Source organism: Oryzias latipes, chromosome 21 (genome assembly GCF_002234675.1).
Source record: "Oryzias latipes chromosome 21, ASM223467v1".
NCBI lineage: Eukaryota > Metazoa > Chordata > Actinopteri > Beloniformes > Adrianichthyidae > Oryzias > Oryzias latipes.
The window spans coordinates 24,145,720-24,269,231 of NC_019879.2; the positions used below are offsets into that span (position 1 = coordinate 24,145,720).

A 123,512-nucleotide genomic window follows, 5' to 3' on the forward strand; every position below is an offset into this window, starting at 1 on the left:
CGTTAGCAGTGCAACAAAAGGGGGGGATCATTACTGGAGCCGTACAGTTTGAGCCCGATTCCAACTCAGATGAGGAAAACAAAGACGCACATGGATATACTTGTGCAGGCATCAGAATGGAGTGGAGCAGGGAGCTTGAAGGCCGCTGAATGTAGCGCCTACATCACTGCTACAATCTTTTTTCGAATGTCATTCACTTGGCTGCTCCTGATTCACAATAAATTGAATAAAGAAAATATACCGCTAAGGGTAATGTGCAATATTTTGACAGCAGACATAATTGGTAAAAAAAAAAAAAACAGTATTGCAGTATGCCACTGTTAAAGTGTTCAGCCTTTTTGTTTCTTGTTCTGACTCTTTAGTGAATCAAAATGGGTCAAACGAAGGCGCTCAGTTCCCTAAAAACATTCAGTCAGGCAGCCCTGAATGTCCTGACCATATGCTGCAAAGAGCCTCCTGTCAGATCAGTTCTCTGGAGCAATCCATATTTTATGAAAGCAGCTAAATGGATATATGAGATCATCTCTCCACTCTACTTTGGGATGCCAGTTACTCGTTGTACACACTTTGGTTAGTAAGTAAGTAAGTAAGTAAGTCACATTCTCATTTCCAGAAAGTGATAGCATAGTGGTTTCCGGCATTCAACTTGTTCAGAAATGACTTACAAACTTGCTTCCTTATAATGAGTCATTAACCTGGAATGGTCGCTTCCACATTATTCTGGTTTGAGTTTTTCATTTCATAGTACATAGTTTCGGCACTCAATACAGTCACTTATTGTGTAGAATTGTGGGGGTTTCAGTTTCACGGTAGTTGTGCTTTACAACATTTTATGTGGCACAAATCTTTAGATTAAAGCGGATACAGTTTACATCCCTGCTAAATCTTGACACTGTAAAGCCCACTACATCAAAGAAATTACAGAAAATTATTATTTTTTCAATTAAGGTATTTTTTAAACCCTTTGATGAAAACCCCTGTCTGATAGACGGGGTGAAGCTAAAGAAGCTGCCATCAGAGTCTGAATGAAGCCATTTGTAAAGTCTGATTAGAAACTGAGGGAGATGGTCAAGTCAGACCCCATCATCGGAATTCTGGGAATCACAGATCCCCAAATTTTAAAAAAGAAATCAGAACGTAGGGTAATTCAGTTCACATGCTTAGTTGCACGCAGAATCGTACTTTTAAATTGGAAGCAAGCACAGCCCCTTTACACTCATCCAGTGGATCAGAGAAATTTTGTTTTTAATAAATTTATAGAAAATTCGGTACACCCTGCAGGGACGGGAAGGGACATTTTTCAATGTTTGCTCCACCTTTGTTAATGAGATAGTAAAAAACAGTTAATTATTTTCGTTTTATCCATTTTTTTTTAGTTATTTATTTATTTTTTCTCATATCTTTTTCTACATTATTCTGGGTTTTTTTTCTAACCATAAACTGTTCTTTACGGAGCCCGTGTCCTGACATTAAGATATAAAAATATATCTTGTTCCCACAGATTAATATTGACAGACAGCTGATATTGTAGTTTAGGGTCGAATAGGAGTAATAATATTCAAGACTTGTCTTTTATTAACTTTAGCAGTCAGTTGCTTTACATTCGAAGGCTATAAGGATACATGCTAACTGACTAGCCGATCATTGATCCTGTTATTAATTTACGTCATAGATTTACAGCAGATACCTTCACATTTCTGTCTGTGTGTGTCTCATTATATTGCATCGAAGACACGGAGGATGTTTAGAGAACAGATTTATTTATTTCAAAAAGCACAAAAGCATCCATCGTATTCACGTTCATTCACATGGTGATCTGGTACGCCCTCAGTCATCTTGCTGCAAAAGCAGCTTCCTGCCGCTACTTCCGTGTCTCTGTGAGCATTCAATAGGGGTAAACATAAAAGCAAGAATGGTCGATCTGTTATTTTCTCGATGAAAATCTGAAAAATATCATATTAAGCCGGCTGCTTCGCCTAAAGCACTTACCTTTAGCTCGTAGCATAACAACAATAGCACTACGTCACGTTTCTCAGCGTGCTTTGCTGCCAATCACTGGCCAATCACCGTGTCCCTGTGACCAAGGTCTAACAACAAGACCAGGTATCTGCTGTAAATCTATGACGTAAATTAATAACAGGAAATGATCGGCTAGTCAGTTAGCATGTAGCCTAATAGCCTTCGAATGTAAAGGCCCGTTCACACCGGGACGAATTTCGCCGGCGATATTCGCCGACGTTTAACGCCTCGTGACTAAACAAAGGGCACCAATGTGAGTGTGCACACCGACGCGAAAAAACGCCACGCGTCAAAGCGTCAAAAAAAAAAAAACGCCTGGGGTTCGTTTTTTTTTCCGACGCGTCGCGTCGAAATCTATTCGACCAATGAGAATGGCGCTTTTGCACACGTGTCTGGAGCTTCTGAAGTTACAGTAAAACACAACTTGGGGGCGCTCAAACACAAAACTGCCTAGCTGAGCACACATACCAGCGAAGAAGATAGACGCCAAGTAGCGTCTACACAGCCGCGGAGAAATAATGAAGGACATTCTAAAATATCCCAGAACCAAGCACCAGTTGGAGCAACTGGTGCTTGAAATATTCATGTTTTCTTTGTATGATTCTGACAAGCGCGTAAATACTTGCTCTTTTCTTCTGAATAAAAAGCGACTTTAAGAAGCGTAAAGTTGCGCAGCGCCACCTTGTGTACGGGAGTATTTCTGTCTACATTAAGCGCCATCTAATGTCAGGGAAGGAAATTGCATGTTCGCTCGGCTCATCGTCAGCGAAAATCGCCTGGGTGTGAACACAAAAAACGTGGCGAAAATCGCTGGCGAATAACGCCTGGCGAGTATTCGTCCCGGTGTGTACGGGCCTTAAAGCGACTGACTGCTAAAGTTAATAAAAGACAAGTCCTGAATATTATTACTCCTATTCGACCCTAAACTACAATATCAGCTGTCTGACAACAGACCAGCCAGTTGCCCAAATGCCGGCATACATCAGAGAGCTCTGCGGCGGCGCTAGTAGTAGCCTAGCAGGAGCTATCGTATGACAAAGCAGCCTAGTTATCATAAATCTTTTGATATTTTTCTTATATTCATTGAGACGGTAATAAAGTGATCATTTTTGTTTTTCATGTTCCTTTTTTGAAAGAATATGGGTCACAGAAACACGGAAGTTACCGCTGAAAGCGGCTTAGTTTTGCCGGCGTACAGAGAGCATATCTGCCTGAATGACTTATGACGTTAATAATTATTGCGTTCGGACGTATTAATTATTGCGTTCGAACGACATAATTATTGCGTTCGGACGTATTAATTATTGCGTTCGAACGACATAATTATTGCGTTCGCACGAGTTAATCATTTCGAGGGAACGGAATAGTATTTTGAGGGAACGCAATAGTATCTTGTGGGAACGGAATAGTATTTCATGCGAACGACATAATAACCTGTGGGAACAAGATATTAATCTGTGGGAACAAGATATATTTATATATCTTAATGTCAGGACACGGGCTCCGTAGTTCTTAGTGTTGTCTGTTTTGAAAATATGCTAAAAACTCAATAAAAAGAAGAAAAAAAAAGAAACTGAGGGAGAGTATTCCATTACTCCAAATGTTGATTAAAAAAGTGTTTGAATTGAATGGGAGGAATGAGAACACGCAGTTAGATAAGAGCTATGTTTCATAATCAGTATTATACAGCAGCTGATCCTACTTAAAGCATTTGACACCCAATAAAGGGAACAATAAGCCAAAGATGCCTGAATGTCTGACCCCCCCCCCCCCCAAAAAAAAAAAAAACATTTAAAAAAAATTAAGGATATTAAATAAGCTTGAATTTGCATTCACATAATATTCTAAAGCTGGCATTGTCAACAAAAAATGTTCTCAAGGACTTTGCGTGCGCCTCTACTCCATGTTGCGTGGTAATAGCACTTCCTCCGTGGAGCCGGGGCTGACCTCGTAACAAAGAACAGGTTCAGTCCGCCTCCCCTCCCCCACGCCGGGAAGCCGATGAGGGTCACATGACCTTTCTAGACAGCGCTGAGGAGTAATATGTCGGGGTGGGGGCAGGGAGCCGCGAGTCACACGCCTCTTGTGTCGTTTACGCGGCAGGGGAAGTGCGGGGAGGCCCGCTCTGCGGCAGGGGAATATTCCTCCGCGACGCCGCTTCTTCTCCCCCCAGACCCTGTTGCTTTATTTAGCAGGAAGAAGGCATCCAGCAATGCGGCTACCCTAGAAAACAGCCGTCCTCGTGCACATACATCTTAAGTCTTTGACTAGAGAGGAAAAATTAACACAGAGTATATCATGCCTCCACCCACTTTTTCTGCAAACCCTTGAAAAGCACAAGGCTCTCTGTGGTTCCCTGTTATGTCACAGCCAGACCTATTTTTCAGACAAAACGCAGTCGGCTGCAGGAACAAAATGTCTATTTTCAGAGTCAAAGAAAGCTTTATTGAGGCGAGCTGCATCCAAGATGCTGCCAGTGCGCCCTTGGACTCCCATCATTTGCGCTCCAGCTGCAATCAACTTTTTTTTTTTTTGCTTTTTTGGTGACACTCCTGGAGGCCACGTTTCTAAATCCCCCCCCTGAGTGATTTTTGTATAAACTGGGAGAGGCGGGAAGGGGGGCAGATGTCAGAGATGGCGGGGTCGCGAACAGAGGTCAAGGGTTGGTGACCTGGCCAACTGAAAGACTTACCAGTCCTGTCCTCCCCCCTCCAAAACAAAGGTCATAATGACTTTACAATGCTCCCCACCCCCCCCTTTTCTTACAGTACCATTTAAATTCTTAGGAAATTCCAGACTAAACAAAAGCTTTAACATTTAAACCAATATATCAACATTTTAGTTGTTTGTAAATATTAGTTAACTACGAAATAATTTATTTTTGTTGCTGGTACTATTAAAATAAATAAATATTTTGATAACGTGATTTTTCAAATGTTAAGGAAAGATCAAAATACCATGTAAAATAGTTAAACTAATTTTTCCTGATCTAAAATATGAAATAATTCACAAAACATTTTTTTTTTTTTAGTTTGGCTAAGGCTAAAGGCTAAAACTGTGAAGATAAAGATAGTTTTAAAGCCCCACTTTGATGAAAAGTTTAGGTGTTTTTAACATGTGAACAGTTTTGGGTGACGGGAAGGGAGGCGGGAGGTCCTACCAGCATTTCTGAGGCAGTACATACATACGTAGTTTGATCAAATTCTTTTTGTAAAGGTTAAGTAAGTCATAAAACCAGACATATCATAACTAAACTTTTTTCTTTTTATCTAAAATAGGAAACGGTTTGTACACTTTTATTTTAGTGGGTCTGCAAATAGATAAATGCTAAAACTTTAGCTTCAGGTAGCATGCAGTTTTAAAATCAAGGTAGCCCTTGGGTTCACTTCGTTAAAATGGAACGTTCCGGTGTGTTGGTTCAGTCCGAGTGAACAGACTTCGGTGTTGTGACGGTGTTTGCTGCAGCAGATCCGAGGAGGTCTCATACAGGCCTGTCCCCTTTTTTTCTCCCTTCCAACTTATGTAACATTTGTCATTGCACAATCATCACCGCCCAAAGATGTCCCTCGCTCAGGGGCCCGGCTCTCCATATCAGTTTGTTGAGTTTTCTCTGAGTAGCTGGTGGTGAGTGCAGAGGAGAGCTGTATCATCTCTTTGTGAACATTCAAGGACGGTGCTGAAATCGGTAGCCGGCGTGGCTTTCTGCGGAGTTCTGTGAAGCCCTCTTTCAGACGGATAACAACGCATGCTCTCCAGACCCAACCAGGGTGTAAAAACAGGCAGTTGCAGGAGTTAATTGTTTGTTAAGCGGTTAATAAATGAGGCAAATAACAACAAATGTTTAGTGTTTTAGTGTAGCTGTGATGAAAGATCAGGGGGGTTTTGTAACAGCAAGGGAGGTCCAGATTCCTCTAAAAAGCAGTTTCCTCATTTCCAACCATGACCTTAAAGCTGATAAAGTGAATGTAGGAAAGGATTGAAGTGAGGGAACCAGCAGAACCATATCCTCTTACCTTTATTCTCACATTAGGTGTTTTCTGATAATGATTTCCCAATGAGTTCAGCTGGAGTGAACAGGGGCGGCAGGGAAAAATGCAGGTAACAGGTGCTTTATCATGCATAGCTGAACATAAGACGTCTGTCTCAAAACTCAATTTTAGACAGAAATTTGGGGCTAAACTGACTGATGACAGGTCTTCTATTGGCCCATATGTCCTAAGCCAGCCTCAACGTGTCACACAGTTAAGGGGGAGTCAACAAAGAGGCAGGAAATGCAGACACATGCACTTGCTTTAAAAGCAAATGTCAACCCTGTTTGCAGTAAACATGTTTTGACGTCAGGATGGAAACTTGCATGTTTGTTGTGCAGAGAATCTGAGAAACCTCAGCGATTTAAAACAGCTGCTCTGTTGTCTTCTGTCAAAAAAGAAAATGACTCCACAGATCAGCCTGATAATGTCCTTGTTTTCTCTTTCTTCTTCTGCCTGCAGTTATAAATGAAATAATGAGATGAAAATATTGGCTGAGCACAACAGGACCGGGGAGAAGGTGACAGATCTTTTTTACACGTCTTAATGAAAGTCATTCACACGAAATCGTCAAGACGCCTCGTGAGCCGAGAAGACAATCAGTGCATATTTTCCCACAAAACGAGCTCATAAAACTTGGATTCATCCTGGCACCCTGCGTGTTATTGAGTTTGTTTGTGTGGACGTGTTGTGATACATGTGAGACATACAGCCAGGCTCAAAACAGGTTTCTATTTTTCGTTTTATCAGATTGGATTGAGACAAAAGAACAAAATCCCCCCTCAATAAATTCCCTATTGCAGGATATTAAGTCTGGATCATCTGCCGGAAAGAATTGTCTGAAAATAGAGAAACCGTGGAAAAAGAGAGGGAGCAGAGCGCCCAACTGGACCAGAAACTAAACTGAGGACACAGTGCCATCTAGTGGTAGGAAATGGAAACACATCTTCCCCATAAATCTTGACTCATAGTTTGATGACACGGATTCAAATAAGATCTCCTTCAGGACTTTGCTCTACATTTCCATTCAGATAAATCAGCTTTAACTTACTTGTTACTATTATTCTGTCCGGGTTGCTGAAACAGAGGCCTGCAGGGATTCTCAGCTGCTGCTAAAGGGGTTCTTAAATGTATGGTTTATGTCGATATAACAGCTTTCTTTTTATTGCACAACGCGTCATTGTTGTGGGGACGTGGTGACAGCCTCTAGGTTTTTCCTCACCTCTCGTACAAGAGCAATATTTTCCCAGGGAATGTTGGGAAGTTTTTCAAACACACCAATGGAAATACCTGGAAATGTGAAGGAACACAAAGGGGGGACTGTACAGCTAAAGAGAGTCAGACAGGGAAAAATAAAAAGATGTTTTCCTCATGGTGCATTTCAACAAGTTACGATCCACCATTGATTCTGCAGGGAGAATCTGACTGTGCAGCACTGTGGGGATGGCGTTTTAATAGAAACCTATAGATTCCACATCCAGACTCAAATTATGGGGGATAGTTTAATCAATATCAGCCAAAAAGATGTTCCCTTTTAAAAGGGGTTTAAAGCTTTCATAAAACAGGTCCATTTTCCATAAAAGGATGCCTGTTTGAGGCATCAACCAACAGCAAATTAATTGTTGTTTCCCTCAGTTTCTACTCTTCATAGTCTTTTTCACCACATTTACTTCAATTGATTTAGATTTGATGGTTTTTTTGCTCGAGCAGATTATTTTGGGATTTTTAATTCGGCAGAAAAAAAAACTATTTTTGCGGTTTTCTCATTTTGTTCAGTTTATCATGCAGGCTGCTGCCTATCTAAAGGCCTGTTTACAGAGTCCCGATGGCAGAAGAGGATTAATTCATGACTGCACGAGTTGAACTGATTGAAAGCATGTTAACACAACTACAGCATCTTAAAAAAAAATCCCCTCCAAAAACCCAAAACAGCCTTAATCTGGAATAATCTGTTGTCTCCTTTGTTTACCAGGTCTTGCAACAAAAGCGCGTGGCCTCCACTGATCCCTGCGGCCTCGCATCAAAGTGCAAGTCCACCCGCACCTTGGAGCATCAAAGATGCAGGCGTCTTTGATCGCAGCGACCCTTCTTTGTCTGCGGCATGCAGGCTGAAAACCAACACAGCTCTGTTATCTTCCTTAGATGCTTTAGAGAGATCATGTGACAGAAACCCCCTACTTTTTCTTTTTTTAGCTCTGGGACTGCAGCCAGGCCCCCCACCTTCTTACCAGCACCTCCAATCATGAGTTAGGTTGTTATCTAAAGAGGATATTGAGTCATCAGGTTGACATAAAGCGTTGCAGAGAGCTAAATTGCAGTTTTAGTGCATGCTAATTTAAATATTCTCAGTAAGAAATAGATTCTGGTTCATAGTTTTGGGCGTAAATTGAGATAAATAACTTTTCAGTTTGGAAAAGAGGCCGACGAATGACTTACTACTGTGTAAATACTCACCGTACAGAGTTTAATGTCACATAACATACGACTTGTCAGCCTTTCCCTGCATATGCAGGTCTATTAATAGATGGACTTGTCAGAATGGACGCTCATTTATTTGGGCTTTTTTCAGACAAATTTACAGTCTTAGTTGCAGTGCAAGCCTTTCCCAGTCAATGAGAGCTTGGCGTCAAAGAGATACGTGTCCCACAGGCTGCAGGAGACATCAGGACCGCACACAGACACCCTGTTTCCTTCACTGCACACCATAAAACCTCCCACCACACATGGCTGTAATAAGCACACAAATTAAGCCATTACGCCGTTTTTTTAAGGTACACAGACATCCGTGTTTAAACGCTTTAAGAGTAGCGGGGGATATCTCGCCCAAAGTTCCATTGTGGGCCTGGGACCACCAGGGAAATGGGTGTTCATCATTCTTATCACTGGGGAGCTCTGTTTTCCTTTGCATTTTGCTGAACTGTACCTCCTCTCACTGAGAGGAGTGAGGACTTTTGAAGAATTGATGCGTCTGGGATTTGAAGGGACGTGTGAATGTGGGCGTGTTTCCTGGGATTCCAGCAGAGACACGGGTCAGGCCGATTGGCACAGCTGGCCCCCAGGCGAGACTGCAACTTCAGCCAGACCTAATGATGGTGTGCGAGCGAGTCCTCGCTCCCACTCTGCATACAATTAAAAAAAAACACCTATAAAACTTCATTACGCTGCTGCTGTAATGGGGTTCAGGAAAGTATTCTGGGAGCTGACAAAAGTTGGGGTGTCTTTAAACCCTTCAGGGAACTTTCTAATTAAAAACTCAGCTCTGTAAATGCAGTAGCGAGAATTTGAAGCTTTTCCTACATGTCATATTTTCTCCATACCTTGGGCGATGAAATGCTGCCAGAAGTTGGGAGTCCATCTTGAGGAATTTATTTGGGATGGTTTTAATAGTTTTCCATGTAAGAATTGTTTTTCCAAGCTACTGTGAAAGTGGGAGGCGAGAGCTTAAGGGGGAAAGGGCTTCCCTGGGATGTTGGCAGGCGTCTCCAAGGCCACATGTGGGGGTTGGATGCAGAAAAAACCTGCAACATTTCACATGAGATCTGTTAACAACTCCAACTTTGTGTGGACGCTAACAAAGACAGGTGTGTACTTTGGCGCATGGAGTTTGGACGTACTGGATCACTTCTGGAGCTGGTTCTCTTTAAGAAATGATGAAAAAAGTTTGTTTAATAATTTGTTTATAATAGATTCCATATCATTTTGCATCAAAATTCAGACTTCTCTAGATCAAACAATTGACCAGACAGCAAAAATAAATATTGGAAAACTTTGTCTTTTATATTCTAGTGTTCTTTTAAATGTATTTTAACTCAGTTTAATCACAAAAATGCCAACACAAACTTGAATTTGTCCTAAGATACAACAGAAGGAGCAAGTAGAATCAAATTATGACTGTTGTAATGAAAATTATTTAAAATAATTCCACATATTTGCTATTTAATTCATTCCTGATCATACCGTAAAGCCAAATTGTCTAGACTAGGTTTTAAATATCGCATATCTGTGTGAGCGATGGCTTACATGAAAACATTTGCAGTGAAATCAGCTGTACCCAGCATCAATGTTTCATGTCAGAGTCTAAGGTTTCACTCATGGTTGGTTCTGCATACTTTGAATAGGGATAAAAAAAATAAAATAAAAAAATAAACATATGTTGACACCATTTTTTTAATGGCATGTTATAATGATAGCATCCTTCCGCTAAGAAATTATGTCAACTTTGTCTGAATTGAAACAGATAATTACAAAAAAAATAAGTACAAGTTCACCCAAAGTTGATCTGATCTATAAAAATCCATACGTGATTGAAAGACATCGGCTCTGATTTAGCACCATGGGGCAGGGAGAATATCAGTGGGGGCAAGTCTGTGTGGACTGAGAGCCGGGGGTGTCATGTCCCTCCGAGCCCCTAAAATGTTTGGAAAACCATCCTGTCAGTGAATCTATCTTCTCCTTTGAACTATTTGATGTCTTGTAAACTTTATGTTCAATGCTCTTCCTGAATGCCAGGCTTGGGACAGGCACAGCAGGACAGTCCTTGTCCTGTTGACGCTGCATTCATCAGTTTTTTCTTTTTTATTTCTGTCTATTTGTCCGTCCATCCTTACGTTATTTTGTCTTTAATTTGATTTTGACTTAATGTTTTGTGGGTTTTTTGTTTGTTTGTTTTTTTGTGGGTTTATATATATTTCTAGTTAATTGTCCATGCTTTTATCTGGCTTTGCATTGGAAGTCATTAGATATTTAAAAAGTCTTAATAATCTTTAAAAAGAAAAAGCTGAATTTTTCCTACCTGTTCAGTTTCGCTCCTATTTTGAAAGCAGATTGTTCTGTTTATTTTCATGTGTTTGTTTGTTTTCTATTCATATAAAGCTGTAAAATAAAAACACTAAAGATATAAATCTCCTTCCAAACACACTTTCTCATCTCTGAAAGATCTACCTGCCTCTGGTCTCCTCGTGCACGTCACTCAGCGCCGGATCGTCCAATCACAGCGCCTTCAGGCCAGTGGCTCCTCCCCCCCGTATAATTGAAGTTTCTTTAGTTTCTTCGGCGGAGCCTGCGAGCAGTGTCGTCCGCTCCGTGGAGGGATTAAAAACCCAGCAGCGGGACGATGTTTTCCAGAAGCCTGAAGCTGTGTGCGAGCCTGTGTTTGTGGATTACGGCGCTGACGAGCCCGGGAAGTGTGTCCGCGAGGAAGCAGGACGACTCTTTCTTCACTGCCAGCATTTACCGCGCGAGGTGCGCCTCGCGGTGCCTCAGCCTGCACATCACGCGCATCTCTGCGTTCTTCAAGCACTCCCAGGTACGAGCTCGGAAACCAGAACCCCCACCACCGACACCTCCAGCCCCGGCGGTGTTGACGGATCCAGCGCCCCGCTCCCCCCCTCCGCCGTAAGGGGAGGGAGCAGGTCACAGACCGAGCTCCGGTTCTGGTCCCACTCCTCCCTCCCAGCATCCCCGTGAATTGTTGAGTTGTTTGCAAAGTTGCCACGCGCGCAACCCAGGCAGAGCGGGACGTTCTGAGCTGCAAACTGCTCTCCTGCCGTTTGCTGCATCTTTTGCCTCCCAGCGCGTGCTGCTGGATGATGCAGATGGAGAAAGGAGCCGCGTGGTGCTGGCTGACATGGTAATGTGGTGTCCAGTGTGTTTTTCACCCTCCACTGCGCGCTCCGTTCTCCCCCAGGACCCAAAAGAAAAGATCCGGACACTGATCCCTCTTCCCAGCAACAGCAGCAGCAGCAGCAGCAGCAGCTCAGCAGCAGCAGCTCTCTGTGCCTCTGTAATCACTCCACTCCTGTCTTGTCTTTTCTTAAAGAATCCCTAAGTGTTTTTGAAGTATTGTGGATCAAAACCTGCTAGTAATGAGGTTTTAAGGAGTTTGTTTGTAACTCATTGCTTTTGCTTTGAAAAGCATTTATTGATTTCACCAGCCCTTCTGTCTGCAGGTTCACCTCTATGCTTAATTATGGCCTTTAAAAAAGTAGAGTATTAGGGAGTGATGCAGGACTGAGTGAGGCTGAACTGTAATGAACTCCCTGAAAAATAGAAGCAAGAGAAGGGATGGAGAGCAGGCAGCGCCTCTCAAAGTGCATCTTGGCAGGCGGCATCAGGGATTTGTTTGGAGAGGAATCCCGGGGGTGTGATGCAGGCCAAGGTCGAAAAGTTGGAGAATTAAATTAGTCGCCGGGTAAGAAGTCAAGCGGCTGTTGGAGCTTGGCTTCTAATGAACAGCGAGCAGTCAGCATAATTGACTGCAGAGCCTGGGAGTCTGAGGCGGTGTCCTGCCGAGGGGGAGGGAAAAGAAGAGGGAGGCACTTGTCTGAAGAGCTTGGTGATAAGCGAGGCAGACCTGCAGGTCCGAGGAGGGACGGCGATTGTTGAGGACCTGCTTTGTGTTCTCCTTTCATCTGAAGGAGTGTGGGGTCTGGTCAGCTGCAAAAACATATGGCCGACCTGCAACAACCCTCCCTCCTCCTCCTAACGTCCACCAGCCTCTGCCAATAAATGCCGGGGTCACACCTCACAGGCGCGTACAAGGAGCTGCCCCGCCGGGGGGGGGGGGGGGGGGGGGGGGTCATCTTCCTGCTGCACCTCGCCGCCCCATTGTGCTGAATGTGAGGAGCTCTTTTGCGATGTTATCGCCATGTTGGAGCAGTCAGCACAACCTACAGGTGGATCCGCTTCCTTTTTTCAGATCATTGACTGTATATGAGAAGTGGACTGAGTGACCCCCCCCCCCCCCCCCCCGTGTTCCAAATAGTCTGCAAAAAGCAGGAACCTGTTTTTCAATTTCAATTTTGTTATTATATTTTTTCTGTTACTCAAATTATAAACTGACCAATCCGATGCCTCAATTAAAGGGCCAATGTCATGCTTTTCTTAAACGTTTTATAGTAAACTATATCCATATATGTGATAATATATTACTTTTGGCACACGAAAGAACAATTTTAAAAAACATGAAATCTTAATTATTTTCGCAGCTCATTTTCCTACCCAGAAGTAAGACTGCTCAATCTCTGAGGCTCCGCCTTTCCCTCCTTGTGGCTACCGCTCATTTCATGATGTCAACCTAGAGTCGGGGTCGGCGGCGTGTCTGCGTTTCACGCACATTTGAACTTTTGCAAAGATAGATGTGCATATTGTGCATAAAAAAAGAAAGCATTTAGGTTATCACCGCTAGCTCTGTGGAGAAAGTGGGTGTTAGCGCAGACTCTTCCTGGAAGGGGCTGTGACGTCACAGCCCCTTCCAGGAAGAGTCTGCGCTACCACCACCGCCCCCAGGCTAACACACACACACACACTTTCTCCTCTTCCCCACACTCATAACGTGAAAACCATTTTCGCAGATTATGAGGGACTGGTGCTCAGAGACCACTGAATAGATTAAAACACTGCTTTCTGGTTGTTCTTTGTGAGGAGTGAACATTATCATAGTCTTGAAAGCTCAAAATGTTGATTTTTGCATGATGTAGGCCCTTTCAAGCAGATGGTGTCACGTCGAACAATCAAAACATTCATTTGACCGATTCTTTCAAGTGGAAGGGGTGTGGATTTCCAACAAGCTCACTCCTGATTGGTGAGAGTGGTTGCCATAGAAATGTTGACTCAGACCAACTTGAACCAATCCCTGCTTAGAGATGATTTTTGGTTCAGTCCATATTGCAGAAAAATGGCAATTGAATTGAATTCATTTGGGAGGAACTGTAAATTAGTCATTTTCTATAGGTGCCATCACAGGCCAGTTCTCATATACTGTCTATGCTCCAGATCCCATGTCAGCGAAGGGCCACTCCGCTGATCAAGACCGCTTAATTCAGCTCGGACACCCTCATGGGGCAGAAAGAAGACTCTTTCCATTTTAGCTGGAATGAAAAGCTTCTCCTGAATGTCTCTTTCTTCCCAGTCCTTCATATTTTACGGCCGCTTCTCGGTATCTGGTAATCCATCCGAGCAGCTACTCCTTTTCCTCACCGTACAGGAGATAATTGGCTTTTTTAACGCATTTACCAGCTGGATGTTCCGATCTTTTTATAGTGTTCGCTTTAATTGGATCTCTCTGCAAAGGCTGAGCGTTGTTGTTACAGATGTTTTGTGTAGCCACACGCTCAAACAGGAACACAAATCAGGCGCTTTGTTTCGGTTGCCACAGTTCCACATTAGTGCGGAATGGAAACAAGCTTGAAGATTTGAGAAGCCCATGGGTAGTCTGATGCTTGTCAGATTTATGGCAAGTTAAGATTTATTATTGCAATAGTTATTCCAAATACAGATTTATTGACATTTTACTCCACTTTTGGGGAACTTGTCACCCCTGTACAATAGACAAAGGGGAACACCCAACCATAAATATTGGCCACAGACATTTTAAGTCTTAAGAGCGAGCTGGGAGCCCTGTGCAATAATGTATTCTGAAAGCATCGGCCTTGTAGTGGATTATTTATGTGGGGACCTGTGAAGCCAAAAACAAGGTGTGGTCGTAAGGTCCTGTTATTACACTCGAAGCAATAAAAATCTAACGTTTTCAAATTCAAGTCGTTCTTTTTTTAATATGCTGCATAGTAAAATCTAAGCGTCTCGCTCCAGAGATTTCTGTTTTAAGTGGAGGGAAGGAAAAACACTGGGAAAGTAGTTTTTCTGTGTCCCCTTGTTTTTGGCCTTTGATATTAAAAAAGCCTGCGGTGGAATCGAACCTCGGCTACTGCCCGTCGTACAGTATGTGTGGGGTTTTTCATTGGTGAGGACAGCGGATGAATGGAGGCCTATGATGCGTGGTCTCGCCTCTCAGCGTGCACTTTTAAAAACCGTGACACTTGGCTCTGTAAATCTCCGAGCCGCTACACCGCGAGGTATTTCGCCTGACAGATAACCTTGACTCCCCACGTGGAGACAACCTCGCACCGGTGCCGTTTAGGGTTCCTGAATTACCCTCTTATGTTAGCACTAGACACATTAGCTCCCCAATAATTCATATCAACTGGATAGGTGATTGGTGGAATGACCACAACTCTCACACCTCCTCCTCCAGGCAAAGCCTAAATCCAGCAGCCCTTTATTTTAGTGCTGCCTAAGTTATTTAGGTGACGCCTGAGGAGCCCTGAGCTGCCAAAGGGCAGACAGAACACCACTCTGTCCTTTGAAGTTCCCCCTTCTTGTTCTGAATTATGTGGGCCATGAAAGACCAACCGGTGTTCTCCAGTAATTTGAGTCATTAGGACATAAATTCAGTCTGAGAACCAACAAAAAATCTTGATTATTTGGTGGCTTTTGTTCGCTCTCATCTCAGGTGTCTAGACAATGCAAAAGGCCATCTGCTCTAACCCGTGTGGCAGTGTTGGTGATAAATGTCCCGTTGATTTGAGTGCTGCTTGGTCGCCGACACACCAGCGTTTACCTTAGACCTGTGTCTGGTCTCCTCCGGCCTCCCATCACTCTGGAGGATATCTGGAAAGAATTCATTCTCTGCAGTCCTTGACGCTCCTCAGCTCTGTATAATGTTCAGACTGCAGAGGAATGTCATGGTGAGTCAAATGGATGAAGTCCTGACCTATAATTATTCCCTTGTTGGTCCCTGAAATGGTGGGGTCAAGCCTGGACAGCTGGGGCAACATCCTGCTGAGCCTCTTTGCTGCTGGGATGCTGTCACAAAACAAAATTAGCTCCTCCATGAATCTAGACCTGTCAGCACTGATGGAGAGGTGTAACAAAATTATCCTGAGTCCACCGTCCTAAACTCTTTAATCATTGCTGAGTTGAGTATTTATGTTCAAATTTTTGCTTGCAGGCATAAATGTGGTCTTTGTCAGACAAAAAGACAGCAAATCTATTGATGCAAGAGCAAAAACCTGCTCCTCGTTCCAGTTTCGTTTGTCAAGAAAACCTAAACAATAGTACCAAGTCTCCTTAGTGCTAGGAGTCATATATTTTTCATCCTCATCTGTAGCCGTTTGTGAGGGAGATTCCCTAAAGACAAGACCATCCAATCATGGATTCCTTTGAAGCCGCTTGACCGTTATCCTTGACTCCTAAACCATAGCACTTACTGGTACTGGATGTCAAATTAAACCATGTAATGATTACTTCTCTCTCAGTGTCTCATGGGAAATTTCCTCTGGATTACATTGTGAGAAAAAGCTTTGAACTTGACATTGAACTTAAGCAGACCCTTTGCTCACAGATCCCTAAACTTTTGGCTGTCTGTCACAACTTCACTGCTCTTGTAGAGTGAGCAAAGACAATAGAAAGCTCAAACCCAGATCCAGGTCATTGACAAGAATGAACTCCATCAACTCAAAGCTTTTCAATGGTCTTATCCCATGTAGCCTTTAGTTATGCATCCCATCTTCAGATACATTTTCATTATTTAACACTTAACTCTTTGTTGACGGTAAAACCTTGTTTATGATTCAGTGTTGAGCCCAGACGCACCAGCACCATTGACTAGACCTTTACTATTAGTGCATTATCAATTTTTTCAATATTATGCCCCAGTTTTGTAAGTTTGGACCAATTTTCTTTAATATATTTATACATGTAGATTGTTAATGCTAAAAGGATCCCACCACCCCATTTTTTAAAAACAATATAGCATGATAATGCTAACACAACTTTTTTTATCTCTTACAAATGTCTGATCATGCTAACTAAAGGGCTTCTAACCCCAGTTTTTGTGCTTAAGCAACACGATAATGGAATTTGTTAGTAAAATACGCATAAGGTAGATATATCGCGGTTAGTCTTTTGCACCTTTTTTGGGTTTGTTTTACAGCCCATTGTGTTTTGTGTCCTGATTGAATGTAGAGTAGACTAGGGTTGTGCCGATGGACGATATCATCGTCCATCGTGATGGGTGACTGACATCCCGATGGAGAGACCACCATCGTGATGCCACGCCCCCGCCACGTTGCGCGTCGACACCATAAGCCGCGGTTACATGTACAAAATATCCTGAAGGGATCAATGGTCGGATTAGAATCCAACCGTGTACATGGGCCCAGAAAAATGTTTTCAGAATATAAAAACGTTCACTAAGGTCACACTTTCGGTCGGAATAAATCATTCGCACACGCGCAGTATTCGCACATGCGCAGTTTGAAAACCGGAAGAGGATACAACTTCCGCCGAGCGGCTTTTTTTCCAAACTTTATTGAAGGTAACAATTCAATACAAAACGATAACAGCGCCGAGCGGCTATATGCATTGACATGTCAGCTTGGTAAAATACGAGACGATCTTCTAAACGTGCTTTTAATAATGTTACGGTTATTATGAAACACCTGTTCGCTCATCATTTGAATTTTAATCCGTGTGGTCAGTGCTTTTTCTGAACGAAGCCAGGATTAGCAGTATGCTAACACGGGCTAACAACATTAGCTTTGGGTGGCGCTGCATCCTGTGAATAACATCAGCCTTTATTTAGTCGGGACACGACTGGAAACACAAATCCACGTGATTGATTGAATGTTTTCTAAGGACTGAGCCGCGAGCGACATTTCTGCTTTGAAGCTCAAACCGCTGTGTGTGCTGACGATCCGAACTGTGCTCAGACACACGTTTAGACCCGGTTCTGAGTTCGGTTGCTTGTACCCCTAGAGCTGCGGGACGGATCGCAGTCTTAAATCTCCCACACATAGCGCTCATGTAACAAAGCACCCCCCCCCTTCCCCTCAAACACAAAGCTGTAAGTCCGCGCTCCGCCGGTCCACTTCGCTAGTTAAGTGCGGGAGCGGACTACTTCTTTTCTATTTTGCTTGTTACTTTTTCTGTTAAAGTCACTTCCCTCAGTTTATACTGGATCATCGCGGATTAACCATTAGTTGGGAAATAAAATGAAAAAAGCAAAATAACGAATAGCAGTTATATAAGAACGAAAAATGTAAAAATACCCCCCCCCCCCCCCCCCCCCCCCCGACGATGTCATCGTCCATCCCGATGGTTGACAGCAAACATCGTCAATTAGGGGGCATCGCCCAACCCTAGAGTAGACCATTGTCAATCTCCTCTCTGCCGTATCTCCCGTACATGGATCTTCAACCGTGAGCACGTTTGTTGTCATTCTATAATACGAACTCGGAACGTGTTTAACCCTTAATTATCTGAGTTGTCGCTGGCAACACCTAAATAACACACGCTCTTAGAACTACCATAACTCTTCCACCATTATATGTAATCAGCGTAAATCGAAGAAAACCAGCCATGTTGCTTTAAGAGCAGAGTAGCTTTCTCCTGCTTCAGTATCAGTTTATTTAAGTTGACTGCAGAAGCACTTTACTACTGTAAAGTGTTGCATATCAGTGCTAAGCTGCTTTTCTCTGCGCTTAAATCTGCTGGAATAACGTTAATTGCGTCAATGGTCGAAGCCTTCCAAAGAATGCCAACATTGGAGCTAAAGCTCTGCGGTGTTTAACAAGAGAGAAAAGGGTGAAAATGTTTGCGTCTGTCTGAGAAAAGTGTATAATGGCGTAATGAGGGGTTTCACAGCCTGAAAACTTCTGTAATAACTGTAAACAATAAAAACAGCTACTTTGTGGATTTCACCTATTGTGGGTTATTTTTAGAGCGTAACTCCCGCATTAATCGAGGGACCCAGTATAAACATTAGAGCTTGCTGACCATTATTTTTCGCCAGATCAGGATAGGTAATGCCTGGCTTTTATTGCTGATTTGATGAAGACCTACCTTTGTATGGAAAGGTCTGACACTTGCCATTTAAGCACTTTTATGTTTTGTAGATGATAATAACACTCCCGGGGAATACTCAAAACAGCCACTTTCACAAGCCGTTAATCCCCACTGGAGATTTATATGACCATCCTCCCTGTTTACACACCGATGGATTTGAGAAGACAGAACAGTCCTTCTGAATTCAAGTGGTTATAGTGTGAAAGGGCAGAAGGTGGCACCTGCACTGCTTTAATGGGGAATTTGCAGTATCTTTAGCCTTTATAGGGTGGTTTACATCCTCTCCTGCTTTGCTGATCTGAGGAATGTACTTTGACTGGTGGGATAAAGCTTCAGAGGAGCCCAGCTGACTTTGCTGTAACCAACCAAAGGTCAGCAGGGGAACTAATGCTGTTGAGTAGTGACCTTAATTTGAGTGACTTTGTCCTGCTGATTTCTTCAGTCCATTAAAGTAGGCCATTTCTCATTAGACCGATGTGAGGCTATATCGTGACACGAGAAAAAAAAAGGTTTGGAGTAAAAATGGGTTTGATGGACTGATTGCTGAAAATGTTATTTCAACGTTATCTCTAATGACTAATGATGTTTCTCTTTCTTCCCCAGAATAATGGCTCTTTGGTTTGGTGCCAGAATCACAAGCAGTGCTCCAAGGTAATGCGGTTTCAATTCTTTCATGAATGAAGTGCACGCCACGTACACGCCTAATTATCGCTGGATAATACAACATAAAGTGTACAAGTCACGGCAGGACAAGTCTCATCCTGCCTCCACGGCTGATAACTCCATCTGTTGACATAAGAACAAACCTTTCATTCCAACCAGCGTTTACTTAAATTGGTATAGATTTTGTCGAAACTCATTTGCTTGTCTAATTGGAGTACATTTAAGTAAAAATGTAAAACCAGGCAAGTTATGAAATCAGACTGTGCCTTTTATTTTTCCTCTTTATGGTATGTGTCCCACAGGGTTTGTTTGTGTTCTGGGCTCTGTCTCACAGAGAGTCGGCACAAAGCTGGTGTTGACAGTTCTTCTGAAAAGATAGTGCCGACGGTCTCTATCATGCTCTCCTGGTGCTCTTGACGAGGCCCCTGGAGATGTGCTTTACAGAGTGCAGACAGAAAGCACCATGGAGCTGAGGGAGGAGGGAGGATGCACTTGCACAGCTTGGCCCAATAGTAATCCCAGCAACACTTTAGGTCCCTGTCAGAGACTCTCCTCTTCTCGCACAAGCAGTGAAACGGAGATCCATCGCCATCGCAAACACTCAAGTAACCACAGGAGGACGCTTCTCTTTCATGAATTTGGGTTTTAAGTTACCACTCATCTGGGTTTCACTTGAAGCTCCAGAAACTTATCAGAATAACATATAGGTGGAATGTTGTTTTAGAAGGGATCGCATTCCACGCACTTATCAGATCGTCCTCGCACAGACGTTAGTTTATGAGGCTTGCACAGAGAGACTTTGTTCCAACTGCTGCTTCTTTATTGAAAAGCCGTTCAAACACAGAAATGCTGTAGTTATTTATGCTTGCTGAGCATGCTTTCACCTTTTGCTACTCATATTAATCGCAATCAGTGTCTGCTATCAAATGGCTTGCGAAATCTCCCTCTGTGCTGGTATTTTAAATTCCCATTTTGAATTGCAAATAATTTCTCAAGCAATTTGCATCTGCCTTGGACACAGCAGAGCTATTGTGCTTTGTGCTTTTCTTCAGCATCTGCAAATGTATGGGTTACCTCTGTCATCCCACCTGTTCAGGCAAAAGGAATTTTCCCAAATTCATTTTGACTAAAAGTAAAAACTGCCAGCAACCCATTAGAGGATGCTGAGCAGCAGGTTTGAGTTTAACATTTTTAGCATCACTGCTATCGACAGCTTCCGCTCCTGTGGATTGTTGTCTCTCAGTTATTTAGTTGAGTTTCTTGCTTAACCCTTTAAAGCTACGTTCACAGCCTCCTCGGCAATGCGCGTTCAAGCGACCACTTTCAATGAAAACTCTTTGTCAACGCGCATATATGTGCGTTTTGGGCTTCCATCTTCAAAATTCTCGCGCTCACGCATAGCTTTGCATATTTTTAAAGTTGTTTTTCAGGCTCTACGTACAGAAAACTTTGACCCATCAGGGTTGGTAGAGACGTATGGATGGCGTCTCTTTAATTCGGGGGAAGTGCCAACCATTGGAAAACTGATCATGGAGGAGAAATGAATAACTCTTGTTTGTGCCCAGCCAGAATTCATATCAGAATAGACCTGTGAAAGAAAAAGCCTGGAGCAAGTTGGCGAGATTTGCACCACTTCGACATTTCACACCAAGCGTCTTCCAAGAAAAATAAGAAAAGAAGAATCCCCTCGCTACTTGTCATAGTGTGAACACCATTGGCTAACACATGCTGAGTGTACACGTTGAATAACACATAAATAAATCACAAACGATCTTAGACACTGTAAATCTTTGACCGTTCATGCACTCAACATGAGTAAACTGTTTCACGACTTTTTACATTGTCTTTGCACTGCAATGCAACACTTTATGTTCGTATAGTGTAACTGTGTAACAGTGCATAGCTGCTTCTTTTCCACAGCAGAATCTGGCGATTTCACATTGATTTCTTATACACTTCCCTAACTAAAAAGTGCTGCATATCAGTGCAAAGCTGTTTTTGTCCATTTCAGATGATGATGGAATTCCATGAATCGCACCAACAGTTGAAGAGCCATGGTAGTCAAAAGAACGTAAACACTGGAGCTAAAGCTCTGGATTAAAAACAGGCTTAAAAAAGGGTGAATGTCCGTTTTCATACCCAGTCACCTAATATAGCAGAAACTCAACAAATTTCCCAAACCTTTTTATGGGACTTCTTATTCCTGCTGGTATAAACAGCGTACCGGTTAGCAAGTCTTCGCAGTACAGGCTACACGACTTGATGTGAGCCCTTAAAAATAATAGCATGTTTGTGTTGCCACTCTATAGCTGCAACGCTCTGCTGCGCTGCCAGTCCAGTCAAGGACTCTCAAATTGAATTAATTTAAATGTATCCCAGGTTTTGGGTCGAGCTGTTCGGGATGTGGGCCAGAGCTTTGGTGCTCAAGTTTAATTTGCAGCTTGAAGTCAAAGTCTTGGGGAGCAAACATCTCCACACTTCACTTCCACATCAATGACTCGAGTGCACACTGAGGACTTGTGTGCAGTCTGTCAAAACACGGCTATTGTGGCCGCTCTAACAATCGCGCTAAATGGGGCCATGTTGTACAGTGGTTCCCCGTGAATAGCCGGACGGCGGCCGATTAGCCTCTTCACTTCATGAACGGCACGCCGTCAAACACAGAGACAAAGGCGGTGGCTTCCGGGGGGGATGAGTTTAGGGCGGGAGGTTTGTCCACCAGAGGAGCCAGAGCCTGTGAAGAAAAAAGGTTGGCCTAATAGTTCAGACAAATATTTGATGACCCCATCCATCTGCATGTATCTAAGAAAAAAACATTCAAAGCCTCGCCATGCATTTATGAGTGAGTGAGTCGTCCTGGTCATCTGGGATGCAGTGTCCTGAGTCGGCCTCTCTCTCAGCTTCCTCATTGTCATGGTAATTAACCCGCTTGCCCTCTCTGCAGAGCAGACCGAGGTGGCATTTGAAGAGCTGGGGAGTCATTATCATGCCAGAACGCCAGACCAGCATACAAACGGCATTCAGGCCAGACCAGGCAGACAGCAGGCGTTTCCGTGACCCATTGTCATTTCGTCTCCTCGCCGTAGAATTCCCCCTCTTTTCTTTTTTTAAAGAAGTTTGAGGTTATTTGTCAAAAGTTTAAAAAAATCCAGAATGCAAAGAAAATTAATTTTGTGTGTGTGCGCATCGGAGAACTCATCAAGGGAGCCAAGAAGCTTCCACTTTCAGAGCGTGGCTGGTAGGTTCATTTTGAACCCCTGGGGTGTTATCCACATCAAACGCTCGGACCGAATTAAAGCAGCAATATGCTGGACTGTGGAAAATGCCATGCTTCCACACAATAATATGGCATGCTTTGGTTTGATGTGGGATGGATTTTTTTTGGGTGTTTCCATTGTAAAATGTTGCAAAGGGTTCAAAAAAACAATCTACATCAACTGACTTCTTTGGAATTCTCGAAAACCTTTGGGACACCACAGTTGGACATTCTGGACACCGTTTTTCCAGTGCTTTTGAAAAAAAGAAAAGAAAAAAGGGAATATGTGAAATTGTCCTTTTTGCCCTGTACAATACAGAACCCACATTAGGGAGGGGCAGTGTTGCCCCATGCGGTGAGGAGCTGACTCAGCTTCAGAGAGCTATTGGCAGTTTAAACATCTGTTCAGCAAAAATGTCGCCCAGCCAGAGTAGCCAACGTGACCTTCAGGAGCATCCGTGCTGCTGTTTCCGTCGGCATCATAATGTTACCTCCAAAAGTCTTGTTAAAGACTTTCTCTGATAAAATCGTGTTCTTGTGGCATTTTTCTGATGATGGAGGACATGCATTAGGAAATTTCAGAAGAAGGGTGGACCACAAGCTGATCTGCTCCATTCCGATGCATCCACTTGCAAAATAGATCCATGTACGTCTTTGTTTTCCTCGTCGGAGCTGGCGTCCAACTCAAAACTGGACGTCTGGAAAGCGTCAATATTGCTCGCCATTTTTGTTTCACTGGTAATGTTAGGATGGGGGTGTGAGGGGCTGTTAGCTAACATATATAGCGATGAGAATTGGGGGTGGGGTTGCTCGACGCCAACAGTCCCGCCCACAACTCAGAGGTGTGTTTCTGGTGAACTATGGGCTGCTTTGCAGAAACTATATCCCAGAAAATGCTGTAGTTTTTAAAAAATGTGTCTGAAAAAGACCACTTTCAAAATAGATCAGAAGATGATTGGAGTGGATGGAAGAAAAGTTGTTTATTTATTTGAGATTTTCCTTGTTTGAGATGGACTAATTAATACGTTGGACTGAAATGCTGCTTTCCATGTGACATTGCTTACTTTCAATTCCTCTTGAATGAAAATGAAAAAGCTTGAGAAAGTGTTAGTGTTGGTAAAAGAGTCGTGCTCCTCACAGACGTCCCACCCTCCTCGGTGTCGCCTTTAAACCTCTTTCTGCCGTCCCCATCGTTCCAGCAGCAGAATAACAAGTGTTTACTCTGTTGGTCTGCCTGCGTCTTTCCTTTTCAAATGTTCTCAGTCTTTGGAAACGTTTTTTTTTTTTATCCGTAAGTAACAATCACTGGAATGCTACTGTGTCGCATTCAAAAGTGTCTTTGAAAGCCCACGGTCGCCCCTCCCAAGCGACCCCCACGTTTTCTCACGCCAAACCAAAACTGTTCAAACTGTTTTCCAGCCACATTGGATGGGAAGCGCTCACCTCTCTCGGTTTTGAGGGACTTGAAATCAAAGTCTTGCGCGGCCATCCCTTTCGGTGGGGCCGGATAGTTGCGCAGAAATGATTTGTGAAAGTGGTGGTTAGTTTTTTTTTACAGCCCCCACATGTCTGGGGGATGGGAGGGGGTGCTAGGTGCAGCTTCAAAGCAGCTTTTGGCTGCATGGAAACCAGACATTCATAGCACCTCTCTGTGTTAGTCACATCCCCAACACCTCAAAGCAAGCGAGGCCTGAAAATCAATCTCCCCGGCGTTGGCTGTGCCTGAATCGGCCACCAGTGGAGGTGCAAGCAGAGTGTAAAAATTTCGAAAGCAATTTGACCTAATTTATTTTCCAATTTTCTGACAAGTGTTTGAGGTGGTAATCGTGCGAGGAGCAGCTCTGGAGGTGGCGTGTGTGTGTGTGTGTGTGTGGGTGGCAGAGGAGTGTGAAGCCAGGCTGGTCAGTCTCAGCAGGAAGGGCCCGATCTGGACATGGCTGTTAAGTTTCATTGGCGAAAAAGAAGGAGGCAAGTAAAGGGGGAGGTTGCCTTATTGGGTGCTATCTACATAGCTCATTATTCACATAGTGGGTGGCAGTGGGAATGAAAACCCCCACAGGAAGAAAAAAAAAAACCCAAAGATGTGGCCAAATTAGAGGAGGGTTGCAGTTGGACCTCACTGCTAAAGTTGCTTTTTCTCCATCCTGAAGGCGGCTTTGACAGAGCAGCCATTCTCTTTGCAAGATAATCCAACTTTCTAAGATTGCCCGATTTCACATGTTCTTCCCGCCCCCCCCCCTCGCTCCGTCAGACTGGATTTCATTCCCTTGAAGGATTAGCGTAATCAAAGCGGCTGTGAAATCCTCTTTTACCAATAATGACCAGTCACACAGAGTCATCCAAGTGTTTATTCTCAATCTGCGGATGGAGGGCCTGAAACCACAGACAGCAGACGCATCAAATTGGGTTGGCTCATGTTTTTTCCAAGCTCGTGTGCCGAAGAGGCGCTTAAGCAAAAAAATCATTCTGCAGCTTGATTAGGAGCCATTAATATTTTGTCAACACCGATGGCACCAAGGAGCCTGATTGGGTGAAAGGAAGATTAGAATATAAGAATTTTAAAACCGATTCCGCACTAAGAAGGTTTATCAATTTTGTTTGCGCGCCCCTCAAAGCTGCTGCATCCCGCAGATAAATCTCTGAGATTATGCGTGACAGTTTCAGGGCGACGGGAAACTAGAGTACATGTCAGGGACCGGCTGATGTACTGCTCTCATAACCTCTGACTTGATTTTAGACTTTCCAGACGGAACATGTTTGCGAGGCTGCTTTTTATTGTTGCTTGTGTTTGCTTTCTGCAGCCACACGTATCTGAAAGTCATTCTGCTCTCCACGCCCAGCTTTGCCCTCTTTCTTCTTCAAACAGGAGGGTTCGGTCATCAGTACAGGCTGCATTGTGTGGCTGCTGTAAGGTTGGACGCCACTTCTCAATAGAATTCTTTGTCAGGTGGAGGGAACCGTCAGGATTAGTGTTTGTCTAAAAACCTAACAAAGACGCATGGATGGTGTTGGAATGGGACTAGGATTAGGACAGCTTTACTCCCCTCCACTGTATGTCGAGTTCTGCATGCTGCTGGCTTACATCGGGGGACAATCTCAGCGATTTATTTGCTTCAAGATGAGAGAGAAAGAGGATTTAGACAGCTTGAGTGGTCAATGTGGGAACGAATAATTGTTTTTTGCTTACAGTTTTCATTCTTTGTGAGGAAGCGTTGCTGGAGCCGTAGATCAACCGGATTGGCAGATTGAATTTAGGTGGCGTTGGCGCTAAGGGAGTGATCTCCTTTTGCCGCTCTGCTCCTGCTTTTGTCATCAGAACAGTGTTTGGATGCTGCAGAGTGGGAGTTTATACAGTAACTCCCGCGCGGCGCAAACTTGACGTACCTTTCAGGGAACACTTGGGAGGGTTTCCCCACAGCGAACGCCGTCTTTATCGCCCATCTGACCCCACATGACGGATACATCCTGTTGAGTCTGGATGTCACCAAACGTAAACTGAGCTCAGAGGAAGGTGCGAAGTGATGCTTCTGCTTAAAGCTACTGTAATCTGGACTCTTGTCACTACAGCACAATGTGGCAAAAGAGCCGCGAAAAAAAAAAGACGAGCCCCTAGAGAGAAGTGGAGCATCCACTCCATCTGTGTGTGAAACTTCAAAGCCATTAAGTTTTAAGTGAACTTTGATGGCGTTCCGCTGCAGACAAAGCACAATTCTGGCTGATCTGTGTGGGCTTTTCACTCATAAATAAGGCAAGCACCTCTGATTGTGGGCTAAATGTATAATTCATGCTTTGCCCCCACTGCTCCTCCTCTTTTTCTTCTCACTTTCTGCCAAGCTATTCCTTTTCAGCTCTTTGTTGACTGCAGCCTCAACTGCATTTAAATTAATAATTAAAGAGGTGCTCAAAGTATCTCCGTGACACCACCTGCTGGCTTCCTCGCCTCCTCTGAGCGTTATCTGACAACCAAAATAAAGGAGCGGAAACATGTTTGCTTCAGAGCGCACGGATGTTCTTAGTTTGTAGATTAAGGGACTAGGATATGATCAGATGATCACATGCAACAGTAACTACCATTAATGAGGGGTAAGTGTACACAAAGTACTCGTTAATCAATTAACAAGTGGCTATTATTTTCCTTATGCTAAAGTCACAACGGCCTCAACAACATGCGTTCAAGCGACCACTTCCAATGAAAAGTCTATTGAAACGCGCAAAAATGCATATTTCAAGCTTTGGCGTGCTATGCACGGTGAAAGTTAGTTTTTTTGGGCTTTACATACAAAATGTGATACTATTGAACAAACGTTGAACGTTAAACAAGGTTGAATTTTGACCAATCAGGGACTTACATTTGCTAGGGACGAAGGTGTAGCATCCTTTCAAATCAGGAGTGGGCAAACTTTTCGACTGGTGGGCCACTAAAGGTTTTAAAATTCCAAAGAAGGAGCAGGAGCAGATACGTGGAGTGTTTTTGTAATCCACTTAATAAGACAAAGAAATAACGTGGAATCTGGATGAAAGCATTTGGATTGAAAATTAACATATATTTTAAAACAGAACTTTTTTTGAGTGTTTATTTCAAAATTGTGGTTTCATCTCTTATTTTAGAACCAGTTGCACCAATGCTTTGATGGACCTCATGTAAAACGCAAACTTAGCCAAATGCTGCGTTCATGTGGTGTTTGAATGATCGGAAAAATGAAAAACAACAACTCTTCCAACACCAAATGGATGCTAGAGCAGGAGTCCCCAAACTTTTTCTTGTGAGGGTTACATCACATTTTTCTTCTATGATGTGTTTAATTTTAACCGTCTTTTTTCTATCTTTTATTGTGAAGCAATTTGGAACCGTTAGGGAGTTGTAAAGTGCAACATGAATAAAGTTGAATTAATTAATTAATTAATTAATTAATTAATTAATTAATTAATTAATTAATTAATTAATTAATTAATTAATTAATTAATTAATTAATTAATTAATTAATTAATTAATGAATTAATTAATTAATTAATTAATTAATTAATTAATTAATTAATTCATTCATTCATTCATTCATCCTTTAATAACATAAACAACACTATTTGTGACATTAAAAATAACCAAATTACTTACTCTGTGATCTTCAAAGAAAAAAAGTCAGGAAAAATAATACTGATACATTTAAAAATGTAACCAATAAATAGTTGATCCTCTCCCGTGCCTTTGAGACTTTGGAGAGGTGCAGTTCCTCACACATCTCACAGTTTGCTCTAAACTTCACGAATAAAACTGAGCAGCTGCGCTGCGTCCTTCACGTCTGTTTCTCATCCAGGGATAATGAAAAAAATTCAAATTCTTTTGCATGAACTTCTCACCAGTACAGTGTTCCCTCGTTTATTGCGGGAGTTATGTTACAGATGTTTTATGGCAGTAAAACTTCTCACTACACACTTTATACACTGTTCTCAGACAGACACGAACAGTTTCACACTCTAGTTTAAATTCTTAAAGTTCAAACCTTCATAGGAATTAAGTCCAGGATTTTAGAAGGAAAACAACGATCTGATCAGAGATGAATGTAGATCTGAAGAGTTGTGCGTTTCTGAATAGGAGACACGCCACAGAGAGGTCTCCAGCCAATCAGGATACAGAACAGGGTTTAAAAAAGAAGCAGCATAATAGCTCTAAGAGAATGAATGAAACTGTGGTGTAGAAAGGGAAGACTGTCTTCAGTTCTATTTGACAGCGATTTTTGGAGGGTGGATTAAAATGTCAGCTTCTCGATCCTGTGGATAGATTGAAAAAAATAAAATAAAAATCATGCGTCTTGAACATTGATCGGGGGGCCAGACCAAATATGGAGGCGGGCCGGATCCAGCCTGCGAGCCGTGGTTTGCCCACCCCTGTTTTAAATTCATGGTAGTGTCAACGGTTTAAAAAGTGATCATAAAGGAGAAATTAATAATTGCGGTTTGAGCCCGGACGGAATTATATCACACTGCGTCAGTCAAAATCAGAATAGAGCTGTGAAAGTAAAAGCCTTTAACAAGAGTCGCAAGATTAGGTCTGCTTTGACATTTCCCACAAACCATCTTCCAACTGCGGGTACATGCGCTAGTATCGGTTAGCTACTGTCCAGTGTAAACACCATAAATGCGTGTGGAATCTTAAACGCTTCTTAATTGCTCGGTGTAAACGTAGGATAATTGTAAAAATGGGACTTTTTTGTCAAAAATGGACATTCGTAAAATTTTTTATTTTTCACCACTGAGAAAAAAGTTAATTTTGTCTTAGAGTTAAAGAAAATTCTCTATTTTTCCTGTTTTTAAACCTTTCTGTTAATCCATCTGTGAAAAAGGAAAGATGAGTCTGCTTCTTTTTCATCAATAATCCAAAAGAAACTATAGGATCCAGTTAAATCTTGAGGGCATGTTTTCAGTCATTGCTGATAACGCCGGGTTTCTGATCTCTGTTGTTGACTTTATGGTATATTAGTTCAGGCTTTTGTGCTTCTTTCCCCACTGCTGGTTTCTAATTTAAGTTTAAAGCTTCTGCCTCAGGAGTTGAAGTCTGTCGGGGTCTTGTTTAGGTCAGACCAGAGCCAGACACTGACGGGTGGATTGTTAAACTGGTGCGTTCTGGAGGCTGACTTGTGGATGTAACCTGTCAGTCTACCAGCAGAAGAGAGTTCTAACACTGCTGAGGAACAGCTGAAGTTAATTGTGGTGCTGAATTTTTTTGAGAAATTCTCAAGTCACAGTATGTGTCATGGAATGGAGATGCTAAACAAACAGGAATTTTTCTTTTACTGACATGTATGTGAGGGATTGGTGGTAAAACTGCAGCTTGTTTGTTGGTTTGTTTGTTTTTTCTGGTTCAGAAGTGGCTAGACACCAGGAATGCAACATTTGTCTAGTATTCCTCTATGGGTGGAGGCTCTAGATGCTCTCAGTGCCTCAGTCCACTTCTTGTGATGCATTTTGTTTGACACTCCTCTCTAGGCTGTTGTTGGAGCACCTTTTTGTACCACCCTTTTTTCTTCCACTCAATTTTCTGTTGATCTGCTTGGAGACAGCACTCTGTGGACAACCAGCTTCTTTAGCAAGGACCATTGGGCCTTTGCTTTTCCTGTGAATGGTGTTGATGACTGTTTTTACTGCAGATCTGTCAAATCCTCGCTCTTCTTCAAGACCGCATATTGACCAAGACTGAGGGAGCCTTTTAGTCCGATGGTTTAGCTCCAGTGTTGACATTATTTGAATTTCAGTGATTACAGTGTTACAGTGTTTATTGTGGGGGTTATGTCCTAAAATGACCCATAATGGGTGAAATCCTCAAAGTAGGACCATAGGCTGTAAAACTCCTCACTACACATTTTGTACAGTTTTCTCAGACAGACATAAACCTTTTCACACTTTTCTCTCTAACCCTTACCCTAACCCTAACTCTCAAAGTTTAAATCTTTGTAGAAAATAAGTCCAAGGGTTAAGGCTCAGGAAATGTTTGTGGATGTTGTAAGGTAAATGGCAGATTAGGATGTGACATCAAAATATTGAATTTTAACAATGTTGTAGTTTTCGGAGGCAGAATTTGGGGTTTTCTTATTTGTAAGCCATAATCAATACATTATAACTAGAAGAAAGAAATATGTCAATTTATGTTTAGTGATTTAATACAAAATACAACAACTTGAATTTTTTTAATTGACCTAAAACATAGCTTTTGACATCCAAAATTTTCTAGATTTACCAATAGAGTTGACATTTTCATTTTGACCCGTTCTGAAAGGCTCAATTGTATTTGCACTGTAGGTGATTCGCACCAGGGTTCAGTTGCAAGCAAACCCAGACTCTCGTTTTAATCGGACCAGATTTGCTTTCTTGCCTACCAACCAGAATTCCGATTAGACAGCAAAAACTCAGGTGCAGTCTGGATGTCAGAGTGAATGTACTCCAAAGGAGAATGCTACCTATGCCTGTCCACATCTTTGTAGAGGGTACAAAGGCTTTCCAATGTCATCTGTCTGATATAACGTCTCCATGTCTGACATGACATCTTTTCTTGGTCAATAACACTTCATAAGGATGGCCATGGAAGTCCCACCAGATGTCCAAAACATCTCAACTGGTTCCTCCCATGTGGAGGATTAAGTGGGGTTAGTTGAACAGAAAAGGATGTCTACATCAAACACAGAGGCATAAATACTGACTTCCTTATGTTCTAAAAATGTGTATATTCATATTTAAGTACAGTTTTCTAAAACATTTGTGTTTTATTGAATCATTCCCTTGTGTTTTGTTAATTTCACTCCAAACTAAGTAATAGTGACAATATATTGCATGAACTGCTACATTGCATTATTGCTTATTATTAGTGCGCCATCTGTCTCGCAGATGATGTTGGATATCACACACATAGAGGCCACTTATCTGCTCTGAAACCAGCTGTGACAGAAGTGATAAACAGATAATGCTATGATAAAGTTTTAATGCACCTACTGACAAATTTCCATATGGTCGGGGTGGATCTTTACATCATCGGTGGAGAACAGACAGCTGGCTAATTCTTTTTAGTCACAGATTACAGCGTTTTCTCGTGAGCCTCCAAAAATGGGGCACTTGGAGGAAAAGGAGCACAATGCCATTGTGTTTTCTGGCTGCAGTGCTCCTCGTTGACTCCACGAGCCCGTTGGGTTTCCTCCTGTTTGCAGAGACACCCCCCCCCCCCCCCCCCCACACACACACGGATGCACACGCTCTTGGAAACATCAGAGCGGACCTTACCGTGGAAATTGAGATGCACACCTCATACTGTTTTTGCTTGTGAGACACTAACGCTGATGGCTTCCGACAGCTTTGATACGGCCACTAAATAACACTCATCCATCTTTCCTTCCTCTGAACTAAAATGTGGCATTTAGATAAGCGAGCCGATGGAAAAACTATTCCGAGTGTAGAGTTGCGAACGTGCTGTTAATCTTTTTGATGTGCCTGATCCCACACCCTGTTTATTCATCGCACACCTGTGCTGATTTATAGACTTGCAGAAATTGAATACACAGTATCTCATAGAGTTGACACACTTTAGGGTCACGTTTGGTTAAGGCAACGGTGTAACCAGGACTGCGCAACGCCTCGCTTTGAGGGTATCTCCTTCCTGATTTACTTTCTGCTTTACAATCCTGTGACATTTAACAGCACAACAGGTTTTTATTGGAAAACCTTACCGACATATGATTTTTCACTCAATCAGAACAAAACTCAGAGGCCCAATGAAATGTGTTTCAATCCAGGACTTCTTAAAGCAGAGACAATGATCTTAAACTTTAGACTTTTTTTTCTCATTTTGCAAAAGATGTTTATGTCGTATAAATATAAAAATTCTTTGCATTAGTCCTTATGGGACACTTTTTCTTTCTGTTTTGGACTTCTCATGAAAACATTATGGTTGCAAATGCTTTTATTCCTCACAGGAGCAGTAAAATAACTTAAGTTCAACCTGGGGATTAGTAAATAAGTTACCAAATGCTTTTCTTTGGCTCCATGGAACTTTGTTCTTATTTAAATATTAGCGATTCATTAATTTTAAACATATTGAACTGTTTGTTTCTAGTTTTTGGTCTAAAGTAAGTGAAAACACCACAGTTCACTGTGTTACCAAACCTTCTAAATTATTAATATATTATCCATATGATGCATTTCAGATACTCAGTGACTATTAAAAAATTACACTAAAATAAAACAGATTAAAACGCAAAATTATAAAGATTAGGATACACCAAAAAGTGGATGTTTTAATATTTTATGATTCATTTTTGTATTGGTTGAAAGGATTCTTGTGAAATCGGGGCGTGGCTAAAATTGGGGCGTGGCCCGTTTATTGACATGAGGACAGGCCTAATTTGCCGCTTAATTAGCTTCACTGTGACAGGAAACAAGTCAATTATTCTGGAATTTCGAATTTCCTTTTGTCAAAAAATAAAATAAAACTTTTATCCATTGACACCGTGATGTCATAATTTATATTCACGTACTTGTTTTTGCTTCTGAGTAGATGCCAAATTACTGTATTTTTTCAGCCGAAGTGGTTGGATGCATGTTTACATCAATAGGCGTCAAGAGGCTTTGAGCAAGATTTTACATTTAAAAGTGGTGCATGACAGAATTTACATGATAATTTTTTTTTTAAATAATAGGTTCAACATTTCAGCTGTATTTCACTTTGTGAGCCGCGACTTTGTGCAGCAGCAGCCCATCAGGATGTGGAGCAGAACAGAGAGTCCTTCTAAAGCCCATTCTGGTGTCATTAAATGACTGAAGCTTAAACACACATCACTCTCAATGAGTGCACTTGGTGCTCAGGATGATCCTGCGACACAAGTACTGAGGTTTTCCAAAGCAGAGGATATATTTTAAATTATATGCCCCTCTGACTGTCTTACCATCACAGTTTTTAGTTACTCAGACTCCTGGGGTCACAATTTGTCTTAGAATTGCTAGAATTGATTCTTATTCCATTACAGTCTTCTTTTTCTTCCGGGGGCTCCCTTTAGGGATCACCACAACAAATCATCCGGCTCCATCTAACCCTCTCTCCTGCTTCCAACCACCCTCATGTTCTCCTAAACTACATCCATGTACCGCCTCTTTGCTCTTTGTCTAGGCTTCCCTCCTGGCAGCTCCAATCCTTTTACCAACATCATCAGAAAGTGTCCAAACATCCATCATGAGCTGTTCCTCTGATAGATTCATTCCTCATCCTATCCGTCCTCCCAAAGACGACTTCTTCCATATTTCTATTGCACTTTTAGAACTTGTCAACACATTTCCATGTGCTCTGCAGCTCCCTGTGTTTCCACCTGCTGTCCTCTTATGCTACGTTCACACCGTCCATGTGACTGCACATTTGAGCGCATTCCTTAACATGCGTTTAGCAAATGGTGTTCACACTGGACTGTCGCTACCCGATACGAATGCATGTACCGGCAGTTGGAAAAGGCTTGTTGCAAATTGTCGTGGAGGTGCAAATCTGGCCAATCGTGCTCCAGGCTTTTTTTTTCACAGCTCTATTCTGATACATGACCGAGTCATATAATTCTGGCCGGTCATAAACTGTAATTACTCATTTTTGCGGAAATGAACAATTTCAAACTGTTGGCCCAAAGGCACATTATCCATACATCATCACCGAATTCGAGTGTCTTATTGGTCAAAGTTGAACCAGGTTTAACTTTCAATCTGTGTTCAGTGGACATGAGTTTTGTGCATAGAGCCCGAAAACAATCTTAAAAAAGTGTACACCAATGCATGAACGCGAGAGTTTTAAATGCAGAGGCTCCAGACACACATATACCTGCGTTCATATTGATTTTTCATTGAAAGTGGTCACTTGAACACATGTTGCTGATGCCGCTGTGAATGTAGCTTCACTGCTCCAGTTTTTCCTGCAAACCTTTTTCTTTAAACACTCCCGAACATCTTCATTTTACCATTAAATCTCCTGATCTGCTTTCGTCTGACACACCAAGTACTTACTGATCACTTTAGCTGTCCGATCATCTGGGAGAACCTCCTGATCTCCCAAAGTCTGTTTCAGCTCCTTCTTAAAAGCAATATAGCACTCCTCCTTTTTTTTCTGTCCTTTTCTTGTCCTCGTCATCTTACTTACCACCGGGGTCATCCTCTGTCTGGTGACAGTCCCCAGCCAACACTTTGTAGTCAGTAATCTTTCAGATTATAGCACCTGCTCAAGACCATAAGAATTGATGTGCTTTTCCTCCGGTCTGCTGTGGAGATGAACAAATGAATCAGCTGGTTTCCATGTTTGCGTTTGTCATTTTTTCAAATTATTCTGAGGCTGTGACATCAGAAAGTTTGATTAGACTGTTGTTTCTCTGACACTGCACTTTATTTATTAGTTGCTAAAACAATTACTGACGATTTTGAATGTTTCTATCATACGGTGAAAAAATATAGTCAGTGGGATGGATTTAAACATAAAAAGCAGACTCATAAAGTGCATACATCAGCATCGAACCCAAACGGCTTGACTTCTAATCCGAGGCGTGCAGTGAAAGCAGATGCAGACTCATGTGCACATATAGTTTATTACACTCAGCTGTGATTAATAAAGCCCCCTTCCTCTGCATGTGATAGATGGGAAAAAAATGTATGGACTGTTTACTGTTCTACTGAAGGGACATTTTTCAAAGCCATCACACATTTGGACTGTATTTTAATGTAAGCCAAACTCACCCACGGATGAGACGGCTTACAAACGCCCGTATGATAATGAGCTGGAGAACTGTGCGACCTCCGGTAACTTTGATGTGGAGCCTTTGTTCTTCAGCAATCAAAGGTAATTATTTAAATCTAGGCTTTTTACTTTGTGGTACAAACTGTGTGTTTGGATCAAGTTTGACATGTCCTTGGTGTTCCCTCACTTTTTGACTCTAATTTACAAATGAAACCATTTACTTCTTAGATTTGAAAAGCAAATCTAAGACCTTTTGAGTCTTTGTGTGTAGTTTGACTGATCTCCATCTCTCTATAGACCATCCCAGGGTACTCTGACAAAAAAATAATCCAGATTTTTATTCTTAGAATCAAATCATTTCCTTTTGCAGTGATTTAATTATTGTTTGTTAATGAATAAATGTATTTATTGTTGTATGGTTTTTCCTTCTGCGTTCATGTCGCCTTGTTTACTTTTCCAAGTCAAATTTAGTCTCTTGCCTACATTAATGTATGCGTTTCTGCTCTAGTATGGAGATGAGCTATGCTGCCTTTTATATTGTGTTAAGGGGGTCTCAATAAACAAACCAAGCAAAATTAGAAATGGAAAAAAGTTTACATGTCTGGAATGTCATCACCCACTGTGAGTTAAAGACAAATGCCCAAAAAAAGGGGTATATTTTAGGAATGGCTGCATATTTATGAACTAAATATACTTTTGGGTTGACTGAAGCTATAGCACATGCAAGGGACTTAATGGAATGAAAGTTTTTAATTTTTCCATGTCAAATCCTTTATTTTCTGAGTAGGAAGTGCCACTTTTAGCGTCCACACAACAATTATTTTTACGGCATGATTTTGCTTTACACAAACAGGAAGCAGCTACTTCCCGCCTGCAGCTGTGTGTATACCAGCATCAGAAATATCGGAAGTCCTTCCAGCAAACAAACTAAAGTCGCTGAAGAGGAAAGCTCTGATTAGGTCGTTTTCTTCTTGGGAATAAACTCAAATCTAATGTCAACATCCTCCTTGATGACGCAGGCCACACCAGTATTCAGCTGGAGCTGGCAGAGACCAACTACGGCTGGATTTGACCGAACTAGGAAGACAGAGGAGAGGAAATGTCAGGAAAAGGGATTGAAAGCGGACGTGTGAAAACAGCTGTAGTAAGGAGAAAGTTAAGCAGAGGAAAGAGCAGAGCTCCGTAACTCAGCCCTGAATGGGTCAATAGAAACAAGCAGAAAGCAAAGACCTGCTCCAATAATTGAGTTCAGTTACTCGGAGTGTGAAAAGCACCAGAGCAGCAAAACTGAGGCATAACTCGATAAGACTGGAGGTTGGATTTATGACATGTGTGATCAACAACTGAGATTCCTCCATATCTGCGGCTCCCAGGAGGGCTGGGAGCTGTGGATCCAACCCGAGGGACAGCAAAGGCACCTTGTATATAGTCCTCGCCACTGGGGGGGGGGGGGGGGGGGGGGGGGGGGGGGGGGGCTTGCCGTGGACAATCAGGGTTTGGATCGATGCAGCCAACTGCAAGCCTTTGGAGATAATGGAGAATAGAACATGCAGGGAACTGTACTTTTTGCTGGCTGTGGGGACCAACAGCGTACAAGCCCGGCGGAATGGCTTTCAGGGGAATCTCATTTACACAGTCTCACCATGTGAATGTGCAAATACATTCAGGCAAAATGGGGAAAATGTCATCTACCACTGGCTGAGTTATGTTCCCTCCATTGTTTTGCATGCGCTCTGTTTTTTAGGGCTTGATTGGAGGCAGTTCATGCTTCATTAGCTTTAACAAAAGCCGCGTGTGACATTTCTGTGCACAGACTTTTTTTTCCACGTTTTCTGTTGTTTCAGTCCCCTCAAAAAAGGGCTTTTATGATGGGTGGAGATGGCGAAAAGGCTACACCCAATACCTCCCCACCCCTCTCTGTTTCATCCCAAGCAAGAAAATGAGTGAAGATGGGCAGAAAAGTTGGCTGCCGTTCAGGCGGACTCTCTCATCGGCCCACAGGACGCCTTTGAGTGTCCCCCAGAGGAGCAGCCGCTGCGTTTTATTACAGCGTGAAATGGGGAGTGAAGGGCCGCTATGGTTGTTCCCACTTAACCATGCAGAGTTTATCTCCATCAGCTAGAACAATAAGAAGACAAAAGAAGAAATGAGGTGTTTTTGTCAAGGCAAACATCTGGAGAAACAAGCTGGCGCCCACGTTTACACATTGGCATTTGTGCCCCTTTTGGGTCAAATTTGCCCTGAAATGCATTCAAATAGAGTCATTACAAGCGTTCTTGGTGGGACGCAAACAGATGGTGGCTGCAGGTTTGTTTGAGGGAAACCAGACGCTGGCGCTCGCACCAAGCTCAAACGCCATGTCCAGCTCAGTTATGTTCCTCTCCGCTTCCAAAGCGTGTTTTCCCAAATCGTGTGCCAGGATTCAAACACTCGCATTTGGCAGCAGCGCTGTGGAAGTTGTTTCAAACATTCAGAGGTCCATTGATAAGAGTTGCTGCAGTGTTTATTAGCCAACGATGGGGTTCGCTAATAAGTTTCTCATCAAATTGTGTTTTTAACATGTTCCTGTGGTATTTTTCTGATGATGGAGGTCATAAATTAGGCTTAAAATTGCATTTCTGAGTATTTCTTTATTCAAATTGTGAATCAGGTTTAGACAAAAAAATGTAACTTTGCGACAATAGGTGAGCCACAAGCCCCCTGCTCTGATCCATTCTGATGCATCCACTTGCAGACAAATAGATCAAGGTACGTCTTTTTCCTCGTCTGTTCTGAAATCTGGATTAAAAAAAACTAAAAAAAATCTGTACAGCTGGACAGCTCCAATATTGCTCACCATTTTTGTTGCACCGCTAAAATTCGGTTGGGGTTGTGAGGGGCTGTAAGCTAGTGGGAGAGAGTTTAAACAAAGGGCTGATGGGAGGTCAGGGCAGCCTTACAGGCAAATCTCTGACAGACTACTGCAGCTCTACAGAAACTATGTCCTAGAAAACGACACAGGTTTGTTACATTTTGGCCAAAAAGGGCAACATCATAATTAAAAGACCCGTGGGAACACTTTCACATTAGATCAAAAGATCATTAGAGGGGGACTTTAACAAATGTTCACACCTATTTCTACAGAACACTGAGGCACGAGATGTTACCGCCCCCAAAAATGAGATTCTGTCTCCAGCATTTTCCTCCCCAAACATCAAACTATGTGAACAGGAATTTGGGACCTTGATTGATGAGATCACCTTTGTAATTATATCCAACCGCCTTGTTTGTTTTGGCAAAGAATCTGTCGTCGGGGCTTCTCCTCTCTGCTTAAATGACAGGTTGGGGTCGTGGCTGAGGGGGGGGGGGGGGTGATGCTGACAGACTGTCAGTTACCAACACACCTGCATGAGCCGTCTGTCTCAACACACACATCTGTCTGTTTATTCCAAAGCCGCCGTTTCTGATTCGGCTCCTCTTTCAACAAAAGCAACTGTCTTGGTTAGGAAAAAAGGATAATTTCCTGCGTGTTTATCAGTTGGGAATGAATTGGCCTGGAGCGCTGAAGAGAAAAAAAAATAAAGAAATGCTTGTTGGCAGTGTGGGTGAGACGACACAACCCACTGGCAGCATTCGGAGCTGTGTCGCAATCTCTCATGCAGCCTGTCATCCGAGCATCTCCGGATAATTCTGTTTTCACTCCTGATCGTTGTGCAGCAAACAGGAATTCTTCCCTGAGAAAAGCCCGCCATTCAGTCCGTGCACAGAAGATCTGTCAATGAGGAAAATGAGCCTGATCCCCAGGCTTATGTCTGTATGTTCAGTCATTTGTAGTGGGGATTTGTTGGCTTTTTAACATGTGCGTCTCCTTTAGATGCTGCTGCATTTACTGCCTCATAACCTCCATGAAGTGGAGAGCCGCTTCAACAAGCCTGGGAGGCTGCGACAAAACCGCCTCCACTTTTAGAAGATGCAAAAAAAGAGTTAATGATATAAAGTTGCCTCATTATTAAAAGCAGATGATGTTTTAAACTGCGTTGACTTGGACATTGCAGTAAAGCTTGTATGTCATCTTAAATCCCTAAAGTGCTGCAGTGCTTTCACCTGATCAGCTCCATTGAAACCACATTAGCTTTCTTTGGAACCCTCTTCTGTCGTAACCCTCCGAGGCGTCCAATTTTTTCTCGCAAGCTTCCTTCATTTCATCGCGTAACATCTATCGCCGTGAAATAATTAGGCGAACACCCTTGCTCCTCTCCTCCTCCTCAGCTCCCTCGAACCGTTAAAAGACTCGGCACACCGTCCACGCCGAGTGTATGGGCTGTCGGAGACGGGACCGGGCTCGGCGACGACGGCTGAGGATAATTGAGTGCTGGCAGGCGCGTGCATGCTGCTGATTGCAGCATGTTTCTCCAGAGCCAAGGTTTATGTTTCATCATGTACCCGTCCACCGCACTCCATAAAAAGCAAATAAACTTCTCACTGGTATGGTATAATAATGACAGAGCTGGCTAATGAGTGAATTAAAGAGTAATAAATACATAAATTCAGCTGTGGCGGCCTGACTGAGAGGTGAAATGTTCTTACATCATCTGTAGTGTTTAATGCCTCTTCTACTGTATGGTAAATGCCCTCATTCTTTACAGAGCTCCCCAAAAAGCCCATATTCTGTCCTAATCTGTTGGACCATCTTTCTTTTTGCCAAAAGTAGATTTTGTCTTCATCCTTTTTTTAGAGAATGAGCTAAAGTGTGTTATTGATTGTGCCTCAACGAAGGAGTTGATGAAAGAGTTGATGTTAACGGGGCTGAATAAGTGACTTTGGCAGCTTGGTTGTTGGTGCGGTCGGCAGCCTGGCAGTGGTCCTCTCTTCTCTGTCGCTTAAGCCAGCGAAGGCGGCAGCAGCAGGATACGAGACCCCCCCCCCCCCCCCCCCCTTGAACCCTCCCTGCAGCAGGGAGAGCTCGATGCTGTTGGGTGTACATCGTCATTTTGTGTTAGATTACATTTACTTTCATGGCAGGGGATTCGTTCAGGGTTGGCTGTTGCATTAAAAGCGAGAGGGGCTTGGCCACGCTGATGAACACATATTAAACCGTGCTATCCTGTTATGTTTAGTAAGGTGACTTTATCCACTACAATGAAAATCGTATTTTTAGTGGTCTTAACATGTTCTCTTTCTCATGATGGAGGACAAATATAAAGGAGAAAAGGGTTAAATTGTGTTTCTGTGTGCTTCTTTATTCAAATTGCTGTGAACCAGGAGCAGACAAAAAAAATGCAGTTGGAAAAAGCTTGTAGCCGTGACATAGACGCACTTCCTGTTTCGCTCCATTCTGGTCCAATCTCTACTAGTGGGCGTCCTCATTTTCCATCCACGAAAAATTCCATCCAACACGCTCTCCTTTACATCCAAGCTGAAATGTGGCTTAAAACTGTACGGCTGAATAGCTCCCTGAATGCTTGTTGCACCGGTAATGTTAGGTTGGGGGTGCGAAGGGTTGCAAGCTAGCAGGAAGGTGTCAAACGTGTTAGCGGATGGATGACGGGAAGTAGGGGCAGGCTTACTCCATGTCAACTGTCCCGCCCACAAGTGAGATGCGGATTTATAATAAACTCCTGCAGCTCTGCAGAAACAATGTCCTAGAATTTTTTTACAATTTTGCCTAAAAATAACATAATCATAATTAAAAGACCACTGGAGACGCTTTTACAATAGATCAAAGATGAACAGAGTGCCACTTTAAGCTGCCTGAATGTTGATATTCTGATTCTGTCTTGTGCCTGTTTGACACATTGACTATAAATGTGTTTTATAATATGTGAATCCTCTTAAATCCCCACTCTGTTTGTCTTTCATCTATTGTAAAAGCGTCTCCTTTTAGTTGGGATTACGCCACTTAGCCAAAATCAAAAACCGGTGTTGTTTTTCAGATCATTGCCGCAGAGCACTGAGAGCTCTCTGTTTACGAGTTCTCCTGCTAGCTTAAAGCTCCTTACACCCCCAACCTAACATAACCAGTGCAACAAAAGTGGCGAGCAACATCAAAGCTATCCAGCTGCACAGTTTTGAGTCAGAAACCAGCTCAGACAAGGAAAACAAAGACGTACATGGATCTATTTGTCTACAGGTGGATGCATCAGAATGGAGCAGAGCATGGAGCTTGTGGGTTATCGTCGTAGGTTATACGTCACACCTGCAATTATTTTCAAACAGCATTTCCTTATCTGCCTCTGATTCACAACAATTCGAATAAATAAAAATTAGGAAAGGCAATTTTGAGCTTAATTTTCTTTCTAAATGTCCACCATCATCAGAAGAATGGCACACGAAGATGTTAAAAACACCATCCGAGTGGGTCTTTTAGGGTCTCTGACCACCGCTGGTGAGGGGTCCGTGTCAAGTCCAGACATGAGCATGAAAGCAGGCTGCATGATGACAAAGTGTAGACAGGATGGGAAGCCAGAAGCGCGAAGGTGTGAAAAGAGAATCTGCATGAAGCAAACCCAACCAGAAACAGATTTCTAGTTCACTTTGCTTTCTTTGCTTCTTAAGGCTTGGTTGGTACCATACACCTTCAACAGAAAGGAGGGGTTAGTTGTTCATCTGTTGTTCATGGTTGTAAAAAATGAGCACAATTTTTTTCCTTACAGTGCCTTGAGCCCTGCAAGGAATCGTGGGACCTGAAGGAGAACCAGTGCCAAGATTTATGTGAGGTATGTGCTTTCCTCAGATCTGAGTTCAAAGTAACTTTTTCTACACTGCATGGAGAGTTAAAGCAGTCTAATGTACCCGCTGCTGCAGTGAGTCATGGCTGAAGCGTAAACAGGACAGTTAACTCAAAGAGAGGCCTGTTTGTAGCGAGGAAAATGCATTTCAAAAGGTGACATCTATTTTCCCTCTGTTTGTTGCCTTTCTTATTGCACAGCCCCTTTTTCCCAAGAAGCACTACGAGTGTCTGACGAGCTGCGAGTTTTTGAAGTCTGTGGAGGGTGTGAAGCAAGGCGACTGTCCAGCCCCAGAGAAGGCCAGTGGGTTTGCTGCAGCCTGTGTGGAGAGCTGCGAGGAGGACGGAGAGTGCTCTGCCGTCAAGAAGTGCTGCTCCAATGGCTGTGGCCACACCTGTCAGCTCCCCAAGAACCTCTACAAAGGTGACGGAGAGGCAAATTAACTTGAAACACATCGGCGTTCAACTTCCACTCTGTGGACGTGCAAGAATTTGATTCTGCTGGTTAAAAAAAAAACTGAAACAAAAAAGAAATTTCAAAGATTCAAACTGAAACCAGATGTGTAGAGATTACAGATTACTTGTTACTGTGTTCAATAGTAACTTTACAATAATTCCTGCCTCAGATTTGAACTCCGTTATCCAAATCTTTTATTGATGTCACATTAATTAACGTGATTTTTCTGGTCATTTTTTTTCTAAATGTTTGTTTAAATTTTAATTCAATGAATAAAAAGATAAATTGCTAATGCTGATCAGACAAATTTTGGTAGTATAGACTCAGGCTAGCTTGCTAGGATTATTTGGCATTCTAACAGTTGTTCTAAGCTAATTTCAGTGTTCCCAAAGCGGCGACTTTCTAGCTATATCTAGCAGCTTTCCCGACCCCGTTGACGATTTAGGTTTTCAAAAGCAACTGGCGACAAATCTGGCTAATTTTCCTGGAGTTGCTGGAGACTTTTCTGGTGTTTGGCGACTCAAATCTTAAGCATGTATTGTTGAGCCATTTCTGCTCTAACCATGCAGGAGTCAATGCTAATGTGGGTTCCCGCCTACCCCAGGGCACTCTTGGACAGTCGGTGCAGCACTTGGCACCTCAGCAGCTGTGGTATTGCGGCGCGAGTTCCACAGTGCTTCATGATTTATACTGAAATGTATCATGCGCTGCCCTGCGACACACTGGCGACACACTGGCGACCTGTCTAGGGTGTACCCTGCCTTAGTCCAACAGTAGCCTGGACAGACTCCGGCAGCCCCGTGACCCTGAAATAGGGGGTAAAGAAAAGGGATGGATGGATGGATGGATGGAAGGAAGGAAGGGTTGATGGATGGATGGATGGATGGATGGATGGATGGATGGATGGATGGATGGATGGATGGATGGATGGAAGGAAGGGTTGATGGATGGATGGATGGATGGATGGATGGATGGATGGATGGATGGATGGATGGATGGAAGGGTTGATGGATGGATGGATGGATGGATGGATGGATGGATGGATGGATGGATGGATGGATGGAAAGGTTGATGGATGGATGGATGGATGGATGGAAGGAAGGAAGGGTTGATGGATGGATGGATGGATGGAAGGAAGGGTTGATGGATGGATGGATGGATGGATGGATGGATGGATGGAAGGAAGGGTTGATGGATGGATGGATGGATGGATGGATGGATGGATGGATGGATGGATGGAAGGGTTGATGGATGGATGGATGGATGGATGGATGGATGGATGGATGGATGGAAAGGTTGATGGATGGATGGATGGATGGATGGATGGAAGGAAGGAAGGGTTGATGGATGGATGGATGGATGGAAGGAAGGGTTGATGGATGGATGGATGGATGGATGGAAGGAAGGGTTGATGGATGGATGGATGGATGGAAGGAAGGAAGGGTTGATGGATGGATGGATGGATGGATGGATGGATGGATGGATGGAAGGAAGGGTTGATGGATGGATGGATCAATCACTGGCAATATTGCAAGACTTGCCACCTCTGATGGGTCACGGAATCAAGATGCTTTGTTTATTTGTTATTTCGTTGACCCTTTTAGTCAGCTCCATTTGAGGGGGACTCAGACTTTTTCAGAGTCAAAGTGCTCAACAGAGATGCTTAGAGGAGTCACGGAGAAGATAAAATGTTTTTTTCCTCTCTGAAATAGAATTAGGTTATTGGTATTCATTTCCCCCAAAGGCTGTGGCGATGGCATCATTTAGCTAAACCTTTCTGAGCCAAAAGCCACTTTTCTTACTGAGGAGTAAAAAAAATCTGTCAAGGATTTAAGAAGTTTATTGTTAGGATTAATATAGCTTGTTTAGCTAAATTTGGCGTACCAGTGTGTTAAGTAAATATGGAACACCGGAGCTTTAGCTCTTGTATTTATATTCTTTCAACTACTATAACTCTTTAATTGTTTTTGCCTAATTAACGTAATTCCAGCTGAGGAAAGCAGCCTTGTGCTGGTATGCAACACTTTACGGTGGCTAAGTGCTTACACAATCCACATAAATTAGCTGATTCTGTCGCAGAAAAGCTATACAACACATTACTAACATAAAGTGTATATCGGTGCAAAGACGATAAAACTGCACTTTTTTCCAGCTCTATTGTAGTGCAAAAGCTACAATAGAAGTGATCTGTTACTGTAATATTGTACATTTGTAATTCAGTACTTGCCCTGCTTATTGTAATTGTCTGGAATAGATTAACTCTACCATAATCAGTGAGACTAATAATTCAAATTTAGACATAATCCAGAAGTAATCCTGTAAATGGAAAAATGTATCTGTCACCACCAGGTTGGGATTATGACACATGAAGTAACTTGAGGTTTGAATGAAAGCTGGTCTCAATGGGGATCATCACCATCTTCCAAATAACCCCTGGAACCACAATGTTAACATCTGGTCAGGAGAGCATTTCACAGTCCACATGCCTAAAGACGTAGACCCGCCTGGATGCCTGGTATTACTTTCACGAGCTGCAAACGGGGCCTTCATTTTGGCCTGATGGTTGGCATTGTTGCCAAAGAACAACATTTCACTTTACAACTTTACCAACAGTGTCGTTCTTTGTGTTCTTTGTTTGCATAGTTTCACTGTGCCCGCATTTAGGTTTGCATCATGGAAAAAGTGACACGTTTGCCATTTTTGCTCGGTTTATTTTGTTGAGTGCAGTCATGCTAAGTTTAAGAATGAATCCTTCATTTAGAATGCAGGAAAAAATGTTGCAGAAGTTATCAAGCACAGCGTTAAAATAAAACTTTCTGACCTTTTCTGTTCTGCAGCCTTTGATTTAGCTCTTTTTTAAACCTTTTGAACATTTGTGAAGAGCGGCGGTCAGAGAAATGCACAATACTCCTTTATCGCTCTTCTCTGGCTTTAAAGAAAAAGTGAATAATATAAAAGAAAAATTGATGTTGAATTAAATTTATTTCATTTTGTGTAATTCAGCTAGTAGACTTAGGTGACCCTGTTTATAGCACTGCTAACCCTTCACTGATTTTTGCATGAAGTATTGTCAGAGTCAATGTCATTTGGAGATTCAACATGAAAATGGTTTAATCCACTGATAATTTCACTTGTTATTTCAGTTGCAAAGGACTTCTGTCTAGAGCAAAACAAAAGGTTTTGGAAGAAAAAAAAATCTTAGATTTCTATCGATAATCTGAAGGAAAATGGTTTTTGGGGAAAGGAATCTGTCAGACCCCATCACTCCTCTGAACGGGAATCTGTGTGCGATAAAGTACATTAATCTTATTTGAAGCTCAGACTGATCCAAAAAGGTGTTGTTCTATCTTCTACATTTATCGCATCTGAATAAAAATTTTTTTGTTAAATCCTCCCAAAGCAGATAAAAAAGCAGCATTATATTAACTCAAAGGGTTCAAAGATCACAGCAGCTGCTTTTGGGTTTTGAAGGCTACAGAGCTGCAAACCTTGATGTTTTTTGCTAAATGTTTGTATGGTTTTTGTACGACAGTTCTTTGTTTGCATGCTTGGGTTGAATTTGGTGAGTTTTTGCTGAAGCTGCTCTCATGATAAAAAGCTTTCTGGTGAGAAATTAGTGATTTTAGGCAAACTAAGTGGTTATTAGACTTTTGCTGCTTGAATGAGTCTAAACGGGGAACCTAAAAGGGGGGGATTCAGACTCCCACGGTCACAAGTTCTTCCAAAAGACCCACAAAGGCTAGAAGTCAAACAGAATTTTGAGACCATATCACACAGCTACTATGTACATTTTGCGCATATTGCACGGATGAAAATTTTCCATACGTGAATATATGTGGGAAAAGGGACAAAAGTTGTTGTCTTAACGTTAAAACCGGAAGAAGTACAAATAAAGCACACAAAGTACACGTAAATCAATGTAGAACATGAACCGTATGTGATTATTGTGCTGTTTCTATATTATTTATTAGTGATTTGTGCATCAATTACTTAATCTGAACGTGATACGCGCGCCATGTACGCGGCATAAAAGTTATGCATGGGTGGAACATGCGTGAAAAGACCATTAGTCTTATGTGGACATAAATATGTGCAAAGCCACAAGTTTGCGTATGCATCTCGCAAAAATCACGCACAATTGCGAAAGACTTACATAAGAATTGCGTATAAACTACATAAAATATGCCTAAACTGCATAATTCTCAACCGACCAAACATTTTGGAAACCAAATTCACATAAAGAGCCGTTGGCCAAAACCCTCATCGGACTGACGAATGCAACAAACACTTATGAATTACCACGGAAGAGCGTCATACATTTGTGGAAAATGCAGAAAATGTGCGTAGTGGCTGTTTGACATAACCTTTAAAGACAGATGTTGGAAAACAGAATTCTGGGGAAAAAATTAAAACCCACCAGCAGAAAAAAAAAAACAATCATCTTTTAGAAGATAAGTACAAAAGCTCCCCAGAACAACATTAAACTGCGAATGTGTCTGGGAACTTGTTTACTTATTTCCCCAGAACTTTTTTTTAGAACGAATCGGCGAGATGAACTGTAACCGGAACGCTTCCACCATCTTCACTGTTCTCATTAGATTTCTGAGACATTTTCTGTGTCAACGTGATTATTTGCTGCAGCGTGTCGCCTTCATTTCCGTACATCAATTTCAAACCTCACACAAACAAAGATGATCACACCTCACCCCCGACACTCCTCTTGGAATGAAAAATCTCCTTCTCATCTGCTCGTGTGGAGCTGCACCCACACAGCCGTCACGCCGTCTCTGTTGGAAACCAGAACACAGCTTCACTTTGGAAATTGCAAGATAAGCTGGAGGGTTTCACGGATGCACCCAGGTATCCTCGCACCAGTAAAAGAGTTTTATAGGGCTGCCCAAGGCCAGCGGGTTCTGCGAGGGTGCTCAGCCGTTATGTGAGCAAACAAGGGCCCCTGAACCTGGAGATGGTAGTTAGATCTACATTATCCTCACCGTCGTCAGCACACAATTGCTGGCAGCCTAAGGCCACAGCAGAGTGGAGGAGCTGCAGGAGAGTCGACATCCAGCTTTGAACTGCTGCAGTGATAGACTGTAAGGGGGTGTATGCCTTGAGTCACTCTGAGCATGTTTCACTGTACTTTTCTGTGTTCAGCAGCGTGAGTTTGTGCTCATGCACGCCGAGGAGGTGTCCTGGACATTCTCTTTGATAAGGAAATCTGTTGAAGGATGTCACGCTCAGAAACGGCTCATTATTCTGAAAGAAGATGAAAGCGCTCGCAACAACTTGAATGCAGTGACCGAGTCGATGGAAACCATTCGCCACCCCGAGAGACCTTGAAGTGGAGCGGCGTCCCCGCTGATCTAATCCAAACACGGAGCCCACGACACGCCGCAGTCTGTACGCCACTTACGGCGAATTACAGCCAGAAAGGCTGGGTGGAATTCATGTCCTGCTCCTCGGTGTTAAAGGTCTAATCAGTTGTTCATGGTTTGAAGAGCATAATTGTTTCTGTGTGTGCTCAGACGCAGCCTTTTGCCGTGATGAGCCGCCATGCTGGAAGCCATTAGAAAACACAAGCGGGAAGAAATGGAGCGTTTCCCCGCGGAGATCGCTCTCAGATGTGTGTTCAGGACCTCCGCTCATGTGTCTACCTCCAAATGAAACACTTGGGTCTTTAGGATGTCTGCAGCAGACCCCCGTGGGGCTTTGATCCAAGTCTCGTCTTCATTTAGGGTCCAACTTTACGATAATCAGTTCATGTTTAAAAATAAAACAGTTTTTTTTAAGACGTTTATAGCAGCAACACATCATCCAGTTCACTTTGTTTAGAAATTTAAGTAAGAAAAACATCAAACGAAACGTCTACTTTGATTTAAAATCATAGACATTTGGGTTCTTTGTTATAAGAAAGCTAAAAGTCCACAAATAGTCTTGAATATTAAACACCACAGACCTTCTTTAAGGTGGACTTCAAAAAAATACACAGTTGTCTTCAGGAACTATTGGGACATAAATTGTGTTGAAGACCCTCTCCGATCGTTTTTTGATCGGAGAGGGTCTTTAAATTATGATTAAATTATGATTTAGATAGAGGTTTTTAGCCAAAAAAAAAACCTGTGTCATTTTCCAGGACGTAGTTTCTGCAGAGGAGCAGGAGTTCAATAGAAATTTTCTCCTGAGTTTTGGGCAAGTCCATCGTCATTAAGCAATCCTGCCCCCCTTCCCGTCACCCATAACTGAGAGAAAGGAGCATAGCAGGAAGTTTGTGAACCACCCACTGTATTTTCTACATAGCTAATATGAACAGTATTTTTCCGTCTGCTTTTGATTCACAACGATTTGAATAAAAAAATACTCAAGCTTAAAATTTACGCTTAAATTTACGCTTAAAATTGCATTTCTTACCTATACAATCTCAGACCCATTTTCCTCAAAGGAGAATAATGTGAATTTTCCCCCGAGACCAAGTGGACCACAGAGCACATTTCTGATGTCACCATGGGTTCTTTTTGGTTAATTCATGTCCTCCATCATAAGAAAATTGCCACAGGAATATGTTAAAAACACGATATTTATCAGAGTGGGTCTTAAATAATAAATGTTTCATTTTAGCTACCAGAGAGTACAGCTGGAAGTCACTGCCAAACTTCTCAACAGTCTCAAAATCCTGTTTTCTGTTTAAATAACAAACAGTGTTTTTCATATTTCATAGAAAAATCAGTTTTACTTGTTCGTGAAATCAGATGGATATAAGTGGAGCAAAGGTGAAATGTTCATGATAAAAGGAGAAGTTTTTATATTCAAATCTGTTTTTTACTTGACACAAACACAAGAAATAGATTTTAAAGAAATATACGCATGGTTTTTACCATTCAATCATTCATTGTTTTAGGGAGATCAAAGCAAACTGGATTAAATCTGTTTTTTTAGACTCGACCCCTACAAAAAAACAGTCTGAATTCCACTCTGTTGTTTCAGTTGTTTAGTCAGTCCTTGTGTGCAGAACTTGTGGGGCTCCTGAAGCCTAACAGGACGTTCCTAGTGGACGCTTGTTGTTCCAAAACGTTCTAAACCCAAAGAGTTCTTAACATCTTCTTCTAGTTCTGTTCCAGCATCAATATGAGTCCAGTTTTTCTCATCCATGCAGCTGAAAACATAATGAGGTCAAACCTTTGCTTTTGTTACATAATCGTCAGTTTGAGCCCCTTTTGGTGGAATACCTGAACCTGAAAAGAAATTTTGACTAAAGTTGCAAATGTTTTAAAGTTAAAAGGCAGTCAGAGACATTTTTTTATTGTATAAGATTGTGCAGCAGGCAGAATGTGTAGTGTTTTCCACAGCCATTGTAACGGAGTGTTTCATGAGTCTTATATGACCTCAGAGTCGCCGCTGGCTTGATACAGACTAAAATAAATGCACATTTGTGATTTTGCTTGATCAGCAGTTACCTCATGTTTTGGCTTGTTTTTCTGCAAATAATTGTTGGACTGCGCCTGACCTAAAAGTTATGTTTGGAAGAGAAAACCCAGAGCAAGAATGCACCCTTTGTCTCGCTTCAGCGGAAGGTTTTTTTTTTTCTTTTTCTGTGCGTTAAGGTGAGCTGCGGTTACAGCTGCACGGACTAAAGCGTGACACGTTTGTTTATGAGTGCAGAGCTGCAGAAGTCCTGCTCAGTGACCCTCCAGTTGTTTGTATGCACGGCTGTTGGTAGAGAGACGGAAAACACTTTGTTTGCATTTTTTAAAGTTTTTTTTTTTTTTGCAATTACCTCAACATGAATCCTGCGAGTGGAGATAGAAGCCGATCAAACGCTCCGCATGCTAAACACCGCCTTGATGATGTTGTTTACCTTCGTATGGCGCAGCAGCCTTGAGCCGGCAGCGATGCCTTCTTGAAATATAAAGCAGCGGTGGGTCATTGGATAGTGATAGAGGTCTAACATAATGGTCTGAAGTGTTTGGTGATTTATTAAGAACAGTGGGACATGTTCAGCCCTCTCCTGTATTTCCAAACTTGCTTTTCCAATCTCCATCTCATTATCACTGTGCCTGACGCTCAATCAACAACTCACTGGGTCTCCGCTGCCATAAATCTGCTCGGGAGTCTGACTTGGCAGGGTGTTTGGCTCCGTCCAGCACTTAATAAATCTCTAATTTATTTCACATGGCCACGTCGGCTTTGTCTGAAAGGCCGGCTGTGAAGTTCAGCGGAGCTTCCTGTTCATGTGTGCTTGTTTGTTCTGGTGGATTTCATACCTTTAAAAGACAGAGAGAGAAATGATGCGCACTGCGTCCCACATACCGCAACATCAACTATGTGGATCACTGCTGAGAAGTGCTAAAACACTGAAACATCCGCCAGGAAATATCCCAACCTGAAAGATGGGGCTGTTGACCCACAGCGCGTATCACAGTCCTCTGTGATGAAGTCACGTCTCATTTTCTGATCTATATCTGTCTGATTGGGATGGTGTCGTTCGTCTTTCCAGCCTCTCCTTCATCCGTGAGAAGGGGGGGAAAAAAGCAAATGTGTCGGGTTTCGCTGTTCCGTGAAGAGGTGGGATGAACTCCTGCTGTACTTTTAGGAGTCCCTCTGAAGCCGAGGAAGGAGCTGGTGTTCCTGGAGCATCCGTCGGGTCAGCTGGAGATCCACTGGTCGTCTAAGTTCAACATCTCGGTGGAGCCCGTCCTGTACGTGGTGCAGCGCCGGTGGAACTACGGCATCCACCCGAGTGAGGATGACGCCACAGAGTGGCAGACTGTTGCGCAGGTACAAACACACAAAGGCCTTCGAAAGGCCCCCAATCTTAGAAGGCTTCCCTAACCCTCCAGTGTTGACGTTCTTTGACCGTAACGCTTCAATCATTTACGCAATTAACGTAATTCCAACGGATATTGAACTACAGAGCTGCTTTTATCCACTTTTGCAATGCGCTGGAATTTCAGTAATTGCGTAAATGGTCAAAGAGTTACGGCCGTCCAAGAAGCACAGTTAGAGGGTTAAAGGATTTTTATTTATACCCCATCGTGATTCCATGTGTCAAACTCACTTTGTGTGACAAATTGGAGCCTCAAGCGTTGCAGCATAAGGCGGCCCGGCGAGTGTGCTCAAACTGTTGCTCGTGGTTGCATTCCTCACAGCCGCAGCGTCTTTGAAATCTCAGCAAAGAGAAACTCACAGATGACTGATGTGGTAGCATCACACGGGGCTCTGACCCGGCACGAACCCTGACCCCTGTGGTTTGCTCCACCGCCACCCCACCCCCACCCCATCTGTCCCTCAGACCGCAGAGGAGCGCATCCAACTGGCCGACACCAGAGCCAGCAGATGGTACCAGTTCAGAGTGGCGGCGGTCAACGTGCACGGGACCCGGGGCTTCACGGCGCCCAGCAAGCACTTCCGCTCCTCCAGAGGTCTGTACCGCCTCCTGCATGTTCCGCTCTGGTTCTGTCGATTATATTTCTATTTAGAAATGCCGTTTCCGTCCAGCCTCGTCAACACAAAGCAGAAGCAAATTGATGATGACCGAAACGTGACTGCCGAAGCCAAACAGGCGTTAAGCAAACTTGACTTATGGCGTTCGCACGGCTTTGCTGTGTTTAGGTAAAGCAGTAATTTTTTGTCATAAAAGCAGTAAATTCTTTCTCTCACATCATTAACCTGAACTGTAAATAAGTGTCTCACTCCACAGTTTCCACCCTTTTACGCAGTCAGCCAAGTAACTCTCATTCAGATTCAAAGCAGACTGGGAATAAGGGAGGGGGGGGGTGGGGGGTGGGCAGCATGTGCAGAACGTTTCTGTTCTGCTTTGCAAACGGCTCTTGGTGTGGCTTTTCAGAGAAGCTTCTTTTTATGGTTTTTGAAGTCAAAAACGCAGATTTTAAATTAAATTCAAGTGTTGTCATGCTTCCAAGCAAGATGACGCAACCTTTCAGACCTTTATTTCTATTCTAAAACTACAGGGGGAAAAAAAATGTTTCACTGCAAAAACCTTTTCTTACAGGTTATAAGCACTTATTTTGAGATATAATACAGTAGTCCCAACCATTTTCCGGTTTAATACCACAATATTTTCACGGACCGGCCTGTATGAGTCTGAAGTAGGTGTCTGAATGTTTTCCTTAACCTTTGAGGGTAAAGATTATCTTCATTCTCTGTAAAATATATGCAGCTGATTTAAACTTTATTTGCACACTACATTTAGTGTAGAATCCATTCATTTGATCTAGATTTTCCCTTAACCCATAACTGGCAAAGTGGAAGAGTTGGACGTCAAGTTCAGCTTTGTCTAACTTTTTAAAGTTAAAATAGAAAAACGGTCCCTAAAACTGGTATTTTCTGTATATAATCAGGAACGGGAATCCACCATTGAAGCAACTTAATTAGCAGCATCCTCATAACATTAGACTTGTGGTTGTTGAATATTATGCATTATTATAATGGTGTGCAATCAATTGACATTGGAGTAAAGACTCCTGGATTTTGTCTATTAAACGTTTGATTTGATTTTAAAGTCGAAAGCTCTTCTTGAGTTTCCCCACTGGCTTTTTTCAGGCAAAACCAACTTTTTCTATATGTTTTTCTTTTTTTTTTTGGTAATGTAGCGTTTGGCACAGCCACTTCAAAAAAGTAGCAGATGTATTTTTGGCAAATCCAGTGGTTCTTTAGAATTACATTATAAAAAAAAAAAAAATGTAGGTCTTAGGTAGGTACCAACTGTCCTGTGGGTCGGGGCCGGTCAGCGGCCTGGGGGTCGGGGACCGCTGGCATAATCGGTGTACAAAATAAGGAGGATTTGATACAAATCATGGATGATAAGGAGATGATGGAGAGAAAAAAATCATATCATGTGGAGTCACTGTTGCTCTTTTCCGCACATTTGAGCTTTTAAAAAACAGGAAAGTTTCCTTCTTCCTACAGAAAAGCCACAATGTCACATAAACGTGCGATTGGTTAAAGAACATTTGTCCATCAACCTGTTTGTCTTTCGTCTAAAAAGGCAAAAACAACAACGAATAGTGGTAGAAGTAATAGATGAAGGATTTAGAACTCTTTCTACAATGGAACAATTCTGGATGAATGAGAGCCTTCACAGACTCAGCCTAAAGATTGTTGAAACTCCCTCAGTAAATCTAAATCCTGTCTGTGTACAAGCTCCTACTAATGACTGAATAGTCCCTAAAGTGTTTTTTGTGCTTAAAAAAAATAAACTGATCATGAAAGGTACATAAATGTTTCCCATAACTGTCACTGGCCACATATAAAAATTTTTTTATATTAGCCTGTAACTTCTTTTCTTTCTTGGTCGATGAAGATACTCATTCATCAACAAGCTTCCTTTTGCTATTGTAAACTGTATTCATTTAACACTGAAGTTCATAAAAACTGAAGTTCTTTAAAAAACAACAACCCCAAGGGTCACTTAGTTAACTGAGACTGGTTCCAGTTATTTCCTGTTCAGAAGAACTTTCATTTTAAAGCCACAATCATTTAATCCAGTGTTGTTTTATGTCTCCAAAGACTTTTGGACTTCCACTAACGTTTGACTCTGATTTATTTATTTATTGCAGAAGTAAACACTGTAAAAATAACCCCAGATAGGTTATTTTTTCATATTTTATTTAACCAGGAAGGTCCTGTTAAGATTAAAAACCTCTTTTTGAAGGGAGATCTGGCGAAGAGGCAGCAACTTTAAAACAACAGTACATAAAACAGAAATCAGTCAAATGACATCACATTAAGATTTCTAGGTTTATGAAAAACACTGGCACATCAATGAAGCAGTCTCTAAATCTGTCAATTACAGATGTTTTAAGGATGTAAAACTCCTCCCTGCCCTCCAAATTCCTGACCAATGACTGAAGAGATTTTTAGTCACATGTTTTTGTTAACAAGCTTTGGTTTGAAACAGAAATGTCTGGAACAAAGCAATCTGAATACAGACCAAACTCTGAGATTTAAAAAAAAAGTTCAGGTTTGTAAAACAGCAACACTAACCGTCTCTGTAAATGTCCTGATGTCACAGTTTGGAATGAAAAGATCATTTATACAACAATTTCCAGGGATGATCGTAATTTCTAATGTTCCTAAAGTTTTTTTTTTTCTGTAATAAAAAAAAAATGATTTAGGAATTTTCACATTTTAAGTAAGAAATAGGTCTTAACATAGAAGTACTGATTTGTATGCATTTGCTCTGAGAACAACACTCTGGGATGAAAACATTTCATCTCAGAGAGTTGCCTTTTTGATTAAATTAATTAGAATAAACAAGTCAAAACTAAATTTTTATTGTGTTCACTGAAAATATGTGAATAGTTAAACATTGGAATTTGGTTTCCCTGACAGAAAAGGATCAGTTGTGAGGTTATTGGGCAGCAGCGATTTTGAACAGACGAGAAAGCAGCAGTGAAATATGGCAGATGGTAACGTTAGCATCCCGTCCTCTCCGAGTCACCATGCACACGGGTTTGCTTCAACCAACGCTCCTCACAGTTGACACACCTCTCCATGTATTTCATGACACGTTTTGTCGGGCACCACACACGAACACTTCCTGACAACATTTCTGTCACTGCTCCAAAATGGCCAACCCACTCCACGGTGGACCGAGCAGCGCTCTGCCCTGTGCTGTCAGTCTTTCGTCACTTTTTTCGCTCTCCCCAGAGCTTTGTGGATGGCTGTCAGGCAGAGCCAGACACCAGGTGGGAGGAAAACTCTGCTGCAGGGATGGAAACCAATCTCCAATCAGGCCAATCAGGACCAGAACGCTGATAGATTGATGAGAGCTGTCAGGGGTTTGATGATCCCCAGGCAGTTCTGCCGTGCCATTGCTATTTATGTAGTTCAAACCATCATCTGAATGCAATTTTGCACTACCACACTTTGTAAGAGCAATTTGTATGAATTTAACGCCTGTTCAGCTTCTACAGCTGACATCAGCCTGTATGGGGGCCCAGTGTGTCCGTCAGTTTCTTTAATCTGGATTAAAGGCGTTTCACATGGAAGTCGTAAATCATTTTCTCATTTGAGAAGTGTTGCTCTTTGGTGGGCACGCATGGGCACGTAGGGCTGTCAGCAGGACGGGTCGCGGCACACATGGACAGGGTCAGAACCAGCTTTGCTCTGGACACCACGCACCCATTAGAGAGTGTGGAGCCAAAGCGGGCAGCATGTGTTTGTTAACCCCTGACACATGCTCGCGCCGCTGCTGAACGCTGTCGCAGACGTGACATGACACCTGTCATAACATCACCTGGCAGGTTGTCAGTGGAGGGCTAATGACTTTACACTGTGCCACACCGGCCCCCCCCTTCCCCTGAAGCAGCTTGTAGTGCTGAAAGGTGTCCTGAGCTGTTACTCATACCCACAGTTATAACGTTCTCTTCCTCCTTAAACATTTGTTTTATTTTTAGATCCAGCTGCTCCTCCCAGCGCGGCCAACCTGCACGTCACCAACATGAGCCTGGCAGACGACGGCCTGGTGACGGCTCGTCTGAACTGGACACTGCCACACGAGCCCGATATTCCTATCCACCACTACAAGGTGTTCTGGAGCTGGACCGTGCCCACCAAGTCCATGGTGCCGTCCAAGAAGAAGCAACGGAAGACCATCAACGGGGTAATCATCTCCTCTCCATCGTTGTTTTTTTTCGTGCTATTTATCTTAAGTTTTCAAGTAATAAACTGGCCAATCAGATACCCTCAACAAAAGTATCAATGTCACAACCCGGAAGACCTTGACCGACACCGGAAGTGATTCAATATCACTTAACAAAAAACGTTATTTTAACTGGCGACTCCTACAGCTACGCTTTTTTTTTGTTTCAACAGGCAATACCATGCTAATCTTAAGCCTTTTATAATAACCGGTATCCATGTATATGATAATATATTTTCTTTGGTAGATAAAAGTACTTTTTTTTATCACATATTAGTTATTTTCCAATCTGGAAGTAAGATAACTCAATCTGAGGCACCGCCTTTCGCTCCGTGTGGGCGCCACCCAATTTATGACATCAACCCAGTCGGCAGCATGTCTGTGTTTCACCCACAAAAACAAACAACATCCGAACTTTTGCAAAGATGGACGCGCATATTATACACATAAAAGGGAAAGGTTTTTGCCGATCACCACTGGCTGTGTGGAAAAAGTGTGTGTGTTTGTGTGTGTATAAGCCTGGGGGCGGGGCTGGCAGTGCAGCCTCTTCCTAGAAGGGGCGGTTCCTCCCTTATCTACATCACAATGTGAGAACGTCGTCGTTGGTTGAGTTGGGAGGGGCTGGTACTCAGAGCGCAGGTTTTTAGAGGAAACGTGTGAATGGTTAAAAATGAGGTTTCCTTTTGTGAGGAAATAATATTATTATATACTCAAAAGCTCAAAAAAGTTGATTTTGCGTGGTATAGACCCTTTAAGCTTTAAGTTGTTTTTTTACAATGCTGAACACTTTTGGGTTAGAGTTAGGGTTAGGGTAAGTTGTAAAATTTCTGCTACCGGCCAATGATGTTAGGCGCCATGTTGTCTGGAGCCAGGTCCCTCAAAGCCTGTGGTCTCACGTTGATTGTCCGAAATGTTCAACAAATTTTGTGTAGTCCCCTTTCAAGTAGTAGAGGGTTGGACTTCCAATAATCTCACTCCTGATAGACGAAAGTGATTGGAATAGAAATGACGACTCAGACAGATTTGGACCAATCACACCTTACTTACGGTATTGAGCTCCAACATGACGGCCTCAATATCACAAAAAAAATGCAGACTGAATTGACTTGATTTGGTTAGAGCCAGAAGTAATCTGTTATCTATGGGCGACCTCACGCTCACTCGGTCCAGTTCTCACATACCGTCAATGAGAAGAACAGCTGAAATACGATCATGGAGGTACATCTGGAGGACCAGGACCGGGCAGTTTGTGTGTTTTTCATCGCGCCTTTGTCATTTTGCATCTTTTTGAATACTTTTGGAGCACGCAATGGGGAAAAAGAAAAAGAAGGACAATCAAGGAATTGAACTTCCAGTCATTTGTGTGCTTGCTATCAGTCACACACATTGATGCAATGTATTCTTTGTTGTTTTAAGTTCTTATGGTGATGAAAGAGCCTTTAAACACAGTGGATGTTTGAAGGGAAAAACATTAAGTATGATGAATAGCCCTGCCTGAAGTGATAAATCACAACGGCAACATCTGTGTTTCTAAATATCTCAATCTGGATTCCTTTTCAGGAGGTGTTCTGAAGCTTTTATTCCTGATTGACTGAGTACCTTTCAAAAGTCGTGCATGGGTTCACTGTTTGACTTCTCAGTTTTTACAGTAACTGTGAGTTTCCTTCACTGTAGCTCCAACTCCAAACCCTTCTCTTTTACTTTAACGGATGCTGCATTCAACCTGAGGGGAGGAGAACACATCCAGGGCGAAGGCATAAATATTTTTTAAGAGATTTTGCTGATTTCTGTCATTAAGACCCTGGAACTGCTTTCCCTCCTGGAATACTAGCAACTATTTGTTCCAGCAATAAACAAACCATTTCATGGGATTTTGGAGACGAAAGCCTGTGTTTTGATTACAGCAAAGAGCTCACAAAGATTGCAAGTCCTTACTTGGACAAAATAAACTACAGTCCTGTGGACGTGTATGGGTTTGGTTTAAAAATGACACCATTGGACAGATTTTGAAGACATTTGAAAAACAAAAACAAAACAACAACCCTGGAATCTGCAGATGTGCACATTAAAAAAAGCATCAGTTCACATTTTGAAACTTTCCTCCCGACTGGTTTAGAAAAGAGGAACAAATGAGAAACGTCTGCTTCACTGACGCAAAGCCAAAGCGTTTGTGATTTTGACACAAACTGAGCAGCTTTCAGTATTTAACTGAGTAGACAAATCATTTGATCACTCCAGAATTTGGTGACCCAAAACTATGAGACAACCGCAAAATGTACGCGTTCTTGCATTTCCAAACAAGGCTCCGACTGAGGAAGGAATGGAGCTGCAATGAGCGGAGGAAACGCAGCCGTTGAATGAATGTCAGCGAAGATGCTTTGGCGGCGTTTGAGCTGTTGCAGATCAACCAGAGCCAGACAGATCTGATCCCTCATTCTGATGAGGGGCGTGTTTGACCATTGCACGTATTTAATTGCAATTTTCACATTAAATCGTAAAGACCCATTAAACTGTGTGTTTTGGGCGTTTTTAACATCATACTCTGATCATCTTTTGATCCATTGTGAAAGCCTTCCCAGCAGTGTTGGTTGTACTCTGAATTATCCCCCGGGCGAGGAGCCCCCCCCCCCTGATGTTGCTCGCCATTTTTGGTGCACAGGTAATGTTAGGTTGTGGATGCGAGGGGCTGTAAGCTAGTGGGAGAGTGTGTAAACAGAGATCTCTCAGTTATGGATGACAGGAAGGGGAGTGAGGTTAGTTAAGCAAATAGTCCCACCCACAACAAACAGTAAGGGGAATTTTTAATGAACATTAAACTCTACAGAAACAATGTCATCAAAAACTACACAGCTTTTTTATTTTGGCTAAAAACCACATAATCATATCTAAAATACCACTGGAACTGCTTTTAAAAAAGCTCAAGAGATGATCTTAGTGGGATTTTAATGCTCCATCAAAACAATCACTTTAACATCATCCAGAACTATCAGATCTTCCTTTTTTTCCATCTGGGAGCACACTATCTCCAAAGAGAGTTTCAGGAGAGATTCAGGCCAAGAGACGGATTGTCTAGACGCTCCACACACACCTTTAGAGAGATTTTTTTTCTGAATTAGTTTCTATAATGTGGAGCAGATGTGGCACAAAAGAGATAAAGGTGGCAGACACCGGACCCGGTTGACACATGTAGTGCTGGCTTCCACTTTGGCACCTCGGGGCTTTGAAAGCAGCCTGCTGACGGAGGAATGTCAAAACACTCGAAGCCGGGAAGAGGAGCTCATCAGGTTCACGCTGATGGTGGAATGCTGGAAGCACGGTGAGGAAGCCCTGGGAGGTTTTGATAACACAGCTCTCTCTAAAGACCCTCAAGGCTATCTCTGCACCGCGATCCCTTCTGCGGCGCTGCATGTGTTCTTAATAACCTGGGCTTTCCCACAGGCCGTGGCGGCTGAGCTGTCTGGTCAGTGGTTGGTGCAGGCGCGCCGCCTTTGAAGGGCGTCTCAAGTGACAGTGTGGTAACAAACAGATGCCAACATCCCAAGTGTTTTCTTTTGTGACAGGCCCAGAACTGGCTGGATCTGGAGGGACTGCAGCAGAACAGCAGCTACAGCGTGGAGCTGCAGGCCATCACGTACTGGGGGCAGGTGCGCCTGAAGAGCCCCAAATCCTCGCTCCACTTCACCACTAACCAGAATAATGAGTCAGGTAAGTAATGACTCTCAGGCTCTACATGAGGCTGGGCAGATGTGATCGCTGCTCTATGCCAGCTATGTGTGGTATTTTGATGGAACACTGAAAATAGACTGAACCGCTCCTGTTGCAGTGCAAAGAGTTTATAATTTTGCTGGATCTTTGCACTGAAGAAAACTCAATAAAGAAAAAAGAGCCGCATTCTGGGAAAGGATTTCATTAGTTGTGAATTTTTTATCCTTCATGGTCTTTCATAGTCACGTGCAAGGCAACACAAAGGTCCTAAACAGAGCATTTTAATGACCAAACCGGCATTCCCAAAGAGGATATGTTATAATGTTGTTTGGACTGTTATAAAGGATTTGAACTTATTCTTTAAATTCAAGAGTGAATTCAGCCAATTACATGATCCCCATCCACTCTTTGATTCACACAGCTGTCATGTTGAAGCGCACAAAGGCGACAACCTCATGACGGAAGGAAAAGATAAGGAATAGTCTTAAAAAAAACAGCTGCCTGGGAGGATTTCACTTCCAACAAAGACGATATACAATGACTCATGGAGACAACGAGTTATTAAAAAAAGTAGGGTTGGAAACACAAAGAACTTAAGAAACAATTGACAATAATCAGGGCTTGGAAAAGAAGACGTTAAACTCTGAGAAAAGAAGAAACACGAGATCAGATCACATCGGATCTGTAATCCAGACTTCGATGAAAATTGTGTTGGATGTGTGTTTTTGTACGTAGCACATGACAAAAGTCTTAAAAGTGTGCGTAGTTGTAAACGCCGAAGCCTGGAATGTGTTTACGCTCGTTAAAGTAGACTTTTCATTGAAAGTGGCTGCTGGAACGCCCGTTCCCAGTGGCTGTGTGAACGTAGCTTAATATTGAGGGTGCGAGGGGCTGTAAGCTAGGGGCAAAGCATGTAGACAGAGAACTCTCAGCAATGGGAAGCAATGATTTTGGCTTAAAATAGCATAACCATAACTAAAAGACAACTGGGAATGCTGTTAGATCAAACGATGATCAGAGAGAGACTTAAATTCTCTGTCAAACTTTTAATAATACAACCACAAAAAGATATTTATAAATCTTCTTAATATTTTGCAGCTAGTGTGAATCATACTTCACCGTTTTCATTCCAGAACCACAAGGAACATTTTCTTTTTTCCGTTTTTTTGTTTGTTTACTTTTCACCAAACGGAATTCCCCCAAATTACTCAGGACGTGAAGTTGCGTCATCAGGACGCCTGCGTTCATCTGCAGCTTCTGCGTATTTAGGCGAGAGAACGGTATCTTTAGCAGGCGTGTCTCTAAAGAACTCCCCCATATGAACTCCCCCACTTTGAAGTACCTGCAATCCATTCTAAGCACATTACTGCACAGAATGTTCATCTTACAGCAGCTAACATTTTTTTCTTTTTCTCATCCCAGCAAAATCAATGCTCAAGTCAAAGAAGGACGCCACATCCCCTGTTGGTTCGACCCTGGCCAAACGCCCCTCTGGCGCTCTGGAAGTGGGCACGCCCTTCTACCAGGACGGTCAGCTGCAGGTCCGTGTCTACTGGAAGAAGCGAGGAGGTATGCGTCCTGATTTGAAGCTTTGTTTGAGTCGAATTAGCACCTCGTTATGCTCATCGATCACCGTGACTCACGAGAAGCCTGTTAAAATGTTCCTTCCCTAAACAATGGCAGATTCCTCTCATGCATGCGGTGTCAGATGGTTGCAATAAAGCTCTGTGGGCTGGGTAATGTGTGTTTCGGATCTGCACATGGTCGAGTGGAGAGAAGCCACTGTTTAGTAAAGAACAATAAACGCACCCGGTCCAGAGCTCATCTGTATTTGATAAGCCACCACGTTAGCGTCCAAGCGTTGGGTCGTGTTTGGAGCATCTCGGTGCCACGAGGGACAGACATGCAGTGAAGTGCAGCCCCATGAGGGGTTAAAGACTATTGGAATGCCAGTCCCAGCAGCCCCCCCCCATACCCAAAACCTTTTGCTGAGACTGGAGTGAAAATATAGAAACCTTGAAAGCCATGCTCTCGGGGGGATCCTGTCAAGTCCCATTCGCTGGTCTATGTCATATTACTCATATATGTCATCGCTCAGGCCAAACTCCACATCCTTGAGTCAAGAATGCAAACTGTGGCTGCAGGAGAGGCCTGCTGAGACACTGACTGCTGAATCACAGAGGCGGGGGGTGGGGGGTTGAGCTGTTAGCAAGGTTGGCTTGGAATCAGCGAGCTGAGTGATGCTGACGGGGATGAAGCACAGCTGGGGAATCACAGCGTTGGAGAACAGAGTTGAGCCAGGCTGCGCTTCTTTTTCTGCCTCTGCACTGTGTCTGCCGCTGCTGCTACCTTTTAGTCTGGGGAGGGGGGGCTTTTCTTTGCACTAATGTAAACAAGCGTGCATGGAAATGGCCTCGTAAGATCTCTGGACATCTGGTTTGTGTGACAGAGAAAAGGGGACAGGTTAAGAGAATCGCGATTAAACTCTCCCTTTGTCTACGTGATCCAACGCAGACTGGCCTCTGTGTTGTCTCCAAAAGACAAAGGAGCTCTGTACTGTACAGCAGCACAGATATCTCTGTCTGTCTGGCACTCAGACAATAGAAAACAGTTTGTCCGTGGCAGGTCTTTTGAAACCTTTCTCCAGTGACGATTTATCGTATGCCTCCAACTTCCTACCTGTGTTTTTTTTATGCCCCACTTCATGTTTTACAAATGACTTTGGTTCTGTCCAACCAAACCCAAGCTATCTGGTTTATTTTCTGAATTTACCAGTTCCCTGTAATTCCTCTCTTCTGCATCCAAAAAAGCTCAAGGGCTTCAAGTGCCAGATCTGTCTAAGCCTTCAAAGGACCCCTTTTATCTCCACACTACAACCGCGGCTCCCGCTGAGGGGCGAGCCGAGCACCGCTCAATTATGAATCAGAAAAGGACTTTCAAAAAAACACAACCAAGTCAAATCAATAATGAATCCCTGCAACACAAGCTACATAAACACAGCTGATGGCTTTATGAGGAGCTACTGTACAGTAATGAAGAAAGCGCTGCGGACAATGCGGTACGCCTCAGCGTGTTCCTGAGAAGAGCCACACAAACCGACAGGTTGGGGAATCGCTTGATAAGCTTATCCTTCATTTTGTTGTAAGACATGTTGTCATCAGCTCTAAAAATGGAACTTGTAATTGAAAATCTGCAATATGAAATCGCAATTTTCTGAGATATTCATCAGTTAATTTCATCAGATTAATACCAGACTGCTGTTTTGTTGGGTATGCAACGGTGAAATGACACTAAGTAGGTTTCCTTGTGCGCTGTAATGACGTTATCAGGGTTTGTTTCAGGAGAAGATGTTTTGGTCTGTATTTATTGGTCAGCTTTAGTGGTATCTCCTTTATTCAGTCCTCAGTTCAAACACGCTGCTGGACTCCCAAACTCGCTCATAGTTACAGCTTTCAGCCTTCAGCAGAGCAGCTCAGCAGCGACTGTGCTGAAACCCGATCCAGTCTTCAAAACAAAACAGGTGAGGAATCCAGACATGGAAAAGCAAGATGGCCTGGGACTTCCCTGAACACTGTGTTGGTCCCTGGTGAATCCTCGGCGTGGTCTCGCTTCATCCCAGAGTGGCAGATTCAGGCTGTCGTTATGCATTTTCCTACTGCTACTGTATTTTTTTTTTTTTTTTTACTGCAAGCAGATTCAGATTCTGCTTTCCTTTCATTATGTTCAATTCTATCAGAATTTTTTTGTCAGTTAAAATAATTACTGCAATCAGCTGTTTGTTGGTTCAAAAACGAGATAACTGCAAGGTAAAAGTAATATTTATAAGTGACTCTAAATTATCTATATTTTCTCTTGGACCTCATCCCAAGGAATGTGCTCTTGTTTCTGCGATCCTGAACTACTCCTATTAATTGATCAAATACCACCGTAGGTTTTGGTGTTCCCCAAGGTTCTAAACTAGTGGCTACTCTGTTTCTTCTTCATCCTGTTTCCCTGGAGTCAAATTATCAGGACAAATGAAATCCATTTTTATTTTTACAAGGGATGTCCTGATCCCATCACAGGATTGGAAATCGGGTCCAACAACTTAGTTTCAGATTTGATCGAAATCAATTGTTGTTGGAGCTGGAGGAAGTGGCCAGGGAGGGGAAAGTCTGGGCTTGTTTGCTTAGGCTGCTGCCACCACGACCCAGTCCTGAATGAGTGGAAGAAGATGGATGGATGGATGGATGCATGGATGCATGGATGGATGGATGCATGGATGGATGGATAAACAGATGGATGGATAGGTTGTTGCATTCCAATCAGGGATGAGTTATATTATATTAAATTCTTATTATTTTGGTTAACACTTTATATTTGAAACTTAGTATTACAGATAAATGAATAAAAGAGAAATAAGGGGACAACCTGCAACTGTTCATTTTGCATTTGTTCATTTTTTATAATGTGTTACCAAAGTATCAGATTGGGACTCGATATCGGCAGATATTCAAAGTCACGTGACTCGGAATCGGATCTGGGCCCAAAAAACTTCATTGGGACTTCCTTAATTTTTATGCTGCGAATATCAAACTGAAGCCATGTTTTGTAACGACAGTCACACCTTTAGTCCAATTTCGTGCTTCTCACTTCAGACTCGTCATTTAAAACAGTTTGTCTTGCATTAGCAGGTCAATTTAAAGCAGTTTTAGGGTCCAAAGTGAGGAAAATATATTCAAAATTGTGACAATTTTTACGTTAGCTTATCCACAATCAAGCAACTGATTCCACAAATCAAATAAAGAGCTTTACATAAAATCACACATTTAAATTGTGCTGTTAAAAGACTCACTCCAATCATCTTTTGATCTGTTTTTTAAAGTGTTCCCAGTTGTCTTTTTAATTACGATTATGCTGATTGTTGCCAAAATCCCAAAAAACCTGTGTTGTTTTGTAGGACATAGTGGTAACGCTTTCTTTTACAGTACAGTACTTACAGTGTACTTAAGTGGTATTTACATGGTACTTATAGTGTAACTACTGGGTACTTTCAGGGTACTTACATGGTACTTTTTATGGAATTTACTGGGTACTTAGTGTGTTTACATGGTACTTTCTATGGGACTTTACTGGGTACTTACATGGTACTTTTTGTGTCTACTCTGTACTTACATGGTACTTACTGTATATTTATATGGTCCTATTTGGTTCATACCTATGTGGTACATACTGGGTATTTATAATATTCTTACTGGGTATTTACATGTTGTGCAAAGGTGTCTTTTATGGTACTTACCACATGTAAGAACAAGGTAAGTACAAATAAAGTACCTTGACCTTTAGGTCTGCACTCGCTGCACGTTTCATGGTATTTACCATCAATTTACCACAGAAACTACCCCTTAAGTACACTGAAACTGTAACTGTAAAAGAAAGTCAGCCCTATTTCCACTCAACTACATGGTACTTTCATTACTAAATACCGGGTATGTTCACTTGAATAGTACTTGGTACTTACCCCTTAAGTACACTGAAACTGTAACTGTAAAAGAAAGTCAGCCCTATTTCCACTCAACTACATGGTACTTTCATTACTAAATACCGGGTATGTTCACTTGAATAGTACTTGGTACTTACCCGTTAAGTACAATGAAACTGTAACTGTAAAAGAAAGTCAGCCCTATTTCCACTCTATTACATGGTACTTTCAGTAGTAAATGCTGGGTATGTACACGTATTACCATCCCATACAGTGTACATACACACTTGGTCTTCTGACCTCACCACATGAGACAATGCTAACCTGTTGGTAAGGGTAAAGTAACTACATTGTAAAAAAAATATACTGGCCTGATTACTTCTTGTAACATGAGGCAAGTTTAAAGAGAAACAAGACAGCAGTGAAAACAACAATCTTTAATATGATACATGTCTGCAGCATACAAAGTGTCATCACCATGAAATAGGTTTTAAGTACAAAACAGTACAAAGGAGCATTCCAAAAAACACATTATTGGCCTGAGGGTCGTGCTTTTTGTCCATCAAAATTCCTTCAGCAGAATTGGTAACGGTGCAGGACTTCTTCAGGGTTTGTAACTGCAAGAAAATTCACAATATGAGCTCAAGTGAACATAAAAAGCATAACGACTTTGATGAAATACAAAATATATTTTATTTATTTAATCATTTCTGTAATGAGTTTGATAAATCTCTATGAATTGTTTTATCGCTTTGACTGTAATGCTTGAAATTAATCAATTATCCTCATTTATGAACATGACAATAAATTATTCACAACTTTATATTTTAGTTACATAAACAAGAACAACAAAAAAGAAATCAAAGAAAAAAAATCAAAATTGCCATAAAAAAATCGAATTTGTTTAGACAAAGAATGGCAAAAGCAATGTTTTAATTGGCAATTGCTGTGTGTATTTCTTCTTTATAAATATTATTTGCACCTACAATTTGCATTAGCATGAAAAACATTGCAGTGTAAAAGAAAAGGAAAAAAGAAATAAATGGGCAATTTCAAATTCAACACAGTTATTCACAAAAATATGTTTTAATTTTCAAACAGTTACATTCACTGTTGGGTGGTATTGTTGTCTCTATCATATTTGAAAATAAATAAATAAATAAAAATAAAATAAAAACGGCGAAAGAAAAGAAAATGGGGAAAAGGCAGTTAAACTCTTCATTAATGTAAATAATATGTCCACTTGGAGGATTTAACTTACTTTAGCTTACTCTCCTGTGACTTCACGGATTCGTCTGGAATGTCTTCTTCACCATTAGTGATCTAAGCGGTAAAAAGACGGAAGTACGTCATCATTATTTTAAATGAACGCCTTTCTTTGATTTTCCCAGAAAGACGTGAGCTCAGTCAAACGAGCACAGAACAACAGACTTTATCATTTAGGCTACGTGTTTGTTTTACAGGTGCCACTCTCCTGGTAAGTAAAAACAATGTTTGTAGATTTTCATTACAAACTTTGAAAATGTATACATGAAATAACTGAAATTATTGCAGTAAGGTAGACATGCTCTTACGTCACGTTTCAAACACAGAGATAGTGGCTTAAAATCACGAGGTTAGCTTCTTTATAAAGTTTGATCAGTTTAAATATTTACATGTAATTTATCCAATATTTAAAAAAAACAAAAACACTGGCTTACCTGCCAGATGAAGAGAAATTCAAACTGTTGCGCGCGCCTCGAGGCTCTCCGGATTAATCTGCACGTTCACTTTGGGGGTAGTTGTGCTGCATTCAAGTGCGCTGGGAATTTGCAACTTTACTTGCCCCGACCTACTTAACAAAAACACACACTCGGGGTGTTTTTAGTATTAAAAGTAAATATTTAGCCTTGTTGTTTTACATATTTTCCTGACATTATATAATATATATTAAAACAAGTTCATTTTTAGAACAATATTTTTAAAAAGTTAAGTTTTGAATAATTTATTATCATGTTTTTAAATGAGGATAGTACTTGATTAATTTCAAGCATTACAGTCAAAGCGATAAAACAATTCATAGAGATTTATCAAACTCATTACAGAAATGATTAAATAAGTAAAACTTATTTTGTATTTCATCAAAGTCGTTATGCTTTTTATGTTCACTTGAGCTCATATTGTGAATTTTCTTGCAGTTACAAACCCTGAAGAAGTCCTGCACCGTTACCAAACTCTGCTGAAAGAATTTTGATGGACAAAAAGCACGACCCTCAGGCCAATAATGTGTTTTTTGGAATGCTCCTTTGTACTGTTTTGTACTTAAAACCTATTTCATGGTGATGACACTTTGTATGCTGCAGACATGTATCATATTAAAGATTGTTGTTTTCATTGCTGTCTTGTTTCTCTTTAAACTTGCCTCATGTTACAAGAAGTAATCAGGCCAGTATATTTTTTTTACAATGTAGTTACTTTACCCTTACCAACAGGTTAGCATTGTCTCATGTGGTGAGGTCAGAAGACCAAGTGTGTTCATGTACACTGTACGGGAAGGTAATACGTGTACATACCCAGCATTTACTACTGAAAGTACCATGTAATAGAGTGGAAATAGGGCTGACTTTCTTTTACAGTTACAGTTTCAGTGTACTTAAGGGGTAAGTACCAAGTACTATTCAAGTGAACATACACCGTATTTAGTAATGAAAGTACCATGTAGTTGAGTGGAAATAGGGCTGACTTTCTTTTACAGTTACAGTTTCAGTGTACTTAAGGGGTAAGTACCAAGTACTATTCAAGTGAACATACCCGGTATTTAGTAATGAAAGTACCATGTAGTTGAGTGGAAATAGGGCTGACTTTCTTTTACAGTTACAGTTTCAGCGTACTTAAGGGGTAGTTTCTGTGGTAAATTGATGGTAAATACCATGAAACATGCAGCGAGTGCAGACCTAAAGGTCAAGGTACTTTATTTGTACTTACCTTGTTCTTACATGTGGTAAGTACCATAAAAGACACCTTTGCACAACATGTAAATACCCAGTAAGAATATTATAAATACCCAGTATGTACCACATAGGTATGAACCAAATAGGACCATATAAATATACAGTAAGTACCATGTAAGTACAGAGTAGACACAAAAAGTACCATGTAAGTACCCAGTAAAGTCCCGTAGAAAGTACCATGTAACCACACTGTAAGTACCCGGTAAATTCCATAAAAAGTACCATGTAAGTACCCTGAAAGTACCCAGTAGTTACACTATAAATACCATGTAAATACCACTTAAGTACACTGTAAGTACTGTACTGTAAAAGAAAGCGTTACCGACATAGTTTCTGCAGAGCGGCAGAAGCTTGTTAGAAATTTGCCTCTAAGTTGTGGGGAGGACTGTTGGTGTGGAGCAGCCCCACCTACCCTTCCCTTCTCCCATCTGTTTACACACTTTTCTACTATCTTACAGCCACCTCACAACCCCAACTTAACGTAAGCGTTCCAACAAAAACAGCGAGAAGTATTTGAGTGATCCAACCGTTCAGTTTTGAGCCAGATACCAGCTCGGACAAGGAAATTAAAGACGTACATGGATCAAGTGGATGTGCAGTATCAGAATAGAGGAAAGCAGTGAGCTTGTGGCCCAACGACAAATGCAATCTTTTTCCAAATGCATTGTTTTCGTCTGCTCCTGATTCACAGCAATTTGAATAAAGAAATCCTCACAAGTGCAAATTTTAATTTTAATATTCTTCATATACGTCCTCCATCATGACACAAATGCCACAAGAAATGTGTCAAAACTTTTGATCATTTCGAGGAAATTTTTCCACTTTATTGTTGATTAGCATTTTTTTAGTCAAACAAAAAAGAAACCTGTCATGACTTTTCATCAAGGTTGAGCTGTGCTTTAAAGAAATGAAACATTTGCATAATAAGCACTCTTAAAATCATTGCTAAATGTTGGAAAAATCTAATGAATGCAGAAAAACCTCCTCTGAGGGTTTGTAATGTAATTGCTTTTATGTTTACATTTTGATCTCTGTCCACATATACTTTAGCTTAAATGATGAATGCGGAGCTCGTCCTGGTAATGGAGCATGTGTACGTTTTACCCCCAAGCATACCGATGAGGCTTGCCGATTGTTAAAGACTCCTCTCATTCCGGCTTTGTTACAGACCCATCCGTGAGTCGGTACCATGTCCAGTGGATGCCTGAGTACTGCAACCATAACGAGACCCGAGGACCAGAGAAATCTGTCACACAGGTCAGTGCCGGCAGCTGTTGCACACCGAGCCGCTGGGATCTAAACAAACAAACTATCGCCTCCCTGAAGAAAACGGTTCCACAGAGAGTCCTGCACCGTGAAAACCACTAGATGCTGCCTTGAATGTTATGAGTCTGTAATTAGGACCAGGCATATGGAGTGTCGGCCAATAAAAGACATTCACTTAAACAATGTTTCCCAGAACAGGGAGTTCATTCACCTCCAGCGGCCTCAGCCGTGCTGCTGCTGCCCGAGGCTTTGTTTTGGGATGCAGCAGGAGAACCTGAGACGGATGCAGGACGCCTGGAAGCCGGCGCATTCTTTAGAAAGGACTGTTGCTCGGAAGGATTCCTTTTCTATAGATCACCGGGGAGGACGAGTGCTGCTGTGTGAGCACTGAACCTCATGCACTTTTAATCAAAGCTCCTTCCATTCAAAAGGAATATATGCTGTCCCCCATGAGGCTGCCTGTTAATGTAGACAGTCTTTAAGAGTTTAAGCTTTTCGTGCGCTCGTGTCCTCAGACTAATGTTTGCTGTTGTTTGGATGTATTTATGATTAAAAGTGGAAATGGCCTAACAGGAGGAAACTGCTAAGCAGAAGACATTAACCCGTTCTACGGGTCATTTTTGTTTCAAACTGCTGCTTTTGTTTAAACATTTTCTCTCAATTGTGCTTTTTTAGAGGCTTTAATAACTGTTTAATGTGGGTCCTTTCCATGTGGGTGTTTAGAGGGTGATTTGAAGCATGTCCCCGATGCCTGACTGGGAAAGTAATCATCCTAGGTGCTGTGTATTCAATTATCTCTGAAGCTGCATGGAACATGACCAGGCTGACTCGTCAAAGTCATAAAAGCTGAGAAAAGGGTGCATTTCTTTTTTTTTTTGCTCAGGAAAACTACATCAACCTCCCAGGTCTGTTGTTCTCCTGCAAGTACAAAGTCACCGTTCAGTTGCTGAAGTCCAAGAGACGCTCCAAGGACGAGAGCACCACCTTCCTCACCCCATCCTGCGCCACCATCCGGAGCAAAACCCACAAGCACATCCCGTGCCCGGGAGAGGGAGGTGAGCACTGTGCTGTCGGACACACCAAGGGCATTTTGAAATTGATCCACATGGTGCAGACACAGTAATTAGACACCTCATGGTGGTTTATTATGAGAATGTACAGATAGTGGGAAGAGAGGCTTAACATTTTGTTTTTAAGAAATGACTGAGATATAAGGCTGTAGTCCGCTGACTGTATATGAGTACCGGACTGAGTGATCTTTCCACCCTTCCGTTCCAAACAGGAAGTACCTGCTAGCTTCAAGAAGCCAAAATCCTGTAGAAAGCCAGTAACAAGTCACACGTGTCAGAATAACCATTCTTGCTCTTCTACCTTTTTTTTATGTTCTTGCCAATCCTAATTTTTTTTTCAGCCTATTTTTTTTTTATTGCAGTTTATTCAGGTTATAAACTGACCAATAGATGACTCAATAAAAGCATGTGGTCTCACGTCAAACATTCAAAATGTTTAACGGATTTTCTGAAGCCCACTTTCAAGTGATGGGGTGTGAACTTCAACTCTCCTGATTGTCCAGAGTGGTTACCATAGAAACTGTGACTCAGACCGACTCGGACCAATCACTGCTTACTCACGTCATCTGGCTTCAACATGGCAGCTTCCACACTAAAAAAACAATGGCCACTGAATTGACCTTATTTGGTTGGAGCTGGACGTAAACCATTTTTTTATGGGTGACATCATTCACTCTGTCCATTTCCCTTATTCCAGGATGTCCAAAGTCCGGCCCGCATTCACATTTCCAATGACCCACAGGCTCCTGTCATAGAATCAATAATACCCACCCTTTTTAAAAGCTGCATGTACGATTTCCTGACACCATGAAGAGGCACTACCAGGCAAGACATGCTATCTACAACAATCTAACTGGGAATGAACGGTGCAAAAAAGTTGACAAATTAACAATGATTTTGGTAAAAATGTACAAGATGTATTTGGTTTATGGGAAGAAATGAAAAGTATGCCATTTCAATAAAATGTTCATTAAATAGTTCATTTAAATTTAATGTGGTTAAAATAGTTCAACGACTCACCAAATCTCGCCCTCTTTCGAAAAGGTTTTGACACTCCTGTTTCATACAGTCAATTGTTTCGTCCAATCCAGAGTTCACATCTGTCTGTTTTTTCTCTTTGTTTGCACAGATTAGTGTTGGTTTACTTGTTAATAAACAGCCCGGCAAACCAAAGACAAGTCAGCCCCATGCATGCCAAGTAAAAAAGAAAGCCAACTCCATAATGACGTGCAAACCAAAAAACAAGCTGAGAAGTGTTATGTAGACAGACCTGGTAATAGTTTACAGTAGTTAAATAAAATACATAAAACAGGCAGAGCGGGACTGAAACTCTTTAACTGTACTCGCGCAGTTATTTTTGTGCCACTTTAGTCATGTCAGTGAGTCTTTGGTGCTTTTCTGCCCCAAAACAAGCTGCTTTTGTAACAGCATAACATCAAAACTCACCATGCTGACCTACTGTGCCCAAACCATCCTGTTTTGACCCAAAACCTTCTTCTCTGTGCAGCAGCAGGGCACCCCAAGGTTTTGGCCAAACCAGAGAACCTGACTGCCTCCTTCTCCATCAAAGACGGGAACATCACGGGCAGCTTCCTGTGGGGCATGTCCAGGGTCGCTCCTCACCACAGGATCACTGGTTTTCAGGTCACCTGGGCCGAAATCAACACGGAAAGCAGGCAGAACAGCCTTCCCAACAGCATCATCTCCCAGTCCCAGATCCTGCCTCCAGTAAGGGAATTAGGATCATTTCTTCTGGTCTTATCTACTAAAACAATACAGGGCTTTTTCGTGCTCATGCTCTCAGATGCAGCACAGGGGAACCTACTGTTTTATGCAGCTGTAATTTAATACTGATCAGTCAAAAAGGGAGTTTTGTCCTCCAATTGTGTCAGAAGTGACAATTATGTTACGATAACATCTCTGCATGAATTTTCTGTTAAGTGCTGCTGTGTACAGACATAGATCTGAGGAAGTGTTCTGTCCAACTGGAGGGTTTCCTTCCTGACTCCTTCATCTGCCTGCCTGTCTTTCTGCTCTTTCATCCTCTGAAAGAGGTTTCCAACAGCAGCTATTTGACGTAATCTTTTTCATCAACTCGTTCTGCCTGTCTTCACCTCCCAGCCTGCTGAGCTTGTCTATAAATAAAACCACCCAGCACACCTTTTATCAAGCTGGCAGCAGCCTTCTGAACAGACAGCTTTTGTTTCTTGTTTTTTTTTTTCCTGCAGCTTGTGCAAAGAAAGCCACGCCAGCTGTCATATGTGAGGGCTGCTGCATGTCATCGCGTTACGTCCTGTCGTTCTCTTTGCAGGACCCTAATATGCTGGTGGTGTCAAACCTGCGACCATCCACCTTCTACAGACTGGAGGTGCAGGTCATCACGACTGGAGGAGAAGGTCCCGCCACCGTCAAGACCTTCCAAACACCAAACATATTACCTGTCACTCAGCACCGTAAGTTCCTCTTTCGTTTCGTTTTCATAATTAACCCTTGTGCTATCCTAGGCACTTTAACTTTGAGAGTTGGGTCATCTAGACCCATTAGACAGTGCTCTGAACCTTTTTTCTTCAATGCTTTGTGATTTTCACTGGTGTCCATGGATAACATGAAATCTTTCCACCTTTATCCACCTTTGTCATGGTAGGAATAACATGTCAATGCAAGGGTGGGGTCATCTAAAATAGCACAAGGGATAAGATGTGGGATACTTCATTCAACTGTACTCAGATATACTGTACATTTGTGGTTAATCATCCCAAAGTTATTCCAATCACTTAATAAAAAGTTGTTGTTTTTTTTAAAGCCAACACTTCACCCACACAAATGTTGATCTAAATAAATAATCCTAAAATCCTTCCCCAATTTCAAAAGAAACACACCCGATTGTCAGTTCCTAAACACATGTTTATATGCATGAACTTGCAGTACGGTTCATTGATCAAGCGTGGTAAACCCAGATTTCTTTAAGAAACGCAGACTTTGATTAGCTAACAGCAGGCGGTGTGCAAACTGAAAGAACAGAGTCAGAGCTGCATATTTTAGGATACACTTCTCACAGATGCACTTACTTGTCGTCAGACATCACTAAAAAATGTGCATATGCAAACACGCTTGTGCTGGGATGACATGTTTGAAGTAGAGTCAAAGAGCATCTGGAAATAAGTGCAACTTAAGCTAAGTTTGAGGTTTCTTATCGAGTTTGTCCCAAAAGAAATGTCTTTTTTGTGGCCACTTTGTAGTTACACAACAACACTAGGTGGTGGTAAAAGGTTTTTTTTTTGCTGTAGATGGAACTGCTGTAGCATGCTAATGTAACACATGCTGCTTTCTACAGCTATGATCTGCATCTTATTACAATTGCTTTTACTTTTTAATCATGTGTACGCATAATTACAATGAAATTTCTCAACTGTAAAGTGTTTTTTTTGTGCCAAAGTAATATTTTAACTTTTACATTTTGAACATCTAAACAACTTGTAGTAAAATAAAGTAATCTGGTTGACTTTGACAGTAATCTATGAATGTCCAATAGATAGTAATAACGCACACTTCGTCGGCCATTAACCCTTACATAAACAACTGGAACTTTAGTGAAGTTTGTGACTGATTCTGACTGTTTGTGCTTTAAGGGCCCAGACTCCGGCAGCATCACCCCCATCACCAGAAACCGTCAGTGGAAAGACATTGAGTTTTCAAGTTCAAGTGACCCCCCCCACTTACAGGTTCACATAAACTCTGGTCCTGCCTGCTAGGTGAGGTGTAAGGACCCACACCATAAACGGACCTCCACCGTCTGCCCTCCAAACCCTGGGTCTGTACCCCTTCAGCTTTTGCAGCACCTCATCAGTCCCGCCAGCCTTCCTCCTCTCTGGACCAGCCGATTGTGTGTATGCGGTGAAATTTATACCGCCTCGCACAACCCATCCCACAGTCCTGAAGAAATGATGTAATCCCTGGAAAAATAGGTTGTTGTGAGCAACAAGAAGACCTTTGTAGCTTCATGGTTGAAAGACGGTTACTTTGGGGACGCCAGTGAAGATCGTAGAAGTGCATCTATTTATTCTGTTTCCCATTAAAGAGGAGCTTAGACACACGGCCTGTACTGATGAATATTGTAACTAAAGTCATTGATGTCTAACCCAGAATATTCCATGTAGTGTGTTGCATGTATTCCATTTGATTCTAGAGCTGTAAATGAATGACTTGCTTCAAATTGAAAGCTTGTTCCCGGTTTTGCATGACAACCGTTCGTAATCTGTTGGCATGAAATGTTCCGTCACCTCTTTTCAGTATGTTAGCAATATTTCATTAACAGATTAACAAAGAACTATATTGGAAGTAATATGTAATGTTTATTCATGAAATTATAACTCGCGTGGAAATGATGAATTGTACATGAAATATTTGTTGTGGAACAGTCAGTGAATGTCTATATTTATTTATGTGTGTATTACTTTGGATGTGTGTGAATATGTAAGTTTTGTGTGTGTTGTAGTCTCATTTTTTTTGGGAACTTGGCAAAAAAAAAAGAAAAAAACATGAAGAAAAAAATCTTGTAAAGACATTTTGTAAAAAAAAATGTAATTGTAAATACAGTCATATGTTACATGTTATTTTTCCATGGTAGATACTGTAAAGACTGCTAATTAATAAAATAATCCCTAACCTGTGTCCCTCTGCCATTACGTTGAATTTCCTGAGAGATGCAAACAGACTCACTTCTCCTCTCAGAATCCAGCTATTTGGCAATTAGTGTTGCTTATTTTGGCTGTGAAATCCATCATGGCAGACTGAGTGCGGCACATTGGCTGATGGGAGTGAGGGCCCTGCGAGTCCAAACAAACAGCTCATTCAGGTCGAAATGGATTTAGCTGCACTGATGCGGGGCACCTGTAGACCCGGAGACACTTCAGTTTTACGTCTGCTGCTCTGCACTCTCATCCTCTCTTATGTTCTCTCCATGTTTCCATGCAGAAATGTTTTTTGTTAAGCATTGGGGAAATATCTTTGTGAATGTAGGCCAAAATCACTAATTCTATGCATTTATTCACACATTTGTTCGGTAAATGACAGATTGTTCATCTACATGTTTTTATAGGCAAGTAAATTTGTGTCGCACATTTTGTGTCCTAAGACAATTCAAAGAGCTTTACATAAACATTAAGAGAAACTTTTGATCGACATATTGAAGGAATGATTATTAAACTATAAATAGCGTGGATGTAAACTTTTGAATAAAAAAAGCAAATCAAATGCAGCAAAGACCAAGGCCGAGAGAGCTGACTCCATTTTCTTTTTTTTTTACACGAATATGTGCTTTTCCTGCATTTCATGACTCATTGAAACAATACAAAGAAAGTTTGACATGGCCTTTTAGACGGCTAATATTTTCCCTGCAAGACTACGGGACTTAAAAATTCACTGAAAGTAGCCAAACATTAAGAGTGTTTCAGCAAAAAAAAAAAAAGAGTGTTTCAGCAAGACACACAGATGGAAAAAAGGTTTTATTTTTGGGTAAAAGACTGTTTGAAAATGTATTTGTAATATTAATGTGTTTATTAATTAGCATGTAAAAATCCAAATAACTCAATAATAAGTAAATGTATTTGCCTCCATAAGACAAGGGTATTAATAATTAACTTAAAAAAAACTTTAAAGAGGCATGAAGCAAAAACTGTGATTCAAATAGTTTTCATTTATTTGGCAAAAACCACACATTAAATATTGTTTATGAAACTTGAGGTTATCAAAGAACAGTCTGAAGGAATCTCTGTGTGGATGTGGCAAGGGCGGAGATAGGGGTGGGGCAAGGGGGGAAGCTGCCTCCCCAGCAAACGCTTTGCTCCACCCGATTTTGAAAGTCAAAATTAGCATCATTATTGACTAAGAAATCATCAATATGATCTTCTTTAAGCATTAGTAAGTTGGTTTGTCTGAAGATTAATAACCCCTCTTGTTAAAGTAAAATATGTCCAACACAAGAGGCCCTCAGCTCTCATCTGTCTGCCCAGCTGTTGGACAGGACAAGTTATAAAAAAAAAAAAAAAAAAAAAAAAAAAGCATTAGTAATATCACTTCAGCTAACAGACCTGCTGTTTCAATAAAAATAAGAATAATTGAACAGTTTGAAATGCATATTTTGATACTTTTATTTGTAAAGGCCCCCACTGTTCTTATTTACCACCCTTCTAAAGTCTTCTGCAACCCATTTAGAAATATCTGCCACTGGGATGGGGCAAAAAAAACTGCATTAAAAATCCTTTTTTTTTAAATGAAAATATATTTGAAATTTAAAGACAAAAAAGTCAAATGATCCAGAAAAGCAGCTGTCTTCTCATTTATTATAACCAAGAGTAGACTATATAACAATATATAAATATATATATATGTGTATATATATTCTGCTGCTTATTGCCTTGGGGAGTAATACACATGATGATCACTGTAAATAATATTATGTTTTCTAAATGTGCTTTATCATTTGGTTGAGCAGGCAGTTAAAGGGTTAAAAAAGTGAAACGTTTCAGAAATATAAACATTGAGTCCTCCAGACTGTCAATGCTTAGTCTGTATCTGTGCAGGTATGAGAAGAAAGCGTCTTCATCTGGAATCTTGTTTCAGAGCTCTGTCCATAAAATGCATTTTTCTACAAATTCCTTGCACCTTTCCAGACTGCTGGACAATATCGAAAGCTTTGCAGAGAAAAAAAAAAAGGGTCCAGGCTGTAAACCGCTTCAGATCTTTCAGCACCTGAAAACATTTGGCCACATCATGAGACGAAAGACGTGAAGAACAGCCAGGACCGCTTAGCAGCTCGAACCTCAAATCAGGCACCAACATTTCTCTGCAGAGCGCCTGCAGGTTGCCTCCTGGATTAGCAGCAGAACCTGGAGGTTTTGTGGGAAGCACATCCTGACAGGTTCTGCTCTCTTTGGGTTTTGTGCAGGTCCCTGCTGCTCCGCCCACTCACCTGTGCTTCCTGATGGAATCCACATCTCCACCCTGTTAGTTGATTAAGTTGTCTTCCTATTTAAGTGTCCTTGTTTTATGCCTTTATGTTGGAGTGACTTGTGTGCTGTTTTGGTGGCATTTGGTGTTGCAAACGCTGCTCCTTGGCATTTGATTTACTGACCTTTCCCTTGTTTTTCCCTCTTGCGAGGTAATTCTTTGTTCCTGTCTTTAAACAAGCTTCAGCTTGCCCTTTTGCATCCGAGCCTTACTCTGCATCTGGGTTCTTGAACTCTGAACTGTAATACATCCAACTGTTGGTAAAAGCTGCTCAAATGGATCACTTCAGGTTAAAAAACAAAAGACCCACTCCAATCATCTTTTGATCTATTGTGAAAGCATTCCCAGTGGTCTTTTCTACTATGATTATGCCGTTTTGGCTAAAATCAAAAGACCTGTGTTGTTTTCTAGGACGTAGTTTCTGCAGAGCTCTCTGCTTACACGCTCTTCCGCTAGCTCACAGCAGTCTCCCCTTACAATGATCTGTTTGTGTTTAAAAATAAAAAAAGGCTTTTTTTAGACTCAAAATAGCAACTGTCATCCGGTCCACTTTGTTTAAAAGGTTTAACAAGTAAAACATCAAAATGAAGTGTCTACTTTTATTTAAAGTCAGAAATGTGTGTTCTTTGTTATAAGATAACTAAATGTCTACAAATAAGCCCTAATATTAAACACATTTTGTTAAAGTGGACTTAAAAAGCGTACAGTAGACTTGTGTTAAAATGCCACTCTGATCATCTTTAGACCATTTTCAAAAGTGCGCCCAGTGCTCAATTATTTCTGATTATGCCGTTTTTAGGGAAAATCAATAACATTGTTGTTTTCGAGGACGCGGTTCATTAAAATTTCACCTCCTTTGTTGTGGGTGGTACCATTAGAGAGGAGTGAGGCCTCCCCACTTCTCATTATCCATCTTTACACACTCTCCTGCTAGCTTACGTCCCCTAACAACCCCAACCTAAAGTTGCAACACAATGTTGAGCCAGTTGCCAGCTCAGATGAGGAAAACCAAGATGTCCTTTGATCTATTTGTCTGCAAAACAAGATCAGAATGGAGCAGACAGGGAGCTTTGCAGATTTGCTGCATGGCAAATAGCCCTTTATCAAACATTTTATGTTTTGGAATCTTCTGCTCCAGATTCACAATGTTTTGAATAACGACAAACTCATAAATGCAATGTCGCTCTTAATTTTCTTTAAATTCATCCGCCATCATCAGAATAACCCCCAGAATACCACGTTAAAAACACCAAAAACACCGTTTTCTTCAGAGTAGGTCTTTAAATACCCTTAATTTGCTTTCAGGTGCCCGTGGGCATTTTCTAATCTTTAAATTTACTTAAACAGGTAGTCAGTGGCATGTTCAAATCACAGAATCCCTCATGGGATGTTAAATGATTTTCAGCATCTCCAGTCTCCTCTGGGGGAAGTTGTTTTTGTACAGTTGGGTTCTGTCACAGGAAATTACTTCCTCAGTCTGCACTTGCTAATCCCTCACCTTTTTCTTAAGGCCATGCCAGTGTTTCTTTTTTGGAGGGGGGTGAAAGGCTTCTTCTTTAAGTCTGCCAGCCCAAACTCTCTCCCTTTCAGGCTGTCCTGCCCCCCCCCCCCCCCCCTCCTTTCTGCACAGAAAACCTCCAGTGTGAAAACTTCAAAACAAAAGAGGCTCCAGCCTTTTCTTTGGGCAGGACGACCAAGCCTCCACGGACATAATGGAGTGAAAAACGCAACAACTAAATAACAGAACAGTTGTCTGCACAAAAGCTTTGTTCCTGATGGGTAAAAGGCCAAACGGGGCCGGTCCGCTTGGCATGACAGCGCCTCCCCGCTGAGCAGGGGGGGACACTGCTTTCATATTCAAACACACGCTCCTGAAAACAACGCCGCTCATTTGGCTCCTTGAATAATCCCCGTCAGTTCAATATTTACTCGTCCTCTGGCTCACATTAGCGGGTGTTTAATGAGGATTGAGAGTGACACCGTGGGTCCCTCGAGAGGAGCACAAAGGTGGGCTGTTTCTCCCACGCATGTCCTCCTCTGCAGCCGTTCTGCAGCTTCACCTCAGCAATGGGCCGTGCATCACTGTGTATCAGTCCGAGCTACTCTCGTGATTCACGGCGCAATATCTGACAGAGCAAACGTAACATTACTCCTCGGAGCATGGCTGGAATCCTGCTTTTAATGACAGCCGGACTTTGAAGTATGAGGCGATGCATTAAATGGATGGACTTTTGCATTCCTCGTCTGAGATGACACCGATCGTAACCTGGGCGATTTGAGAGCTCCAAATTTCCCCTCTCATGCGAGTTTCATGTCAGTGAGATCACCGAGCAGCCTCCAGATTACTACCACATGCACTCCCTCAACATGATGAGATGAACTGTATTGTCTGTGAGACTGATGAGGAATAACTGGAGTGTTTTAGGCCTCCATTAGGAGGAGCGATGTTGCTTTAGTGCTCTGGTATGGCGAGAAGGCTGACCTTGCCACGGGCAGTGGCATGTTTCTGCTTAGGCTCTGGTGAGTGGGACCAGGCAGGGGACACATGAAAGGATCTCTGAGATGTTCGGTGGATGTCTAATGAAGACCAGAGCGCGCTGCACAGGCAGCAGAGCTACCAGGCTGTTGACAAGCAGAGACGTCCTTTTCCTGCTCTTTAAAAGCCGGCAGAAGGAGAAGCTTGACAGGCATGTGATTAAAAAGCAGCATTACCAGGGTGGTGTGGTAAAGCTGCATCCACCTCTGAAGGCACTCACACAATGCACCCCCACCTCCGCCTCCTCCCTCTATTTTTATTGCAGCAACTCTTTCATTTTGCCCTGCAGCTCCACAGGGATCTCAGCTCTGCTGCTTCTGTCTTCGTCATGAAGCCACAACTGTAAACTGCAGTTTGTTTTATCAAATGTAGCTACCAGGCCATAAAAACACACGCGGGCGACTGTAGTCATGCAATAATTCAGCATCAAAACATGCAGATTTCAGTTTATCAAAGTGGTGTGCGTAAAAAAAAACACCCGCATTTAATCAAAGCCGTTGGAGTAAAAATCTGTCAGACGCTGAGAAAGGAAACACGTTTTGAAAGCATCTCAGCTGTTCATTTGCATGAACTATCAGTAACAATGGAAGAAACTAAAGCAAAGAAATCGATACAAAAGTTGATTTTTTTTAATCATTACAACCTAAAGGATACAGTTCTTTCATTTTTTAACATAAAAAAACACCATTTAGCATTTTTTAAATGTACAATGCATCTAAAATGTCATTTATGCCTTCTGTTGTTGTCAATTTCCAATCCAATAACTGTTGTGAATTTATGCCAATGCATCCTGCATCTTATGTCAGTCTGGATCAGTGGGTCACAGAATTATGAAGGCTGTGGATTTGACAGTTGGGGCATCATTAGAGCCCTAAACAAAGAAACCAAGACACCAAATATTATTATTAATTAAAAAAGCTGGCAGTTCACAGCCTGAAAATGTTTCCACAGTACCAGCGTTTGGCTTCTTGGCCAACATCTAAACCTCAAAGAGACTTAAAGAGGAAGAGAAGACAACAAATCCAAGACGGACGAAAAGCTGCAAACACATAAAACCAGGCTTGGATGACAGAAAGGTTGTCCATGTTCACGCCACAGCAGTCATTCATGTAAACAAACCTGAGTGTCACACATGTTCATACTTTCAGTGGTCCAAGTCTTTGAATTGACAGAAATTATGTTTCTGAGTCACGGAGTAAACAAAATTGGAACATTTTGAGTTATATAAAAGTAAATTTGAAGCATTCTACATCACTTTTAGGATAGACTTACTCGTAGTACACTTAGACTACCTTTATGTAAAACTATTTTCACAATAAACGTATAAGTTTGTGTGTCGTGGATAAAAATGTAGCACAGAATATTTAAACTAAATATTTTCATAATAATCCAATTTATTTAGAGGAATTTAGATTTTTCTGGATCAGGTTAAAATTAAACAGCTAAATGTTTTTTGTTTTGTATTGGATTGTATTTCATCAAAAGTAGCAAACACAATGTTATCAAAGGATACTTAAAGGAAGGTTTCTCTCACTTTTCTGTCACTTTAAAAGCCCATAATAATAATAATAATTTCCTTTTTTTATTTTACTACTTTGTTGTTCTTTACATCTTAATTTATAGAAAACATTGACCATTTTAATTGTTTCCACAAAATTCTAAAGTCTTTTATTTTTTTTACATTTCTAGTTTTGTAATGGATGATAGTTTTCCAGTGAACATCCCTGTTCTTTAAAATAAAAGTACAATATTTCTGATGACAACAATGACCCTAAAAGTCATTAGATTACTTGTTAATGTGGAAATTGTTGCTTTTCTAGTGTTGTTTGAACTTTGGGTCAAAAGGTAAGACAGAGGTCCCGCTTTGTTTGTGTTTACAAAGAACATGTCACACGAGGACTCCTTATCTGTATCCATCTTTAGCCGACCAAACATCAATTCCTGCAGAAGTGGAGATCAAGCAAGAAAACCCCATCCATCTGCCCTTGGTGTTTTTAATCCCCCTGATTAAACTTAATCCCCTTTCGTGCCCTTTAGTGAGAATAGACACATGTTGACCTGCGTGACCCGCTCTTAATTAATGAAGCAGGAAGTTTAGACTTAGTTTCAGTTCAGCTCTTTCTGAAGGTAAAAAGTCAAAACCCAGCAGCTGGCTCTTTCAAACATGGCGTTAAGAAGCTGGTGTCAGAGGGTTTCGCCTGCCAGGCATGAGTGGTGGAGAAGGGAAACTTTCTGTCTGCTCTTTTCTTTTTTCTCCTGTGAAGTTTCTGAGCGGGGTCGGTAGCCGGGCCTCAGAGGTGAAGCAGAGTTCACAGGTCAGCTGTACCCAGGAGGGCGGACGGCAGCGCAAGGCCAGGACCCAGGCTTGGGGACAAGAAAGGGGTCAGGGGTTGAGTTCAGATGGAATCCACAGAGGATGTTGCAAAAAAAAACAAAAAAAAAAAAACCACACACACATTGTCAGGGGACAACAGAGCTTCCTCCAGGCAGTCACACAGCGCTGAAACAGAACATTTGAACATTTTGCCTCTCAAAATCTTTCTCATAGTAAGAAAAACAACTTTATTTAACTCAAAACTCCTATTTGGATTTGGAAATGGTTTTTTTTCAAGCAATCAAAGCAGAAATAAGACAAAAACAAGACAGAAATTTACATCTATACAAGGATAAATCAAAAAGGAAAAAATAAAAGACAACATAGGATACTTAGTCATAAAATGATTGGAAAATACACACACAATCATAAAAAGAAATAAATAATTCAATCATAAATAAACATATTAGCACTTTTCATATAGTTCATGACACAGTGTAACTATTAAATGTTTAGATTGTCAAAAAGTGTTCAATAGATCCCCTGAAAGCGATTGGGAGGAAGCGAATTTATGTAATCGCACCACTGTTTTACTTTACTTAACTTTTTTTTTTGTTTCTTTACCTGGATTTTTAGAGTAACAAAAAAAAGTTCTTTTGTCAGAAAAAATGACCAACAAGGATTTTTAAAACTCATACTCTTCATACTCTCACATGAGATTTAAATTTACGGAAGAGGATTACGGCCATGGAAAGAAAATAAAGGGCAAAAAAAGAATTCTAACTATAATTATAAAATTCTGACTTTTTCCTCAAACTTCTGACTTTAATCTCAGAATTCTGACTTTAATGAGAACATTCAATTACATTTCAGAAAGCTGCATTTTTTTCTCAGAATGTTCTCAGAATTCTGTGAAATCCAAATCAAAATATGAGATGTAAGTCAAAATTCTAAGAAGAAAGTCAAAATTTGAGTATTTTCGTCTTTCTGCTTGCTCTGATCTGTAAAAATCTTTTTTCTTCTACACAGCTTCATAGCATTTTTCCTCTTTTTATCCTTTAGCAAAGGCGTTTAAGTTCCCAGGCGAACGCTCCAGTGTTGCTGATCTTTGACATACCGTTACTTTTCAATAGTTTACACAATCAACTCCAATTCCAGCAGGAAAGTGCCACTTTTCTCCGCTTCAGAATCCACTGGAATTACATTGATTGCATAAACAGTTGGACAGTATGTGAAAGAGTGATTCTTATTTAGATGTGGACATCTCTGCGGTAAAAGGGTTAAAAACTGTGACAGTTTGACCTTCAGGCTAAAAGCTAAAAGTGCCTTCAGGCACAGAAAGATGACGTCAGAGGCCATTAATACTCCTGACAAAAAGCCCTGGTATTTATCAGGAATATTTTAGAGTTCATCAATTCAAAACGTGGATGAAATTCACGATAAAAAGCAGCTTCAATCAGCAACTGTTGGCCTCTCCTCCCAGAAACTTTCCTTTAAAGTGGGATAATCGCATTTTTGGTGATTATTTTGTGTAAAGACGCTGATCTGAATACGTCCAACAAATGGCTCATGAACCACAGTGTTTACATAGTGAATCTGGAGCGTTTCATCCTGAGTGTTGGAGTGTGTGGTTGTGCTTTAAGGCTAAGAGCTCATTTCCATCCCGCATGATCACAGGCTCCATTGATTGGTACAAAGAGCAGAATGTTGGTTCAACCCCGTGGCGCACAGCGGAATCTGGACGTACTTAGGGTTCCAGCATTCAGGTTTTTCATGCAGATTCGCCGCTAAAGGCTGATGTTGCAGGCAGCTGGTTCTCATTAAGAAAATATGATGTCAAGTGGAGGATCTGGCTGCTGAAAGTCAACTGCTCTTCATCTGATCACCCGCAACTTTTGGCAAACACCAGCCACACAGAGACCAAAGAAGATCCTGAAGATTTTTACACAAAATTATGCATCATATTTTGACTTTATCCTTTTGATATGCATGTTTTTTTAATATTTGCATACATAGATCATAAACTCCTAAGAAAACAACTCTGGAGTTTTTCTATTTTTTTAAAAAGAAATTAGGTTTTCCAAATTCGAGGACTTGGGTTGTTTTACTCGTTTTCATTTCAGTCAAGGTTTTGTGTTTAGATTTTCTTGTTCAGCTTCTTCAAATCAGGTTAACCTTTGTCATTGCTGCAGCTGTTTCCTTAGTTGGAGTGCACTCAAAGTCGCCTCATGTCACCTTTTGGCTCCCATGTCAAGTTAAGGTCTGGTTGTGGCTCACAGTTTATCTTGTTTTTTTGTCTTTTGACCTTTAGCTTTTTTTAATTTTTTTTTCTACTTTTCCCAATCAAAATGAAACAAATGGTTTCAAAACAAGGCAGCACACTTTCCTTAAAAACCTGTCCTACATAGATTGTTTTCTGCTCTGTAGTCTATAATTCTTCTACGGAGCCCTTGTCCTGACATAAAGATATTAAAATATATCTTGTTCCCTCAGATTAATATCTTTATGTCAGGACAAGGGCTCCGTATTCTTCCACTAGGGGCAGTAGAAGAGCTTTTCCTGCTCAGTTCAAAATGGCTGTTTCTAGAAAATCACAAAAGCACTTGATGGCAAAAGTTTAGCTAATTTTCTAAAACTTTATTGTGAAAAAAATCATTTTTTATAATAACTTATTATTAAATAATACAACATTTATTGACAACGAAGTCTTTATAATACAGTTATGTCATGTAAAAAATGTGTAGATTGTGTCGTGTTAGTATTTTTCTTGTGAAAAACCCCCAGCTGAGGACAAAGGACTATTAACGACCCAAAACCACATAGGCTAAGTGGACAACACCTCCAGTTTCAGGTCTAACTCCTCCCCCAATGAGCGCATATATACCAGCTCTTAGACCAGCTATTTCAGAATTGACAAAGCCTCTTGGATAAGAGGTGAAACGTCTTCCAACTTTAAAACCAAGTCCAGATGACATCCCCTAAACCTACTACAATTTTTCTTGTGAGCAACAATTGACAAAATCACCCCACAAATACAAAAATAATATTTATTAATTTCTTTAAAGACATTTTTTCAATAATTCTAAAAGACATGTTTTTTTTCAATTAATTTGATGTAATGGGGTTCACAGGGATACAGTCTAACTTATAATAAAATAAAATAAACCCTTTTTATGGTAGGTCAAAATTGCAACCTCTGTGCCAGCACAAGTTCATATAAAACATATTGGCAATGAGTGTCAAGCCTCCAAAACAGTAAATTTTACAAACTAGGAGACTGAATTTATTACTCAAAAAACCCACAAAAATTTAATTGCAGGTCTAGTCAAACATAACATTTCAGTTTATTCCATTTACAGATTGCACTTCTTCATAAAAAGTCATCTGGGAATACTTAACAGTAAAAGCAAACAAACTAAGTACAAGTCCAATTAAATGCATTAAGTTCATCCAGTTATAATCCTCTTTATTATCATCCAGTTCCAGTTAATGATAACTGTATTCACATGATGCCAGAAGTGGCCTCTCCCGCAGACTGAGTTTCTGCATTAGTCAATCATCTTCAGCATGCAGGAGGTGATGAGCCACAACTGAGAGGAAGGACTTCCTGAAGGCGGAAAGGAGCTCCGGCAGAAACACTCCCAGCAGACTTGTCAAAAACACAACGCGTCTTATTGTCTTCTTAAGCTGTTTTCCTTGACCTCCAGGAAAAATGTCTCGAGGTTGAGGAAACGTTCATGAGAAGGTGGAGCGAGTTAGAATAGGGTTCCCCGAAAAGGACTTCACTGCATACCTTCTCAGAAAAGGAGTGTTATTTATATTATATGTGAGGACTAAATCTATAATAACATTGTTGATATTTAAAACGAAAACGGTACGGATTCAATCTTTCAAATGTTGGCACTATTATGCCAGAGCAATCCAAGGTAAATTAGAACCATTACATTTCATAGTCTTCATTGATTTTTCTCTTTTTCTCAGCTGATTGGAGTTAAGTGAAAAGGAAAACACTAATAAAAAAATACAAAAAATACACTTGATTTTTTTAAAAAAAAGGGCGGTGGTGTATAAAAATTATTTTGGAGTTCTATCAATGCATCCACCATATATCATTATGGTTACTTCAATATCATTATATATATAATGATATTGAAGTGAAACTCAAGAGTTATGCATGTTTTAGCATACGGTTGTTCACATGGTCTGCTGTCTGCTGCCTGATACTAGCACATTTACCTGCAGTTGAAATGGAGCAAGTGGTGCAAATCTTCCTCCAGGCTTTTTCATTCACAGCTGAATTCCAATATATGAAATCTAGTTGTCATATAATTCCGGCCGGGCACAAACTGCGATTATTGGTGTCTCCTTCATGATCACTTTTCAAACGGTTGGGACTTCCGTGGCTCTACCCATCCAAATCCAAGTCTCTGCTTGGTCAAAGTTCAACTGATTTAACTTCAGCGTGAGTTCAATGGCTAAGCGTATTGTACATAGAGAGTCCCAAAAACAGACTTGAAAACTAACGTCGCGACACCGGGATGGGAGAATTTTTGAACGCAGAATCTTGAAACGCATGTTACATAAACTTTTCATTGGACGTTGTCGCTTGAATGTGCGTCGCCGAGCCCAGTGTGAATGTAGCATCAGTCACAACTGCCCTTACGGTTGGATATGGGCTGTTTGTATATCAAGGTCGTAGACTGTTCGGTATATCAAGGTCATAGACTGTTCGGTATATCAAGGTCATAGACTGTACGGTATGAAGGTCGTAGACTGTTCAGCAAGCCTGTAGAGCGGAATGCTGTGGGTGAGGGGTCGTAACAAACACTTCAACCACATGATAGAGGGAATTTAGGATAAAGTTAGTGAGATGCTGTGCAATCGAGAAATTTTGACAATCAGGCCGTAGTTTGTGGGGGATCTCTACGGGCACGTACCGATGACCTTTCCTGCACACCCCTCGCATTTATTTGCACGCAGTCTGTAAGGTGCAAATATTACACATCTTAGTAACAACTAAAGTGTGGCGTAGGTGCATCATACAACAGTCTCACCTGTATGTTATAGTGTCTCAATACTTCAGGACACACTTGCCACGCGCTCAACAATGGTACGTTCTTATTTCATGACGTCTCTTGAGGTGCCCAAACCTCAAAGGAACTGCAAGACACACCTGAGCTCCCCTTAAGATGCAACTGCTCCTATCCATGACCCTCCAAAACCCCCAAACACCCACAGGAACCACATGGTCCACCTGCATTCGGGTGGCTAAGGCTTTACTTGTAATTTTGAGGGTAAGAAGACTTCAATCAGCTTCGCACAACTAAAAGTTTATTCCCCTGCTGAAAAATCTACAAATTACGATTAGATGAATGTGCTCTCCTGTGAATGCAACTGAAGGGCTTTCTTCAGAGTTTAAGGATAATGTCTGGGATCAGGCCAGAGGCTGATTCATTGCTCTGAAAAGAAGATACCGAAGGAAACAACACTAAATTTTTACGAGGGGCTTGAAATGTCTAAATAACCGGTGAAGTCAATGTTAGATGGATCATTTCTGGCTTGCTTTCACTTACTGAAAGTCCAGATTCTCCGTCTGATGAAGCAGGAATTCGCTCAACATCCAATCATTTATTTACTTGACTCTCTGACCTCGCTCAGCATTCTGAGTACACCTTTGCCATTTACCATTTGATAATCAAAAATGGGGCAGATCTAACACACAAACAAGCTCGGAGGTTTAGCCCCTATTTTTTCAGGTTGTCGACAAAATGAAGCACAAATGTCACATTTTGCTCATAAATTCTTTGTCTTCATGCACCATTGCGAGCAGGCTTTTCCAAGCCCGTTTGCAACATAAACAGTTCCGTTTGCATTGAGGTGTTGAGTGGAGCCAAGATTTAGGTGAGCTGGGGGAAATCTGTGATTCAGTGTCAGGACTGGCCGTACCGCGCCTGTAACACGTTTATGACACTCCGGAGGAAAAAAAAAACGAAAACACATGCCGCACATGTTAAGGAGATTTTCACAAGTCGGCCTAACAAGAGATGCGATCAAATTCTCCACGCTTGGACGACATGTCGTTGTTGATTGCGTCCATCTTTGCAATAAATGATCGTGTCATCCCTTTTTCTATTTAAGAGCCATTTAGAAAACCTTTTACAAGCCGAGTTTGCTTTCAAAGTCTGAATAAAATCTCCGCCCTAAAGTTATGTGGGTGTCCGCTTCAGGGAGAAATCAGGTTTTCCATTTAAGTAACTTCACACGATTCTGCTCTTCAAGGCAACTACTACTCTCTAAAAACTGATTTAAAAGATGTTTTGCTCCTCATCTCAGAAGCTTCTTCAGTTTCCGGGAACTTTTACCATCATTCATTATTTTTATGTATTAAGCACTAATAAAAAAACAAGGAAGGCATTTTTGCAGAACAAGTTCAACCCAATTCCTGCAAATTGCTTGTGTTGTGAGCAAAAGACACCTTCTAGTGGACGGTTTCAAAGGTTCATTTGTTTCTGGCCCTCTGAGCATTTATTTTTACTTATTTCAGGGGTTTGGGTTTGTTCAGGAGTTTTGTTTAGTGTGATTGCACTTTAGCCATTGGCCTCTAAATTACACAAACCCAGTCTTGGAGGGTCGGTGTTCTGCTGGTTTTCTTTCATTCCTCCTGATAATCACCAGACTTTGCCAGTTAGAAGCCGGGAGGGCAGAGGTGTTTGAAAAACAGTTATTGAGGCCAGAGGTTGATTTCTGTTGCTCTGGGTTATACTGTAAAGAAAGGAGGTGATAGCGGAACGAGCAACAGCAAAAGCCTAATTATTAAATCTACTGCCACTGTGCTTGACAGTTTACATGGGTGTTTGTGGTCAGGGTGTGAACTGGAAAAGAATTACAATCAGATGTTTATTCGATAGTTTTCATGGTGGAGTAGTGGCTCACACTCTCGCCTCTAAAGGACAAGGTGCTGGTTCAAACCCTGGTTGGGTCCTAATGCACAGTCCAAAAACATGATTCACAGGTTAATTGATGATTCTGAATTCTCCCTATGTGTGAGTGTGAGGCCCTGGAATGGACTAGCGACCGGTTCGGGGTGAACCCCACCTATGTCCAACAGTTGCTGGGATAGGCTCCAGCAACCCCATGATCCTAAAATGGAGTTTCAGATAAAGGATGAATGCATGGATGGTCTCAAAGCTTCAGTTCAGACAGCTTTTATTCAGATCCAGGATTTTGATGATGTCAAACTTTGTGCTGCCACTACTCTTTAACCCCTATAAAAGACTATGAAGAGCAGGAATATCCAGTCCCCTGGACATGAACAGAAATTCGAACACATGGTTACTACTTTTTTTTACCCTTGTGCTGACCCCACCCTTGCATTGACGTGTTCTCCCTACCATGTCAAAGGTGGATAAAGGTGGAAAGATTTCATGTAGTCCATGGACACCAGTGAAGATCACAAATCATTGAAGAAAAAAGGTGCAGCGCACTGTCGACTGGGTCTAGATGACCCAACTCCCAATGGTGAAGTGCCTAGGATAGCACAAGGGTTACACGGCAAATTAGATATTACTGATCTCCCAAATAAAAAACATGATAAATGTGAATCTTTTGCACGGTTTATTTATGAATCCGCTAGATTCTGATGATTAAAAACTTGGATGGTTTACAAAACATACATTTAAACAGGCCTACAGTTCTTTGAAATACAAAATCCTTCAAGCTCAGTGAATTGCGGTCTATATTGACCAATCCAGAGAGCATCGATGAACTCTAGTTTTTCGAAGAGACTTCTGGGAAATTTCTAGAGCTCTGCATTTTGGAATCGTAGATTTGGACATCCTGAGAAAAAAAGGCAATCGTCCTATATAGTGCACTCAGTAGTGAGTAGAGAGGGAATTTGGACTTGACCTATGTCGGTTCTGTTTTTTACGACGTCACTTTTGAAAGCGTGCAAAAGCCAGCAAAAGTCTGCAGCCCCTGCTGTTTTCTCTGCAGTCTGACCTTCAGGTAAACCTGCTGGAAAGTCCACTCCAGAGATGAATGGGGAACGCTGAACTGTTTTCGTTTGTGAGCAATCTCTCTGACTCTCCAATGAGGCACTTTGGTTTGATTGGAGAAGACCAAAAAGCTGCCAAAAGTGGACTCTTCCAGAAGGTTCTCAGACTTGCTGAAAATCAGTTGATCAAGTGTGCTTACTTAGCAACAGCTGGCTGCAACCTATTCTATTAATTCAGATACAATTTATCTTACCCTTTTTTTATGTATTTTGGCTTACTTTCTGCAAAATAAATAATGACAAGGTTAAAAATGTAAATTGTTGCTGTTCGTCTGAGTTTACATTGTTTTAAGAGCTGATAAGAAGCAGATGAATCATCAAACCTCCAGGGACTGAATTTGCTTGAACACAGACGATTATTATCATTTCAATGATAAAAAACTGGGATCTGTAAGGTAACGTTGCAGAACTAAAAAGCTGCAAACAGATCTGTTGTTTGACCCCTGCATGACATGCAAACTCAAGGCAGCCTCTGTAATGAACTCTGTCACTTTCATGCAAGTTAAAGAAAGCAAACAAGCCCTTTCTATCAGTTCATAAATAATTTACTGCTGCGGATGACATGTGGCCTGTTCATCATGCCTCTCCTCTCACATCTCACACATGTCGATGCTGCCAAAGTTCTCCCCCAACGCGACCCATCTCCTGCATCCATTCTCATGTATTCACAGTCCTTTTAAGCAAATCTCCACAGAAAGAAAGATCATGATTGAAACCAGTCCTCCTAATGTGAAACCTCTATTTCATTCCACTTACGTTTGAAACGTCGCTGTAATTTGATTAAAATGGATTGACAGCCCGGAGAGTTAGTGTCAGTGCAGCAGTGGGAAAAAGAGTGTTTCTGATTTCTCGTGAGGAGAATCCTTCACCTCCCCGGCTCTCCTTTGAATACAAGGGCAGCGGCTTTCATCTGCTCCTAATGCGCCGCAGATTCCTTTCAGCTCCCCATAATCTTTTACCGTCATCTCTTTTTTTTTTTTCCGTGGGTCTCTTCAGTGCCTTTCAGTTCATCTCATGCAAACGTACCAGTCGCATTCAACAATGAAGTGACGGCACTGCAAACTGCTAAATAAACCAAGGAGCTTTGAATCACACCGTGGCGGATCCCACAATCCATTTGACCAGGCTTTAATGGCACAGAGCGACTGCTAATTTAATTGAATCAGCAAGAAGACAAACCTTTCATACAGAGCATATGTGAGAGTATAGTTTGTGAAGATGCAACGCTCTGTGAAGTGTGCTTATTTTACGCAGCTGTGGCAAAGAAATCCTCCAGCCAAACAAAACCTCAGCAGAGTAAGAGAATACTTCAACACTTGCATGTTTACTCTCTTGCCAAGATGAAGATTAATACCAGCGTCAGATTTGTGTGACGAATATGATGATATGAAAACTGGACCGACTCCTGGAGGTTCGTCTGCCAGGCCAAAATTATTCTTACATGCAAACTCACATAACCCCCCAAAAAACATTTCTTTTGCAGAGAAAGAATGACATCATGCTGCATTCATTTATTTTTGACAGAATTTTTGCGATAAACTCGACTGAGTCAGCCTCACTTCTCATTTCTCTGAGTTAAACTGTTTTGCGGTCAAATATGAGGAAGGTTGAGATCGACTCTGCAGCAAACCTGTTTACAAATAAAACGCGGCCTGATCCGGGAAAATCTCACTAAACCACTGAATCCAATTCTCCTACCGCTCTGGCTGCAGAAATAGTAAATATATGAATCCCCTAAATCACAGAAAACCCCCCCTCCTCTCTTCAGCTGCAACAAACCCGCTTCAGATGTTTCCTGATGCTATTTAGGAAGGTTGCTCAATAATGAAGAGGAATGCTGTTTATTTTTTTCCTCAACAAAATTGTTTCAGGCTGCTAATATTTCTGGGATGTCTTGATTGAACAGACCTCTTCTGTACTTTCATGGAGGTCATTGAATCAGACGGCTGTCCGGATTCGTTGGCTGCAGTTCTTCTGTGAAAAGGTGACGTTGCTGCTGCTCCTCGCTGGATCATATGAGATAAACAACAGAAAAGCCCCCACGAATTGAGAAGAGAGGTGAGCTTTTCAAAGTAAAACAGGAACTGGACTAAGAAGCAGACACATCTAAACCTTTTATTTTACATGGAAAATGTAGGTTTTAACTCTTGTGCTATCTTAGATGACCCCACCCTTACATTGACATGTTCTTCCTACCATGACAAAGGTGGATAAAGGTGGAAAGATTTCATGTAATCCATGGACACCAGTGAAGATCACAAAACATTGAAGAAAAAAGGTTCAGAGCACTGTCTAGTGGGTCTAGATGACCCAACTCCCAATGTTAAAGTGGCTGGGATAGCACAAGGGTTTTAAAGACCCACTCTGATAAATAAAAGGGAAAAAAAAAGCCTTTTGGATGTTTTTAACATGTTCTTGGAGCATTTTTCTCATAATGAAGGATATATATGGATATATATATATGTATGTATGTATGTATGTGTGTGTGTGTGTGTGTGTGGGTGTGTGTGTGTGTGTGTGTGTGTGTGTGTGTGTGTGTGTGTGTGTGTGTGTGTGTGTGTGTGTATGTATATATATGTAAAGAAAACTCTCAGTAAGGGAGCAAGTTTTTCCCACCCACAACTAAGAGGTAAATTTCTTTCAAACTTCTGCCGCTCTGCAGAAACTATGTCCTAGAAAATACTACACACTTTTTTAGATTTTTGCTAAAACCTGCAGAATTTTTACGCAAAGAACACTGGGGATGCTTTAAAATAGATTAAAAGAAGATCAGAGTGGGACTTTAACTAAAACAGCACCCAAAAAGTGATGAAACATTTTGAAAGAAATTGGTTGTTTTATTTCTTGCAGCCGGTGTTTCTTACCCCCTCCCCCCCAAACTTTCATTTTAATCAGCGTTTTGTTTTGATTGCAGGCCGGCCCTCCCTTTGAATTCCTGTGCAGCTCGCTTCTGTTCACATAACTGAATCAACACGTGCCACAGGGTGCAGCGCTCTGATCCTTGATTAACCCAATTACCAATTCCAGAGGAGGAGGCCTCGATGTCAGAGCATAAAAGAAAAAGCAAACTTCATATTAAGCCCAGTGGTGGTCATCATTGAATCCCTGTAGCGGAGCTTTGGATCCGCTTCATGATTACTCGGCCATAAGTATCATTCCAGCTCGTGTGTCTGGCAGAAGATACGCTTTTGTTAAGCCCAGCTTCTCTGCAGACCGAGACGCTTGTTGCAACAGTAGAAGATTGAGCGATTATTGTGCAACATCCTCCATGCTGGAGCAGCTCACAGAACAGGTGTTCAAACTGTTATTTTCCTCCCTACAACTCTGTTTTTTTTTTGTTTTTTTACTTTATCCATCATCCCTTACACATGTGTAAACCAAAGCGCTCTGTAGCTTTTTTATGCATTTCTTTCAAAAAAAAAAAAAGAAACCCTGTCTGCTTCTGGTTTTCATTGAGATGAATTGTGTTCAGGGGAAAAGAGTTGCTTTTGAATTTTGAGCCCATTCAACATACTTTATGGGAAAGTATTGAACCGAGTTAGGATTTCATACAGAGTACAGTTGTTTTCGCAAGAAGGAAGGGATTAAATGTCTTTGATTTCTGATCCCTTTTTCAAGGAAAGTTCCTCCAAGTGTGGAGTCACTGAATACATTTCCAGTGACTCTCTGCCATTGAAAGCTTGCCAACCATTGAGGGGTAGGTTTTAATTGACTCATTGTCCACAGACCTGGGATGTTCACAGGCATCGCCGAGGGCAGAATACCTCTCCTCAGGAGCTGCTGTTGAAGGGAACACCTCTCTTCTGAAGCCAATAATTGAATCGATGGGAGGTTTTTGAATGATGCTTGGAGGAAGTCCCTTTCCTATTTAAATATTCATGGATCTGTAGCCTGCAGGGGTGAGACAGGAATCCAAACCTGAGTACAAAAATAGCAGCTCAGTTTCCCATGTCTGCTTCTCATTACAATACATGCTCTGGAACCACCTAACCGAGGTTATTTGGTCTCAAAAGATGAGCCTGAAAGCAAGCAGCATTTCCCACCATTACAATGTTTTGCATAAATATCACTACAGACATGAACGACATTTGTGCAATCCCCTTTTCCCCTCCACACAGACTTTCAAGTGCAGATAATGTTTGCAACTCGTGTTGAAGATGTTGCTTCTGGCACCATGTCAGCAGATTCAATGAAACATGGATCCAGCTCACAGAGTACCAAAAAAAAGAAAAGAAAAAGAACCAAACCCCAGAGGAATGCATAAGAAAGCAGCTTTATGAATGATTTAGACTTAAGACTAACAAATCCTTGAGTTTTGTATCACAGGAATAATGTCACGTCGCTTTAAGCAGTTCGGTCTGCATTAGCATTTGATGACATTCAGAAAATTAGCAGCCCTTTGGAGGGAAATGTTAACAGAGGAAATGATTGGGGAAAAAAACGCAAAATTAGAAAAAAGATGGAGTCCTTATAGAAAAAGAAGGTAAAACTAAATTCTAGCCCTGAAAGACAACTTCCTTGATGTGAATCATTAGAGGTGATGAAAGCTGCCAATAAAGCTTTTTCCAGACCTCCCCCCTGTCCTGACCAGAGTCAAATGCTCATTAGTGTTGTAAAATTTCAGCACACTGTCAGGTGTGGAGTCCTGGCTTCCTTTAGATGCTTTTAATTGCACGTCTGACCTGGGTGTCGTTTGATTGTCAGCTTGCAGAGGTGTAAAAAAAAAAATCTGCACAACCTTGAAAGATGCTCAAATGAAAGAAAAAAAAAGCTGTTGGAAGTAAATCTACCATCTGCGTTTGAGCCAACAAATACAGACTGAGTCTGGGCTGGAGGGAAAGAAGCCTCTTTAGGGGGAACAAAAGGCCATGAATTGTCTGTGCCGTGTTTCTTTCTGCGTGCTATATCTCCTTTCTCTGCACAAACGCTTTTTCAGTCGAGGATTTAATTAAGCAAGTGTAAAAGGTTTGTTTGAGGAGAGACAGGAAGCAGTGAAACGATAATAAAAACTTGGTTTTGGAGCCAAGAGTTAAAATGCGTTCTGCTAAAAAAACTTCTCACATTTCTGTCTGCTAACTTCTTCAAATCATTAATAAATCTGACTAATATATTTTTTGGAGTATTATTGCATGTTTTTTTTCATTGTTTGGTCAGGGGTGCGACTTATACTCAGAAGCGACTTGTGATATTATTTTAATTTTTTTTTTTTTTTTTACAAAAGTAGGCTCATTTAATCATAATTTTCTCACTAACAGCCTGTGGCCCTTTAGCGTTTCTTTCCCAAAAAGAACCACTAGAGGACACTGTAGGTGTGTGTATAAATATTAGCAGAAGAAGAAGTGCTGTCCTAAACAAACATGGGGGAGAATCAGATTGTTCTCCTTCTGAACTTTAAAATATTTTTCTTCTGCATCAAGACATTGTGATTCGTCTTTTCTATTTTTTCCTTCCTCTGACTAAAGCGGGACAGCAAGTCATCACACTGGGTTCCAGAGACACGGAAGTGGCCCTGAAAGCTCCGTCATTCAGACGCAGCTCTTGCAGTGGATGGTAAAGATTGCTGTAAAATGAACCTTAATAATGCGAACTTAAAAAAAAAAAGACAAAATAAACTTGACAGTAGCTCCTCCCACACATGATGGGAATATCTAGTTTGTGAACACTTATTTGGACAAACATTGAGCGTCAAATTTGAGGTGTGTCGAAGGCGAATTTGACTCGTGAATGGCGTTCGGCGTGAACGCAACCCTTTTCTGGGTTTGGTAGATTGGTTCCAAAGAGTTGCAAATTTCTTCAAAGGGTGCGACTTATGCATGTTTTTTTCTTAATATTATGCATTTTTTGGCTCTTGCAACTTATACTCTCGAAAATGCGATACATTTGGGTCAATAAAGCCTGTGGATACCTAACTGAGCTATTAAATATAACCCCCAGAAAATTAAAAACACAATGTTTATTTCCGATTTCTCTTAAACTAATAAAATAAAGTCCATCCTAAAAAATGTATGAAGCAGCTCATAATCGTGGTTGTTTCGAGCAGCGAAAGAAAATGTCAGAGGATTCCAGGCAGCAGTTCTGAGGTGGGAGACAAAGTGGGACATGAAGCATCGTATCCCCAGGGTCCCATTTAGAATCTGGGGGATAGAAACATTCGTCAGCTCAATCTTGTGTGACCAATTCTGCACATACAGAGCTGAAAAAAACAAAAAAAGAAGTCCAGTCTACAGGAGACTTCAAACAATCAGAGTCCCTATGTTTATGACTCCTTCATTAGGTCCTGTTGACATCAGGGAGCATAAATCTTATTACAGAAACAAAGTCCAACGACTTTAATCAGAAATTTGTTAAACTTCCTGCTCTGTTTTCAACATTTTCTTTAATTACATGAAAGAATCCTTAATATTTAAACAAACCCTGGGAGTATTTATAGGTAATCTTCACCAGTAGCAGTGTTTCACTGCATTTCTACTTACAATAACATGGTAAAATAGTGGGGACTAAAATGACTTGATTGCATTCACCTGTGTGTTTAGACAGATTCCTGTCTCAACTGTGCCACCAGATCGTCTCATGCGCTGTTTAATTTCCCAGCATGTATTAATCTGCAAGTGTCGTGTTTTGATTTGTTTTTAGGAACCCCTTGTATTTTTGACCTGGTTCCTGGTTCTTGGAGTCTGTGGAACATCTTCCCTCAAAACTTTAGGAAGTTGTTCAGCTTTTTTTATTTTGGATTAAGCTGCAACTAATAGCTGGGTTAAGATCTCTCAGATCTCCCAAGACATTTCTTGGGTTGAAAAAAATGAAATAGCAGCACAGCTGGCTCCATCTCACCTACTTAAACCCTTATTTAACCTTATGTGTTTGCTCTAACCACCACGCCTGAATAAAAAAAAAAGTTCATGAACATTTTCGCTCTACAGGTTCACTGATCACTCTACAATCTTGATGTTTTTGGTCCTTCTTCGTGCCCCGTGCAAGTTTGCCCATTTTGTAGCCCGCAGACAGCCTGTATCCTCCCGTAAGGGCAGTTATGACTGAAGCTTAAGTAAGTGTAAAAATTTTATTCTGACTGAACCATTGGTTTTTACATTTAAGTAGATTTAGAAGGTAAATCAGCACTCTTGCTCAGATACATTGGATGGGTTTTATCTACTTTTTTCTAACATTTATTTTAGACCTTTCTAGTCAGTAGGGTTCATCTTTATCTATGCAGAATCCCTTTGAGATGGACCCTTTCTGACTTCAGCCAGCAGCTCCAGGTTTAATCCACTCTGACTGAAAGACCCACGACAATGAAAATGGTATTTTTGGTGCTTTTAACATGTTCTTGTGGCATTTTTCTGATGATGGAGGACACAATTAAGCTTTAAATTGCATACATCAGTATTTCTTTATCAAATTGTTGTGAATCAGGAGCAGATGGAATAATGCCATTTGAAAAAGCTTGTAGATTTGATATAGAAACCACAACGGCAAGCCACAAGCTCCCGGCTCTGCTTCATTCTGATGCACCCACATGCAGACAAATAGATCTATGTACGTCCTTGTTTTCCATGTGGCTCAAAACTGTATGGCTGGATGGCTCTAATAATGCATTGGTAATAGTAGGTTGGGGGTGTGAGGGGCAGTAAGGTACCAGGAGAGCATGTAAACAGATGGATGTAGGGGTGGGCTTTTCTTCACCAATGGTTCTGCCCATAACTCAGAGGTAAATTTCTAATGAACTACTGCTGCTCTGAAGGAAATATATCCTTGGTGCAGCGGTAGGGTGGTCGACCTCTGATCAGAAGCCCTGCCTGCCCATGTGTGGAAGTGTCCTTGAGCAAGACACTGAACCCCACATTGCCTCTGGTGGAAGGTTGGTGCCAGTGTATGAGGTGCCGTGTAGGACATTATTCAGAATTAGCATTCACATACACATGTGAAATCTCTCACACACACTAGTGAAATGCTTGTATACATACAACTGAAAATGTATTCATTCACATACACATGTGAAATCTCTCACATACACATGTGAAATCTCTCACATACACATGTGAAATGCTCTCACACACACTACTGAAAATGCTCTCACATACACATGTGAAATGCTCTCACACACACTACTGAAAATGCTCTCACATACACTAATGAAAATGCTCTCACACACACTACTGAAAATGCTCTCACATACACTACTGAAAATGCTCTCACACACACTACTGAAAATGCTCTCACATACACATGTGAAATGCTCTCACACACACTACTGAAAATGCTCTCGCACACACTACTGAAAATGCTCTCACACACACTACTGAAAATGCTCTCACATACACATGTGAAATGCTCTCACACACACTACTGAAAATGCTCTCACACACACTACTGAAAATGCTCTCACATACACATGAATGCTCTACAATGCTCTCACACACACTACTGAAAATGCTCTCACACACACTACTGAAAATGCTCTCGCACACACTACTGAAAATGCTCTCACACACACTACTGAAAATGCTCTCACATACACATGTGAAATGCTCTCACACACACTACTGAAAATGCTCTCACACACACTACTGAAAATGCTCTCACATACACGTGAAAATGCTCTCACATACACATGTGAAAATGCTCTCACACACACTATCCAAAATCCTCTCACATACACATGTGAAAATTTCAATAAAAACGGAAGGCATTTCAGTAGAAACAACATTTTTTTTTTACTTTATTGTTAGAAACGAAGTTGCTCGACTGAAGGCATTTCAGTGGAAATGAACCTGTGTCCGAATTCCTGCCCTGATCCCTAACTACTAAAACCCTATAGTGCAGAACTATATATAGTTCTCTGAATTTAAAAGCAATTCAGACACCCGTGCTCAGTACTTTTTTCTTTTGGGTGTTGTTCATAACGCGCTTGACACGGAAACAAAGTGGTGCATTACCGCCACCACCTGGTCTGGAGGCGAACTACTCCTATTTAACGCGGAGAATGACACTTATTTGTCAGAGTAAAAACATAATAAATATGAACATTTTACAGAGACTATTTATGAATCTGCTGTGTTCTGATCATGGAAAACGTGACTGATTTATAAATAATTAAATTACAAACACTTTGGTGTTGATTTAATGTATTTGTTCATAAATAAACCCCCAAGTTATTTTTTCATGCCAATATTTATTTTGTTTTTGTGCCACTGAACGATTAACGGGCTCTTGCAAGGAGGCATTTTTTTCTGTAGTTTTCTTACACCTTACTGAAAATGGCTTTGAAAATGAATCTGTCCGTGTTCCTGGCAATAATTCAACCGTTTTTCGTGAGATCAAACTGAAAACGAGCAGATATGCAGCATCACAGGACGGCAAGGAGAAGCAGACATCTCAGAAGATTTCCTCTGGATGCCCTGACCAGACAGAATAACTTGTGAGTTAAACTTAAAGCTTTTTTTTTAGTTAAACCTAAACTTTAACTTAAACTTTGTTACTAATCATGCTCAAGGTTACACAGTCTGCTGAGTAAGAGTTTAACATTCTTTTTCAAGTGACTTGTGTAGTCCAATTACATGAAACACTTGTGAGTTCAAAGTTTAGAATTTTTTATTCAGAGTCAAACCATATCACTTGTTTTAAACAAAAACAAAACAAAAACTTTCATTTTTAAAAGTTTAAATGAAAATCCAAAAACCCAGCCAAATAAAAACCACGAGATTTTCCAGAATTAATAAATACTTCATAATCTAAAATGTAAGACATCAAAATAAATAGAAACATTAAAAAAATGTGATTTAATTTCCTCAATGAAATAATTAATGTTGCATTTTCCAGGGTCTTCCACGTCTCTACTGCTTTACCAACACAAAGGTGTCTGTCCTGGCCCTTTACGCTGACGGTCAGTCCGACACAAGACTGGATTTTCGGTTGACCCGCAGGACCATCGAGCATCTGGGTCGATGGTCCTGAAGCATCAGCTTCGGGTTCCTCACACTCTGGGGGGTCACAGGAGACTGACGTCCTGGTGTTTCTTTTCTGGCTGGCGTGTGGCACATCTTACAGTGTGGTAGCCAGAGTCTTTGACATGACACGGTCCACCGTGAGCGATGTTGTCCACAGGACGGCAGACCGCATCCTCCAGCTGATGAGCAGGGTCACCCAGCTTCCCAGTGGGAATGAACTACCATAAGTCGCCTCTGGATTTTAGCAGCTCGCTTGGTCTTTCTCCTTCCAAAGGGTCACAAGGAGCATTGATGGCTGCCACATAAGAATAAAGGCCCTAAAAGATAATGCAGCTTGTTATTTTAACAGGAAGCTTTTTTATTCCATTAAAATGCATGCTGTATGTGACTCTAATGCCAAATTTATAGATATTTTTGTTGAGAATCCAGGATCAATCCATGATTCACAGGTTCTACGTAAAAGCCCAATTTATGTAAATCAAACAAACCCACCTGAAGGATCCTTTTGGGTGATGGTGGGTATCCCTGCATTGCACATCCCATCATGCTGCTGACACCCTACAGGGAACCCATGAGGAATGCCATTGAGGCAGTTACAACCAGAACCACTCCAGAACACGCTCTGTTGTGAAGAGAGCATTTGGCATGATAAAGATGAGGAGGAGAGCAATATTTCTGGGGGCACTGGAAGTAAAACCAACCTTTGCAATGAAAATCATTGCCTGCAGTTCAATTCTGCACATTCTGTGCATCAGCAAAGGCGACTGCTTAGCCACAGATGTTGAGCCACAGCAGGACAACACCAGGAACATGCAGGACGAGCAGAGTCACGTCTGTCTGCAAGGACAAATCTTTGCTTTCCTTTCAGCTCCAACTGTGACACACATGACTCTAGAAGACCAGGATTATTGTTAACATGTATAAAAATAAATATTAACATATAAAACGAAATTCTAAATATGTACATCTGATATTTATATGAAAATCCTTTTAAGATTGTTAAAAATAGCTCAGATTTAAATAATACATGTAAATTATTCATTTTTGTTCATACATTTATTAAACAAATTGGAAAAACAATGGCTGCATTACATTTTAAAACAATAATTTCAACTCAAGTAAACTTAACAGACTCTCCTGTCGCTGTTCCTCCCTTCTAGCCCTTTCCTCCTCTCTCTTCTGGGTCTTTAACATAAACCTTTAACCCAGTACGACAACGATTAACCGTTTATTAAAATGAAGTCAAATCTGATCATATGTCTCTACCCATCTGGCACGAGCTAGCTTGAAAACAAACAGGCTATCTTTCTCCATCCGCAAATGGATCGGATTTTCCTCATCCTCGTCTGTCCCTACATATATGAACACATTTAAAACATGTGTTAATAACTTGTGACTACGGTTAGAAGTCACTGCTTTTTGATGTAATATCTAGCGTTTGTTTTTAGCCTTCGGCGCTAATTCGCGTTAGCGTTAGCATTACTGAAATTGATGAGCTTCAAAACAATCTAGGTTGTTGATTGAGGAATATAACATATTAAACACATCATCTTAAGTATTTACAAATATATTTTACAACAGATACTGGATGTTTTTTAATATACTTACACGTTTCGGTGGTTTTCCTTGCGCAACCGGCTGCCATTTTCGAATGATTCAGACGAATGATTATCTCGCGATAATCAGCCAACTTCCGTTTCTACTGAAATGCCTTCCGTTTCTGTCGAAAATTTCAGTAGTGTGTGTGAGAGCATTTTCACATGTGTATGTGAGAGGATTTTCACATGTGTATGTGAGAGGATTTTCACATGTGTATGTGAGAGGATTTTCACATGTGTATGTGAGAGGATTTCAGTAGTGTGTGTGAGAGGATTTCAGTAGTGTGTGTGAGAGGATTTCAGTAGTGTGTGTGAGAGGATTTCAGTAGTGTGTGTGAGAGGATTTCAGTAGTGTGAGTGAGAGGATTTCAGTAGCGTGTGTGAGAGGATTTCAGTAGTGTGTGTGAGAGCATTTCACATGTGTATGTGAGAGCATTTTCAGTAGTGTGTGTGAGAGCATTTCACATGTGTATGTGAGAGATTTCACATGTGTATGTGAGAGATTTCACATGTGTATGTGAGAGATTTCACATGTGTATGTGAATGAATACATTTTCAGTTGTATGTATACAAGCATTTCACTAGTGTGTGTGAGAGATTTCACATGTGTATGTGAATGCTAATTCTGAATAATGTCCTACACGGCACCTCATACCAGTGTGTGGCAGCAGAGCCATCAGTGTGTAAATGTGTGTGTGTGGAACTGTGATTGTAAAGCGCGTTGGGCCTTCGTGGAAGGTAAAATACGTGCTATACAAGCATACGTCATTTACCATCTTTTTTTTTGGCTAGAAATGGCATAAATTAAAAGACAACTGGGAACGCTTTTTAAATAGCTCAAAGGAAGATTGGAGTGGGACTTCAACCTGACAATAATAATCCTAAATCACCCAGAGTGTTCTGCTTTCATGTATTTCTTTCTAATCTGACATCTGCATGAATGACTCCAACACTCATAAGTGACATTAACACAGAGCTGCTCATCTTGGGGGGGGCACAATGCTCTCTTCACAGGTGATGTAACCATCTCTGATCATAAGGAGACATAAAAATCCCCTGATGTTTGCAAGATTCAGGACTGGCTTCTTCTGCACTCATGGAGGCGGTACTGCTTTAAAAGTTAATGTGCGAGGAAAACTCCCACAGTGGCACATCAGAACTGTACTGATTGAAAATCTTCATGAAGGCTTCTGTTGATGTTTCTAGGGTTCATTAGGCTTCAAGCAGGTTAATCTGAGATTCACAAGTCTTCTGAGTGAAGTTAGGAGCTCCCACAATGTTCACTCTTGCACATTATTGTTTGAACAGATGAGTGTTGGATCTTCAAACATCTGGAAACTGAACTGGACCTGGAGGTTCACAGACATTTTTGTAATGTCCTGGAAAATTAAACTTAAAGGGTAATAATTGGCAAATAAATAAATAAATAAATAAATGATTAAAGTTGACCATAAATAAAGTGAAAACAGCACAATAACAAAAAAGATATTTTGGTGAAAAGTGCCAGCGTCGGGTCTCGAACCAGCGTGCTCCTGCACCAAGGATTCGCCATGACTTTCAACGGAGGCAAAAATCCTGAAAATCCTGGAATATCTCGAAAAGTTCAAGGATTTGATGGACCAAAAGTCATAGCTGGAAAAAGCTGAGAGTGCTAAACATTTTAATAGTTGAATGGTTAAAATAGCTCACAACTTGTAGAAGGACCTCTTAGGTTCTTCTATTTTCAGACATGGTTGTGTTTTTTCACATACCTTACACGTTTCGACGGATGTCTTCCGTCTTCGTCAGAGTCGTGCAGTGGTAGTGATGTGACGTATAGAAAAACAGATGATTCTGTAAGACTCCGCCCCTTGATGTCCGTTTTCTGCTCGAGGATGTTACTTCCGGTATGAGAGAGCAGGAAGGCCCCCTCATCCTGGTTCATGGAAGTTGCGGCTGTTTTTTCTAAGAGATGAAATGAAAGTTAAATTAGAAAATTTAGAAACTGTTTGTTTGTTGTGGTTTCAAGGCGTTTCTCAAGGACGCTGGCCCTTTAAGCCAATGCATCATGGGAGATGTATTGTGAAAACTGCCAAAAACTTGCAGAAAGACTCGCGTCTCTGAGCTTCATTGTATTGTTCACTTGTTCCACGGTCTGACACCAGACTCTGTGGAAAGCTACACCGCTAAAGACGAGCTTTAGCTGGTATTTTTGTTAGAACTGAGCGACTTTATCAGCAGAATTAAGAACAAGGAAGTGAAGACTTTAACCACTTCTGATTGGTCAAACTGATGACATGTGATTAAGCCTTCAAGAATGATTGGTGGAGACAGTTAAAGGGGCGGGACTTTTCCGCAAACTGTCATAGCTGCAGGTAAATCGCGGTAACATCATTCTTATCAAAATGTCTTTAAAAATAGAATTAAATAAACAAAGAAAAAGTAATTTTAAGATCTTTTATATTCCTAACTACTCAGTGTTTTATCAGGGCTAGTTTGGATGAACAAAGTGCTGATTTCCTGGAGATGGGAAATGTTTTTAGATCAGTTAATGATTGAGGGCAATTTCCCACAGCACACTTGACCATCTCCAACGGCACACTAGTGTGCCGCGGCACACTGGTTGAAAAACACTGGTCTAGATGACCCAGCTCCCAATGTTAAAGTGCCTAGGATAGCACAAGGGATAATAGAAGAACCTAAGATGTCAGTTAACATATACAGAAACTATGAACTTTATTGAACTAGTATTAGAATGAGTTAAGTGCCAAAACATGGCAAAAGATGCTATAATAAAGAAATAAAGAGAAACAGGAAAACAATTATAATAGTCATTTTTTTATTTTAGGAGATGAATAAATGTGACACAAAGCAACATTTAGACAGTTTTATGAGAAAAATATAGATTGTGACAATAAGATTTTGAGATACAGAAGGGAAGAAGATGAAAAAACATCTTCTGATCTTTGACTCATCAAAGTTTATCTGCGCTTTCGTGATGACTAACACACTCCTTGGCTCGTCCTCAAAGGTGCCTGCCAAGAAAGGGAAAACAAAAATCGTTGTCAGGCTCCACACACATTTTTTTAATCTCCATCTTCAACCACTCATTACATTACCATCCTGATTTATTACATCTTCAAATTTCACAACCTGGATTTACAAATTGATCTTCTCAAAAATGCACAAGCTTGGCTGAGAAGTCCTGCAGCAGACGAAGAACAAATGCCTTCCTGATGTTGCAACATGAGAGAGTGTGGGCACGGCCGTGTCACTGTGGATTAGAGGAGATGGCGAGCTCCATGACCTGCAATACTGTTACTAATTTGAGGACACGGCATAGGGTGCATTTCCACAGAGAAAGCCACAGTGTTGTTTCTGTCAGCCTACTCGCCAAGCTCAACGGTACAAGGTGGGGCGACCTTCCCCTCAGAAACTCAGAGATGGACCAGGTCGTCAAGGCTCATAAAGAGACACAAACTGGCAGGTCTTCAATCTCCACATCTTTAGAAACGATCACTCCGTTCTGAATGCATTTATGGAAACAAAGGGAGGATGAAGGTCTGCACAAAACACTGAGGAAGAGGAGTACAATGCAGCTGAGCCAGACCTTGGACTGTTGCATAATGTCTGTAAAACACTGTGGTAAATCAAGAAGAAGCTGTGAATAAAAGGATGTGAAGAAAACTAACAAAAGTGCAAACACATTAAACCACCATGCAAAAAAATACACAAAAGTCTCTTTCCACGTGCGCTTAAAATCTAACATATGATGCAAGTTTCGAACAGAATGTATTCTAGAGGAAAAAGGAAGATGGGGTCTGAGGTACAAATATATTCATCCCTTGACACAGACTGTGAAGTCTGAAGAGACAGAAAGGAAAAGGTTATCTTCTCTGTGGACACTGAAACACTCCCGTCTGGTTCAGATCAAAGTATTTTTGTCCATTCACATGTAGTTGTGACCCTTGTGCTATCCTAGGCACTTTACCATTGGGAGTTGGGTCATCTAGACCCACTAGACAGTGCTCTGAACCTTTTTTCTTCAATGATTTGTGATCTTCACTGGTGTTCATGGATTACATGAAATCTTTCCACCTTTATCCACCTTTGTCATGGTAGGGAGAACACGTCAATGTAAGGGTGGGGTCATAGAATAGCACAAGGGCTAAGAATGAGCACTTCAACTTCCTGTTTGAGGCCAGTTAGCAGGAAAATGTGTCTGGAGCCAAGTCAGTTCACCTGGTAACCACTTGGTGGTTTCTTACACAAGACAGTTGGTTACCTCACATAAATGTAAAATACCCCACTTTAACAGAGATTAAACTACATAAAGATTATAATTTACAGATTTATTACATTATTTGAGTTTGAGGCTGAAATTATGATAGGACGGGGCGGGGGCCTTATGATCAACACTTGATCATCAAATCATCTGTTTTGGGAGAACCTTTCAAAGACTCATGGGACGTATTCAGACTGGGAAAGTCCACTTGTCCATATCAAGTCCCGAACCTGGCGTTTGGTCTGTATTCAAGCGCCTTTCCTGTTTCTAACCAAAGTTTGTAAACAAAACCACGTGACTGAAGATCTTTTCAATCATTGGAAGTACGAGGGCAAGGCAAAGCAACGTGAGAAAGAATAATGGAAGTACTACACTTTGCAATCATTGCCAAGATAGTTCACTTATTCAACCTTTATACTTCGCTGACCAATTTTGAACGTCTATATCAAGCATGGGCAACTCCAGGCCTGGAGGGCCACATTCCTACATGTTTTCCAACATTCCCTGCTCCTGAATGTTCTAATTTGCTGGACACACCTGAACAGGGTGATCAGTCATGAGTAGGGCTTTGATATCTGGAAATCACGCTGACACAGTAGCCCTCAATGCCTGGAGTTGCCCATCCCTGGTCTGTATCAACATCAGGTACAACACTTTTGCTGCTTTGGTACACGGTTACTAAGGATATGACCATTTAGAAGAAATGCTGATAAGACATATAGATTGTCAGAAAAAACAGTATGAGGAGCAATGTATATGACGTTAAAAGTTGTTTTAACGAGCCTGCATTCATCCGACCACATTTCAATTGGTTGCTGTGTCGCATTGCTTGGACGTAGAGGCCCAGTTTTTCTGCTCAGGGCACAGAGTGCAATCAGAATGAGAAAAATCTAGGGCAAACTGGAGCCCAGACCAGTTAGAATCGAACCCAAACCAACGGGACAGACGAGAGAGCGGCTCCTGGTCCCAGACCAGAGTCTGCTTGGGTGTATTCAGACCGAAAATGTCTTTCCAATTGTCAGGGGAAACAAACTCTGGTTCACTTTAAGGAAACCAAATGTGTCCAGTCTGATTACACTCCTCCTACCTGGTCTGGAGAAGTGTCATTCAATCAAGATGACAATAAAGAAGGTGACTTTGCACCTACACCTCATTCACCAACATTGTAGTTGCATGTTAGGAACCCTGTTGCATGCTAAAGTTGTAAAGGAACTAAATGTAACAATTAGAATGTGGTAAACATAAAAACCGGTTATCCAACAAAGAATGTTTTCCACTACTGTTATATGTGTTTTACTAATAAATCTGTTTTCTAGGTTTATCAGAAGGTCTATCTACAATCTGTCTGTGGGTGAAAAATAGGAAAACCTACGAGTCACTCAGTTGTTGACCGCTTGGTGAGCCCGTAGAGCAAAATTGTTCATGCAATTTTTACCACAGGTTTGCTGCTAGCAAACGCGACGAAGCAAACACGACGATTTAACAATTTATGGAAAATAAGTTATTTTAGAATCTGTTTTGTTTAACAAAAACTGACATTTTTTAACTAAAGACTGGTGTATTTTTCCTGTGTAATATAAAACAAATTGTGTTCTTTCTTTAGTTGTGTCCAATTTCAGTGCGTTGTTTTAATTGGTTCTAGTGTACTTTAATTATAATTTATAGCATTTAATTCCTGTTTAATATTTAAGTTTTGAGCCAGTACTCGTCCATGTAAAGTAAATAAGTAATTAAGGTTTCTTTTAGCAAAACTTCCTTTGCTCAAACTGCACTCTGTGAAAGACCTAAGAATCTGGATTTCAATATCACAGTCTTGGTTTAACAGCAGCAGCTGTGAGCAGATGCACATATTTTAACAGGTTGATTTGGTCTGTTTTTTATCCTGTTAAGGTGTTTTAAAATTGTTTTTATGTATTTTTAACATGAACTGTTCATTTATTCCTATTTTTTATTCCCATTTATTTTTTATTCCCAAGTGCTGCAAAATTAGCTTTTGCTAAAAGTATAATTATATGGGCACAGGGCTGCTGATTTGTTGTATGCCTATTTTTAATAAATTCAAATAATGTTTGTGTATAACTATTAATTACAAAAGCAAAACATTTTTAAAAGTTGACTGTGTTCTGACTAATCATTAGTATTTTGCATTTTTTTATCCACTTTTAAGTGTTTATTAAATTTGTATTCTTTTTCTAAGCAAAAGAGGCTATTTTTTTTAACAATCAGAGACTAATTTCTTTCAAACTGATTGCCAAAGCTTTTGTAGAATTTACCAAAAGTACCAAGACTCAAATTAAAGCAAAACCAACCCTTCTGGATCTCCATAGAGGTTTAGTGCTATAAAGCCACAGCTGGGTCAGTTATGAGCTAACAAAGCAGCTGACAAAGACGACAACAATCATTGAGGCTGTTTAGTTTTTGTTGTTTTATGGGGGAAAATGTACATTGCCGTTAAAAGCAGCTGAAAACAGAAGGTTCCTTTTGAGTATTTTGTCATCAGACTGCAAACAGGCTCTCCAGTGACTTTAGCAGCAATAAACAGGACTTTGTTTGATGCAACCCAGCAGCCTGTGTGATTCCGCTCATCTCTCCCGCAAAGAGACTAGTATCTTTGTCCAGTTTGTAGTTCAAAAATCTTTTTATACATATTAAAACTTTGAGTCAACAAAAGGTTTAAAATGTCTATGTTTTTGAAACCTATCCGAAAAATAACGTTTCTCAAAATGCTTCACATCTCATCTTCGATAAGCAGTGAACTTCAGTGTTTTTTTGTTAATTTACAACTTTATTATCCTAAATGTTCGTGTTTTACAGTCGTAAATTCAAGAAATATGCATATTTGTTGGTAAACTGGCCCTAAAACTCTGTCGTAAAAAAAAAGAACAACCATTTGGAGACAAAATAAAAATATATTGATCCTCAAACAAAGTTAAGACAAACTGGGAAAATGGTCTTAAAAACCAGGCGAAGCTCCACTCAGAGCTCCAAGGATTTATTCCAGCGTTTCACAATCATAAATCTCGTTTTGTTTTGTTTTGAAACCAAAAACTTCAAAGATAAAATCTTGCTTAAACCTTCACGTTAAATTTTGAACTAACACAATGTCAGTGGGGAGTTTGGTGTCATTCCTGGATCACTGTTAAAGGCCAATGGGATTGGCAAACTCATCGGGTGTGTTCAAACCCAAAACTATAATTCATATTTTACTTCATTTTTATTATTTGTTCGTTGTTTGTGAATTAGATACAATGTTTTAATTTGTTTAGCCACCACGTAATTTGTTTATCTATCTTTCTACCTTTTTTATGCATGTATGTTTGTGAAACATGGACTGGATACACAAAAGGACATTATACGCCTCAGCTACATCATTGCTGCCTCATTTAGAGAGGAATGATGTCTGGAATAACAATGCGTGAAAGTGGCCTGCAGCCACACACAATGTTGGATACACAAGTGGCTATTTTTTTCTCCAGGATCGCTTCGTGTCCAAAACCAACACTAGAAACCAATTAAACATTGTTTTTCAATTAGGCTGAAACAGTAAAACCTTGTAATCAATACAAAAGAATTACAATCCTACTTTTGGTAATCTTGGTTTTATAAGACAAGATGAAAAACATTCTAATACTTAACATGGTGTTGAAAACAACAGGAAATAGCAGGACGTGACATTTCGTTTATGTCCTGTTTTTCCACTAAAAATATTAACCTAAAATGCAGAAGCAATGTGAGACTCACAAGTTGTTGCCATAGCAACACAGAGAGATGTGTAATAGTCACCAGCTGCACTTGAGTAACTGATTATCATCAACAAACAAGAAAGGAAAGAGTTTGTTTTTGTCGTTCCATGACTTTTAGGTTCCATTGTTTGGATTTCATTTTTATTTTTGATTTGACCTATTTTTTGATCCGCTGGTTTTTGTGAAGGTCTTATATTTTCTTTGTTTCATTAATAACTTTGCATCAGAATTTTATGTTGTATCTTACACGTTTTAGTTTTGGTCTAACTTTCTCTCAGTGCCTCACACCTGGATCCTGTTTCCAATCAGCGCAGCTGCATGACACCAGTCATCAATCTCTCTCTCTGGCGTTTGGATCCTCTTCTTAAATTCTCTCCTTTCTTTTTTTCCCCTCATCTAACCCTGTTCCTTCTGTTTCACTGTTGCTGCCTCAGTCAGTTTATTGCTTTGCTTAGCTTCTTTGTCTTTTGAGGACTCAGTAAAGGTAGATTTTTCATCCAGGGGTTGCACTGCAAAGTTTGGGCCTTGGACCATACCAAATGATAGAAACAGTGTTAACGATCAAAACTATGTATTAACATCATTCTATTAAGAAGTAAAAACACCGTTCGATCCGACTACACAATCGCCAAGGACGTTTCCAGTGGGAACTACATTTCAGCCTGCACTAGTGTTTTTAAATATCAAAGTTGATAAAAGTACAATTTTGAAACGATTGGAAAAAAGAAAAGTACTATTCAGAGAGATTTTAGGAAAGAAAAACTTTAAAAAAATTTGATTTAGTTATGAGAGTGACAGCAGTATCGGTTCAAAACCACAGATACAAACAAGACCATGTCGGTAAAAAGATACAAATTTGATTGGGAAGTAAATAATCGATCTCTGGTCCTGTTGTGTCTCTACTGTTTTTATGTATGTGATGCACACAAAAAGACATTGTTGGAATCTGAATTTCTTCCCTACCCCTACAGCTTCTCCGAATCCCTTCATTTATCCCTTCAAGCTGAGAAATATGAAAAAAAAATATTGTCTTCAAATTCATATGCTACTACCGCTCAATGACATCATCAGTAGTTGCCGGGGGACAGTCTACCAGCTGTCCCCGATTTACCCCCTTCCTCATATAATCTCTTATTAGGGTGATGGGAGGGGGGGGGGGGTTCAGCCTGCGATGCACCTTGGGGGGAGGAGGTACTTGGCAGTGGTCCCCCTCCCGTAGTTGCCGTATGGAATAGCCCTCCGGTTTTATTTGCACCGTAGACATGTAGGACCCTTGGTAGGGGGTGCTTGGACATCACTGCCAGCAAACAGTAGATGTCTTTGGGCGCCATACCCGCCAATTTTAACTGCACTGTAGACATTTAGGGCCCCTTGGTGGGGAGGGTGATGGGACATCACTGTAAGTAATCAGGAGATGTCCCCTCAGTGCCCCACCCGCCAATTTTAACAGCACCCCCTCAGTACACACACCCTTCACTCCTCAAATTATACATTCCAACATAAACACACACATTAGCACACACACACCCTCACAAACACACACATTTCACAAGGAAGGTGGGACCTAGGACCATTTGTCCCCTACCCCATCCCTGGTAGGGGATACTGGGCCCTTGGCAACGGCGGCCGTATTCCCTTGGGGCTGGCTTCCTGGGCCCGGCAGCCTTCTCTCCATGCGGGGAGAGGGATCCCTGAACTTTCTGGCAAGACCAAGAGCTGGGGATCACGTCACAACTGAGCCGGGGGTGTCCGTGTCCCCCATGGTGTGGGTTCTGGTCCTTGTCCCTGAGCGCTGGGCTTCGCCAGGTTTCCAACTTGACGGAGCCTGGTTGGGCCATGTTTACAAGACCTCCTGCAAACCCCCTCTCCTCCTGGGTGCCCTCCTCCTCGGCGGGGGCGGCTGGCCCCTGCCTTGCTCCTTCCAACCGTGGGCTGGGTGGGTGGCTGCCTGGAGCGCTGGGCGGGTCTCCCTTGGGGGTTCCTGGCTCGTACCTGGGGTTGGGGCGGGGGGATGCCAAGAACTCCTGGATGGTGATGGGGTGCTCGTCTGGGGTTGTGGGCACTCTTCTCGGGTGAGGCCCAGCGTTGGGCCCTCCCGGCGCGTCGGGGGGGCTGCTCTCCTGGTTGGGCCAAAGCTGCACTCTCTGTCCCCCCGTGCCTCCCTGCTCTCTGGCTCTGGGGGCCCCGCAGCGGTCCTGCTGGCCCTGGCCTGCGTGGCAGATGTGATCGCCAGTAAGTAAATGTAGACAGAAAATGAATATTTTTAATATTTGTTATGTGGAAAATAAAAATTTGATGGACTTGACATGTCCTCTGATTCTGGTATGACCCAAGCAGTCAGAGCACCTAATCAGATTTCAAAACTGATTCTACAACAAATCCTCTTTATTTTGAGTTAAAGTCTGAAGTTGCCCGTTGGTTTTGATGAAACTCAGACTAAACCCTCCAGAACATCTAAGTTTTGCACAAATACCTATGTGAGGATTGTATACTTCAGTTTGGTGTTTCAGTGATGGTTTTAGTATTGTTTTGAGTTGTCCGGCTTCAGTCACGCCAGGTTTATGTTCATAATCATCTCAGCTGTTTTCATTTCTACTAATTACCCTCAGTGTATTTAAGTGTCTTGTTTTCAGGTCAGTCTTGTCAGGTCCTCTGCTTTGTCATTGTTTTGTTTCTTCATGGGGTATTTTTTTTTTTTAAATGTTTAAGTTTCTCCTGCATGTTAAGCCCCACACCACCAGGTCCTGACATGCTTTAGAACGGCACAGGCTTTTATTTTGTGTCAGCAGTGACATGTGAACTAACTTTAAGGTGCCACTCTAAGTTAGCCACTTCCTTATGTTAAGTTGACTTCTTGAAGTTTTGTCCTGTGGGGTTTTCACTTTGGGATTTATAAGAATCAAATTTAAGTAAAAAAAAAAACAACAAAATATTATTTTGTCTCTTCATGCTGGAAGAAAAAAAAGTTTGAACTCCATGAATCTGCATAAAGTGGGGTTTATTTAGAAGTTGATAACCTTCTTGCATTGGTCATTTTCCAGCTTTGTCACAAACTGTGGTTTACAAAATATGGTATTAGACAACTAACAAGAGTCAGCATAACAAGACTTCAAAAACCACGTATGCATCAACAAGACCTTCTTTTGAAAAAAAATTCTTCATAAATATTTTGCTGATGGGAATGTCTGAAACACAGTTAAAGACTGAGGTTTTCTGCAGCCTTGGACAAAAACCTGAGACGTTCAGCTCCTGAAGTGTCACGTTTTAATTTTGTTGTTTGGATTGAGTTGAAAAATCTGTTTTTTTTTCTTTCCCAAAGACCTGTTAGGATGTGATGAATAAAGTCTGGTTCTCAACCAGGCAAGAGATTTATAGAGTCACTCCAAAAGTGCTTAATCCAAGTTGTTGTTGCACCAAATAAAGTACTTATTTATATTAGATTTTTAATTAAGCTTGCAGCTTTGGAGATCAGCCTGATGTTCTCACTCTATGCGTTTCTTTTTGCAACTTGTGGATGCACAGAAGTACACTGCAAAAATGAACACATTAGAAGTCAAAGAATTTTTCAATTATAAAAGATTTTTAAAACAATCTGCCAATGGGTAAAAAATATGAAGAATTCTTATTTCTTTTATTAAACTAAGATCTTTCCAATGAAAAAAAATCTTGATAGGGTTATTTTTCTTGCAAGACAGAAAATACGACATTTTTAAGTAATAGTAATAGAAAGTAATAGTTTACGAACAATCCTGGAAAAGGGTGTGCTCCTTTTATTTTGGGAAGCCTAACCATAAAGTTTTATTGTGAACAAACTTTAGATCTATGAGGAACATTCGTGTTTGTCAGAAACAACAGCTGTGGTCATTTAATTGACTTTCCAAAGACAGAAACATTGAACCGCAGAAGAAATTCTTCCACGGGAACAAAACTAACCAGCGTCACCTTCCGAGTTTGGTCTGCTTCCAGCCTCCCAAAACGTGCATTCCCAGTGGCATCATGGAACCAACACAGCCGGAATGTTTGGAGCCGAACCACAAAACATTGACTCCCTTCAGCCAGCGCAGGTTTCCAAAGCTGAGAGAAGCTTACAAAAATATTTCAGTGAGATGTTTACCACAGGATTGAGACGGGATGGATCTGCTCAAGGTCCACATAATCCCACAATGAACACAAGTTACATATGCATCGTCCTCGAAAATTCTGAGCAGGTCTGCAGAGCTGATGGATACGAGCGCACGACATAGAGAGGAGACCGCCGCTGCATTGTTTCTGTCTGACTCTCTGAGGATGCCAGAGAGAAGTCAGCCATGTGTTTATTTATCAGAAGCCCATTAGTAACAGATCCATATTTCCAAACAAAGGAAAGCCATGAATGGATCTTTCTTATTTCCTCCATGCCAAGAAAGAGTTAGTAATCAAAATACTGTGAAAAGATGAATGTAAAATGGCAAAAAACCATTTAGGATGTTCCTCATATTTAACAGAAATAACAATAGTTTGGATGTTGGTTTAAACACTCAGACTTTTCTTGGATCACTGCACATGACACATTGATTAAGTTTTCATTTATTTTACTTCTAAGGGTGTTCTGAGAATTACATCAACCCCATTGTAGACTAACTGAGCTTTATGTGTCTCTGCCAGCTTGTAAAAAAGTGAAAGAAAATGTCAGCGAAGGAAACGCATGAACCGAGGCCTCCCGAAGGAGCCGTCTGAATTTTAAGAGACAAATGTGCTCCACTTTTTTTCTCCCCTAAATGGTTTTTGCTATCAATATGTTTTATTAAAAATGAAAAGTTCGCTAACAAACTGTGCCAGTGGCCTGGAATATCATTAAACTTTCCTGGAACGCCACACGGAAGTTGAATAAAAGAGTGTTGGTGAGTGCTGGTTCCGGGTCCTTGCTATTGTTTTAGACTTGAGGTTCCCACCAACTACTACTTCCTCTTCAAAGGTTGTGCACAATTGAGTGATTAAAGTGAGACTCAGATGAATACGGTGTTTTTTTAACATGTTCTTGTGACATTTTTCTCATGATGTAAACAGAAAAACAAAAGAGTATTTCTTTATTAAATGTTGTGAATCAGAAGCAGACCAAAAAATGCTGTTAAGGCTTGTAGGTATGACGCAGAAGCTACTAAGGCAGGCCACAAGCTCCCTGCTCTGCTCTATTCTGATGCATCCACTTGCAGACAAATGGATCCATATGTCTTAGTATTCATCTATTTATTAATTGAGGTATTTATTTACATATTTATTTATTTATTTATCTATTTATTTATTTTCTTGTGAAGACTATTATTATCTTTGTTTCTAATATGCAATTCTTTTTATTGTTATTTTACCAATGATACTTAGGTTATGTTTTAATCACTGACGTTTTTTATTTTTTAATTACTAACATTCTTATATCTTATTTTATTTTTTATCTTTTTCTATTTTTATTGTTGTTATTTTATGATCATTTTTATTTTTTATTCTGATGTTTTTTACTCCAGTGTTTCCTCTGGGGGATCCATCGTTCTTGGGCACCACCAGCTTGACCTGTAGGGCGTGCCGTTGCTGTGGTGCCCGTTCTGGTTGGGCGGGCTGGGGTCCCACTCTGTGGTCTAATAGCCATGGATGGGGCCCTGGGCTGCCCTGTGTTGGGCAGGCGCTGCGGTAATGGCCCCTGTGGTCCGGCTGGGCCTTGGAATGAATGGATCCCCATGATATCGTTTCCTCACAGCAGTACCAAGCCAGACTTTCTTCAACTGCAGTTATTTGTTTCTGTTCACTGTTCTACTGGGGTAACTGGGTGGGTGGGGATGGGGGCGGGGGGTGGTGAGGGAGGGGTACCTTCTTTGTGGGATTGTCCTTTGTTTTCTGTTTTGAACAACTTTCATTTTTTATGACTGTTTTATCTGTTTTTATGTTAAGCGCTTTGTGTTTTTAACCAAAATGAAAGGCGCTATATAAATAAATAAAGTTTGAGTTTGAGTTTGAGTTTAGTACCGCTGGTGTTAGGTTGGGGGTCTGAGGGGCTATAAGCTATCAGGAAGGGGGTGTGAATGCCAGCGGTTCGTCTCATAAATTGGAGGTATATTTATGATGGACTACAGCTTCTCTGCAGAAACTATGTCCTAAAACGGCACAGTTTTTTTTGGATTTTGTGGCATAATCATAATAAAAAAGACCACTGGGAAGGTTATAAATGAAAAGGTGATTGGAGAGGGACTTTAATGAAAGCCTGAAGTTCAAGGCTGCAGAGAGACGTCAGCTTTTGTTTGCATTCACCTTTTTAGCGTGCCGTTTTTCGAATGGCTCTCCTCGTCTGACATTTACCCGGCGCTGTGACGGATGGGAGTCGCTGCTCCTGGTTTGTTTTTGTGCGGGCTGCAGAGAAGGGCCGAATGTCAGTGTATAATGCCGTTCCCGACCGCCCAGCGTTGCAAACCTGGTGACACCACATCCTGATCTCCACCTTGTAGAACCGTAGGATTACTTCCTCTAATTAGTTTCCTCGTTTATCAGTCATACCCTTCACCCCGCGCCAGCGAGGCACGGTGCTCCCCAGACCTCCTTTAACACGGAAACAACACTGTACACACAAATCAGCTCAGACACGACGCCGGCTGTAATTACTTTCCACACCAAAAACATTCATCCGAGGTACTTTTGATCAGATTTTTCTCTTTTTTTTTGAAAGTTGTGATCACAAACAGGTGAAGAAGAAGGAGAAACGATGACATAAATACCTCTGGAACTAATTTATCCCAATGTTTGGACCTCGCTGTGAGGTGTGGATTTGAAATGAGTGGCTGCAGCTGAGAGTAGATCTATCACTCTGGCAACTCTCCCCATCCCTCCTTGGGCTCAGATGAGAGCTTTAACCTTGAGGGCAAAGCAGCGGTGAACATATGCAAGTAATTTGTATAAAATAAATAACAGGATGATCTGATGGCAATAAGTGCAGCCGCTGTGGGCTTTGTTATTGGCAGAGAGGAGACCATCTCTGGAGAAAACGGTGTCAAGACTCTCGCTGTCACTAAGGAGACCTTGCGTTGCTTGCATCAGTTTTTTCATTGTAACCTTATATATTTGCTTTGCAAAGGACTCAAACACATCACGTTAGCTGTTCAGAGTAATATGACTTACTAATTGTCAACTTTAACACAACAAAGACCTCCCACGGTCCATTTATTGATCTGAACTAGAACTGATTCAAAGGGTTTTTTTGAGTTGTGGGGGTTAAAACTTTGGTGTGAAAACTCTCACGCAGTTAAACTTCAAATTCACACATCATTACATGCGAAGGGCGGGGAGCTATTTGGGAAATGTTGTAATGGCGTGTGAGTAACGGATCAGTGGGAAACAAACAGCTTAGTGCCCTCATTTTCATTTTAGCCAAACAGACAAAAGAAATCTCTTGGAAAGATGAATCCCAACACCAGATCGATCATCCGCTCACCTTCCCATCGACGGTGCGGATCGGGGATCGGCTCGTTTCCCACAGATGATGCAAGGAACAGATGGGTTCCACATTAGAAGACGTTCAGTCCTGCTAGTGGCCTTTTGTAAAAAAAAAAAAAAAATGGGAAGAAGTGAGATGGAGGCGACATGCTTTTCGGGAAAGAGGAAGATTTAAAATGACATGATTTCCCAGATGCCTCTGTAACCAGCTCACAGCTGGAGAGGAAACTTCCAGTGAAATATAACAGTCTTGAGTTGGTGTGTGTGTTTTTTTAAAATCTGGATTTAGATCTGTGAAATAAAACAGGGCTGCATAGGCTTGAAAATGTTCACCAAACATCATGGCTGAGGAGGATCAACAAATTACACATTGCCTAATCCAATTGCGTTTGCAGAAACGGTTGCAGGTGTGTTTATGCACAAAACATTAATAATGGTGTGACTGGGTACTCCTGCTCCATTATGGAGGATGGAAAACACGGCCTTGTGCTTTACAGAGATTAATAAGAGCTTTTGGCTCATGACTTGTTTGTATTAGATGGATGAGAGCGCAGCATTTTATCAGACATCTGCTCAACCTGACAACCTTCAGACAGCTTGGTTGCAGCACCAAGCAAACCCTTGAACTGTTGCTAACTCTGCACAGCAACTAAGGTGTGCTTTCATCCAAAAACAACATATAAAACCACATCAATCTTCTGAAGTTTAACTGTCCCCCATAGGCTCGGAACTGGGTTGCATGAAGGGGTTGCAGGACTCTGGGAGTTAACAGCTAATTGTTTTACATGTGCTCTGAAGATATTGAAGAGCTGAGCTCACGAATCAGGCACGTAACTTATGCATTAAACCTCAATGTCCGTCTGTCACAGGCAGGCTGTGATTTATGGCAGGACAGTGGCCTGCAGAGGTGTTTCGACGGGACGCAGCGCCCAACATCTGGAAAGTGAATCTTGGCTTGGGTCACTTTTGATAGTGACGGCTGGTGCGAGCGTTGAGCCGAAACGCCGGTGGGATGCCGTGTCTTTCTCTGCGAACAGACACGTGTGAAACCAGGCTCATATTTGAAGTAGCTCGGTATTAATGGTCCTACTTAAAGCGCCAGGTGAGCTAACAAGAACCTCAAATGAGCCTCTTACATGTGTCCCTAATTTCTCCCAGATGGACGAGAACTTCTAGTTCTGCTGGCGTCCTTGGGAGGAAATGAGAGCTTGATCTGAAAAATGAAAAGGCTCAATGGGATGAAGCATCGATTCCAAACACAAGTCCTTGCACTCAAGGATAATTGGGTAAAGGAGGAGAGCATCAGCAGGGAGTTTCTGAACAAGGTACCTCTGCTCATCTCTGCCTCGCAATAAGAGCACATGGCGGGAGGTGTGCTGAAACACAATCCCATCACTATTCATCCTCACCCCCTTGATGCAACAATGACTAACATGCAGTCTGCTTTTCATTTAGGAGAATTACCTTTGGGAGGCCGGCAGACGTCTCCCGAGCTGCTCTGTGTGTGTTCCTCCCATCCCTGCAGAGCTGTCTCATTAACACAGGCTGGGTTTATCATCTCTGTCCTGCAGAAGCATGCAGCCTGCTGAATGGAAGCCGAAAATAAAGACCCCGGTGCATCAGCGGTCCATAAGCAAAGCGGACTCGATGACCGTGAAGCCGAGGCCACTTTTTGGCCAGAGAGCGCATAAGCAGCCCCAAAAACTTTTGTGAAAGATTTACTGACGGCATTTGTAGCTCACCTAATGAGTGAGTTTTTTGACAAACAACTCTCCTGTGAAGCATGACATGTTTGTGCCACAGCTTTACTCCAATAACCCTTGTGCTAGATGACCCCACCCTTGCATTGACGTGTTCTCCCTACCATGACAAAGGTGGATAGAGGTGGAAAGATTTCATGTAATCCGTGGACACCAGTGAAGATCACAAATCATTGAAGAAAGAAGGTTCAGAGCACTGTCTAGTGGGTCTAGATGACCCAACTCCCACTGTTAAAGTGCCCAGGATAGCACAAGGGATAAAGCCTGTTTTACAGCCATTAGAAATATCTTATTGTACCACGTCGAGGAACTAATCGCAGGTTAGAAGTCCTCTCATCAGGGTGGGGCTCATGACATTTACATTTCATTAAAGCACTCCATCAGACATCATTGATTTCTCCAGGAGTTTCCCTGACGCATGTTCAGGGTTTTGGGGCATCAGGGGCTGTCAGACCTACGACCAAAAAAGGTCGGGCCAACCAGCTGTCACCTCCCTGACCACGGTTGAGACCATCCATCTGGCTGGGAGAGGCCCACCTTGGGTGCAAAGCAGCTCAGGCTGGAATGTGCACACACAAGCGTTTGTGTTTAATACGACACGAGAATAAACATTTGCGTGCATGCCTCATGGACGCAGTCCAGTCGCATGCGTGAACCTGTTCAATGCCACATATTTGCGCGAGGCGCTGTCTGCATGAATCATTGCTCTGCAGACAGATCAGTGAAGCGGGAGTGACAGGCTGCCGTCAAGCTCAACAGACGCAAATAAACAATTACAGCATTTGGCTGCAAGGCTTGTTTTCACCACAGACTGGCCTCAAACTGCAGAGAATCTTTTCATGCATCCATGCGGCTGAAAGAACGGCAGGTCTCCCCTGATCTGAATCTACCGTGGATCCACCTACTGCTCTGGTTTTTTTTTTTTGCTGCAGTGACAGAGGTCGACGGTGAACACATACCCGAGTAACGCCGAAAACCAGGGGAGGGGGTAGGGGTCAATGATGGAGCCAGACATATGGAGAACATTTCGAAATGTTCAGACTCCTCTGTGACCACAATAGAAAGAGAGCTGAGATGCTCAGAGAGCGGAACATCTTGCTTTTGGGCAACATTTCAAACTCTTCATACCTTAAACAACAATTTTTCATTCAGAAAAGTTCAAAATTCTTGTAAATCTGTATTTTTTTTCCCCTTTGCGAGACCACTTTTGTTTTGACTGAAACTATTATTGAGGTCAACCCAACCCCCCCAAAATGTCTTTTTTCCCAACTGTTGTCATAAAACTCTTCATGGATAAATCCAGGATCCGTTGTTCTCAGAAATGTTTTGTCAGTTCAGGAATAAAAGGGGAAAACGGGAGTTGAGTTCTTGTACAATCTGTGCAAAAACTGTCACGTAGCTGACATTTAATAAGTTGATCATGGAGTAAAAATAATGAATCCATCAACCTGAGATCTGAGTTTTCACTGCATTAAAGCTGTGTCAGTCCTGCATAAGTTGAAGCGGTAAAATGATCTGTTTTCACATCTTCTTTCTGACAAACCCCAGGAGAGTCTAACATGATCGCCTGAATCAGTCTTCTTCACACATCCAGAAATCTCAGAAAAAGAGTAGCTGTTAAAGAATGGAATAAACGTAAGACAACAGCGGTTTTGAAACCGATGTTTGTTAGTGTTTTCTGACTGTGTTACACCAAAAAAATGAATCTCAGAGACAGGCCCGGACTTAGCCCGGTGCAAATAGAAAATTGGGGGGTGTCAGAATTTTCTGAATTGAATGACCAAAATGTAAATCATTTGGTTTTGATTAAAGTTTTCTGCCACTGGTAGTTCTGAGGTGCAGGATGGAGATTTAGAGTGTTGCAGAAGGACAGTAAATACGGTTGCATGTGCGGAAATAAGGAAAGTAGTCAAAAATAAAAGGGGAGGGGATGCTGGTCTGCACTTCTTGCTGTGTTTACTGATATAGAAAATAAACAAATAATCAAAAACAATATTTTTCCTGACTTAAGGTATTTAAGACTGTGGTGTATGGTGTGATGTTGGAGACAGAGGCTCAGAGATTGAGGGTGCAGAGCTAAAGATGCAGACGTTCTCTTTAGGAGTGATGAGGATGAGTGGAGGAACAGCGGTTATATTGGTAGAAGGATGCTGAGGTTGGAACACAAGAAAAGAGACCAAGAGGAAAAACAAAAAGGATGTAGTGAAGGAAGCCAGGAGTGTGGTTGATATAAACTAGGAAGATGCAGAGGATAGAATTAGATGGGGGCAGATGATTCTCTGCATGGACTCCCTAAAGGAAGCGACTGAAAGACGAAGAAAAAGACCCACTAGAATAGAGGGGAACTGTAATACCAGGTCTGACCACTGTTTGTCAGGATCACATGTCGTTCTTTTGAGTCAATTGATAGCACTTTTAATGGATTTGAACCTATGAAAGCCTCTTAAACTTCTCTTCACAAAAGCAGTCAGTCTTTGGAAGGGGTTGAGACTCCATCTCTGAACAGAGTCAACATCTGTCGTGAGCGCTGCTCCTTGATCCTGACAGCCAGTTGGCTGCCAGGTTTTTGACGTGAGAAAAGGATGTGAAGAAACTAAACTTGTAATAACTGGTTCAAGCTGCACACACCATAACTACGATCAGAGTTTACGCGAGGAAAACACAAGTTTTCAAGCGTTATTTTACTGAAGATAGAAGCCCTCCTTTGCTCTTTTGTAGTTCATGTTTTGCTGTCTTATCACACATGATGCTGAGAGGCAGCGGTGAACCATGGGAAATGTCAGGGCAGATGCGGGGAGGCAGACAGAGGACCATGGGGCGAGAGGTTGATCATTTGATCTGATGACAAAACTGAGAGCCGTTCGCCTCCGGTGGTCTCGCCATCAACCCACCCCACAGCTGAAGATGGGGACTTTTGTTCGGCTTTAATCTTCCCATCAGACGACACAAAGCAGGCGGTGAGCTGCAAGTGTTTCCCATTTTGCCCCTAGGAGGATTGCGTTAGGGGTTTTGCAAGTGCGCAAGCACAGAGACGTCAGTGTGGCATGTTGACAGGCAGCTTGTTTGAATAAAGAGCCGACAAAAACTTGAAGTCGAGCAACTCAGCTGGTGACAAGAGTGTTTACAGAGAAACACATGACAACTGCAAACAAAAACAAAGTGATTCCCTCTGCTGGATGTTAAAAATATGTCTGTCCATGGTGCTGAAAGGACACGTTTTCAAGCTTTCCATTCCCACAAATTAAAAAAAAAAACGTGTTTTCTATGAAAAGTGTTCAAGAGCTTGGAAGAGGATTAGCACTGACAAACAGCTTCAGATGGTTGTTTCAAAGAGAAAAAAGTGTGAAAGCTCAGAACCAGGGTGTGGTGCTTATTAGATGGGAATTCTGTTTTTAAATCAATGTTTCATAATCTGCTTTTTTATTTTTGAAATACAGTGCCAGCACATGCAGTTGGGATGTGTTTACCATCACATTTTAGGATTTAAGGAACAGAAACAAATCCGTTTGTGACAGATTCTGCAGCTGACTTGAAGCTCTGACAAAAACAGAACACCCAGCCAGTTCATGGAATGTAACAGCAAACATCATAAAAACACTTTGTTTCTCACAACTGAAGACGTTTGGCTCTAAACTATTCAACAAAACCATGTATGACATATCTACAAACCAATCAGGTTACCCCAAGGGGGATTAAAATCAGCTGTGTTTAATGTTTAATGTTATGCACATGCCATTTTGATTTGAATCAGACCAGTGCAAGTGTGGAATCTGTCTCCAAAGCAAATTCTTAAAATGATCAAAATAAAAAAAATGAGTGGAAAATTTCAAATATGTTTTTTCAGAGGAGGGTGAAATATCCCAAAAATGCACTTAAGCAGAAGTTGACCTAGGAGTCGGCAACCTTTAAAAGTAGAATAGACATCTAGGTCTGTTTTATTACCAATCAAAACCTAGTAGGAGCTGCTGAGTCTTATTTTTCCCCTTTATGTACATTTGATGCTGCTTTGCATTCATTATTTTGTTACTTTTATAATAAATATGCATTATGTTTCTTTTTTGGCTTGAATAAAAACAGAAATATAAAGATAAACTAGCATTTTCTCAAAATGTTAAATAGTTTTTTACTTTTGAAAGAAAGTCACATGGCTTCCTTTCAAAATAAAATACTTCCTGTGCCAAACTAGATCATCCCAGTGCAGCCAATGTACTCCTACTTAGTAGACTTAGTATGAGCCAACTGAGAGATTTTTCTTTACTTGATTATTAGAATTCTTTAAAAAAGGATTTTTCTGAATTCTTTTAGTTTTTGTTGTTATTTTGTAATAAACAAATCATATGTCAAATCAAACTAAAATAGGTAGATCTTTACTGTCATTGTCATACGTACAATGAAATCAAAAGTGCCTTCTGGGCAACATTGATCCATTTAAAAAAAAGTAAACAACTTACTACTAAAGTAATAAATAATAAATACATAAAAAGTGCTTCCTCCGCCCCTGGGGGAAGACCCAGGATACGCTGGAGAGACGACGTCTCTCGGCTGGCCTGGGAACGCCTCGGGGTCCCCCCAGAGGAGCTGGAGGAAGCTGCCGGGGGTGAGGGAAGTCTGGGCATCTTTGCTCAGACTGCTGCCCC

At 41.4% G+C, this 123,512-nt stretch overlaps 1 protein-coding gene and 2 long non-coding RNA genes across 4 annotated transcripts; 1 reads left to right on the plus strand and 2 right to left on the minus strand.

The window, feature by feature from the left end:
* Positions 1-7,452: 7,452 nt before the first annotated feature.
* On the minus strand, positions 7,453-11,093 carry LOC110017355. Its single transcript, XR_002292718.2, has 3 exons — positions 10,989-11,093; positions 9,365-9,565; positions 7,453-9,166 (listed from the first exon to the last, which is right to left on the minus strand). It is a non-coding gene; the product is annotated as an uncharacterized LOC110017355 (long non-coding RNA).
* On the plus strand, positions 11,069-74,882 carry anos1 (anosmin 1). Of its 2 annotated transcripts, none has more exons than XM_011489541.3 (14): positions 11,069-11,352; positions 19,335-19,382; positions 41,518-41,580; positions 41,793-42,015; positions 50,636-50,820; positions 51,335-51,464; positions 55,464-55,669; positions 59,269-59,413; positions 60,836-60,982; positions 69,033-69,121; positions 70,014-70,185; positions 71,711-71,928; positions 72,512-72,653; positions 73,830-74,882. In XM_011489541.3, exons 1-14 carry the CDS (start codon positions 11,161-11,163, stop codon positions 73,886-73,888), a joined length of 2,019 nt encoding a protein of 672 aa, XP_011487843.2. In that variant the 5' UTR covers positions 11,069-11,160; the 3' UTR covers positions 73,889-74,882.
* LOC111946728 lies at positions 65,451-66,616 on the minus strand. The gene is made up of 3 exons (XR_002872463.1): positions 66,575-66,616; positions 66,136-66,197; positions 65,451-65,491 (listed from the first exon to the last, which is right to left on the minus strand). It is a non-coding gene; the product is annotated as an uncharacterized LOC111946728 (long non-coding RNA).
* Positions 74,883-123,512: the final 48,630 nt, after the last annotated feature.

Excerpts from the sequence above, each read along its gene's own strand:
- anos1 (XM_011489541.3), top strand. The coding sequence starts at position 11,161 with ATGTTTTCCAGAAGCCTGAAGCTGTGTGCGAGCCTGTGTTTGTGGATT. Across the intron at positions 41,581-41,792 it reads AGTGCCAAGATTTATGTGAG|CCCCTTTTTCCCAAGAAGCA; the intron begins GTATGTGCTTTC and ends CTTATTGCACAG. Across the intron at positions 42,016-50,635 it reads CCCCAAGAACCTCTACAAAG|GAGTCCCTCTGAAGCCGAGG; the intron begins GTGACGGAGAGG and ends CTGTACTTTTAG.